At 44.8% G+C, this 144,179-nt stretch overlaps 2 protein-coding genes across 3 annotated transcripts; one reads left to right on the forward strand and one right to left on the reverse strand.

The window, feature by feature from the left end:
- Positions 1–9,979: 9,979 nt before the first annotated feature.
- On the forward strand, positions 9,980–72,683 carry LOC147616779 (uncharacterized). 2 transcript variants are annotated; one of them, XM_086777845.1, is made up of 6 exons: positions 9,980–10,429; positions 10,524–10,623; positions 71,560–71,762; positions 71,843–71,888; positions 72,002–72,062; positions 72,224–72,683. In XM_086777845.1, the coding sequence occupies exons 2-6, from the start codon at positions 10,538–10,540 to the stop codon at positions 72,431–72,433; spliced, it is 606 nt and encodes a 201-aa protein (XP_086633971.1). In that variant the 5' UTR covers positions 9,980–10,429; positions 10,524–10,537; the 3' UTR covers positions 72,434–72,683. The 2 variants fall into 2 exon arrangements, with proteins under 2 accessions (XP_086633971.1, XP_086633970.1); XM_086777844.1 differs by having other exon boundaries at positions 9,981–10,429; positions 10,521–10,623.
- Positions 72,684–135,314: 62,631 nt separating this feature from the next.
- On the reverse strand, positions 135,315–136,278 carry LOC147616780 (uncharacterized). The gene has a single exon (XM_086777846.1). It carries the CDS (start codon positions 136,199–136,201, stop codon positions 135,419–135,421), a length of 783 nt encoding a protein of 260 aa, XP_086633972.1. The 5' UTR covers positions 136,202–136,278; the 3' UTR covers positions 135,315–135,418.
- Between the last annotated feature and the right edge of the window lie 7,901 nt (positions 136,279–144,179).

A 144,179-nucleotide genomic window follows, 5' to 3' on the forward strand; every position in this document is an offset into this window, starting at 1 on the left:
ACAGCTCGAAAATGATTACGAACCATATTTAGGCTACTTTTTTAGTGTCTAAACGTGGAAATCACGAAAAACTCGGAGAGACAAAGTTATAGTACTCCAAAAATACTACAACTCTCTCATATAGAGTTTTTCCAAATTACTTTTGAAACACATTAAAAAACGAGCTGTGAAACATGAAAAATCCTTTTGGAATTTTTTTTATAGACAGTGATGGAAAATAGGTTTTGAGACCTCCTCTTCCATCTGGGATGCTACTGGCATGCACTTTTTTCAAAAAAATATCTCAGGTCGTTCACGTGCATGTAGCACTTAAGCTAATTAGAGCAAATGGACACTCGTTTGACCCAATAAAGGGTACGCCATGCCTCGAGTTGTAAGAAAACCTAAAAAGCAAAACCAAAAAACATGTGTGCTTGCTCATTAAGGAGTAATTGACAACGTAAAGAAAGGCGACGATAGAGGAATTACCAGGGCGCGCACCCAGACTGGACCCAATAGAGGGATTACCAGGACGCACACCCAAACTGGACCCAATGGCTAAAATCTTCAAGCCATTGAGATCCATGCCCAAATGTATCTCCCAATTCCTTTTGCCATGCCGACAACAAGCGTGTCATCGAGTTTTACATCCCCAGTCACATCAATCCCTCCAAGATTTGGTCCCTTGCCTAACACTACCACAAGTCCTGAACTTTTAGTACATGCCCACACCTTGGATATATTGACTAATCTAGGAAGGGGGGTTGCCCAAGGACTAAGTGAATCCCTAACCACATTAGCACCCACACACGGCTTCAGTGACTCATACAAAAACACAGCCATATAGGTTTCCAAAATAATGGGAAAATACGATGGAACAACTGATCCTATTCAATTCATACAAATGTTTGAACAACGATGTGAAGCCTTTGGAAATCCAAACTGCCCCACCAAGGTACACGCGTAGAACCTATGCTTAGTGGGAAAGGCCAGTCGATGGTTCATTAGAAGACCTTAGAAGCCAATCGAACAGATGAGGAACACAAGCTCACTACAACACTATGGACCTATCGTACATCGTATAAGGTGGTGACGAGCTACACTGCCTTTCATCTAGCTTATGGCATTGATGCAGTAATGCCTTTGGAATTCTTAATTCCAAGCCTGCGTATTGCAGTACAGGAAAGGCTTACAGAAAATGCATTAACTGAAAGGATGATTGACTTCGAAAAACTCGATGAAACCTGGATAATTCCATCGCATAGACTTATGGTTGAAAAACTACGGAGAAAACATTGGTTTGACCATAACCTAAAACACAAAGAACTAGAAATAGGGGGGGACCTTGTCCTCATGTATGGTGTTGGAAGCACCAAGAAAAAGAAACTGAAATACAGAGAGTTAGGGCCTTTTAGAGTGCCCGAAATCACCCCTCAAGGGTTGGTTCGAATTGAAACCATTGATGGGGTAAAAATGGAAGGATATATCAATGGAAGTAAACTCAAAAAATATTATGGACCTTGACCCAGGAAATGCTTGAACAAGAGCATATTCTAAAACACAAGAAAGAGCTAGCCAAGGAAAAAATCAGACAAGCTCAAGAGGAAGCCAAAGCAAAACAAAGACTCCAAGGGAGAACGTTACATGTAAACATGGCTTCACTCACCTTGCATGAAGAGGATGACCTGGATATTGAGCTAGCACACCTCAGTGTAAATGTCGCTACAAAGGGTAGTCACACAAAGAGAATTGCATTGATTAATACATGATCAAGTCATAACTTGATCTCCTATGAAACATGGGTAGCTCTAAACAAACCCCACCTAGAAGCCACTAATGTACAGGTTCGCAATGTGCATCTATCTATTATGCAAACAATGGGATTTTTGAATGTTAACATCTCAATCAGAAATAATCCCTTGGTCGCGGGAAGGTATTTATTATGCCTACAGCAGGAACCATGGAAGAGGAGATGATTCTTGAACAATCCTGGATTTGCGCCAGCAACTATAACATCCAATGGGAAAAATGGGCAGTACAACTCGATGATGGCAATGACACCATCACCATCCCATTATGGAGTCCCTTGAATAAGGGAAAGCAAGTAGTGACATGCGACATAAAGCCGCTAATGCCAAGCAAAATGAAAGAAGCAATAGAATAGACGTCCACCTCAAACTAGCATCACCATTCAGGAGGACCACATAAAAGGCAGTATATGTATCCAGCCAGACAACAATGGGTTCCCAAATCCTAGCTTCAAGCCCAAGCATACTATGATAAGGACAATATCTCGTGGGTGTCAAGGCAGGAAAGCAAAGCTCTAGGCAAGAGATAAGGGAATTAAACCAAGGGGAGGAAGCAGCAACCCAAGCACGCCCGAGCACCACTTCTCATTCAACAACGATGGGTAAGGAAAAACTTACTAGCAGCGCAAGGCTACAATCAAGGAAATACAAAAGTATGGGTACCAGAAACCAATGCGGCATGTATCTCCAAAAGAACAAACAAGAGCCATAAACACAAGCAGACTCATGTCCCAACTAAATCAGCTATCAAGGCAGTACCAAAATTGGTCTGGAAGAAGAAAACCACTCAACCAAGTAAACGAAGGAGTGCGACGCCTCCAATGTCACCCACCAAAGAGATCAAGCTAAGCCAAGTTGTGGAACAAGGTCATGCAGGTGTTCACTCACATGCACATGAAACAAAACAGGTTCACCATGATTCGATAAATGTACTCGTCCACTGGATGGAAGGAAAGCTTAGAAGTTCTCACTCAGAACTAAAGCGGCTACAACAACACATACCCACAAGCTCTAAAGTACAAACTTGGTTCCCATGGCAATAAAAGGAAGGAGGGTGATAAGGAGTAGCTAGCTCTAAGCAATAAATCCATATGGGTATAAGGTAAAGGGGTATGCATTTCACGCCGAGAAACATGTTCATATGTTTCACGTGTTTAATTCTACTCCTCTAATGCATATCATGTGGCCTTGGAATGTTTGAGCATATAGGACTCCATAGGGTATCAATAATTACATGCATAAGTGAACGCAACTGTTTCATGTCGTGAACCGCTATACGGGTTGTTTCACGTTGTGAACTGTTTCGGGTTATTTCACCTCGTGAAACACTTCAAGATAGTTCATGTCGTGAACCGCTTCATGCCAGTTCATGTCATGAAACGATCAAAAAGCCTTCGTGTATCGTAAGCTTGACTATGGGATTACTTCAATCATGGTTATCATGAGATTATGCTTAAAATTGTTTGCACATGCTTACTGGCCATCATGCTTGCATCTGCTGCCTTTCTTATCCCTTTTTATTCTTTTATCTTCCCATTGCATCGTTTCCATCAACACTTTTTGCATTCAAAAAACAAACTTGCAGAGGGATTAAAACGTGAAACAGCAGTCTGTTGTTTCACGATATCAAATCCTTTGCTACTACTTCACGGAAAATAAATTAATGTCCTGCATCCACCTAGTAATGATAAATCACTCACGCAATAGTGTAGATCATTAACACACATCACAAACTTTTAGTGAACAATACCCTACTAGATCACAAACTTCTAGTTCACGGCTTAACATCTCATGGGTTAGCTAGTTTACGACTTAACAGTTCATGACTTAACACTTCACAAACTACTAGTTCACAGCTTAACAGCTCCGGGTTAGCCACTTCACGATTTAACAGTTCATGACTTAACACTTCACAAACTTCTAGTTCATGGCTTAATAGCTCACGGGTTAGATAGTTCACGACTTGTCACTTCATGGCTTAACAACTCATGGGTTAGCCAGTTCATGACTTAACACTTCACGAACTACTAGTTCACGGCTTAACAACTCATGGGTTAGCCAGTTCATGACTTAACACTTCACAAACTACTAGTTCACGGCTTAACAGCTCATGGGTTAGCCAGTTCACGGGTTAGTTAGTCCATGACTTAATAGTTCACGAATTAACACTTTACGACATAATAGTTCACGACTTAACACTTCATGAACTGCTAGTTCACGACTTAATAGTTCACGAATTAACACTTCACGAAATAACACTTCATGAAATAATAGTTCATGAATTAACAGTTCCCGTAGTGAACTACACTCTACTAGTTCACGATTTAGCAAGTTCACGCACTGACAATTCACGGACTTCACCCTACTGCTTCATGACAAATACTAATTCATGGATTCCTAATAATTCACCACATCACTCCTTTATTGTGGATTGATCACCACACTAACAATATTTCCATCATACTCCAACACTTAGAAAATCACTGACACAAAAAAAAAACACATGTGCCTTGCACTCCTATGAGTCAACAATGACTTATGCTTTATTAATAAATAATGTTACAGATGGCATCCTCAGAAACCTTCGACCCGGAGTTTGAAGGGAACCCAACCGTCACTCAAGCTAGCGCTACATGATCATCAGTCGCCCAAAAGGAAGTGGGCGTAAAGAGGCACAAAGTTGACATATACTGGGACCATATGCACATGATTTACAAGGGACAATGATCCAAACAGACATACAAACAAATCAAGGGAAGGTTATCTTCCAATACCATAGCCCTGAGTGCCTAAAGATTGTGGCCAAGGCAAACACCAGAAGAAGCCCCAAGATCATCCCAATCTATCACTTATCTTGTTTTTCCATCCCTCTCCAGTAAGCTCTTAAATACTTATCTAAGTGTCACTCCTTCTAACAAAATTGAGACTGATTGCATATTTTCATGCTTCTCTTTACCCTTTGTGGATCTTCCCACTAACCCTCTAGACCCCGAGGAGTTGTCGTCAATGACCTTATCTCCTCAACGGCCACTTGATGAGGTATATGCACCAATTACCATTGATGATGTACCACCTTTCACTAATCAGAATGTTTTGCATATAGTTCCAGCTGTCTGCAAAATCTGAGAGCAAGATCAAAGCTCTACTAAACCCAAGTTGATGTTCCAAGTGCTAATGCAAATAACTCCCTTTGATCCAACACGAAGAATTATGCATGAGGCTTACTCCAGCATATAGTTGAGGCAGCAACACAATGCCCCTTATCCTCTCATAGCCCCAATGCCAAATCTGGAAGAATTGCTGCCAATACTAGTAGAAGGTACATTGTGGGACAATGTGGCAAAGCATACAAAGCTGGTAAACCCACATCTTGCAGATCTGGTGGAGATTAGGGTAGTTACTTTTATGATCAGTTTTACTATTTCTGCAAATGGCGATGCCAGCATCCAACAGTGCACACACGGGGTGGTTTTTATGTAATAAAAACAGATGGAGACAACCCTCGCCTGGAGGATTTCATCATTCAATTAGAATGGCATAAGAAATACTTCATCATTCCAAAGTAATGTTGGGAATATAAAGGCTTAGCCCCCAACAAACGAGTCGATCTAGTCTTCATGCCTATCAAATGGAGACTCACACCACTACAATTTAAGGCAGAAAAGGAACGAGACTCCCATGTTTGCTACAATTTTCCGAAGTTCTCGCCATCGGAGTTTTTGGATATAGCAAGTCAAAAGAGCCCTAAAAAAGCTTCAATCACGCCTCAATTTTTATAGATATGAATTCGGGGACCGAGTCTTCCGACCTCAGTGAAAGGTTCTGAGGACAGAACCTACTTCAGGTAGGGGGGATGTTAATCCCACAATGGATTAACAAAGATGCTTCTCCATTTGAGGATAGAACCTACTTCAGGTAGGGGGGATGTTAATCCCACTATGGATTAACAAAGATGCTTCTCCATTTGAGGACATTAATAAGTGTTATGTAATGGCATTATAAACATCATACATTATGAAAAACTGGTCAGCCGAGGCTTTAGGTTAGTAAGTTTTGGGCACCCAAGTGTGAATAAGGGCTAGATGTATAAAAGGCAATTTGTCATAATGAAAGAACACAATCCCTCTTTGTGCTATGAGAGCTCTTGCTTTGTCTTGTGAGAGAGAGAGAGAGAGAGAGTGTGTACATTATGAAAACTGGTCAGCCGAGGCTTTAGGTTAGTAAGTTTTGGACACCCAAGTGTGAATAAGGGCTAGATGTATAAAAGGCAATTTGTCATAATGAAAGAACACAATCCCTCTTTGTGCTATGAGAGCTCTTGCTTTGTCTTGTGAGAGAGAGAGAGAGAGAGAGAGAGAGAGTGTGTGTGTACTCTAGTGCATTTTCCTCTTCTATGCATGTGTATAGGAGAGTGAGAGGAAGATTGCCTTGCATTGTGGTGTGAGCGACTCTGTGGTGACAACGTGGAGGTGGAGATTCCAAAAGCAAGTTTGGAGAGCCTCAAGAGACGTGAGCTCAAAGCATCGGTAAGTACCCACCTATAGTTGTTGTCTATTGCTTCTTCTAACTGTGGATGTGTGGAGTTCCCTCTTGGGAGGTGCGATAGCCCATAACAAGCATCATCTATGCTTAAATCCACACTTCACGAGGAAAAAAAATCACAAAACTAACCTTTCTTGAGACACCATTTCTTCTTGGTGGTAGCTTCTTTGATGACAATGTAGCCTCCAATTTCTCCATGTTACTGTTTCTCCACTTGTAGACTCCATGGGCATGACCTCCAATCTTTGAAGGAACCATGTGAAGGCATAATCTCATAATAATTTCTCTTCCTGATGATGATAATGAATGTGCCATAATTTCTTCTCTATACACAAACCATGATGAACCAACACTCTAAAATAAACACATATCAATCTAGGCTTAGCTAAAATCTATACTCTGATACCATACTAAGAATTTGAGAACGTGCTAAGCCTAGTCTAACCACATAATTAACATATGCTAAAGGAGGTTCATAGTAATCAAGAAAATCCATAATGATAATTAGCACACACTAATACAAGAGATTAGGCACACTCAACCCAATCTCTATTGCAATGTGTTGTTAACCATACAATAAGAGGCTTCTAATATAGATAACCTCTAGCCCACTTGCTTTACATATATTGTAACCATACAATAAGAGGCTTCTAATATAGATAGCCTCTAGCCCACTTGCTTTACATGTGTCCACATCTTTATCTCTTGACCACCTTGCACTTTATGTGGCAATTTGTGCCACTCTCATCTATCCAACTTATACACAAGATAATATTATGCACGCTTAAGGTGTGTTCATACATAAACTTTCTCAACACTTGAGGTTATATATTGCAACACTCAAGCTTACATATTTCAACACTCCCTCTTAAGCGAAGGGTGTTATCTCTCCATTTACACCTGTTGACCATAGTCCAACCAAAATCACCCACACAATAATTTGGCATTGTGCCAAAGTCATTTTTCAACAAGATACACTGGAATCCACAAATATCTCCCAATCCTGACACATCTCCTGTCAAACTGAGCATGTGCCACATATGTGTTGTATCACAAACAACTACTTACTTCTGTCATCACCCTATTTACTTAATGATGCATAGTTGCCTTGTTGTAACTTTCCACTTTTGATATTGTTTTGCTTTTTATTTGCAGTCCTTTCTAATATGCCCTAGTTTGCCACAATAACAGCACTCCATGGTATTTGTATTTTAATTTATTTGCCAACCACCTCAATTTCTCTAGCTCCCCCTACCTTTAGAACGGTCTCTTCCACATGTATGAGATTGATGTTCTTGTTGTTGTTTCTGGTTTTGATTTCTAAAAATCAATAACCACCGTGTCCTTTTGATGATGATCTACCTCTACCTGTACTTATATTTGAGTAGACGGCCTGCTCATGTGAATTTTCAGAGGATGAACCTTCCCCAATATTCATCTCCTATCACGGATGAGGAGAGGAGCAATCACTTCTTGAAAATTAGGAAAGTTGTCTTAAACTCTAATGGAGGTCTGAAAACTGACTGTATTCCTTGCCAAGACCATTCAAGGTCACTGATACCATAGCATCGCCATCTATCGACGACTAGAAGCAAGGACATTTGCAAGCCCTTTAGCTACACCGAGTAATCATTTATACTCAGCTTCCCTTGGGTCACATTATGTAGCTTCTAGTTTAGCTACATCTTCAGAGCTTGAGTAATTTGTAATGTACAGTGTCCCAAGCCTCCTTAGGCATTTGTGCATCCTGCCATAGAGTTTGTTAGTTGATAGACAACCTATACATCACCTTTGTTGCTCTTTCATGGCATGCTTTATATGCTTGCACTTGCTGTGGGGTGGGATTTTCTTTAGCAACATCTAGCTCCTTTTCACTTGTGTGATAAACTCTATCCTTTTCCCATAAGGATATTGGTCATCTTAAATTTTAAAGCCTGCAAATTATTATTATCTACCTTCTTGCTCACAATTTGTGATAAGCTGTCAAACGTCTTTACCTGTGCAATAACTTACCAAATAGTGCTTGCAAAAGCTTGTACACTTACCATTAATCTTTAACACAACGTTATTATAAACCTATTATATTGTAATTGTATATGGAATAATCATATAAACATACACCTACTAATAATTTACAAATCTCAGATTCTCTGCACAGACTATCCTGCAACCAAATTTCTACCATAACTTTGCACTAAACTAGAAATTAGGTATACCCAGTCAAAACTGACACTTTCATAAAGTGCATGTGGAAAACTTACAGAGCTAAAATGGGGCGTAAAATGGCATTAGATCCAAATTTTAAAATCATTGAGATTCTACAGATCTTACTTGCACGATATAATGCCCCTTGGCTTTATCGCAAAGGGTGCCTCAAGATGTGACAATGCACCTTTACCGTTGTGCCTACTTGTTGCTCTTGCCTAGTAGCGTGCTAGGCAAGAGATTTGACAGTGCATCTTACTATTATGCCTACCTAGTACTCTTGCCTATAGCAACTTGCTAAGCAAGAGATTTGATAATGCATCTTACTATTATGCTTGCCTGCTGCTCTTACCTAGCAGCTACCTAACAACTACCACCTCAAGATGTGATAGTTCACCTTACTGTTGTGCCTATGTGTTGCTCTTGTCTATAGAGATTTGCTTCTAAATCAAAGAGAAAGTGATAAAGTTACCCTTACCTATGCATCGCTTTCTTTGCTTGCCTCTTGAGCTCTTCACACAAACCGATGCTCTGATACCATGAGAAAAAATGGGGGAGAGAGGATGAGCTTGAGCTCCTTGCAAGCAAATACATATACACAAGAGTAGACAAACACACAAGAGATATGGATGGCTGAATTTTCTTCTATTCTCTTCTCTTCTCTATAACCATAACATAAAGAGATAAGGATACATACTATAAGGGAAAGTACTCTCCTACTATAAGGGTACATACTATAAGGGAAAGTATTCTCCTACTATAACATACAAAGGTTGATCCATAGTCTGCTGAACCCGACTACATAAGCTAGCATTATAACTATGCCATAACTCTAGTACTTCCACACAACCTGTAAACCACTAGCGATATATACCACACATAATCTCACCAACCTAGCCAGTGGCATAAGTGTGGAAGCTATCACTCACGCATGTCATCAATGTCCACAACATTAGTTAAGCTTGATATCTCAACATAGGTCTATGTGGACAGGTTACCTGAAAAATGGTACATGGATGGAGACGATGAGGGATACTTAGGAGACCAATTAACCAAAGCCATGCTAATGATAAAGTGGGGTGCAATCCACTGTAGAGTTTCACGATAAGGCAATTATATGCAATTATGCAATACTTTCTCAATTGAAACTAATCTGAGAAGATTGAGATTCTCAAACAATCAAACAATACCCAAAGGTAACTCAAAGGCACCAAGGACCCCAATGCTACTCAAGCAAAAGTCTACAAAATTAGGCAAAGTTTGAGCAGCAGTAAAGAAAGAAAGTGAACACGATAGTGCAAGGGTAAAGCCCTCATTGAGACTTTAGACCAAAACCCCAACCCCAACCCCAACCCAAACCCAAACCCAAACCCATATAAAAACCAGTTAATCTAGAGAAGAGGCGGTCTTTGTATATGCATCTTTGGTCCTGATGCCTTGTCATCTTAGCCTTGGTCTGATAGGTCATCTTAGCCTTGGGTAGACGTTAATATAACTTTCTTTCTCCCACAAAATGCTGAATATCTCCCTCTCTCTCTCTTTCTCTCAGATCTTTTCTGACGATCAAGGACTTCCACAAATGCTGAATATCTCCCTCTCCTTCTCTCTCAGATCTTTTCTGACGATCAAGGACTGGCTGGGGAGATTTATCTCTCTCTCAAAGCGAGCTTTTTGACAATGTTCTTTGTCACTGCAAGGCCTGTCTCAGGTCAGGAGAGGGTAGGAGGCCATGGCGTGTTGATGGGGGGCTTGACTTGGCCGCTGAGGAGGATGCTTTTCCCTGTGTGTGAAGGTTAGGGAGCACACGACTATAGCAAGACCTTGGTAGAGGCTGGGGGGCAGGGCAGTAGCAAGGGTCCGTGGAGGAGCAAGTCGATTAGCCGCTGGAGAGCTAGGTTGAAACCCTAAATTTTAAGATGTAAACCTTAGAATTAAGTAAATACCCCATTCCGGGGTTACCTAATATATATTTTCTCTTGATCGCAGCACAGTAGCGGGTTACCATGGATTTAACCTCGGCAGGACCAGGCCCCACCTCCTCGGAGCATGTTCAGCCTCCACCTCGTCGGCGTCTCGTGAAAGCTAGCACGTAAGAGGTTTCTTTCCCATTGGGGTATTCAGTTTGTGAAGATTTTTCTTGCAGGACTGGATTTATTTGAACTAGTAGACATGGCCTAGCCCTAGAGTACACCATGGCATTATGGCTCTAGATTCTATAGTACACCATGACATTATGGAGAATCACATGTGATTCTCATGACACCTGGGTTGGGGTGTGGGGAGGATTGGCCTGTTGGGCTTGGAGAGAGAGAGAGAGAGAGAGAGAGAGAGAGAGAGAACCAGTTCCAAGCATCATGTAGGAATGGACAATCATGTAGGAATGGACAAAGGTAGGGCACTTTTTAGCGGAGTGAGGAACACTTCTTGGAAAAGTGCTGACCCTTTTACATTCCTGGCCATCTAGGTGCATATTCCAAAGCTGATACTCACGTGCAGGTGATAGAACAAATGCCATCTGTGGAATGAGCTGACTAGTCAAGGAGGTCCTTTGCAGCCAAACCAGCTAAACAACCTTGATGGACCATGAAACGTCTTTTGATCACAAATCTAATCTTGTCTCTGCTTTTTCATGTGCGTGCATTTTAGTTATATACCAAGCATCTGGGTTGTTAGAAACTCTTGGATGAGAGCCTGCCTTTCTCATGGTAATCGATGCTGAACCATATGGGAAAGAAAGATTACATTAATGTCTACAAAAGCCGTGAAGGGTCTTCGCGACCAAAAGATGTTGCATATGAATCTATGATCCATGAGTAAACTGTATTCAACAACATGAAAAAGAAAATAACTGCCAAAAGAAAAACAGGGTGAGCGCTGACCCTGTGTGTACAAAAGACTTGGCATAGAAAACCTCATGTGTCATATGGCTGCATAGAGGGAATCAATTTCCATTGGCTGTGGAGGAGCTACTCGGTGATGCTAGAGAATGTCTCGGATTTCATTCAATAATAGTACCATACTGTAACATGCAGCCGGCTTGATCATGCAACACACAACAAGGCTTTCTTTATACCTTTATGTTAGTGAGCACTAAGCAGTCCACTCTAATCTTTATTGTAGGAGATATAGCTGTAGAGAGAGCATGTAAGTGAACTTCTTTACAATGCAGAAAACGTACTGATGACGGTTGATTGAGGATTGCCAAACACAAGGACGAAGTAGACCAAATGTCAGCTGAACTGTTAAGCGGACTGGAGACAACTGTGAAGCCAGTTCGGAGGCCTTTATGCACACCCAAATGTGTTATGGAGATGCAAGAAGGCTGAATGCTGAAAAAGACTTCGGGATGCTTTGGACTGAAGCACAATGAAGTGCTCGGCTGTAGACATGTATGCACAAGTCAAAGACTCAAGCACACACATCTCTGCTCTTGTTTACCGCTGAAAGATGTGTGACAATGAGATGATTTTAGAATGGGACTGAAGGCGCCTGATATATGCATACCCAGATGTTGGATTGTTTCTAGAAGGGGCTGTTGGCCTGTTTTCAATTGTCCACGACTGTTGAAATATAGCATTAAGCGCCATGCTTTCTTCACATGTGTGGCTGGTGGGCTTCTATGGCTGGCTGACAGGGCTGCTATGGCGTTTATGGCTAGTATTGATAGGCCTATGGGTTGGCCACACAGCCAAAACCTTAGGCTGGCTTAAGGCTAGCCTGCCATCTATTGCTACTAAATGTACCTATGCTAGGATGACCTATATGGACTTACTGTTCTCTCCTGCTATGGCGTTTATGGCTACCATTGATAGGCCTATGGGTTGGCCACACAGCCAAAACCTTAGGTTGGCTTAAGGCTAGCGTGCCATCTATTGCTACTAAATGTACCTATGTTAGGATGACCTATATGGACTTACTGTTCTCTCCAAGTGGGTTAAGTGAGAGACTTTGACACCTAAGGCTTGGAAAGAGCCACCATGAGGTCATGTCACCTCTTGCTTTAATGGATTGTGGTGTTAGAGCCATGGTTTATTGTTATACTTACTAAAATTCACCCTTTTGTGAAGGTGAGTCGAAGAAGTGGCTAGTTACCGTCCTTGCGTTGAGAGCTGCAAGGTATCGCTCGTGCTCCATGAAACCGGCCTCTGATAGAAAACCAGAGTGCGGTAAGAGCTAACACCTGTCCACTTGTAGTCTAGATGATAAACAAAACACAGATTGAGGCTAGAGTGCCCAAATCTGAAAACACAACGACACCTGTTGGCCCCAAAGCTTGGCGCCCCTTGCGGTATTTCTTTATTCAATTAAAATAATATGTATGGCTGAGTACAACATAAAAACCAGCCAAGAGTTTACACCTGTAGTCCAATCTGACTGCCCACAAATCCTTCTCAGCACAGAGGATCTATGCACACAGATCTGTGTCTTCAAACAACACACTGTGCCTCCCTCTGATCAGCCAAGTTCACAAAGCAGGCCAGCCATGGGCATACATCTGGCATAACTCATAAGCATGATACATCTTCTCAGCTCAACATACATGTGCTGTTCAATCCCTGTCTTAATCTCTTGTCAATCTGCTATACTCCTCCTCTCACAAGGAGCCAGATAACACATACCTGTAGCAGACATCAAGCAATAGAAAGAGAGATGGATGAACAGAGTCAAGGCTTACCAAGTTCAGCTCGTGAAACAACTCTGGAGGAAGCAACAGCACCAATCTGTGCCTGCAGGCACTTGAACCCACAATCCTGCTTCACACATGTGCTTGCACTTGCCTGTATCTTCCTCCTGATGCTCACTCCTATGCTGTCCTTGAAAGTACAGATCTGAAAATCAGCACTGTACTTGATTGTACCGCCTCGGGATGCGTGCCAGGCGTTGTACTTGCAAAAACAGCCTGCTGTCCACTTCTGTACCAGCCTGAATCAGCATGCACAGGTCTGTCCAGAACCTGTAATCACTTCTGCAGCAGCTGTACCTTCTGTACCTGACTGCCCGTACACTGTACGGCAGTCGTACAGGGGTGTACTTGCTGAAAAACCAACTGTGCAGCCTGCACAGGCCTTCTGCGCAGCCCAACAGTAGCTGTCCTGTGCGCCGCCTGCAGTAGAGGAGAAAGAGAGAGAGAGAGAGAGAGAGTCTAGCACTGGCCGTACAGTGCTGTACGGCTGGTTTGCCTCAGAAAAACAGCAGCACACTTCTCTTCAGCAGTCGCCTCCCCTTCCTGTGCTTTTCCACGCTTGGATACATGCGCATGAAGGAAGCCTCTCCTTTTGCTACACGACTCCCCAAAAAAGGGAGGAGAGAGAGTGAAGAGAGAGAAAACCTCCTTCCCAAGTTAATCCCTAGGGCCCCAACTTAATAAGTTCCCTAGGGCCACTAAGGCCTAGGGGCAACTTTTATAAACATTAAAAGTTAATGTTTTAATGTTCCCCCTTCACACCTAGGGTTGTCCACACATCTTTGAACACTGTCCGGGCACCCCCCATGTGAATCATAAAATATTCTGACCCTGCAACCACCATGCCCACACTTGTCCTGCTCCATTTTCACAGGGCCATGACATACCCCCCTCTTGAAAGATGGCAAGCGTCCTCGATTGCATTCTGGTGATGCATCAAAATATCCAAAGTGAAATATACAATATGGCAAGATCAGCGTCCCAATCTCTCTGAGCCACACACATGTATCATCATTCACTGCAAAGCAATGGCATAGTAATAGTCCAAGTTGTATACCACTGTGAACCATACATATCCACAAAAATCTCCATGTGACTAGTACACATATATCATAGAAGTCCCATAAACAGATGTACTGTCAGCCTCAGTACCTTCGGATGAGATAAAATCTGCACCAAGCGACCTCTAGATGTCATCTGAGCCTGTCTGTATCAAGGGAGTGGAGGTGCTACCCCCCTCTTGAGCATCAGGTAATGCTCCAGACCCATGCTCTGCTGAACCTGAATGAGCCACAATAAGAGTCGGCTCTAACTCAAAGGCATCGAGATAAAGCTGCAAAACCTGAGGTGAATCTGTTAAGTCACCTTCCTCCATCCACTTCGCATCCATCGGTGAATAGTTCTTGAACTTCACAAGATAGCGACGGGAAACTTTACCTCGTACCTTCCTTTCTTTATGTGCCAGTATCTGCTCTGGAATCAGAACCTCATCAAGTTCCTCAACTTCCGGCTGAGCCTCATCTGATACATCCTCAGGCACATCCCCACGGAAAGGTCTAAGAAGACTCACGTGAAAAGCATTGTGAATCCGCCAGTGATCTGGTAACTTCAAACGATAGGTTACCTCACCAATCTTTTCCAATACCTGAAAAGGCCCATAATATCGCATACTCAACTTAGGGAATAAGCGCTCTTTACCCTTCATCTTCTTGAGTCTAGCCTTTTCAAAACGCAAAAGAACCCAATCACCCAATGCAAACTGTAAATCACGTCTGTGACGGTCTGCGGCTTTCTTTTGCTTCTGCTGAGTTTTCTGGAGGGCCAACTTAACTCTCCGATAAGCTTCATCCAAGCTCTCCACATACTGATCAGCTTCAAAAATCTTATCCTTTGTATGCAAAATGGGTGGTATCTTCTTCCCTCCTTCTACAATCTCAAAAGGCGCCTTGCCTGTCGAGCTATGTACAGTGTTGTTATATGCAAACTCCACCAAAGGAAGATACTTTTCCCATTGTTGCTTGTGCTCTGACACATAACACTTTAGAAGATCCAACACTGTAGAGTTAGCCTCTTCTGACTGACCATCTGTCTGTGGATGAAATGACGATGAAAACTTGAGAGTTGTACCCATGTTGTCAAACAACCCTCTCCAAAACAAACTCGTCATCCGTGGATCACGGTCACTAATGATAGACGTAGGCAAGCCATGATACTTGAAGATGTTCGCCATGAACAACTTCACCATATGATCCACTTTAATTGTCTTCCTCACGGGAATGAAATGAGCCTGCTTACTGAACCTGCATATGATTGTCCAGATACCATCATTTCCCGTTTGTGTCCGTGGAAGATCAAATACAAAATCCATGGCAATGCTCTCCCAAGGTCTATCCGGAATAGGTAAAGGCTGTAATAACCCTGGTGTCTTCTGACGGTCAAACTTTACCTTCTGACATACGATGCATTGCCTCACAAAGGCGTCAACATCTCTCCTCAAGGTTGGCCAATAAAAGAAAGTCTCCACTGCTTTGACCGTGGCGTCAATACCTCTATGACCTGCATACGGTGGAGCATGACTTTCAATCATAACCTTGAGTCGCAATGGCCTGGTAACACACAGTCTGCCATGCATCAATAAAAACCCATCTCTAAGAGTGTAATGCTCATGCCGCTGACCCTCAGACATCTGATCATACAACCTTTCAAAATCCTCGTCATGGGCATACTGCTCTTTCATTTCATCAAGCTCATGGTGATAAGCAAGTGAAACTGCAGAGACCTGTGGCTTGCGTGACAAAGCATCTGCCACTACATTCTTTTTGCCTTCCACATGCACAATCTGGAAGTGAAACATTGACAAAAAGTTTGCCCAACGCATATGCTTCTCTGAAAGCTTAGTCTGCGTGAGGAAATATCGCAAAGTCTGATGATCTGTCTGCACAGTGAAATCAGCCCCAAGCAAATAGTGTTTCCATGTAGAAAGAGCGTGAATTACAGCCAACATCTCTTTCTCATACACCTGTAAATGCTTCTCGGCATCTTGCAAAACTCTACTCTCATAGGCTATCACATGTCCCTCTTGCATGAGAACTGCACCAATGCTGCTTCCACATGCATCACACTGGACAACAAAAGCCTTTCGGAGGTCCGGTAACACCAATACTGGGTCCGAAGTAAGCTTTTCTTTGAGCTTTTTGAATGCTGTAATTTCCCGATCAGCCCATCTAAACGGAGTTGCTTTCTTCGTCAAAGCATGAAGAGGCGAAGCAATTTCAGCAAAGTGCCGTATGTAACGCCTGTAATAGGAACACAATCCTAGAAAGCTGCGTACATCATGCACGGTCCTCAAAGCTGGCCAATTAAGTATTGCTTCCACCTTTGCTGGATCCATACGGACTCCATGACCAGACACAATATGCCCCAAGAAATGTATGTCCTGCAAGAAAAACTCACTCTTCTTGCCATTAACCACCAACCTATGGTTTCTGAGTTCTGCAAACACAATGGCCAAATGCCTTCTATGCTCTTCCTCAGTTTGTGAATGCACAATCATATCATCAAAGAATGTGCCCACAAACTCTCTATGAGGTCGGAAAATCCTGTCCATCATTCGGTTAAATGTGGCAGGCGCATTCGTCAAACCAAAGGGCATAACCAAGAACTCATACAACCCAAATGTGGTTCGGAATGCTGTCTTATGCACATCCTCGGGTCTAATGCGTATCTGATGATACCCGCTTTTCAAGTCAATACGACTAAAAACTGTGGAGCCCTGTAAGCGGTCCAAGATGTCATCGATCCTTGGTATGGGGAATCGATTCTTGATGGTATTCTTATTCAGCGCCCTGTAATCAATACACATGCGCCAAGAACCATCCTTCTTCTGCACTAAGAGCACAGGTGAGCAAAAGGGTGATGAGCTAGGCTGTATCAACCCCTTATTCAATAGCTCCTGTACCTGACTCATAATCTCTTCCTGTTGGGCTGCACTAACACGATACGGCGGTCTATTCGGTGGAGTACTACCAGGAATCAGATCTATGGCATGATCTTCTGGCCTCTCAGGAGGTAATTCTCCTGGCAATGACTCGGAAAAACAGTCTTGAAACTCACTTAAGAAATCAGCCCTGTCTTTATCTAACATTGACAAATTAGACTTAGACTCATCATCCTGTGCATCCTTTACATAAATCAAGTACGCGGAAAGAAGCTTTTTCATTACTGATGAAATCGCCGAAGCGGATACAATAGGAACAGATTCCCCTTTGAGTTTTACATCCAATACATGCTCTTTCCCTCTATGAGTCAGAGTAATTTTCCTATTGTAAGTATCCACCACCGCATGTACCCTGTGGCACCATGGCATCCCCAACAAAACATCACAGCCATCCAAAGGCATGATGAAGAACTCCTCGCTGTCCACATAACCCTGCAAATGAAGCCGAAGCTTCCCAATGATAGGAGTAACAGGTTCTGCATACCCTGGACAAGCCATATTTGCCTCATGTAACGGCCCCATCTCCTCTGCGCGAATCCCCAATCGGCCAGCCAAATCTGGTGAAATGAAGTTGGCTCTAGCACCTGTGTCAAAGAATATCAAAGCATTCTGATCTCTCACTTTGCCCCATGCCCTGCACAACTCTGTAGCTTCACCACCTAGCTGCTCCCCCACAAGATCAGGAACTAAGCCTGCAGAAGGCTTTGGTTTCTTTGGCTTGGGCTCTCCTTTATTGTCAGGGTCCTTCTTGGACGTTCTCTTGGGACAATTGAATGACATATGCCCCTCTTCAGTACAGTAAAAACACTTTTGAGCATCTCTCAAAGCCTGTCTTTCCTCAGAAGTCCTTTTGGGCATTGGCAACTTCTTATACTTTGTCTCTGTAGACCCTTTAGCATCACGAGAAGCATGCCCAAATTTTTCAGCTTTCTTGCCCAATTTCTTACTGCCTTTAAATCCAGATGAACCACCTGTGAGTAACGCATTGGCTGTCATAGCATTTTCAATCATCTGTGACATGTTCGTTACTCTTGTCTTTATACAGTAATCGCGTACCTCCTTGGGCAGCCCACAACAATACTTCTCTACCTGCTCAGATAATGGCACGGCACGATAAGAAGTCACTGGGAGTAGAGCTTCCCAAAACTTCTTGTTATAGTCTTCCAAACTATCACACTTTGAAGCATCCAGCTTGTGCCATGCTGTCATAACATCCACCTCAAATGTAGATATGAGCCATACGGAAGAGAAAACCTGTTTGAATTGGACCCATGTGGTGGGTGCTATGCCCTGCAAAAGAAGAGTAGACCACCACTGCAAAGCATTGCCCTTGAGAAAAGTGGCAGCTTTCCTCACCTTCGAGGACTCTGTGTAATTCCCACCAGAAAAAGCAGCATCAAACTGCTGTAAAAAGGTAAGTGCCTTCAATTTATCCTTGGCCCCACTGAAAGTGTCAAACTTCACTGCAGCTCCCCCTTCCTTGTAATCCTTTGCCTTTCCCATAGGCGTTAGATTATCATATGGAAGTGGTTTCGTGAGATTGCTGCCCCCAACATTCATACCCATCATTGGGTCAACATTTCCCATTCCAACACCAGGCATACCATACATCCCAGCCATGTTTCCATACATTCCATGCTGCATACCTGGCTGCATGCCACCAAACATATTGCCTTGCATTCCAGGTTGCATGCTTCCAAACACATTTCCTTGCATACCGGACTGCATACCACCATACATATTCCCTTGCATGCCAGGCTGAAAATTGGCTCCAAAAGGCCCATACATACCCATGCCTCCCTGAGGATAACCCCCAGTCATGGATTGAAACACTGAGCCACCACCAAAGTACCCTGGATGCATGTTATGCTGAGGAATAGGTGGCTGTCCATAGAAGGAACTCTGTGGGTTAGCACCAAAAGCATGCTGCATGTTCGGAAACTGTGCAGGAGATGGATCCTGTGGAGTGGTACCACTATGACCATGAGAAAGATTCTTCGAACGAACCTTCTTCTTCTTTTTCTGGGGCTCTGTGCGGGGCTCTGAGCGAGATCTCATAAATTCAGCAAATCTCTCGCTCTGTGTGAGCTGCATAAAAGTATCCATAACACCAGCCAAGCGATCTTTGAACCGAGCATCATCATCCTCTTTACTATGCACATCTTCTGGCTGTGTTACATCCTCATAAGGCTCAACATCTGCAGCCTGTTCTCCTGCAAAAATATCCTCAGATACATCTCTTTCAGGAGAAGTCTCTTGCTCTTCTTCTTCTTGATAGAAGTACTCTTCCTCTGTATCAGACATGGTTGCTGAATTTTCAGCGATGGCTTTCTCCAAAACAACCACGAGCTCACCCCCTTCAGAAAGTTGATGATTGGTCCCGGGGACGGAACCTTGAAACCGGCCTCTGATAGAAAACCAGAGTGCGGTAAGAGCTAACACCCGTCCACTTGTAGTCTAGATGATAAACAAAACACAGATTGAGGCTAGAGTGCCCAAATCTGAAAACACAACGACACCTGTTGGCCCCAAAGCTTGGCGCCCCTTGCGGTATTTCTTTATTCAATTAAAATAATATGTATGGCTGAGTACAACATAAAAACCAGCCAAGAGTTTACACCTGTAGTCCAATCTGACTGCCCACAAATCCTTCTCAGCACAGAGGATCTATGCACACAGATCTGTGTCTTCAAACAACACACTGTGCCTCCCTCTGATCAGCCAAGTTCACAAAGCAGGCCAGCCATGGGCATACATCTGGCATAACTCATAAGCATGATACATCTTCTCAGCTCAACATACATGTGCTGTTCAATCCCTGTCTTAATCTCTTGTCAATCTGCTATACTCCTCCTCTCACAAGGAGCCAGATAACACATACCTGTAGCAGACATCAAGCAATAGAAAGAGAGATGGATGAACAGAGTCAAGGCTTACCAAGTTCAGCTCGTGAAACAACTCTGGAGGAAGCAACAGCACCAATCTGTGCCTGCAGGCACTTGAACCCACAATCCTGCTTCACACATGTGCTTGCACTTGCCTGTATCTTCCTCCTGATGCTCACTCCTATGCTGTCCTTGAAAGTACAGATCTGAAAATCAGCACTGTACTTGATTGTACCGCCTCGGGATGCGTGCCAGGCGTTGTACTTGCAAAAACAGCCTGCTGTCCACTTCTGTACCAGCCTGAATCAGCATGCACAGGTCTGTCCAGCACCTGTAATCACTTCTGCAGCAGCTGTACCTTCTGTACCTGACTGCCCGTACACTGTACGGCAGTCGTACAGGGGTGTACTTGCTGAAAAACCAACTGTGCAGCCTGCACAGGCCTTCTGCGCAGCCCAACAGTAGCTGTCCTGTGCGCCGCCTGCAGTAGAGGAGAAAGAGAGAGAGAGAGAGAGAGAGTCTAGCACTGGCCGTACAGTGCTGTACGGCTGGTTTGCCTCAGAAAAACAGCAGCACACTTCTCTTCAGCAGTCGCCTCCCCTTCCTGTGCTTTTCCACGCTTGGATACATGCGCATGAAGGAAGCCTCTCCTTTTGCTACACGACTCCCCAAAAAAGGGAGGAGAGAGAGTGAAGAGAGAGAAAACCTCCTTCCCAAGTTAATCCCTAGGGCCCCAACTTAATAAGTTCCCTAGGGCCACTAAGGCCTAGGGGCAACTTTTATAAACATTAAAAGTTAATGTTTTAATGTTCCCCCTTCACACCTAGGGTTGTCCACACATCTTTGAACACTGTCCGGGCACCCCCCATGTGAATCCCGGCAACGGAACCTTGAAACCGGCCTCTGATAGAAAACCAGAGTGCGGTAAGAGCTAACACCCGTCCACTTGTAGTCTAGATGATAAACAAAACACAGATTGAGGCTAGAGTGCCCAAATCTGAAAACACAACGACACCTGTTGGCCCCAAAGCTTGGCGCCCCTTGCGGTATTTCTTTATTCAATTAAAATAATATGTATGGCTGAGTACAACATAAAAACCAGCCAAGAGTTTACACCTGTAGTCCAATCTGACTGCCCACAAATCCTTCTCAGCACAGAGGATCTATGCACACAGATCTGTGTCTTCAAACAACACACTGTGCCTCCCTCTGATCAGCCAAGTTCACAAAGCAGGCCAGCCATGGGCATACATCTGGCATAACTCATAAGCATGATACATCTTCTCAGCTCAACATACATGTGCTGTTCAATCCCTGTCTTAATCTCTTGTCAATCTGCTATACTCCTCCTCTCACAAGGAGCCAGATAACACATACCTGTAGCAGACATCAAGCAATAGAAAGAGAGATGGATGAACAGAGTCAAGGCTTACCAAGTTCAGCTCGTGAAACAACTCTGGAGGAGGCAACAGCACCAATCTGTGCCTGCAGGCACTTGAACCCACAATCCTGCTTCACACATGTGCTTGCACTTGCCTGTATCTTCCTCCTGATGCTCACTCCTATGCTGTCCTTGTAAAGCACAGATCTGAAAATCAGCACTGTACTTGATTGTACCTGCCTGTACTTGCCTGTACTTGCCTGTACTTGACGGTACGGGCTGTTTCTACAGAGAATTCAGAAGTAGCCGCCTGCTGATTTGCTGCTGGTTGCCTGCGCCGACTGCTACAGTACTGTCCAGCTCTTGCACTTACCCCAAAACTGGCCGTACAGTGTACCTGCAGAAGGTACAGGACTGTACTTTCAGTCGTACAACCTGTTCAGCCTGTGTTCAGCAGCTGCAGCCGCCTGTTGCAGCCTGTATCTGTCCACAGCTCAGCGCCGCCTCTGTCCACAGCAGTACTTGCTGTCGTACGGACCTGTACGGCCTGCTCCAGCACACAGCTCCCAGAAAACAGCCACAAAAAACACAGTCTTCTGCAGGCGCCTTCCTCCCTCTGTGCTTTTCCACGCATGAGCACATGCTTTTGCTCCACGACTCCCAAAAGGGGAGAGAGATAGAGAGAGAAGAGAGAGAAACTCTCCAAAAGTGGCTCCTCCCCCAAAAATAATAATAATCCCTAGGGCCCAACTTGAATAAGTTCCCTAGGGCCACTAAGGCCTAGGGGCAACTTTTATAAACATTAAAAGTTAATGTTTTAATGTTCCCCCTTCACACCTAGGCTTCCTTCATGCGCATGTATCCAAGCGTGGAAAAGCACAGGAAGGGGAGGCGACTGCTGAAGAGAAGTGTGCTGCTGTTTTTCTGAGGCAAACCAGCCGTACAGCACTGTACGGCCAGTGCTAGACTCTCTCTCTCTCTCTCTCTCTTTCTCCTCTACTGCAGGCGGCGCACAGGACAGCTACTGTTGGGCTGCGCAGAAGGCCTGTGCAGGCTGCACAGTTGGTTTTTCAGCAAGTACACCCCTGTACGACTGCCGTACAGTGTACGGGCAGTCAGGTACAGAAGGTACAGCTGCTGCAGAAGTGATTACAGGTGCTGGACAGACCTGTGCATGCTGATTCAGGCTGGTACAGAAGTGGACAGCAGGCTGTTTTTGCAAGTACAACGCCTGGCACGCATCCCGAGGCGGTACAATCAAGTACAGTGCTGATTTTCAGATCTGTACTTTCAAGGACAGCATAGGAGTGAGCATCAGGAGGAAGATACAGGCAAGTGCAAGCACATGTGTGAAGCAGGATTGTGGGTTCAAGTGCCTGCAGGCACAGATTGGTGCTGTTGCTTCCTCCAGAGTTGTTTCACGAGCTGAACTTGGTAAGCCTTGACTCTGTTCATCCATCTCTCTTTCTATTGCTTGATGTCTGCTACAGGTATGTGTTATCTGGCTCCTTGTGAGAGGAGGAGTATAGCAGATTGACAAGAGATTAAGACAGGGATTGAACAGCACATGTATGTTGAGCTGAGAAGATGTATCATGCTTATGAGTTATGCCAGATGTATGCCCATGGCTGGCCTGCTTTGTGAACTTGGCTGATCAGAGGGAGGCACAGTGTGTTGTTTGAAGACACAGATCTGTGTGCATAGATCCTCTGTGCTGAGAAGGATTTGTGGGCAGTCAGATTGGACTACAGGTGTAAACTCTTGGCTGGTTTTTATGTTGTACTCAGCCATACATATTATTTTAATTGAATAAAGAAATACCGCAAGGGGCGCCAAGCTTTGGGGCCAACAGGTGTCGTTGTGTTTTCAGATTTGGGCACTCTAGCCTCAATCTGTGTTTTGTTTATCATCTAGACTACAAGTGGACGGGTGTTAGCTCTTACCGCACTCTGGTTTTCTATCAGAGGCCGGTTTGGGGCAACTTTTATAAACATTAAAAGTTAATGTTTTAATGTTCCCCCTTCACACCTAGGGTTGTCCACACATCTTTGAACACTGTCCGGGCACCCCCCATGTGAATCATAAAATATTCTGACCCTGCAACCACCATGCCCACACTTGTCCTGCTCCATTTTCACAGGGCCATGACACTCCATGTGTCGTTGTTCATCCTTATCAGGATCTTGCCACACAAAAGAGAATCAAAGTACCAAAATTGCACACAATAATCAAGAATATATATTCAACTCCAAACAAATAAGAGATTCAAACGTATTAAACATAGATATGGAATTAAACATGGAAGATAAACCATAGACTTGAAAACTGTGTACAAGTAAACATCACCATCAAAGAAGGATTGGGTTAAATCTCCCCCTCATGCGTGCTGGCTCCTTGCACGACATGAGTATTTAATCATGTATTACTAAAATAGCCCTTGAGCCAATCGTGAAGCTTTTGCCAAAAATAGGGCTCTTTTACAAAAATAATCAATCCTTCTAGAGGATGTTCACACACATCTAGTGTGTACTAAAAATAATAGTGAAGCTCTAGCTCACACGCAATACACCCGTGCACATCGAGGTGCATAAATATTCGAGTACAAATAAATGGCATGCGGCCAACCAAAAATAATGAAGTATAACTCATAAATGTTGAGGCGATGTAAACGCCCATGCACATGATAAAATCCACGCGACACCTTGTTCGGTGACCCTCGTGCGTGTAACACCTCGTTCGGTGACCCTTCCACACTCATGCTTGTGCGACACCTCGTTCGGTGACCCTCGCACAAGTACGACGCCTCATTCGGCATCCTCGTACTCATCACCTATACTCAACAAGTCAACATGTTAGGTGAGGCAATCAAACACCAATATCAACAACACTAGCATGCATACACATGGCATCACCCAATCACAGCATACATAGCATAGATCTGCAAAGCATATGCCAATCGCACTTACAATGTAGTATTTAATATGACATCATTCATGATACTAATTGCAAGCATGGCACAATCGTTGGACGAGCGTCCCCAATAGACCATAGAGGGCCAATAATGTAACATCCCTCTTACTCGGGTTAGCAACTGACCTTAGTTGCGTGTTTGATAGGAGTGGATTAAGTCAGGATATGTGTAGAAAAACCGTTCGGGCATCCAACGAGCATCTTCTCTCGGATGGTTCTTAAAGGTCAAAAGATATCTGTTATAAACATTGCTAGTTCTTGTAGTAGTCTGCTCATGGTCAATAATTGCATCAGGTACTAATTGCTCTTCACCATCAACTAGTTCTGGAGGTTCTTCATAAAGAGGATGAGTAGGGATTGGTTCTTTAAAGGGTCTCAATAGACTAATATGAAAGGAGTTATGAATCCTCCAATGGGATGGAAGATCTAGTCTTTAAGCCAGGTCATTGATTTGTCTACTATCTTGAAAGGACCGTAGAATCTAGATGCTAGTTTGATAACAGGATTCTTTTCTACACTCTTAAGCCTCCTCTTTTCTATCCTCAAAAGTACATGGTCTCCTTTGTCAAAAGTCATGGGTTTCCTTTTCTTATTGGCCTGCTTTACATACTTTTCCTGAGCTTTTCTAATAGCCTTTTTAACTTGATCATGAATAGAACTAAAGTCTCTAGTAAATTCATCAGCAGCTTCTATAGTGCGGGAAAGACGAGTCATCGGAGTGGGAAGGGTCTTTTCATAGTACATACACTCTCAAATGGTGCCTTTTTAGTAGCAGAGTGAGGAGTGTTATTGTAGGCAAATTGGAGAATATATAAATATTTATCCCATTGCCTAGATTGCGATGAAACATAGGTTGTAAGAAGGTCTAGGATAGTGCTATTGGTCACTTCAGTCTGGCCATTGGATTCGGGATGAAAAGCAGTAGAGAAACTCAATTTGCGTCTAAATTATCAAACAGTGTTCTCCAAAAATCGCTACAAAATTTAGAATCTCTATCTGACACAATGACTTTAGGCAAACCATGATGCACAAATATATGCTTAAAAAATAAATGAGCAGTTTGATGAGGAGTTAGTTTCTTTTTACATGCAATGAAATGAGCCTGTTTGCTAAATCTATCAACTACTGTCCAAATCATGTCATTCTGATTAGCAGTAAGCGGAAAACTAGTTATAAAGTCCATTGAAATCTGCTCCCATGGTTCATTGGGAATTGGGAGTGGCATAAGTAATCCCTGAGTTTTCCCCTTATAGCTTTTAATCTTCTGGCAAGTAATGCATTCGGCCACAAACTTGGCTATATCTTTCTTCATCTAAACCTTTTGATAGGACTCATGGATGGTGCCGCAACTTTGGTCGGTTCAAGAACAAAGAAAGCAACGAGTCGGAAAGCAAGAAGATAGACAATCTTCTGAAGACAAACAAAGAGGAGCCCGAGCGTCGAATCCGGTGTTTCAAATGCAACAAGTAAGGCCATGTGGCATTTGAGTGCTCGGAGAAAAAGAAGAATACACCGAAAGCTAGTGTCAACATAACAAGTGATCTTCTTTTCTCCTTTATGCTTGCTGTCCATATACAGTGTTGTACAGTTCTTGCAGCATTTCTAAGTGGGTATCTCAGCATAGTACCCATTCTTTCATGGTATCAAAGCGGGAAACATCTACAGGGACCTGCGTTTCTTTTCCCATGCTGTTGCTGTTGACTGTTTACAGCATGTAGAAGCAATTTCCTCGTCACGCAACTTGCGAATACCGTCTCTCCTCTTGTGGGGCCGGCTATCTCAAAGAAATCCCCCATGACTCTGTCGCCTTGCTTGAGTCCAGAAAGAAGCCTTGACATGATACTTGTACTCCACCCTCCTCTCCTCTATGGATCTAATCTCCGTGCGAGCGGCAGCAAGCTGACTCTCGATCCACTAGCTATCCGAGGACCTCTCCGGAAGCCGCTGTAAAGAGGCAAGACTCCTCAAACTCCTCTCTTGCTCCTGGAAACTCTCTAATCGGCTCTGGGCTGCCTGCTGCAAGAAACTGTTGATCTCTCCTAAGCCCTCATCCAATGTGCACACAGTAGAGCTTGACAGAAAATCCAATGCCGCCCATATCTCCTCTATCCTGCTGCATATCTCGGGGTCTTGGGTGAGGCTGTCTGTAATCCTCGAGCTCACATGCCTGTCATGCCTCTAGGGGTCCTCTAAGGACAAAATAACGAGGGCGTGATCAGAAAAGGAAGTACGTGCCAATATACCAATCATACCCCCTCGGCTACAAGCGCACTCATCAACATAAAACCTGTCAAGTCTAGAGAGGTTGGGGCGATGCTGCTCCTATCTGATCTCAAGAAGCAAAGGCTCCCAGGGCTATGCCCAAACTTTGGAAGATGCCAAGGGTCTTGTCCCTTGACTCCAAGAATCATCTCCTCTCGGGTTGATTACTCTTCTCCTGAAATTGTGGCTGTGCCACCTCCAAGTCTGTCCTCTGCAACCTCAATCATGTTAAAGTCACCGCCCAAGCACCAAAAGTCACGAGGGAGGGCTTGCCATACTGTGTTCCAGAAGAGGGCTCTACCTGCAGCAGCGTTCGGAGCATAAATGTTGAGGAAGCCAACGCTATCCTCTCCAATAGTAATGGTAATCCACTGTGCCCGCCCCGGGACAATGATTCCTGAGCCAGTCACTGCCGGTAGCAACTGCTCACTGACAGAAATACACACCCCTCCCTGTGTCCCTAATGGGCCGAAGGATGGGGACCAAAAAGTATAACTCCTGCTTGGAAGAATCTTCACACATCTGCGGGTGCACCCTCTGAGAGATGATGATCCTGGAGGAAAAGAATGTCTATGGGTCCCCCCACAATGGCCCTTTGAAGCTCGCCTCGTATGACGCCTTGTCTATTTAAGCACTGAGGCCCCCCTAAACCTTGAATGTTCCATGAAACAATCCGCATATCAATCTTGGTGTGATGCGGCACTAGCAGAACTGCCCTCCACCCGAAGAGTCTTGGGCGAGGGTATAGATGGGGAATAATCACAATCCGTGTGGGGGCGAAGGCGTGCCAGGTGGGCACTAATCCTGTCCTCCATGTGACGCCACTCTGTACGAGCATGTGCATATGCATGCTCTGGACACCATCGATCACAGTAGAGGTATTTGTAAGAGGGGGGAAGAGGTACCGCGGCAGAAATATGCATGAACACAAAGAGTAGCATGTCCAAACTGGAGACTAGCATCTCCCTGTCTTGGCTTCGATGGGCTGAACCTCCAAGCTCCATCCTAGCTAAAGGCCAAAAATGGGTGAGAATGTTGGTGATGCGGAGATCGTGGAGATGGTGGGAGAGATCAACTGCGTGACCTTGGATGGCTGCTGCCACTAACTCAGGATCCCACTCTGTCCCGGGGGCTGCATTGAAGGGAAAGAGAAGATCATCGCGCCATTATCTGACATAGAGGGCCTAGAGTGGTGAAAACCACACATACCCGAACAAGGGCTACTGTCTCCTCAAACATGTTGGTCCCTTTCGCCGGCATACACCGGAAGAAACTGTAGTCCACAGACTGTCCCAAGATCCTGGGGGCCCCACTTGGGGGCTCTGGCGGGAGAGCCCTTATCGGGGGAGGCGGCAGTGGTCATCTCTACCGGCTCGGAGAATCGGTGGATCAAGCGACAGACTAATCCTGTCGGCTTCCTCCGCTTCGAGTCAGGGGCTGCTAGGGGGCGACGAGAGTGCTCTGGAGAGGCAGAAGGCGGGGGGGGGGGGGGGGGGGGATGGGGGCTCGGATGATGAAGGCGGGGCGGAGTGTGCTGTGGTGGGTAAAGTTGGTGTCGAGACTAGGGGAGGAGGAGAGGGAGGTGGGGGAGGTGGCGGCGAGAGAGGGCGGAGGGGTGGAGAGGCCGGGGAGGGGTGTTGCTGTGAGGGGTCCATTGAAGAGGAAAGATGAGGGGAGGGGCCCGCCGGGGGCTCAGAGAGGCCGGCCGGCCTCTTAGAACACTGGGAGACAAAATGCCATGAGGTGATCTCACCACCTCTATGCCCAAGAAATACTGCAGCTCAGCTAAATCCTTCATCTCAAACTTTTGCTTCAAAAGCCTCTTGACATCATGTATGTCAACATTACTATCACCAGTGATAATCAAGTCATCCACATAGATGACTAATAGCATGATCCCTCTGTCTTTCTTTTTCACATAAAGTGGAAAATCTGCATTGGATATCTGAAATCCAATGGTAACACGATACTCCCCGATCTTGTTTGACCATGCTCTGGGTGCCTGCTTCAAGCCATACAAGGCTTTGCGTAACCTGCACACAAAATCTGGGTTTGCATCACTCTCATAACCTAGTGGTTGCATCATGTAAACTTCTTCTTGCAAATCACCATGCAAGAAGGCATTCTTTACATCCATCTAATGTGAAGACCAACCCTTTGCTGCACCCATAGCAATGATAGCTCTCATGGTTGCCATTCTTGCAACTGGGTTGAATGTCTCTTCATAGTCAATGCCATAAGTCTGCGCATATCCTTTGGCCACCAATCTTGCCTTATACCTGCTCACTGAACCATCAGCGTTATGCTTGACGTTATACACCCACTTACATCCAATTGCCTTCTTTTCCTTAGACAAAGGCACTAACTCCCATGTTGCATTTGTATCCAATGCTGCCATCTCCTCATTCATTGCATCTTTCCATTTCCAAAGTGCGGTAGACTAGCAGTCACCCAAACACAGCTCTAAATCAGCAAATAAGACAGACAAAAGGGGAGCTAGAGTGCTCCTACACAAAAACAACGACAATGTTGACCCCAAAGCTTGGTGCCCCTTTCGGTATTTCTTTATTCACATTCATGGAAGAGTTCAACTGAATACATCATGGCCATACATGGCTTATACATATGCATGTCCAATTGCCAGTCCTGTGGTCCTCTTAGCATAGAGGTTTCACACAGCCCTGTGCCCAAAACACCACATTGTTATTCACCTCTAATCTGCCAAGATAGTTCATCCACGAGCCCCTGAATACGCATCCAATTGGCCCATGCACATAGCCAAAAACACAACCATACATCAGTCCGTAGACTTCCAAAAACATGCTAAATATGCTCTTGTTTCTGTCCTCTTAGGCTGCAAATCCCTCCTCTCACAAGGGACCAAGAGAGGAACCCCCGAACATCCCTCTGAGTGGAAGAAAGAGAAGCTATGTACTCCTTAGGCTCGCATGCGTGTGATCAGAGCAGCCATCATCCTTGCCTCAATCTCCATCTTCACTGAGAGAGAGAGAGAGAGAGAGAGAGAGAGAGAGAGAGAGAAGGAAAGGCTTCAGCCCACACCTCTGCTTGCGACCTGAATGTAACTTCGAGCCCTGCCCTTGCAGTCTAGCAACTCACGAAGAGAGAGTGAAGATGAGAGAGAGAAGAGTGCACCCTGTATCCGGCGCCACCTGTAGGCCTGCAGTGCCGGTTCAGTCCCCTCCTGTAGCCCAGTTTGCACCTGCGCAGCCTACAGTTGTGCAGTCGCCTGCAGATCTGCTGTCGACCCTGACCCTCTGTGCCCCTCCTAGAGAGAAAAAGCCCTCCACCTAATTGCTGCAACCCGACGACTCCAAAAAGTCAGCCAACCTTTTGCGTACAGCCGACCTCCCCTCCCAAAAGGAACTCTCCTCCAAAAGAAAGGTGGGCTCTCCCAAAAGGCGACGTTTTTCCCAAAAAGGAATTTCTCTTGTGGTTTTAATAAAACCTTAGTCCCCTCCACACATGGGATTGTTTTAACAAAACCCTTGCTCCTAGGATCACCTTGATCCTAAGTATAAACATTCAAAATATGTCTTGCACACCGACCACCATGCCCAATGCTCAATTCTTGCCTCCCAATGCATTGAATGAGATAACAATGAAGTGGGATTGGGTAAAGCAAAATGAGGGGGAATCGGTAAATGCATATGTACAAAAGTTTTGGAAAGTGCTCTTGGAGGTGTCTCCATTTATGCATGTCACCGAGGCGGAAAGGAAGAGAAGGTTTCAATCGGGATTGCAACCTGTGTACAAAGCGGGATTACAAATGTATCCTGGTCATACCTTACACCAATTAATCGCAGCCGCCACCACCACCGAACAATTGGAACTCAAATTGAGTCGATCCAATAAGGCTAAACCCTCATTTCAAGGCAAAGAGAGGGCTGTCCAAAACCTGCAAAGCGATGGACAGCCACCTAAAAGGGACCAAAACCAAGCCAAATCAGGTCCAAAAGCTGAAAATAAGTTTGCTAAAAAGCGCCCTTATAAGCTGGCAAACTTTGGTCTTACTGCTGAGAAGAAGGAGCAATATATGCGTGAAGGCAAATGCTTTACTTGTGGCAGCACTGAGCACATGGCAAGAGCATGCCCAAATAAGAAGAACAAAGCTGAAAATGCTAATGTACCGAAGCCTAATGTGCATGTGGTTCCGGATGTGCAGGGCAACACTTCACATGATAGCAAAGATAGGGTTGTATGCAAAACTTGGGGACAACTCAAAGATCAGCCCGCTTTGTTTATGTTTGATGATTGTGCAACGGAGAATTTCATATCCACTCAGATGGCAGCTGCTTTGGGTATTGAAGTGGAGGACATGGGTCCTCAAATTGAAGCAGGGGTTGCCTTTGTTGGTAGGGAAGTGCAGGTCATGCCTATTTTTGGCAAGTTGTGCATACACATTCAAGGCTATGTGGATCATGAGGATTTTCTTGTGGCGCCTTTGAATGGCTGTGATGTATTGCTTGGAAAGCCTTGGCATACACGTATTGATCCGTGCAAGGCTTACAAGACTAACAGGATCACCTTCATGCATAAAGACCGAGAACATGTAATTGATGCTGGGCGAAGAGGGTGATACCATTCCCCTTGTATCTCATGTACAAATTAAGAAAGTAATGAAAAAGGGTATTTTTGCGTACTTGATTTTTGTACGAGATCCTGTTGAGGAAAATGTTAGAAGTCATCTCTTGTCTATATTCATACACTAGGGCCTTTGTTGTGGGTGTGCCCGCCCTGTATAAGGTGTTTTATCATTTTTCCACACTCCTCGTATTTTTCCCTATTTTTTTCCATTTTTCCTAGTGGTGGGGAGGGTTGCCAGAGGGTGCCAGGAGCACTCCAGTGTTGGCCGACTGCACACAGGTCAGACGTGGGCTACTGGACAGCTGACCGACTGTACTTTCTCAGTCATGGACATCACTTTGCTGGCCGACTGCATTTATGCAGTCGTGGACATTATTCAGCAGTCGTGGGCACTCTATATGCTGGCCGACTGCTCTCCCTGGGATGTATATATAGCTCCCTTGCCCCCACCACTTCCTCATTCAGTTTTTCCGAGATCTTGTGTATAGAGAAGAGTTTACACACCTATCTCTTTGTGTTTCTTGTGCTGTTTATTTTCTGCAGTCTACTTGCTCTTGTCTACCCAAGTTTGGTTATCATTTCCGCTGCATATTCTGACATGGTATCAGAGCCCTAGGCTCTAGACAGATCTTGGGCGTTTTTCTGAGCAAGAGGGGGAGCGTTAGGCTGCTGATTGGTGGACTGTTTTGGGCTGAACGGGAAGAGAAGGTGCAAGAGGAAGGCGGGCCAAGGTGCTGGACAGCCACTTGCAGGTTTACAGATTTTTTTTCCCACCCACCCACCCTTTCAGGTTACTCTCCGCGATGGCAGATTTACTAGAGATGGCTGAGAAGCATGTGAAGATTCCGACTCTCCCCACGTTCCCAGTGGATCGTCAGTTGGACGGGTCCAATTACGGCATCTGGAAGGTCATGATGGAGTCGGTTCTGGAGTCATATGACCTTGCTGATTTTATTATCATCAGGGTGCCACGGCCGGAAGCGGAGGAAGGGGAGTTATTATCGACGAGGAAGGACCGAGAGGCACATGCACACATGTGGGATCGTGTCAACGCCAGGGTCTGGTCGTTTATTTTCCTCAATTGCACACCACAAGTGATCAATCATGTGAAGCACATGACGCTGGCGAGAGGCATATGGGAGAACTTGGCTTCTTTGTATAACAGGGTGTCACCCATGAAACGGATCTCCTTGGAAGTGCAGATGCGGGTTATGAACCCTACAAAGTCTTCGACGATGCGGGAACACATTAACAAGCTGCAGGCCCTTCAGCAGGAAGTCTTACAAGCTGGGAAAGAGATATCATCTAAAGATATGGCCATCACTTTGCTTTCCCACTTGCCTGGTCAGTATTCTGCTTTCTATTCCTCGTTGATCACGAGTGGCAGGCTCAGCACCATTACTTGGGAGGAGCTTGTGCCAATGGTCTTGGACCAGGAGGAACGTTTCACGAACCCTCCTCACGGCGGAGGTTCGGAGGCCTTAACTGGCCAACGGTCGAAAGGCCGGAATTCCAACAAGGGCAAAGGGAAGGCTTCACCGGAGAAGTCTTTTGAGAAGAAGCCTGATCCAGAACGAGAGAAGCTGAAGGCCGAAAGATCTTGTAATGATTGTGGCGAGAAAGGCCACTACTGGAGGAAGTGCCCTAAGCGGACAGGGAAGAGTGCTGATTCCTCAGCCTCAGCTGCAAAGACTCCGGCATTTGTGCACTTAGAGATGGTGGACTCCGATGCTTCATCATCTTCGAGCGAGGAGGCAGTTGGCTTCACCGCGAAGGATACCCGGGAATGGATTCTCGACAGTGGTGCTTCCAGGCACATGACTCCATCCCGTGACATCTTTCTAGATCCGAAACGACAGTCAGGTCGTATCTTTATTGGCGATAACTCCACTATTCCGATACATAGTGAGGGCCGGATGGAGATTATTCCCGACGGCAAGGGGGGCAAGCATGCTTTCCGTGTTCTCTGTCCCTGCTCTGGGTTTTCATCTTCTGTGAGTGCATGAGGTATGCAAGACTGGCTTTCGGGTGGAATTTGAGGAGCATTCAGTTGCTCTAAGGGACCGTGAGACAGGCAAAGTTGTTTGGGAAGGCAGTGTGGAGAATGGCATCTACAAGCTCTTTGCACTCTCCTCATTGACAGGCTCTCAGGTCGGAGATTTGTGGCACTTTTGTTTTGGCCACTTAAATCTGGATGCTTTGCGGCGCGCCTTCTGGGACCAGATGGTGGTTGGCTTGCCAGATGTTGGTAATAGGCAAGGACGCTGCAGTTCTTGCATATGTGGTAAGCAGCACAGGGAATCCTTTCCGAAGCAGGCTTCCAGGCGGGCTTCGAAACCATTGGAGTTGATTCACACTGACTTGTGTGGACCACAGTAGATACCATCCTTGGGAGGATCTCTCTACTTTATGCTGCTTGTTGATGATTGTACCAGATTCACGTGGGTCTACTTTCTTTCCCAGAAGGACCAGGCTTTTGCTCGGTTCAAGGATTGGCACGTGATGGTGGAGAAAGAGTCTGGATATCAGGTTAAGACTCTCAGGGCTGATAAAGGAGGTGAATTCTCCTCGACTGTATTTTTCAGGTTTTGTGCAGATCATGGCATCAAAAGGGAATTGGCCAATACCGGATCGCCTTCGGAGAATGGAGTTGTTGAATGTAAGAACAGGAATGTGGTGGAGATGGCGAGGACCATGCTGGAGCATCGTGATCTTCCTCGTCCACTTTGGGGTGAGGCTGTGGCAACGGCTGTCCATACCATTAACCGCTCTCCGACGACTTCTGTACCCCATATGACTCCATTTGAGGCATATTTTGGCAGGAAACCCGATGTCTCGCATCGTGATCTTCCTCGTCCACTTTGGGGTGAGGCTGTGGCAACGGCTGTCCATACCATTAACCGCTCTCCGACGACTTCTGTACCCCATATGACTCCATTTGAGGCATATTTTGGCAGGAAACCCGATGTCTTTGGGAGTGACGCGTATGTACATATTCCGAAGAAGCAGAGGGGGAAGCTTGACTCCAAGTCCGGCAAGCTGGTATTTGTGGGGTATAACTCTCTTTCCAAGGGATACAGGTTGTATGATCCAGAGACGAATGAGATTGTTGTCAGCCGGGATGTGGTCTTTGACGAGCATGTTCCAGCATCCACTGTAGAGGAGCCGCCACTTCTTGGAGATCCAGAGGAGTCTGATGATGATTCCCAAGGGATACAGGTTGTATGATCCAGAGACGAATGAGAGGTATAACTCTCTTTCCAAGGGATACAGGTTGTATGATCCAGAGACGAATGAGATTGTTGTCAGCCGGGATGTGGTCTTTGACGAGCATGTTCCAGCATCCACTGTAGAGGAGCCGCCACTTCTTGGAGATCCAGAGGAGTCTGATGATGATTCCCAGTCTTTCATTCCAGTTGATCTATCTCAGTCATCACAGGAGGTTGAGCCCGCAGCTGGAGTTGAGCCCCCGCGACCACAGGAGGCTCCACGATCTGTTCGAGTACCTAGGTGGTTGTTAGACACCCTTCGGGAGTCAGGTGTCACGGAGCTACCCTCCGAGTGGACCACAGAGGACGGCCCTCGAAGATCACATCGAGTCCGAGATAAAAGCAACACGGCAGAGCTTCTTCAGGTGAACTATGCCTTGATGTCTCGTATCATGCGGGACAAAGAGCCCACTTCCGTAAAGGAAGCCCTTTCACAGGATACTTGGAGGAAAGCCATTCAGGTGGAACTTATGCCATCGAGAAGAACAACACTTGGGAGTTGGTTCCGAGGCCGTCGAAGCGGTCAGTCATTGGTGTCAAATGGGTCTTTAAGACCAAATACGCGTCTGATGGGTCGGTGGACAAACACAAAGCCAGGCTTGTGGCTAAAGGTTATGCTCAGCAGCCAGGCATTGTAAGATCCCTGTTCCCACCGAGCAACAGATTCGGGATACTAGCAGCGGAAGTAGCACTTCTCGCGCGGGACAGGGGTCCCACATTCGGGGCCTCACCCACGGATATCCGGATAAGAGACTAATCCGTCGGTTGTTTCAAAACCGAACCCGGAAAAACTTCTTTTACCGGAAAGCACGGGCGATTCCACCAGGATAACTTTTTACTCTAACGTAGTCAAGATCATTTCTGATCGAGCTGATCCAATTACATCTATAAGATACTTGGTCAGGTCAAGGAAGAACTTGCACTTGGATCATTGGGATCAACGCTTTTTTTCCCATTCAAGAGGCACAGCCGTTGATTCCTATCCATAGAACAGTTACTGTCCGGGATTTATTTTATCTATCGTAAAAACAAAAGTTTGAGTCTCGATTTACGGATCCATCAGTCCAGCCTAACCCCATCCAGTTCCATGGGTTAGCCAACCGCCCAACCACTGTAGTGATGGGATCCAATTAAGAATTTGGTTAGGTTTTGTCCCGGGTACCAAGGAGAAGAGTTCCAAGGCCCCCTAGCCGGATGTTCATGCAAAAATAAAACTAGTCACACCACTCACACACCCAATATGAAATTGCCTTTTCACAGATTCAACCAGTTTAAAACAATCCTTTAATAAAACCATAGTATCACTCATCACAATCTTCCAATTTATCCAATTGATTCTTAATTTTCCATCATTCCTTCATCAGAGTATCTATGGCATCATTGGCAACTAGAACGCTCAGGGGCCGTTTCGATAGTTCCTAGCCCTTAATACTCGGCAATATAATCACTTATCAAGATGGACTCTGGTTGAAGATCAGCAAGATCAACCAACAGATCCATATAAAGAGCCATGGACTCCTCCATTGAAGACCAGCAAGGTCAATCAACCAGATCCATGCCCGATTTCAGAAAACAACTCCTACTCTTGTTCCAATATCTTCCTCGACGCACGCGTGGGTATCCTAGGCGACCCAGAGCCCGAGCACCGTATGGTCAGCACCCTCTAGGATCCTTCGCAGGTGACCTAGCGCTTCACTCATAGGCCGCTTCCTTGGCCCCTCATCCACCGTACCGGAAGCTCACCATTTTAATCGCACCGAGGCTGGTCAAGACCTCGGCCGACCTTGCTACGCGAGACGTCCTTCATTGACTCTCCGTCAGCAGTTGCAACTTTATCATCACGACCTTAATCACAAGACGGCCAAAATGCTCCCCCCAGCATTCTTGACATAAAACAATCATTTACAAACAGCATTTACAAACAGTTTACAAATACAATTTCTATATTAACTCTCATTTTTTCACATTATCCCTCATCAACCCACCTTACTTATTCCACATTCCATATCCACATTCACATCCATACATCCACATCTACATGCATACATTCATATCTACACGCATACATCCACAACTCCATGCATACATCCACATCCACATTCACATTCACATCCATACATTTACATCTACATGCATACATCCACCTCCACATTCACATCCACATCTATACATCTACATCTATACGTCTATACATCTACATCTACATGCATACATCCACAACTCCATTCACATCCACATCTATACATCTACATCCATACATCCACATCTCCATTCACATCTACATCTATACATCTACATCTACATGCATCCATCCACCTCCACATCCACATCTACATCTATATATCTACATCTATATGCATACATCCACCTCCACATCTACATCCACATCTACATCTACATGTATACATCCACCTCCACATCCACATCTACATCTACATGCATCCATCCACCTCCACATCCACATCTACATCTATACATCTACATCTACATGCATACATCCACATCTCCATTCACATCTACATCTACATGTATACATCCACATCTCCATTCACATCTACATCTATACATCTACATCTACATGCATCCATCCATATCTCCATTTACATCCTCATCTATACATCTACTTCTACATGCATACATCCACATCTCCATTTACATCCTCATCTATACATCTACTTCTACATGCATACATCCACATCTCCATGCATACATCCACCTCCACATTCACACTTACATCCATACCTCTACATCTACATGCAAACATCCATATCTCCATGCATAATAATATTCTTTTAATTAATCTAGGATGATAGTTTCTAGAATATGGTAGGAAGTCCTCTTTTTATGCTTTGAATGAAATTATTTTATGCGTAATTTTTAAAAAATTTTGCCATAGCTCCACTACTATGACTGATAAATCTCAATTTTTTCTAAGGGATAAAGCTTATCATTCAGGAAATAATTAGAATGGTCTCTAATTGGATCATCAATCCATAATGGATTGAATCATCAATATACATAAACTAAAAGCATAGAAAAAAGCTATTAATTTGGCCTCAAGCATAGCTTAATCTTGGATTAAGGAAAAGCCTTATGAAAAGCTTCATTTGGATTGAAAAGGGTCATGAGTATGACCATTTCTTAAGTGAGAGAGAGAAAAACCATTAGAATTAAATATAAATAGAATTTTATGTAATCCTTTACTATCATTAATTAATTAACTTCAATAGCATTTCAAAAACCATACCAATTAAGCTTCTCAAGCTTGAGAGGGGTTGAGAAGAGAGAATCATTGAGAAATTATAGAAAAGATCAAAATTCACTATACTTATCTTATAATTTGCTTGATTCTTTGTTCACGGTAGAGGTCCCCAACCAATCAATTGGTTTAGTATGTTGATGAAGCCACCAATGGGGATTGAAGAAAGAGAGAAGTGTCAAAAAAAAACTAGTGAATTATTAAAGAATTCACAGTTCTTGGCTTAGGTGGAGTAGAGTAACAAAGCATAAGACACTATATTTTTTTCAACAAGGGAAGGCTTCTATTTATAGGAAAAATTGAGCTCCTAACCAAACAAACTAATTCTAGAATTTTTCAAGTCAATTTGGTTGAATTTGGACTAGATTTGGATCTAGTTTGGTTACTTTTTGATTCGATTTGGTTCCATTAACACGTCCTCAGGTTTGTGGTGAGTGGCAGTCTGGTAATGGCCACTTGTGTGTGGATACGCTGCAGGTGTAGGCTTTCCGGGACCAGATGATGGATAGCTTGTCAGTAGATGGCAGCAGTTGGCAGGAACTTTCCAGTACTGATGTTGGTAGTTCTTGTGTTCGTGAGTCAAAGGAAACTGAACAGGTCACTTATGCTCTTATGTCTCGTAGTATTCGGGACAAAGAGCCTCCAGTGGATGAGGATGTTCTTTCCACGGAGACCTTTCGGAAAGCCAGGCAGGTGGCAGGTGCTTACTTGCAGAAGGAGGTGGTTTCTCCAGGCTTTGTGGTTCCGGATTCAGAGGGGGTGGTTGACAGGTTTCATCAGGTTTCCAGGACTTGTTTGTGCATTGTAACAGGTGCTGATCCTTGTGAGCAGTGTGATGTCTCTGTGACTTAGAAGCTGTATGGTTCATTGATCTGGTTGATGGACATCAGATTGGACGGGAGCTTTTTGATGAGGCGGTTGAGCTCATGGTTGCGGACGACTCTTTGGGAGGCAGGATTGCGTTTCCTGTGGTTTTTGCGGCATGCGAAGGATCATGGACTCTTGTACACAGGAGGGGGATTGATTGATGGAGTCCGACTCCACGGTTGGAGTGACTCAGTTTGGGGAGGAGATCCGGACACGAGGAGATCTACTTCAGGCCCAGGAGCAGTTTTACGGAGCAGTTGGAGACAGTCATCTTTTGCCTTGTCGAGAACAGAGGCAGAGTAACGGGCTGTTTGTGATGCTGTTTGTGAGGTGGTGAGGATGCAGAGGTTGCATAGCAGGTTTGGGCTTCCACTGGAGGAACCCATGGTCATCCAGAGGCACTTTGTTCATGAACAGATCGTTTTTTGCTGATGACATCTTGCTAGGGTTCTGTTCGACAGAGGACAGTACTGTGGATTTCTTCACGAAGTCGCTATCTCAGGATTTGCTCAGGCGGCACCCCAGCTCCCTGTGGTTGGTTTCACAGCCAGGAGCTGAGAGGGGGTGTTAGAAGTCATCTCCTGTCTAGATTTATACACCATGGCCTTTGTTGTGGGTGTGCCCGCCCTTATCAGGTGTTTTATCATTTTTCCTCACTCCTCGCATTTTTCCCCTATTTTTTCCATTTTTTCTGTGGCTTGGGAGGCAGCCCTGAGTTGGCAGGAGGATCCATTTGCTGGCCGACTACATCAGATGTGTGTACTGGAGCTTGCCGACTGTACTTGATGCAGTCGTGGACCCTCAGAGCTGGCCGACTGGTTGCATGCTGCTGGCCGACTGTAGATGCAGTCGTGGAGCTTTTTTCAGCAAGCCGACTGCACACGTGGGGGCATATAAATAGGCCCCCATCCCCATACCACTCATTGTATCATACCGGGATCTTCTTGTGTATATCAGAGCAGAGTTACACGCCTACTTCTCTCTCTCTCTCTCTCTCTCGTGCTGTTTTTCTGCATGCGTTTTTTGCTCGTGTCCCAAATCTGGTCATCATCTCCGCTGCGTATTCTGACAGACTTGTCTACCATGGGTGATTTGTATCATACGGATGCTGATTTTGCCACTATTTGGGCTGGTCATGCACATGCCTCATATGTGATCAAAGAGGGTTATCTCATGAAAGATAATTGCCTATGTGTGGTGTCTGACATGAGACAAAAGGTTTTGGATGAGTGCCATGCTCCTCCATATGCTGGTCATATAGGCATAATGCCTACTACGCACATGATTGAGCGGTATTTCTTTTGGCCAGGTATGTGGAAGGACATAGAGGCACATGTACGTGCATGTATCACGTGTCAAAAGGTCAAATTTGATAGGCAAAAGGCACCAGGTTTGCTTCAGCCATTGCCTATTCCCACGCAGCCATGGTAAAGTATTACAATGGATTTCATTATGGACTTGCCATGTACCCAACAGGGTAATGATGCAATTTGGACAATTGTGGACAGGTTTAGCAAGCAAGCTCATTTCTTGCCGGTCAAAAAGACCATCAAAGCTGAGCATATGGTAAAGTGTTCAAACATCATGGAATGCCGAAGTCTATTATGGGGGATAGAGATCCCAGGACTACAAGTCTCTTTTGCCGCGCCTTATTTGATAATATGGGCACCAAATTGGACTTCTCATCAGCTTATCACCCTCAAACGGATGGGCAAAGTGAGGCTGCAAATTCAGCCGTGCTCGATCTCTTGAAATGTTGTGTGGCGGATCAGAAGTCTTCTTGGGAGAAGTACTTACCGCTTGTGGAATTTGCATACAACAACACAGTGCATGCATCTACGGGAAAGGCCCCGTTTGAGATTGTTTATGGTAAGGTGGTTTTGCCACCCATCCTTCGCACAAAGGATGAGATATTTGCAGCTAATGAGTATGTAAGAGACTTGGATATTGCTTTTGCTCAGGTGCGGACAGCCATTGCAAGGTCACAAGACAAGCATAAAAAGGCTGCCGACAAGCATAAAAGGCAATTGGATGTTAAAGAGAATGATTGGGTATTGCTGAAATTTGAGAAAGCAAGACTTGCAAAGAGGCTTGGCAAAGAGGGTGCATATCCTAAGCTTGCAACTAGGTACTATGGGCCTTTTCGAGTGATCGAGAAGATCAATGAAGTGGCTTTCAGATTGGCATTACCTAGTCATTGGCACATAACACAATGCTTTTCATGTGAGTCTCCTTCGCAAGTATGTAGGACCGGAGCCCAGTGAAATGGTCATTGAGGATCCACCAGAAGTGGATGAGCTTGAGGAGATCTTGCAACCAGAGCAGATTGTGTAGCACAAGGAACGCAAGCTTGTTGCAAGCAAAGTTGTGAGGCGTTACCTTGTGAAGTTTAAGAACTATCTTCCCATTGATGCTAAATGGGTAGATGAAGAGTTCTTCAAAGATTGTCCGCATGTGCTTTAGACATATTTGGATGCATTTCAGTTGCGGACAACTGTTTAGAAGCGGGGGGGAATGTCACCATTTGGCCACCCGAATGGTTCACTCTTGCTTTCACACTATGTACATATTGGATTGGTGTCCATGGCTTATGAAATGTGCCTATGCATGTGATTGACATGTGTCATGCTGTATAGTTGGATATGATATTCCGCTGGGACTTGACGTTATCATGCCCGGAATATGTGGAGGACTTGGCTTTCCGTTGGGACTTGTGCCTTTGTGTACATGCCCGGAAACGCCCGGAGGATTGGTTTTCCACTGGGTCTGGTATCACATATACTTGCCTGGAAACGCTTGGTCTCATATGGTTTCATGAACGGAAATTGCTCATGCCAATGCTGCATTGCATAGCATCTTTATGTGCTTGCCTGCAAATGAAATTGCATCCTGTTTTCATGCCTGCATGACCTATGTGTAGTTCCGAGCTAGGGGACGTCCACCCGTGAACCGTGCGTGTGAAACTGTCTGCTGACATGGTTGTGTGGCATGTGAACAGGTGGTAAGTATTACCCAATCTAGGCTCAAATAGCCCTTAGGACTTAGCCAATATTTATAAGTGAGTGCGTTTCCACTCCATTAAAGTTTGGGCGCCCAAAGTAACTTATAAATTATGACCGCTTCCAAGTTCACACTCACTGAAGTCCCGATGTGGACAAGACTCAATGTCCAGGACCTGATCCTTCCTTTTTACTCATAAATGGGCATCTCCCCATGTCCTCTCACCTGATTGGACCCCAATTCACTTACTAATTAAGAGAAAATTCGTGTTTTCTCTTCATGAGGATTTTTGGAGGCTGAAAACTCTGTTTTTTCACCATTTTTCTCCATTTCCAAGCTCTCCATAGCCATACCCAACTTGCTAGGGTGTTTTCCAAGCTTCCAAGAGTGTTTCCAAGTGCTAATCACTCTCCTACTCACTCCCAATGACTGAAATTCAGCAAAACAGCTCTCATTTTTGCTGTAATTTTTGGTCTTTTTGCTGAAAACCCTAATTTCAGCCTTCCTTTCTCAAGTTGAACCATAGGGGAAGCTTTCCCAGGGTTCCCTTCATCCTTTTGAAGACTTTTGTCGCGAAGGATTGCGGCAAATCGAAGATATCAACACTTCTAAAGCTTCCAACGCAAAGGCTTTCGCTTGCAACAATTTCTATGAAGACTAGTAAGCTAATTGGACAATGTGTTGTCATTACTTATTCAGTAGAAGGGCAGGACTCCTTGTTTAGCCGCCTTGTGTAGTATTTCTCTTGTCCTATGTGCTCTTGAAGATGTTGCTACCTTGCTTGGTAGAACATAGAGCCAATGGTAGAGAATATGGGCACTGAAGTCGGGCTGGGCATCAAGGCAGCTCCTTGGTGATCTACATCGACATACCATTGTTTTCTAAATGCTGAATTTCATATGCATTGGCATGGATGCCCGTGAAGCTATGTATTGAATTTCTCCAATAGTAATACAATTTACTCAAGGGAGGGGTCGGCCATTCCGGCTCATTGTGTGTCTCTTGTCAATTCAGCAATTTACTTCTTGTATTTGAGCAAGTGTCCTTCAAATCTTAGTGTATTTAAGTGTATTGATTAGCATTGTGTTCAACCAAGTCACATTATCAAACAATGTCCGCCAAAATATACTAGTGGTCCGAGGATCTCTATTCCCCACAATAGATTTGGGCATGCCATGATGTTTGAAAATCTGAGATGGCTTTTGAGAGTAAGAAACGCGGTAGTTCGTAACGCATGAGCTTGAATTGTATGCAGTTATCCACGTAATGGACACCTGGAATTCAGAAAACCATTGAGCTCATTAAACATTTCTACTGTTGGCCACAGTTAAAGAAACATATTAATCATTATATGACACATTGTTTCTAGTGTCAGGTTACTAAATTTCAGCGTGTTGAGTGTAACACGCGGAAGCTCCGAGGGTCTTCGTTCAGCCCTAAACACTCCTGGAAACATGCTGATGCAAAACGCAGATATGAAGAGAGAGTAGGGAGAGAGAGAGATGCTGGAAATTCAGTATATTTTTGATGGTACAAAAAGGTACCTAAATTTGCACCCCTAGGCTGCGCTGCCTTCATACAAAAGGTGTAAATCACCAAAATCTGTCCTAGACTAAGGACCCTAAAGATCCACTCCCTAAAGGAATGAATGCCTAACACAATGAGCACCCTATGCCTTTTATAGGCTCTTGGATTATAGGAGTACTACAGTCGGTCAGCCGACTGGGCCTAATTTCTCCATAAATGCTGGTCGGCCATCTTGACTATGCTGGTTCTCCACAAACGTTGAAGCGCCTGCAGCCCTTTCTTTTGGTACAACCGGCACCCTGGTCTTGCAGTCGACAGCACCAGTCCTGACTCCTGGCAGCCGACAGCCTCTTCCATGCCATGCTCCAAGTCCAAAATTCTGCCTTGTGCTCCAAAATCTTGGTTCTTACTGTCTTTTTTTGGCTGCCCTCTTCTGGATAAATCTCTGAGAATGTCCATGGCATATCCATGCACATGACATCTCCCTCTGCTAAACTTGTTGACGGGATTCCAACCTGTTCTTGGATGATTGTCATCATCCCACTCTATTCCCGGAGTCCCTCTGTCATCCATCCATCCCTGGCAACCCTTTTCTTTGAAAGCCCGACCCGGTCTCCAAAACCACTCTGTCTCAGATTAAGATCTATGCATCTGTTTTCCATCTAGTCCACAATCCATTCTTGTCCCGACTCTGAACACTGTCTTGGTCTTCATTCTTGAGAAATGAGTCTGGCACTCTCACATCACACCTTGGAGGATAATCCTCCCTTGGGACCGTTGCCCGAGAACCTATCTGGCTCGCAGGACTGCCATCCCCTCTGGCTCTGTGGAACACCACCTACAAACCTCTTGGGAGCTCTTCCCGATTCTGTGTTTCTTGCCTTGGGCTTCGCATCCGTGTACTTTCTTGTACCTTTGACTTGTACACCATCATATGGGACTGAATCAGTGTTTAGCTTTGCTGAGCCTGATGCTCTAATACTAATGTAACGTGCGGAAGCTTTGGGGGTCTTCGTTCAGCCCTAAACACTCCTGGAAACATGCTGATGCAAAACGCAGATATGAAGAGAGAGTAGAGAGAGAGAGAGAGATGTTGGAAATTCAGTATATTTTTGATGGTACAAAAAGGTACCTAAATTTGCAGCCCTAGGCTGCCTTCATACAAAAGGTGTAAATCACCAAAATCTGTCCTAGACTAAGGACCCTAAAGATCCACTCCCTAAAGGAATGAATGCCTAACACAATGAGCACCCTATGTCTTTTATAGGCTCTTGGATCATAGGAGTACTACAGTCGGTCAGCCGACTGGGCCTAATTTCTCCATAAATGCTGGTCGGCCATCTTGACTATGCTGGTTCTCCACAAACGTTGAAGCGCCTGCAGCCCTTTCTTTTGGTACAACCGGCACCCTGGTCTTGCAGTCGACAGCACCAGTCCTGACTCCTGGCAGCCGACAGCCTCTTCCATGCCATGCTCCAAGTCCAAAATTCTGCCTTGTGCTCCAAAATCTTGGTTCTTACTGTCTTTTTTTGGCTGCCCTCTTCTGGATAAATCTCTGAGAATGTCCATGGCATATCCGTGCACATGACATCCCTCTCTGCTAAACTTGATGACGGGATTCCAACCTGTTCTTGGATGACTGTCATCATCCCACTCTATTCTCGGAGTCCCTCTGTCATCCATCCATCCCTCGCAACCCTTTTCCCCTGAAAGCCCGGCCCGGTCTCCAAAACCACTCTGTCTCAGATTAAGATCTATCCATCTGCTTTTCCATCTAGTCCACAATCCATTCCTGGCCTGACTCTGAACACTGTCTTGGTCTTCATTCTTGAGAAATGAGTCTAGCACTCTCACACCACCCCTTGGAGGATAATCCTCCCTTGGGACCGCTGCCCGAGAACCTATCTCGCTCGCAGGACTGCCATCCCCTTTGGCTCTGTGGAACACCACCAACAAACCTCCTGGGAGCTCTTCCCGATTCTGTGTTCCTTGCCTTGGGCTTCGCATCCGTGTACTTTCTTGTACCTTCGACCTGTACACCATCATATGGGATTGAATCAGTGTTTAGCTTTGCTGAGCCTGATGCTCTGATACCAATGTAAAACGCGGAAGCTATGGGGGTCTTCGTTCAGCCCTAAACACTCTTGGAAACATGCTGATGCAAAACGCAGATATGAAGAGAGAGTAGAGAGATGCAGGAAATTCAGTATATTTGTGATGGTACAAAAAGGTACCTAAATTTGCAGCCCTAGGCTGCCTTCATACACAAGGTGTAAATCGCTAAAATCTGTTCTAGACTAAGGACCCTAAAGATCCACTCCCTAAAGGAATGAATGCCTTACACAATGAGCACCCTATGCCTTTTATAGTCTCTTGGATCATAGGAGTACTACAGTCGGTCAGCCGACTGGGCCTAATTTCTCCATAAATGCTGGTCGGCCATCGTGACTATGCTGGTTCTCCACAAACGCTGAAGCGCGTGCAGCCCTTTCTTCTGGAACAGCCAACACCCTGGTCTTGCAGTCGACAGCACCAGTCCTGACTCCTGGCAGCCGACAGCCTCTTCCATGCCATGCTCCAAGTCCAAAATTCTGCCTTGTGCTCCAAAATCCTGGTTCTTACTGTCTTTTTCTAGCTGCCCTCTTCTGGATAAATCTCAAAGAATGTCCATGGCATATCCATGCACATGACATCCCCCTCTGCTAAACTTGATGACGGGATTCCAACTTGTTCTTGGATGACTGTCATCATCCCACTCTATTCCCGGAGTCCCTCTGTCATCCATCCATCCCTCTTTTCTCTGAAAGCCCGGCACGGTCTCCAAAACCACTCTCTCTCAGATTAAGATCTATGCATCTGTTTTCCATCTAGTCCACAATCCATTCTTGCCCTGACTCTGAACACTGTCTTGGTGTTTATTCCTGAGCAACGAGTCTGGCACTCTCACATCACCCCTTGGAGGATAATCCTCCCTTGGGACTGTTGCCCGAGAACCTATCTGGCTCGCAGGATTGCCATCCCCTTTGGCTCTGTGGAACACCACCAACAAACCTCTTGGGAGCTCTTCCCGATTCTGTGTTCCTTGCCTTGGGCTTCGCATCCGTGTACTTTCTTGTACCTTCGACCTGTACACCATCATATGGGACTGAATCAGTGTTTAGCTTTGCTGAGCCTGATGCTCTGATACCAATGTAACACGCGGAAGCTTTGGGGGTTTTCGTTCAGCCCTAAACACTCCTGGAAACATGCTGATGCAAGAATCTAGATATGAAGAGAGAGTAGGGAGAGAGAGAGATGCTGGAAATTTAGTATTTTTTTGATGGTACAAAAAGGTACCTAAATTTGCAGCCCTAGGCTGTCTTCATACAAAAGGTGTAAATCACCAAAATCTGTCCTAGACTAAGGACCCTAAAGATCCACTCCCTAAAGGAATGAATGCCTAACACAATGAGCACCCTATGCCTTTTATAGGCTCTTGGATCATAGGAGTACTACAGTCGGTCAGTCGACTGGGCCTAATTTCTCCATAAATGCTGGTCGGCCATCTTGACTATGGTGGTTCTCCACAAACGCTGAAGCGCCTGCAGCCCTTTCTTCTGGTACAGCCGACACCCTGGTCTTGCAGTCGACAGCACCAGTCCTGACTCCTGGCAGCCGACTGCCTCTGCCATGCCATGCTCCAAGTTCAAAATTCTGCCTTGTTCTCCAAAATCCTGGTTCTTACTGTCTTTTTTTGGCTGTCCTCTTCTCGATAAATCTCTGAGAATATCCATGGCATATCCATGCACATGACATCCCCCTCTGCGAAACTTGATGACGGGATTCCAACATGTTCTTGGATGACTGTCATCATCCCACTCTATTCCCGGAGTCCCTCTGTCATCCATCCATCTCTGGCAACGCTTTTCTGTGAATGCCCGGCGTGGTCTCCAAAACCACTATGTCTCAGATTAAGATCTATGCATCTGCTTTTCCATCTAGTCCACAATCCATAGTCACAGGGGACGGAGGGGACGGAGCCTTGGAACGCCGGGACGGCGAAACGGGACGGCGCAGGGACGGGGACGGACGGACGTCCCCCGACGAACGTTTCAAACCGGGGACGGCGCAGGGACGGGGACGGCGCTGTGTGGGGACGACAGAGGGCCGTTGCGCCCATTTTTGGCCGTTGCGCCTGCCTGCCGCCTACCTGCCCCTTCCTAGCCGTTTATGGCTGTTGGGCCTTGGCCCTTCGCTCTTTGAGGCTTGGCCCTCTCTCTCTCTCTTGCCCTTGAGGCTTTCCTCTCTCTCTCTTGCCTATCTATATAAGAACAAGCCTCTACAAGGCTACAAGCACACACAAGTTCACAACTCTCAAGGCTCATTGCTCAAGCTTTCAAGGCTCAAGCTTCTTGAATCTTCTCTCTTCCAACTTCCAAGTTCCAAGCTCTAGGGCCTAGGCTCTCACCTCTCCCTCAACCCTCTTGAGTCTTGACTCTTCGAGTCTTCCAACTTCCAAGCCTCTAGGCTCTCTCTCTCTCTCTCTCTCATTCCTCAAGGCTCTCTCTCTCTCTCTCTCTCTCATTCCTCAAGGCTCAAGAGTCAAGCCATTTTCAACCATGGCATCCTCCTCACGTGCCGAGGCTTCTCGTAGAAGGACAACGGGATGGACATGGTGGGAGGAGGTAAACTACACCACATCCGTTCATCGAGGCGGTTCTCGGCCATGGGTATGCAACCATGAAAAAATCCATGTTAGTATATTTTTATATCAAAAATATCATTTTCTACTTAGAAAAACAGATTTGTGTTAAACCTCCAACAACAAACCTCCAGCTCTGCTCGAATAATCTCATGAGGTACCACGGCCTTGGCTCTAAGTCAGCTCTGCTCGAATAATCTCATGAGGTACCACGGCCTTGGCTCTAATAATCCTAGCAATCATAGATACCAAAGGCCTCTCCATACCTCTCCACCCGCCTGCGCTGTGATGGCCCACTGAAGGTCCCCATATCTGCACTCCATAAAGCATAGCTGATGTCACTAGAGTGTCAAAAAGGCAAAGTTTCGTTCGAGGTTCCTGAAACTGAACCTGCGAACACATCCTCTCCAAACCACCCAGGGCTGCATGTGCTCCTCTGGTGATTGAGGCTCTTACGAGATCAGTCTCCTACATACATGGCTTGTGGGATCTCCCCCGAGACAGATATGCACGCCTCGCCCTGGAGTCCTCCCGACAGTTAGCTTTACAGGGAGACACGGCTTGTTGGTATGGACAGATGACATCTTGGTTCCAGGCACATGGTTTTAGCATGGACAGATTGCCTCCCTTCCAGTATTCTCTGGAGGCACTCTCTCTCACTCTCACACGGACAGAGATTACCAGACTCATCCGTCAGGATTTAGTTCAGCTGGACATGAGGAGGACATGGATACAGCCGACTGAGGAGCTGGGCACGAAGATGGCTTTCTACAGAGAGCATTTTCTTCAGCTCACAGCAGATGGTTTTGTGATCAGACCCAGTTACATGGATGTACACTTGTCTCATGCAGTACGATGTGCTATTGGTCAGATTCGCACATCCTCACACCAGCTTGAGATTGAGATTGGCCAATATAGAGGTATACCAGCTGAGGCCAGGATATGCCGAGTATGCCATGGGGAGCCAGAGACAGAGCTGCATTATATATGCCATTGTACTGCATACTATGAGATACGTGGTCGTTTCCACTGTTTATTCAGAGAGGGTTTTGGACCACTTTCCAGAGTCATGGGGTACCAGGACCAGAGGTGTTTGGGATTGTTCTTGCTTGAGCTGCGGAGACATAGAGATAGCCTGCTTAGGCGCACAGAGAGCCAGACTCAGAGGCACATTACAGACTTCTTTAGTCCAGCCATCACTGCGCCACATGGACCATAGCAGCAGCAAGACATGGATACGGCCCACACCAGAGGTACACTGATTGATCGTGCGATTGAGCTTGGGTGGTCCAGATGCCCACGACTACGGAGGAGGGCATCCCAGCATAGACGGAGGTTGCAGCGGCGGATTCGGATTATTCTTGCGAGGCATGCGAGACACCCAGTCAGGGTGCTGACCACAGAGGATATTGAGGCGATCCGCCAGTGTCCGATGCGGCACATATTATGAGATGGAGGCACCTCCATAGTGTACCCCTCCGTCCCACATGATATTGTATTCCCTCACTATATTCCACTCACCTCCATAGCTTAACCCCCCCCCCCCCCCTCTCACTATATTCACACCCTATAAGGGTTTCTGTTTACCTTCCATTTCCAGTTTCATTTTCTAGGTGCCAGTAGTATCATCTTTATTTTTCATTTTCTGGGTTTTTTTATATCCAGACATTGTATCAGATCCACCATGATGTAACTTTTGGTCTCATAGGTCATTATGGCCTTTTGAAGACGTTAATATAACATTTCATTTCATTTCATTTCTCTCTCTCTCCCCTCTCTCCCCTTCCGAGAATCTCTCATTCTTATATTACAAAAAACATAGACTAATTCTACATCATGTGAACCTTTGAATTTGTTGCGTGGCTTTGTGTGAATGAAATTAAATGTAGACCAATTCCTCTCACAATTGCACAATGGAGGGAGGGGGGGGCACAGAGGGAGATTCTCTTCCCTACCAAATTTTTTCTAGAGAATTCACATTCTCCCCACTTGCTTCTCTCACCACCTCCACCTCCACCTCCACCTTAGCCCAGCCCCCCTGCATCTCCTCCCTTCTCCACCCCGTCATGCATACAAACACACATCCTTTCCTATGTGTGGCCTAAAACCTGTAAGATGCATCTCTGGCGTACTTCCATGTATGGCTGTTGTGGGTGTCCGCGGAGAGATGTACTTCATCTCATCTCATGATGCATCCGGCTCTGGGAAGAGCGCGGATGTGCTTGCGGCGGAGTGGGCTACCACCATGGAGATCGTTGGCCCCGAGCATGTAGTGGGCTTTGTTGCGGATGGGGAGCCTTCCAATAGGGCGGCGGGAGCTATTCTGCAAAGTATGTATGGACATGTCACGGTGTCCTTTTGTATGGCTCATTGCCTAAACAACCTTCTCAAGGACATCGGGGCATTACCATGGATCAGCCCGCTCATTGAGGAGGCCAACACCATGGTCTCCTTTGTCGTCAACCACCAAAGACTTCGGCATGAGTTCAACAAGAGGTCCTGTCTCTCTCTCCTCAAATATTCCGACACCCGGTTTGCCTACAACTTTCTCATGTTGGGCCGGTTGAAGGATTGTAGTGGTGCTTTGAGGGGGCTTTTCCTTAGCGACGAGTTTGTCGCCATGCAAGAGTCCCATACAAACATTGGCCAAGAGTGTAGGCTACGGGCGGATGACGCCTCTTGGTGGGAGCGTGTGAAGACCACAGATGCTACGGTGAGGCCCATAGTCCACCTATTGAGGATTGTAGACGCTATGCAACCATGCATAGGCAAGGTCTACGAGGCCATGGATCGCATGATAGAGAAGTTGAAAGACTTCGTGCCTGACGAAGACAGATACGAGGAGATCCATGCCTTGTGTCTAGGAAGGTGGAATTCCTACTACTCTCCATTGCATGCAGCAGCTTATGTGGTGGACCCAGAATTCCAAGGCAACAAGCAGGAGAGCGACCGGGAGGTGAGCGCTGGATGGAGGATCATCTTGGATCGTCTTGTGCCGGATGCATCGGTTAGGCGCAAGATCAGGGACCAGCTTTCGATGTACAGGTCATTTCATGGCTCCTATGGCTGTCATGATGCACAGGTTGACCGCTCCAAAGTTGGTGCTGCTCTATGGTGGGAGGACTTTGGTTCAGATGGACCGGAGCTGCAGCAGCTTGCCATCCGCATACTTAGCCAGGCCGTCAGCTCCTCTTGCTCTTAGCCAGGTCGTCGGCTCCTCTTGCTGGATGGAGGATCATCTTGGATCGTCTTGTGCCGGATGCATCGGTTAGGCGCAAGATCAGGGACCAGCTTTCGATGTACAGGTCATTTCATGGCTCCTATGGCTGTCATGATGCACAGGTTGACCGCTCCAAAGTTGGTGCTGCTCTATGGTGGGAGGACTTTGGTTCAGATGGACCGGAGCTGCAGCAGCTTGCCATCCGCATACTTAGCCAGGCCGTCAGCTCCTCTTGCTTGGAGCAACTTTGGAGTACCTACAGCCACATTGCCTCTAGGAAGAGGAACCGACTCGGGGTAGAGCGTGCCAATGACCTTGTCTTCGTCAGCGCGAACTTGCGAATGCTTTGCAAGAGCGTGACCAAGAAGGCAGATTCCTTCATCGAGTGGGAGATGAGTCAACAAGAAGAGCAACGGGAGGATGAGGTGCAGGAGCAGCATGCCAGTGAGGATGAGACTGAGGATGAGCTTGATGCTTCTTTGGCACAAGCTACCCATGACCATGAGGCGAGCACTTCACGTGGATGATCATTCATGGATCATGATTCATGGGCCTTACTACTTAGCTCTAGCCTCTAGCCTCTAGTCCTCAGCACTTCTTTGTCATTGACTCATTTGAGTCCGTCCTTGTATTTTGCCTCCTTAAGGCTTAGTCCTGACTCCCGAGTCCTAACTCTTGAGTCATGACTCATTTTGTATCTACTTAATTATTAATATGACTCAAAAGCTTACCATTTTAGTATAAATTTGTGCTCATTTTGATGTACTTCCAAAGTAGAATAAGTGTAGAGTAGAAAAATTTAAAAAAAAAGTATTTTTTGAGTGCTGTTCCCTCCCCCGTCCCCGTTCCCTACTTATGGCCGTCCCCCGTCCCCGTCCCCGTCCCCGTTCCCTACTATGGCCGTCCCCCGTCCCCGTCCCCGTCCCCTGTGACTATGCCACAATCCATTCCTGGCCTGACTCTGAACACTGTCTTGGTCTTCATTCCTGAGAAATTAGTCTGGCACTCTCACATCACCCCTTGGAGGATAATCCTCCCTTGGGACCGTTGCCCGAGAACCTATCTGGCTCGCAAGACTGCCATCCCCTCTGGCTCTGTGGAACACCACCAACAAACCTCCTGGGAGCTCTTCCCGATTCTGTGTTCCTTGCCTTGGGCTTCGCATCCGTGTACTTTCTTGTACCTTCGACTTGTACACCATCATATGGGACTGAATCAGTGTTTAGCTTTGCTGAGCCTGATGCTCTGATACCAATGTAACATGCGGAAGCTTTGGGGGTCTTCGTTCAGCCCCAAATGCTCGAGGAAACATGCTGATGCAAAACGCAGATATGAAGAGAGAGTAGAGAGAGAGAGAGATGCTGGAAATTCAGTATATTTGTGATGGTACAAAAAGGTACCTAAATTTGCAGCCCTAGGCTGCCTTCATACAAAAGGTATAAATCACCAAAATCTGTCCTAGACTAAGGACCCTAAAGATCCACTCCCTAAAGGAATGAATGCCTAACACAAGGAGCACCCTATGCCTTTTATGGGCTCTGGGATCATAGGAGTACTACAGTCGGTCAGCCAACTAGGCCTTATTTCTCCATAAATGCTGGTCGGCCATCGTGACTATGCTGGTTCTCCACAAACGCTGAAGCGCGTGCAGCCCTTTGTTCTGGTACAGCCGACACCCTGGTCTTGCAGTTGACAGCACTAGTCCTGACTCCTGGCAGCCGACAGCCTCTTCCATGCCATGCTCCAAGTCCAAAATTCTGCCTTGTGCTCCAAAATCCTGGTTCTTACTGTCTTTTTTTGGCTGCCCTCTTCTGGATAAATCTCTGAGAATGTCCATGGCATATCCATGCACATGACATCCCCCTATGCTAAACTTGATGACGGGATTCCCACCTGTTCTTGGATGACTGTCATCATCCCACTCTATTCCCGGAGTCCCTCTGTCATCCATCCATCCCTGGCAACCCTTTTCTTTGAAAGCCCGGCCCGGTCTCCAAAACCACTCTGTCTCAGATTAAGATCTATGCATCTGTTTTCCATCTAGTCCACAATCCATTCCTGGCCTGACTTTGAACACTGTCTTGGTCTTCATTTGCAAAGACTTGTTTGTCAGGTATACTGCTGGCAATGAAGGAGTAGTTTATTTGGGTGACAACCATGCATGTGAGATTCTTGGCAGAGGTGATGTGAGGCTTGTGTTTTCAGATGGCTCACAGCTTATGCTCCATGATGTCAGGCATGTGCCTGAGATCAAGAAGAACCTGCTTTCTACTGGACAGCTTGATGATGCTGATTATGTTACCACATTTGGTCGTGGAAAGTGGAAGATTAGTAAGGGCTCACTGGTTGTTGCCAGAGGCTCTAAGGTGGACACTCTTTACTTCATGCATGCAGGTGTTTGTCACCATGCTAATGTAAATGCAACCGAGATGTCGGAAATCTCTATGTGGCATATCCGGTTGGGACACATGAGTGTCAAAGGAATGGAGCAATTGTCTTGTTTTCGTTACTTGCCTTCTCTAAAGTTTTCAGTTTTGTGAGCATTGTATATATGGCAGGCAACTGCAGTGCCCCCACAAGAAAGCTCTTGGACAAAAAGATGCTCAGTTAGAGCTTGTGCATACAGATGTATGTGAGATGCCTCAACTTTCTTTGGGAGGGGCAAAATATTTTGTGTCTTTTATTGATGATGCCACACGCAAGGTGTGGGTCTATCCTCTTCGTTTGAAGAGTGATACATTCTCAATGTTTGAGAAGTTTGTTGCTCATGTTGAGAATCAAACTGGCAAAACACTGACGGCTTTGCGTTCCGACAATGTTGAAGAGTATATGTCCAAACAGTTTCAGGACTTTTGTGATGCTAAAGGCATCAAGAGGGAGCTCTCTACTCCTTATGATCCTCCACAAAACGGGACAGCAGAGAGGATGAACAGGACCATTTAGGAGAAGGTCCGTTCTATGTTGTCACATGCTGCATTACCTCATGGTTTTTGTGCTGAAGCTGTTATGACAACCGTTCACCTTATAAACAGGTCACCTAACACGAGGCTTGGTGGGAAAGTGCCAGAGGAAGTATGGACGGGGAAGCCTCCGTCATACAAGCACTTGAGAGTGTTTGGTTGCGTTGCCTACGTGCACATACGCAGGGAAATGCGCACCAAACTTGATCCTAAGTCTCACAAATGCATATTCCTAGGATATGGTGACAGAGGTGAAATGGGGTATAGACTTTGGGATCCCGTGAATAGAAAGATTATACGCAGCAATGATGTCATTTTTGATGAAACATGCATGTATAAGGAGCCTGCAAGGCAACAGGAGCCTGGCAGAGTCATCTTTGATGATGATGGACATCATTAACAACAACCAAGGGCTGTAAATCAGCCATTACAGCAGTAAAACCAGCCCTTAAATGGTGCTGAAAATGGTCCAAATGGACAGCCAGAGATGGCAGAAGATATCCCTATGGATATACCACAGTTAGAGGAGATACCGGGCATGATTTTTCAGCCTTATGGCATGGAACAAGAGCCACCAATAGGTGATATGCAGGCTGGACAGCAACCTGCAAATGATGGTCATTGGGTACGGAGGTCCACAAGACCCTCCAGAGCCCCTGACAGGTTTGTTCCAGGGGTTGACTACTTGATGCTTACTGACTGTGGGGAGCCCTCATGTGATAAGGAGGCTTTACAGAGGGTAGACAAGGCTCTTTGGGAGCGTGCCATGAAGTCAGAGATGGATTCTCTGCACAAAAATGGAACATGGAAGTTGGTGCATTTGCCTACAGGCAAGAAGGTTTTGCCATGCAAGTGGGTTTACATGCTCAAAGTTGCACCTGATGCAAAGCCAAGATACAAAGCCAGGTTAGTGGCTAAGGGCTTCAAGCAGGAATATGGTGTGGACTTTGATGAGATCTTCTCTCCAGTGGTCAAAATGACCACACTTAGAGCTGTATTAGCTTTGGTTGCTCATGATGATCTGGATTTGATTCAGATGGATGTGAAGACTGCTTTTCTTCACGGTGATCTCCATGAGGAGATATATATGCAACAGCCAGAGGGTTATGCAGTAAATGGAAAGGAGAAGCTTGTATGCAAGCTGAAAAAGAGTCTTTATGGGCTCAAACAGGCACCAAGGGAATGGTATCATAAATTTGATACATTCATGAAATCCCAGCATTTCAGGAGAAGTGACATAGATCACTGCTTATACACCAAGAAAGCTTTGGATGGCAGTCTATTGATCCTCATCTTGTATGTTGATGATATGTTGATTGCCGGGAAATCTCGTAAAGAGATGGATACTTTGAAAAAGAGGCTGCATCAAACCTTTGATATGAAGGATTTGGGTGATGCAAATCACATTTTGGGTATGCGGATACTTCGGGACAGAAATCAGCATGTGTTGTATTTGTCTCAGAAGGAATACATTGGCAAAGTTTTGCAGAGGTTCAATATGGACGGGGGGAAGAAGACTAGTACTCCTTTGCCTCCATATGTGAAACTCAGTGCTATGGACAACCCACAGTCGGATAGTGGCAGGGCTGATATGGCCAAGATTCCGTATGCTTCAGCTTGTGGCAGTCTCATGTATGCCATGATCGCTACTAGGCCGAACATTGCATTTGCAGTGGGAGTGGTTTCTAGATACATGGCCAACCCTGGCAAGAAGCATTGGGAAGCAGTGAAAGGTGTCATGAGATACCTGAATGGCACACAGGATATGTGCATTTGTTTTGGCAAACAGGATGCATTAGTGCATGGTTACACGGATTCAGATTATGCTGGTCATCCAGATAACCGGAAGTCTACTACCGGTTATGTGTTTACATTCACAGGAGGTGCTGTGTCATGGATATCCAGGATGCAGAAGTGCACTGCCTTATCTACTACAGAGGCCGAGTATATTGCAGCCACAGAGGCTTGCAAGGAGGCATTATGGCTATCTCGATTAGTGGTTGATTTGGGTTATACAGGGGATATTCCATTGTTGCATTGTGACAGTCAGAGTGCCATCCAGTTGGCAAAGAATCCTGTCTTTCATGTAAAGACGAAGCATGTGGATGTGAAGTATCACTTCATCAGAGAGGTGATAGAGAACAAGCAAATTCAGCTTGTTAAGATTCATATGGATGACAACTCGGCTGATCTTTTGACAAAGAGTTTGCCTCGGGAGCGGTTTGCTCATTGCAGACACTTGATGGGCATTGGATGAGGCCAGTTTCAGCCTTGATATGGCCTTGTATATTATCATGTACATGCTGATTTTTCTTTTCCTTTACTTAAGGGCACTTTGCCTTTAAGTGGGAGGTTGTTATAGTACATAGTACACTTAGTACTTTTAATGTACTAAGTGCACTATGTGTACTAGTGCAATATACATGTGTGATAGGGGAGTCACACACTCATTCCTATGAGTTGACTTATCCCCACAACTCTCTCTCTCTCTTCCTTCTCTCTGTGTGTTTGTCTCTCACATGAAACCCTAACCCTAATTCTACTCATTCACATGTGACTGTTAAAGCATAGCCATCATGTGCGAAATTGGCTGCCTTTGTATTGTCAGCTGTGGTTTGCTACTTCTTCTGCTCACTCTGTCTCCTTTTCCAACATTCCTTAATGACATGACCAGGTTTCCGTCAATAGTTGCATCTCTTCTTTTTCTCAGTTTTGTCCTCTTCAGACTTGGGAGAATTTGAACAGGTTGGTGCTTTGTCCTTAGGTTTAGCACCATAAGCAGTCCCAGATTTTCTTTTGCCAAAGTGGGAGGCAGCAAAAGCCTGATCAGAAGTAAGCATGTTGTTCTGATTGAAACAAGATTTCTCTTCCTGTAACAAGAGAGCTACCAACTCATCAAAGGTATACAAATTTGTATTCTGCTTTGTTTGGAGGCGGAGAGTGGTAGCAAACTAGGCAGAGCAGTTGAAACAGCTCAACTCCACTAATTCTGTTAATTATCAAACATATAGACCAGCACATACAAATATATTTATGCATCAATCCACTAATATCAATCCTTGTATCACGAGCTTTCTGAAACACAATGCAGTTTCTGGAATTCTAGATTTCCCATAAACAGCAGCACCTGATGATATTAAAGATCACATCCACATGTCCACCAAACAACCAGTCCCCCCATTGGCCTTGCACTCCTAGACAATTCTGGACCCATTTTCCAATTTTGACCCAAGCTACTCTAATAGTAAGGCAATCACAAAATGTATGTTTCCCATCTTCCAAGGCAGTCATGCATCTGGGGCAGCATCCACTTGTGAAGTTCCTTTGAATCAATTTAGAGCCAGTGGGGCAAAGCTCCCATACAAACTCTCCATAGGCAGAACACTTGAGATTTGGTAGGTATTTCCATTTCCCATATTGCCTTCTACTTCCTTCTCCAACAATTAGGGCTCCAATTCACTCTCCATATTATGTTACAATGAGTGACATTATCTTCACTTACCCTCAAGGCACTGTATAAAACTCTAGTTATGCCTTTGTCTAGCTTAGAGCCATTAAACCAGGACCAATCCTTGATCCGACAAGTATCATCCACAATAGTGGATGTCCAGCCCTTCTGCACTTCCTCCAACACATACTTGACCAGTTGTGCTTCTCTGTTAGAGAGGGCAAGATCTATCTCGAATTGCTCTGGCTCTTTCCATCCCACTGATGCAATCGTTAAATCTTTTCAATGCCTTATTGTTCAATCTTTTGGCTATTCTAGGCTCTTGTAAGGCTAAGGGGGATTGATCTTCTGAGTCCACCATATCCCTAAGCGCAATAAAGAATTCTTTGAAGCTCTTCCACATCCATACCATACCATGAGTTCCAACACCTCTTTTCATTTAGAACATAGCATCCTGCACAGTGGGGACCCAATTATTTTTAAAGGGGCATGAGAAAACACTTTATCTTTCCAGCTTAGACCTTGGAGGCCCCTCCCGCCTCGCCTCAGAGGGACTCTTCCGCAGCCCCCTCGCCCGCCCCTGAGGATACCCCCATCAGGCTTTCTCTTTTGCCAGAAGAGGAAGCGAGCATCGCCGCAGAGGTGGAACGCCTCCAGGTACATTCCACCATCTGCCGTATAGTTGGCACCCGCCCCAGCAGAGGGGAGATCCGAGATCTTCTCCAGGCCCGCCTTCTTGCAGATGTGGGCAAGATCCTGGACGTTCAGTTACTGGGCTGCGGACACTACCAGATTGAGTTCGAGACAGCCCAGAGCGTGGCCCAGGTCCTAGCCATGAGTCCCCTTGACATCAGGGACGCTCGGGCCTTCTTCAGACATTGGCAGCATGGTTTCGACCCAGCAGCGAGACCGAGCAGGGAGAGCGCCTATTCCATGTCATAGTTTGCTTTCCTGGACTTCGCCGCGAGTACCTTTCGCTCCTTTCCAGGATAGGATCATTGGTGGGCTCGGTGCTTGAGACTGGCCCCACAGCAGCTTCAGTGGTGGCTAGAGCAGCTGGCCTTCCTTTGGTCAGAGTTTTGGTTCCTGACATCTCCCTTCCGAAGGTCATTCAGTTACCTAGGATGGGGGGGGGGGGATGGATCGATCAGAGAGTGGAGTTTTCGGGGCTCCCGAACCAGTGTTTTATATGCAGGTAGGTTGGCCACCTGGCCAAGGCCTGCCCTCGCAGGAGACCCCGACCTTCACCGCAGCAGCAGACCTCCGATAGCCCGTCCACAGATGCGGCTCGGCAGGCAGCCTCTAGGACACACCTGCTCAGCCCATAGAGACCTCTGATTGGCAGCCTGGACAGGGGCGCCGTAGAGGGAGACAGCCACAGCAGCATGCCCAAAGACCGACGCAGCAGCAGCCTCAACATCATTGGGTTCCAGTGAGGAACAGCTTTGCTCCCCTCCAGGAGGAGATCCCAGCGCAGATTGAGGATCAGGAGATGCCAACGCCCCCACCTCCACCTCCACCTCCACCTCCACCTCCACCTCCACCTCCACCTCCACCTCCACCTCCACCCCCCCTCCCCCGTCCCCCCCTCCCGCCTCGCTTCCACCCTCGCCTCCTCCCGTTTCCGCTCCCGCATTTTCAACGTCTCCTTCCCCACCCCCTTCTCCCCCCCCCTCCTCCCCCTCCGCTCGTCTCAGCTCCCGGGAGGCACTGGCAGTGCCCTGGCGCTCACCTGCAGTCCCGCAGGCACTGAGCACCAACCTTGCTCGTGTACCGCAAAGGAGACCTACCATGCCGATTCGTGCTTCACGGATATCCTCTATCCGCAGTCGGCTGAGTAGTCTCGACACTAGATAGCGCTCGGAGGCTTTCGACTACTCCTTTACACGCCTATTTGGAGCCGAGGCCCCCCATGAGCCAGCACCTATCAGAGTTCATGCGGTGATACTTCGGATCTTGCTCTTAGTATTTTGCAGACACAGGCAGTTGAGTTTTCTCACCATGTGAGCGACTTGGAGACTACAGACATGGTAGGCCGACTCTGGGAGTTGGCACATTTCTTTGATACTACCGGGAGTGCAGATGCCTCCGGGAATCGACACTTGGTGATTCGCATAGTGGCAGACCTAGCGCGAGACCCTGGCTATGTATGCATACATGAGGATTCTTTCTCGAGCGGGAGGCAATCGCTATGGGACACAGCCACTGGCGCCTGGTCCGAGACTCTTGTAGCACACCGGGTGGGCAGATTCGTAGTCGCTCGGATGGGGATTACTCTCCATCCAAGCCGCTTGTGAAGGCCCGCCATATGGCTGAGACAGCCTCCACCTCAGCAGGTCATCCATGAGGATCATCTCATGGAATGTACAGGGCCTTGGCGGTGCACACTATGTACGTTATCGTGGTTGCTTGAGGTAGGAGCTTTAGAGATGCCTGGTTGGGGGCAGTATTGATATTCTGATGATGCAGGAGCACCATTTGAGTGAGAGCAGGATTCGGAGATATGGTTCGGTGATGCCTGGTAGATGGGACACTTTTTGGTCTGCAGGTTTTGGCCCCTTGGATGGGCAAGGAGGAGTATGTATGGTCGTTGCGGATGCATGGCGGCAGGCCATTGTGGATCGCGGGGTTACTGTGCCTGGTAGAGCGCAGTATGTTATTCTGAGGATGCATGATGAGCACATTGGTGTGCTCAATGTCTATGCGCCCAATCATGCTAGTGCCAGAGAAGAGTTTTGGACCCTTGTTACAGATGCATTGCCCGAGGCCGCACATTGGTGTGTTGGGGGAGACTTCAACATGCTTGAGGACCCGGCCGATAGGGTGGGAGGCAGTCATGTTACACTGCACGGCACGGAGCTTGCAGCTTGGGAGCGATTTTGTATGACACTGCGGATCACTGATGCATGGCAGCTAAGGCTTTCTCCCGTTCTTAGGACAGTCTTAGTTTTTATCGGTCGGATCGCCGGTAGGGAGGGACTAATCTATCACGGATTGATCGCTTCTATGTGGGCGACAGGTTCGGGGAGCGTGGTGGCTCCGTTGTCATTCTCGCTGGCACCTCTTTCTCAGACCATGCGCCAGTTATTTTGACTCTTTGAGGAGAGGACACTGGAGATCAGCTTGCAGTTGAGGATCCTAGAGAGGACACTTACAGACCCCAGTCTTTTTGAGGACATTGAGAGGATATGGCAGGATAGCCAGAGCTCTGACCTGGATGCAGCAGGCCAGTGTGCCCAGGGGCTCATTGAGCTCAACTCTTTTTTGCACGCTACAGCCTTGACACGGCTGGGAGAGACACGAGAGCGGGAGCGTCGCTTGAGACGTAGCCTTGCTTCACTCGAGCGCCTTCAGGAGCAACAGCCTACATGTGAGTGGGTGGCGTCCCAGTTGAGCCAGGCACGCCAGGAGGTTAGAGAGGCAGAGGAGCAGAGACACGAGTTTTACTATCATCGCCAGGCCTCTCAGTGGACTTAGCTGGGTGATAGAGTGACTGGGGGGTTTTTTGAGATCACCGGACCCCGCCATGCTCGAGCAGGAGTACGCCAGCTCAGGAGTCAGGACGGATCGTTAGCCACTGAGCCCGAGGAGATTAGAGCTATTGCCATTGAGTTCTACAGAGACCTGCTTTCAGCGGAGCCAGCCACGGAGGCACGTGATGCTTGCAGACAGACTGTGTGGGCCCATGTGCAGAGGAGGGTCACAAATCGTATGCGCATAGCTTTGGGTGAGCCCCTTTCAGAGGATGAGCTTGGTGAGGCTTTGAGGGTCCCCCCGCGTCATAGTTGCCCTGGAGAGGATGGATCGACGCCTGCCTTTTTTATGCGCTATTGGGACCTTTTGGGGCCAGGCCTCCGTAGGGGTTTTCAGCATGTTTTGGACACTGGGGTGATGCCACAGTGTTTTTCAGAGGGCTTGATCTTTCTTATCCCCAAGGGGGAGGGAGTGTCAGATGATATTCGGCAGTGGGGGCCTATTACGATCCTCAATATTGTCTACAAGGTCCCAGCCAAGGCCTTGAGTTTGAGGATCCAACCCTTCCTTGGGGATTTGATTCATGCTACCCAGACAGGATTTGTCAAGGAGCGCAGTATCCTTGACAACATTTTCACCTTCTGGGAGGCGACGGCCCGAGCTAGATTTCTCGTCGAGGACTTGGTTGTTATGCTTCTCGATTTTGAGAAGGCATACGATAGAGTCGACTGGGTTTTTCTGGAGGGCACTATGCTTTGCCTGGGTTTTGAGCCAGACTGGATTCGAGGGGTGGCGGCTTTATATTCCACAGCTCGTAGCCAGGTGTTGATGGCAAGAGGACAGGGGCCGAGTTTTGAGCTGACCAGATCAGTCCGTCAAGGATGCGCTCTCGCTCCGTTCCTTTTTCTTTTCTTTGCAGAGGCTATGAGCATGTATTTGACAGCAGAGGAGGTTGGTTTGAGAGGACTCGAGTTTCCAGTCCGGGGTGAGGACTTGTTTGTTTATGAGTTTGCTAATGACACGGGATTGTTTTTGCATGGCTAGGAGGCCAATCTACAGAGGGCAGAGCAATCTCTACAGGTTTTTGGTGTTGCTTCGGGAGCATTGATCAATTGGCGCAAGACAGTGGCTTTTTGGATCAGTAGCGCCCCCACTCCGGCATGGAGCCCAGACCCGTGTTTTAGATGGATTCCTCCTGGCACAGCAGTGCGGTATGTGGGATGCCAGATTGGACTTGATTTGTCACCTGAGCAGCAGATCGCCCCGCTTCTTCTGAGCATTCGGAAGAAGCTTTTATATGTTGGGTTCTCGGCCTCGTCTAGCCTGGGGACCATTGGTGGCAGGCCCAGCACAGTTTTGGAGATTGGCAGGCCTTTTGCAGTCTCCCGGAGGAGATCCAGCGACATTGCCTATGGGACTGGCCACAAGCGCAGCAATTTGGCTAAGGATTCTGCGCATTTTGGCCCCCCTCTCTCGAGAGGGAATGTATACGTGGGGAGCCGCTGCTTGGTCGACTTCGTCAGGGCTAGCTCTGGGATACGAGATGGAGCAGGTCAGCGAGGCCATCAGATTCATTGGGGGCCAGCCTCACCTTGTTCCTTCACCGGATTTCTCGACAGCCGGCTGGACACAGGAGAGGGATTTACGATGGGAGCTCCTCAGCAGCCTCACCATATGGTTCACCTGGAGAGCTCGTTGTTTCAGGGCCTTTGAGGGGAGACTGGAGCCACCAGCAGAGATTGTTCGGGCTATCTGGCAGGAGTTGATTCACACCCTGCGAGGCCAGTATGACCGCATCCGGGGCGACTCGGATCGAGCGATCTTGCGACGCTAGGCCTTCCACACCACTTGGCGCAGCGGCCCTTTCTATACTCACGCGGGTACCCCCCGCTGGCACTACAGGCCACCTGTTTGGATTTTCCCCCCTCCTATTGTATGATATAGCCTCTCAGTTATTTGTACTTTTCTGCACCTAGGGAGAGTCTCCCTAGCTGCCTTGATTGGATCTCTGCTCTGCCTTCTTATGATCAGGAGAGGGTTTGTAGCCCATTGGGCCCTTTTCTTTTTATAACTAATGAAAGGATCTTTTCATGGAAAAAAAAAGAAGGAGCTTCAAGTGACTCAGAGTATCTCAAATGTTTGCTCAATGCATGTGCAAACTTACCAAATTAGCAATCTGCAGGTCAAGAGTTGCAAGTGGAATCGGCGTATTGGAATCGGTAGGTGGAATCAGTTGGCGGACAGACGTTGAATCAATTGACTGAATCAGCTGAGGGAAGCTGAAAGCCAAACGACGAATGCCAAAGGTGGAAGTCCGAAATCTAAATGCCAAAAGCAGAGTGCCGAAGCGGAAACGCGATTGTTGAATGGGTAAACCCGGCCAAGAAAGTAAACCCGGCCAATGAAGTAAACCCGGCAAACTGCTGAATGCGGACAGTTGAAGACTTAAATTTGAGTTGCCTGACGCGGAAACCACAGTCAATTGCCGAACACCAATGGCTAAAAGCTGAATGCGGAAAGCCAAGCATTGAAAAGCCGACTCTGAAAGCCTAAAGTCTAACGTTGAAAGCGGAAAGCCGAGCGTCGGCTACTGAAACGTGATGTCGAATGGCTGAATGCAGAAAACCTGAAGCCGAATGATTGAATGGCTGACTAGGCAAAGCCTACGGACGCAGCTGACGGACCTAAGAAGTCCGATGTTGAAAGCTAAAAACCGAAGGTTGAATTGCTGACCAGGCAAAACCGACGGAGCTGTTGGCACTGAAACCAAGCTCTGACCAGGCTTTGAGACCTAGTCTCTGAAACCTAAGCTCTCTAGCAAAGCTCTAATAACACTGGCTTTGAAAGGTGGCTCTGAAACCGAAGCCGTGAACTAAGAACACTGCTCTGATACCAATGTTGGATGAGGGAGAAGATGCTCTGCATACTCACAGAGACACACACACACACATAGTCACACAGGAGCGAGAGAGCGAGAGACGAGACACGATAGCTGGAAGTACTCAATGACAATGATGACGAATGTGTGGAGTACAAGGTACTAATAGCCCTAGGGATGATGTGGCTAACTCACAAGAGTGTGTTCACATGGGAAAAAACCCTTGCTAGCATAGGGTAAAAGGTGCCCGTGTTCACACTAGGGACTTCCAAGGCTAACAGGATCAGGCAAAAGTCATCTGCAGTTGTCTTTGCGAGTCTTTGTGCTGATGCGGTGAGGATAGAATGTGAACCTTTGCACTGGATGCAAAGTGGTCTCGTAGTGTTCGAGAACACTAGGGTACCTTGGATGAACTTTGCTTGGATCTTTTACTTATATGGAAGGGCACTTTATATGGACACTGTATAGATGAGGATAGATGCAGTGCAAGAGGGGGGGAAATGTGACCCATGTCACCTGTAAGATAGCATGTATTGGCCCGTGTGCAAGCGTAGGTGCCATGTGGCAGGTTGTGGACCTGGCCGACAGCAATAAAACACCGACCATTAGCATTAGTGCATATTTATACGTGGGTTGGACTTCACATAATCATCTGCTTTCCTCAGCGTTGGACTTCACATAGCGATTCTCTATAGGCGAAGTGTTAGCCGGCAAAGTACAACAACCTAAAAGGCCGTAGTTGACATTTTCACTTAGCCATATCCATTGTACTAGATATTCATTGTAATTGTCCTTTTGTTACGACCTTGTGTTTTTCCCGCTGGACAACAAGCAGGTGGGCACGGCACGGGCACGGGATGGACAAGTGTGAACATGCATCAGTTGAGTGTGAAACTCATAAGTGTGGCCAGCCCAAGTGTGAAAGGGGACAAAAGGGAATTTTATTGTTTATAAGGTTTTTAAACCTTTGATGCTTAAAAATATTTTTATCTTTATTTTTAAACGCGTGCGTTTTTAAACCTTGGCTTTTGGCGTTTTTGAGAAAAAAATGCATCGTTTCTTTATTTAAGGAAGGTGGCAGAGATTCGTAAGAGGTGGTCGCCATATGGATCTTCAGGGGTGGCCGGATGGTTAACGTGACGCTGCTGCACATGGGCGCTACTGTGCATGGGGTGGTGCCACCGTCGGGTACAGGTTTTGCCACTGGGAACAGGTGCCATCGCTGGTACCAGGTGCCGCTGCCGGGTATTGCTGCTGTCGCCACCACCACCAGGAGCTGCTGCCACTGCCAGTCTGCCGCCGCCGCCGCCGCCGCCAGCCACTGCTGCTGCTGTTGGTTGTTGCTGCCGTGCTGATGGTGCTGCTTATGTGCTGATGCTGCTGCTGCTGACGTGCTGAAGCTGCTGCTGCCGCTGCTGTTGGCCGTTGGCTGTCGCCGCCGCCGTCGGGTGCTACTGCCGGAAGTTACTGCTGCTGGGCGCTGACAAGGTGCTAATGCACATGGCCTACAGCAGGGTGTTGGTGCACATGGGCAGCCAGGCAGGTGATTAGGTGGTTGAGCATGGGCTACTACCAAGTAAAAAGCGACCAGGCGACTACATCTATGGGCAACCAGCAATGGGTAGCCAGGCAGGCGTCAGGCAAGAGTTTCTCTGCAGACAGTTGGGTAGCCAGACGAGTGTCAGATGGGAGGCCCTCTACGCCAGGTGGCTGCATGTGTGGAAGCAGTCAGCGTGGGTCTCTCTCTATCTCTCTTAAAGAAGGTGAGCTGAAGGAGGCACCGAGGGGCTAACAGCCAACGGGTCTCTCTCTCTCTCTCTCTCTCTCTCTCTCTCTCTCTCTCTCTCTCTCTTCGCAAGCAGGTTTTTTTTTTACGAGATTTGGATACAGAGGATCAAGTTAAGATGCACACGATGATGTTCTTGGAAGAGATGTGTGTTGCTCTTCGTCTTGGACCTATGTGTATTCAGGGATGGCTTGACATGTTCTCTATCTTTCTCTCTCTAGGTTTTTTGCATCGTGATTGGATGGTGCATATGAGGATTTCTCTCTCATGGAAACATGACATTGGTCTTTCGTGAAGAAAAGGGACTTTGGTATCGAGGATACAGGCCTATGGTTATGGGATATAGGTCTATGGTTTATCGGAGACAGGTCTTTGGTTTCGTGTGGAAAGCATGTCTTTGGATTCATGTGAACAGGTTTTAGTTTTCGCGAGGTTACACGCAAGTTGTGACTGTAGGAAGGACATATGGTTTGGTATAGCCTTACTGCTATCTGGGAAAGGGTTGTGGGAATCCATGGTTGAGATGGAGAAGACTTTTTCTAACAGGAAGGTGTTGTATAGGTATGCCTTCTCTATGGAATGCTTTGCTGTAGTGACGAGAGTTCTTAATTGGAAAGTCCTGGGTGAAAAGCTAAAAGGGATCCTATTGGTAAAGGATTCGACAAGATGTACTTTGTACTCATATTTGATCAAGTAAAGAAATACCGCAAGGGACGCCAGTGCGTTTTGGGGCCAATCGGTGTCCTTGTACTGTTTGTAGGATCACTCTAGCTCCCCTGTTTGTTTTGCTTTTCTAGGTTCCCATGGGTGATGAAGTGTTTTGTGTGCGAGTGTTTGTTCCACCGCCCGTCAAATTTTTGAAGGCCGGTTTCATGGTTCCATTGCCGGGATATCGTCGACTTTCTCAAGGAGGCGAGCCCGTGGTCACATCAAAAGCTTCAACATGTGGACAGTGAAAAGGAAGTACAAGACAGTGTAAGATTATGAGTCTCTGTCTATATAAGGTGAAGAGCAAAAGCTAAAGATGAAGCTTAGGAGAAAAGACACCAAGGACAAGAAGTAGTTGGCCAGGAACAAGAAGCACTTGAAGTGTTATGGTGCAAGAGATGGGTTGGAGGCTATGACTTTCGACATTTTGTCACTAGTGGTATCTTCATGGAGGCTTCATGGGTTCGGAAGGCGGCTTCTTTCTATGGTTAGCAGTGGTGATCTACTATGCTTCATTAGGGACTTGTGCTTACCACTTGGGTGGAGTGCAAGGAGGTTATGGGTGCCTGTGGATGTATCAGATGAGGCTCAGTTGGAAGCAGAGAAACTTGATGAGGTTCTTATTCCCGAGCAGATATTGGCACATAAAGAAAGAAAGGTACGAGGTAGAGTTTCCTGTCGCTATCTTGTGAAGTTTAAAGAACTATTCACTGATGGATGCGAAGTGGATGGAGGAGGGTGACTTAGCAGATTCACCTCAGGTATTGCAGCTTTATCTTGATGCCTTTGAGTTGGAGCCGACTCTTGTTACAGCTCATTCAAGTTCAGCAGAGCATGGGTCTGGAGCATTGCCTGATGCTCAAGAGGGGGGTAGCACCTCCGCTCCCTTGTTATAGACAGGCTCAGTTTTTCATCTAGAAGTCGCTTGGTGACATCTTTGTATTCACCCGAAGGTACTGAGGCTGACAGTACATCTACTTATGGGACTTCTATGATATTGTGTACTAGTCACATGAGATGGTAAAGTTGGATATGGTTCATAGTCGGCCGCACCATGAACTATAACTGCAACTATGGATGGTTTTTGCCTTTGGAACTAAGGTATGACTGAGGAAGATTGATCTTTGTCATATGGTTCTGGCTGTTCTTGACCACAGGATCGGTCAATTGGATTTTGAGATGATGCTATTTGTGGAGTTGGTCTCCTTTGGAATGGCATGGTTTGGTTGAGCTCAAAGTTTGCAGCAACCTGAGCTAACACTTCGAGACTTTATGGAGGGCATAAGTCTTGCGAGTAGTCCTAGAGTTGGTTTGGTTCATTGATATATGGATTGAACTCTATTTGTGCATGTATTTATACACTTTCTGAGGTATTATGGTATTCTGGTGCCATTGGATCCTGGTACCCTTGGGGATACATGGAAAATACTCTGGATGTGTCAGGATGAGATGCATGTATGTTGATATGATACATCGCTTTACCATGTTCATGGTGTATCACTGAATGTGGCTCCTGCGGGATGGCCATAAGTAGAGTGTGTAAAGCATCAAGAGGGACATATGTGGGAAGTACTTCGTGGATGTATAGTTTAGATGCATTGAGTGCTTTCATATGCTCATGTTGTACCATCAGTCGTGGGTCTTGTGGGATATACATGGGTGTAAGGCTTGCGAGCAACCCTGAGACTGCTATTTTTGGAGTAGATAGAGCATCGTCAGGAGCATATTGTTTGCAAATGCATATGTGTCATGCATAGGTTTGTCATATGTAGAATGATGCGTGGTTTTGTTTTTGGCTAACACAGGTTACGTGTTTCCACTTGATTTTAGACTCTTTGCTACAGGTACTGAAGGAACAAGCAAGAGTTGTTTGTCACTTCGATGTGACGGTATGGCTTTATTGTTCAGGATGATTGTTTCATCACCCAGATGCATTGGAGGGGCATTGCTTTGGTCATATGGGGAATCTTTCTTCATTGGATGCTTACTATGTTATTGAGTGCAATCGAGGACGCTTGCTATTTTTCAAGAGGGGGGTATGTTACGACCCTTTGTTTTTCCCTCTGGACAACAAGCAGGTGGCCATGGGAACGGGCACGAGATGGACAAGTGTGAACAGGCATCAGTTGAGTGTGAAAAGGAAACTCATCAAAAGGGAATTTTATTGTTTATAAGGTTTTTAAACCTTTGATGCTTAAAAATATTTTTATCTTCATTTTTAAAAGCATGCGTTTTTAAACCTTGGCTTTTGGCGCTTTTGAGAAAAAAAACGCATCGTTTCTTTATTTAAGGAAGGTGGCGGAGATTCGTAACAGGCCCTGTGGTGGTCGCTGTATGGATCTTCAGGGGTGGCCGGATGGTTTACGTGACGCTGCTGCACATGGGCGCTACTGCGCATGGGGTGGTGCCGCCGCCGGGTACCACTGCCGCCACCGGGTACTGTTGTTGCCGCCACCACCAGGAGCTATTGCCCAGTGCCACCGCCAGAACCTGCTGCTGCCGCCAGCCACTGCCGCTGCTGTTGGCTGTTGCTGTCGTGCTGATGTTGCCGCTGCCGTGCTGACGCTGCTGTTGGCCGCTGGGTGCTACTGCTGCCGCTGCCGTCGGGTGCTACTGCCGGAGGTTGCTGCTGCTGGGTGCTGACAAGGTGCTAATGCACATGGCCTACAGCAGGGCGTTGGTGCACATGGGCAGCCAGACAGGTGATTAGGTGGTTGAGCATGGGCTACTACCAAGTAAAAAGCGACCAGGCGACTACATCTATGGGCAACCAGCAATGGGCAGCCAGGCAGGCGTCAGGCAAGAGTTTCTCTGCAGACAGTCGGGCAGCCAGACGAGTGTCAGATGGGAGGCCCTCTACACCAGGTGGCTGCATGTGTGGAAGCAGTCAGCGTGGGTCTCTCTCTATCTCTCTTGAAGAAGGTGAGCTGAAGGAGGCACCGAGGGGCTAACAGCCAAGGGGTCTCTCTCTCTCTCTCTCTCTCTGTGCGCAAGCAGGTTTTTTTTACGAGATTTGGATAGAGAGGATCAAGTCAAGATGCACAGGATAATGTTCTTGGAAGAGATGTGTGTTGCTTTTCGTCTTGGACCTATGTGTATTCAGGGATGGCTTGACACATCCTCTATCTTTCTCTCTCTAGGTTTTTGGCATCGTGATTGGATGGTGCATATGAGGATTTATCTGTCATGGAAACAAGACATTGGTCTTTCGTGAAGAAAAGGGACTTTGGTATCGAGGATATAGGCCTATGGTTATGGGATATAGGTCTATGGTTTATCGGATACAGGTCTTTGGTTTCGTGTGGAAAGCATGTCTTTGGATTCATGTGAACAGGTTTTAGTTTTCCCGAGGTTACACGCAAGCTGTGACTGTAGGAAGGGCATATGGTTTGGTACAGCCCTACTGTTGTTTGGGAAAGGGTTGTGGGAATCCATGGTTGAGATGGAGAAGACTTTTTCTAACAGGAAGGTGTTGTACATGTGTGCCTTCTCTATGGAATGCTTTGTTGTAGTAACGAGAGTTCTTATTTGGAAAGTCTTGAGTGAAAAGCTAAAAGGGATCCTATTGGTAAAGTATTCGACAAGATGTACTCATATTTGATCAAGTAAAGAAATACCGCAAGGGGCGCCAGTGCGTTTTAGGGCCAATCGGTGTCCTTGTACTATTTGCGGGAGCACTCTAGCTCCCCTGTTTGTTTTACTTTTCCAGGTTCCCATGGGTGATGAAGTGTTTTGTGTGCGAGTGTTTGTTCCACCGCCCGTTAATTTCTGAAGGCCAGTTTCACCTTTCCTTGTACTTAATACAGACAATAGTTTTAGGACTCGTGTGTGGCTGTGCGCTGTGTGATTCCGCCGCACTCTTCTTTCTACCTTGGAGAACCCTAGCACATAGGCACAAGTGTTCTACATCATGGCTGAAGTTTGTCCTTGTTTGATCCCGAGATGGGTTTTGAACTGGATCATTTCAATGAAATTAAGGAAGCTCAAAATAATCAAGAAAATCCATAATGATAATTTGTGACATGCGAGGGATTGATCGTAGTAATCACAACCTTAGGCTTAACTAAATTTCACTTAATAACACTTAAGAGATAGACAAAGTTGTCAATGCAATGCAATGCAGCTATATGATTAAATGAATGGTTACAATGAATATCCTTCTCGGGAGAGAGAGAGATACTGAATGATGATGATGATGGCTGATCCTTTCTCCAATGCTGAGGTCCACCCTTAGATGCCGGCTTTCCTCTATGTAGGAGGCAGGAGATGACTTGAATGCTGAATATGCTGGCTACTGTCTATATGCTGAATGTACTGCCGACTTGTTGACTCCCAATGCTCCCTAGCTGCTGCTGGTCGGGTAGTACCTAAACTGCTGTCCGCCAGAGGACTGTACCCCTCACGACTGCAATAAGCCATTAACTGCTGTCGGCTGCCTTCCACTGCTTTCGGTTGGTCACAACGCCCCGACCTGATATAATGAATGCTCTAAATGCTGCTATATGCCTTGTAACTGCTGTTGGTGCTGTACAAGCCCCAAACACATGCTTATGCTGTGATTAATGCCTGGATAAATGGATTAATGCCTGGATTAATACGTGATGATACTCAATGCTATCTGCTAAATGCTTATGAATGCTTGATGATGCCATGTCACTTGTACACCTGATGGGTGTGCACGTGACATAATTAGCACACTAATGCAAGAGAATAGGCACACTCAACTCAATCTATATTGCAATGTGTTATGAACCATACAATGACAGGCTTGCATCTTTATCTCTTGAACATCTTCTTACACTCCATGTGGTAACTTGTGGCACTCTCATCCATCCAACTCACACAAAATAATTCTTGCACACTTACGATGTGTTCATACACAAAATTTCTCAACACCCGAGCTTACATATTTCAATAGTAATCCCACATGCAAAGGCAATGTGGCGGTATATATAGTCCAAAGGGGCTACTCCTATCTTCAACTCCCCGAAGCTTGTCTTTAATGAAAGACTGTAGGGCTGGTTAGGCAGAGTGGGGACCTCCATTAGCATGCCAAATCCTCCGTAGGCCTCTATTCTATGCATTCTTTGTATGATCCAGTGCTTGTTCTACATGGTGTAGTACAGGAGTAACTATCGACTTAACCGTGACTACAATGCTGCAGGCATGCAGTTGTACATGATTCAAGAAAACGAGACGCAGCTAGTGTTGGTTCAACCTCACCGAGTTATGTGCCACCTGGATTTGTTGGTCCCGACCGAAGCCAGAGCCCCACTGCTGTGGGGACATCTACCCTGTCCAGTCCAGCGATCACACGAGGTGCTTTCATGGACAGAGACAAGGGAACTGTCCGATCTAGCAATAAAGGTGATCATTTAGCCATCCGTCTTGCTTAGTGTTTGCATTGAATCCTTTCCAAACAATCTAAGGTAAAGTTTTCGGTGTAGATTCTACAGGAGAATACCAATCACATGGTTCGTCGAAATCTGGAAGGTACTATTTAGTTTACCTAATTGTGGGTGTCGGTATTCTGGAGCGTTTGACTGATGGGATCTTTGTATGCCCACTAACCTCTTCTATTTTGCTGTTTTCAAACCATTTTCCAGGCCGCCTCATAATTCAGGCCCCTCAAGCATTGAAGCTCGACCTTTGGGGCGGAAAGTAGAGGTTAGTTCTCATCTTCAGGCAGTGTATGCTGCCACATTGTTAACTGTACACATTGTTACAGCTATAAGATGCCCACATCTGTCTCTATCCTTATTGATGGTGTGCACACATTGTTACGGTTATAAGATCCCCTTCTTAACAGTCCTGCTTATCTTCAACAGGGTTCTCGGAGATATGAGCCTTCTTCACAAAAGCATGGTGAAGATATAAAGCTGCATCAGACCAAAAAAGCAGCGCTCCTTCGGGCACAACAGGCAGGTGCAACCGGAAGTTATAAGAACTTAGATTCCCAGTTCAATAATTTCTTGGTTCCTGTTATTCCCATGCAATTCCTATCAAAGCCTCAACCCCAATCTAGAGAGACGGGGTAGATGTTTTCAGTATTTGACATGGAAACGTGTGATGATACATGAAAATTATGATGGATCATGCCATTTTCAAGTCTTTCATTCTGGTGGTAAGAGGTATAGAGTAACACACTTGCAATGTTCATTGCAATTCAATCATGTTATTAGCGAGTGCATTTACTTCTCTTCCATTTCCACACCTTTTTCACACTTTTTAAAGAAGCTTGAAATGATTCAATAATTGCTTCAGTCCATAATATAGTTTATTGTTCCACACACGCACACCTTTTTTTTTTCTTTTTTTTTCTTTTGTAGAACCACACTTTCTATTTCTTTACCGTATAAAGAGAAGAGCCCCCAAGATGAGGGCACTTCGTATACAATGTAACTAAAAGCTGTGAAAAAACAAGTTGAGATGCAGCTGGTCTAGTTGCTCTAGAACAGTCATATAAAGATTGACGCAATGATTACGGAAGTAGTAATACTTGTCAATCTGAGGTGATTGGAAAACCTGTCGATTGCGACCAATCTAGATTGTCCAAAGTGCCCAAAATCTTGTCTATGCAAAGAAAGGAGCTTTGTCTGTTAATTTCCTTGCCAATCTGCCAATGATCGAGAAGTTTCTAGAAAAACGTACCTTTGGAAATTGGCAGTTAAATGCGATGCAAGAACTCCTTCGAATTTGTGCGATTCCATAACCAATGTGGAATATTCTCATCCAAGCATGGACGCTACACACATTCAGCAGTAGGAATATTTCTTTTTGCCAAATATGTGCCAACTCTTGCAATACATCTCCATAGGAATAGCCTTTGCTTGAGGGGGAGTTTACTATTCCATTATCATTTGCATGAGGGATGATCAATGTGTAAATCTTTGATGTGTAATTTGAGCAAAACGAACTGTAGTAGAAGCATGAAGCCCTACTCTATGTAATGTCCAGTCTTACAATCTGTCGATATTCATACTAAGTAATGCCAACTTATTGTATGTAATAGAAATGCAAAACTGAGATTGCAGACCTGGCTTTTGCCATCCATCTTGATAATGCATTGATGAGGTTTGTTTGCTTTTGTTTTGTGGTTGGGTTTAAGAAAGCTTGTTTTTTCATGTTCAAGGAGTTTAATTATTATTTATATTGAATATTAAAGAGATTGTCGTGTGTAGCCCGTGGATCACAGGGGAAATGTGGTTAGACAAGGTTGACCAGAGCATGCTTAAGCTCTAGCTAGGTGTGCATAACAAGATGTTTCTAAGCAATTACAATCAAGGGCTTCTCAAAGAAAACAGGAGCATAACATAAGTTTGGGTTGGGTCTAGGTGTGCAACTGAGCATTGTAGGACTCCTCATGGAATCCATTGTAGGTTGAAGAGGAGAGGTGTGGGGGTTTGTCTATTGAGTCATAAAGCTCAATGAGACAAGGCTTGCTGATTTCTCTTCACCATTGCCTTGTATTTTGTGACCTCCTGTTGTGAGCTTCACACCTTTGGGAATTTGATCAACATACTATAGCTCATATCAATCTCACTCCAAATTCTGGACAAATTCGAAGTTTCAAACTAATGTGTATTGAGCATTAAAGTGCAAATGGCAAGAATGAACACCGAAGGAATATCCTTATTTTAATTGAAATTTTTTCCCCTACACTACTTTACTAGCTTTTTTGGGGGGGGGGGGGGGGGGGGGGGGTATTGATATATTTTTTTAGTTTTTTTGGTATTGTGAGGGATATTTTTTAGTTTTTTTGGTATTGCTCTCACAAATGAGATGCTAAGAGAAGAGGCTTCTTTGTGGAAAATATGTGGTGGGGCTAGGGTGAGGTTGCGTTGGTGATGAATTGGAGTTGAAGTAGAGGATACATGCATGAAGGTTCACTGGAGGTACTTGCAAGGTTGGGGGTTTTCCAGCCAACGAGTAATACCATGGGCCAGGCTTGCTCCTGCCATCATGGTCCCCTATCAGAGATGTACTGGAGGGTTAGCATTGATGAGGTTAATTGCAAGTACATGTGTTTGTGCGTGTCATGAGATGCGAGAAGTGAAAAAAATTGTTATGCCCGTAGTGAAATATGTAGGTAAGGTGCATGGGAAATGGGCAGAAGGTGTGACCGTGGGGGGATACTTCTCGAACACTAAGAGGCTTCTCCAACTCAACAACTTTCTCCAATTCTCTTGACTGATTTCTTCAACATTTACTTGACATCCCTTTTCTTGGGGGAGTCAGGATCATTGGATTGTTTTAGGCATCGTAGTGCACTTTGTGCATGGCTGTGCCCACAATTGCAAAGAAGTTAGACAGCCTACGTGTCTTGGGGGATTTGGCATTTTTAATTTTTGAGAGGTTTGAGGAGGGGAAAAAATGGAAGGGGGGGGGATTTACGTGCACACAAGCATGCAAGTGGGTGTGCAAATTTGGGGGCACATGCAGGTGCACGTGGAAATGGGTGCACGATGAGCGGAGGTGTGAGCACATGTGTGCACACATGTATGTGGTACACATGCACAGGAGAAGGCGAGTGTGATTGTGTGTGCAATAGCGAGAATGTGTAAGAGTGGGTGCAAAAACGTGCGATGAAAATGGGAGTGCGATGCATATGGGGGAACAGTGCATGCATGAGTGAATGTGGGTGTGCACACATCTGTGTGCGTACATGTGCAAGTAGATGTGCACGCACGATGTACATGTGAATGCAAAGTGGGGTGCACGGTGTGGGCATGAGAGGTGCAAGTGTGGGGTACACGTGTAGATGTAAGGGCATGTGCACATGTGCGTGTGCATATGAATAAATGTGGGGTGCACATGCAAGTAGGTGGATGTGCATGGGTGAATGTGTAAATGTGTATGTGTACGTGCGTGTGTGTGCACACGCACGTGAATAGAAGTGAATGTGTATGTGTACGTGCGTGTGTGTGCACACGCATGTGAATAGAAGTGAATGGGTAATTGTTTATGAGTGTGTGCATGTGCAAAGGTGAGTGCACGTGCATGTGCATGAACGAGTGTATGAATGTGGTTGCATGCGAGGGAGGGGTGGCATAAAGGGGGGTGGTGCACGCATGGGTATAAAGGTGTGTGCACTTGTATACACAATGTGTGTGCACGTGTAGATGCAAATGTGTGAATGTGTGTGCACGCGCACATGTGTGGTGTGATAATGAAAGTGCAAAGGCGATGCATGTGCACGTGCGTGTATATGGTGCACTAGTGTGCATGCATGGTGTAGGTGTAATGTGCAAAGGTGGGGTGCATGTGCGGGTGAATAAATGTGCATGTGCATGTGAATGTGTGCATGCACATGCGGTGTAAGTTTATAAATGGGTGCACATACACGAGAGGTGCAAATGTGCGTTTTTAGGTTTTTTAACGTCTCTTGTTATGTTTTGGGTTTTTTGCATTTTTTTACATTCCTAGTGAAGGTTGTGCCTGTACACTTGAGATGGGGAGGGAGGCTACATTAACACATGTACACATGGGCTTAGGGTTTGAGGCCTACCGTACATGCATTCAGTGGGGGTGAGGGTGGATAATCGCTTGTCCATCCACGACGAAAGGTTGGATGCCAACGTGGTCGGCTTGGCTGGTGCGCTCATCTGAACTTTGGCCTTCCAGCTTGCGAGTTAATATTGTGGTGCGGTGCACGGGGATGACGTGGAACCATGGAGATTCTTCTCGGATTGGGGTGCAGTTGTGTGGCATAGTGAAACCCTTGGCACCCTGGTTGGCTCATCATAATTCGAAACTATCTGGTCCAACCTATTACTAGTCTTAAGAAACTATGTACACTAAGTCCATAGACTTTCCTTATTTGACATTAAGTGGCACAAGGTAAGACCGCTTTATATATTTTAGCGCCATCCTACAAAAGTTAAAAGAGCTCGTTTGAGCAGGTAAGATGGCAAAGCGCCTTACAGTAGGTCAAGCAGGTGAAACCATGCTAGCCTATAGAGTGGTTAACACATGATGAGGATGGAGTGGTTAAGCGGGTGAAACCATGCTAACCTATAGAGTGGTTAACATCGTGATGATGATGGATCATTGATTTCCAAAACCGCCACTCTGTCTTCCCTCCTCTCAATGTCCACTTGTAGGTGAACTACCTCTTCTGAAGCACAAGGTAAGGCCAATTTATATGTTCCAACACCGTCTTAAGTAAGTATATATACAAAGTCCTTAGACTTTCTTTATTCGACATTAAGCAGGCATAAGGTAAGGCCGACTTATATGTTCCAGCATCATCTTAAGTAAGTTATATACAAAGTCTGAATTTCCCTATTTGACGTTAAGCAAGTATATACACAAAGTCCTTAGACTTTTTTGAAGCAATTATTAACTTAAAAATGGTTTGACCTCTATTACTAGTCTTAAGCAAGTATATATACACTAAGTCTTTAGACTTTCTTTATTTGGACATTAAGGTAAGGCCACTTTATATGTTCTAGCGCTGTCTTATAAAAGATAAGTACCTAAAGATCGCAAAGCACCTTACGGTAGGTCAGATGGGGGAGATCATGGTAATCCATGAAGAGGCTAATAGCAACATGCACATTGGACATATGTCACATGGCTAATTCGATGTGCTTACATGTTCCATGTGTGAGGTGCATAATTATGCAATCATATGTAGTTTGAGGGAGGACTTAGTGGGAGGTGAAAGTTGGCCTTCCATGGATCACCATAGCCACAACACAACTTCATTTTTGAGGTGGTCAACAAAACGACGACTATATCTCGTCCCTTTCAGAGGCACTGCCTCCTGGGGAAGGATAAATGCACAAACCTTACACATTAGCGAGTCCTAGCCTACCTCAGAGAGTGAGTACGACCCCCCAGTGAGTAGTATTGCCCGCAAGACATAGCATGCCTCACAACCTTCTTGTTATTAGGTTACCTTACACATTAGCAAGTCATAGCCTACCTCATAGTGAGTACGAGCCCAATGAGTGCAAGTATCGCCCGCGAGATATAGCAGGCCTCAAAACCTTCTTGTCATATATCGAAGGTATGAGTTTTGATAAGTTCTCTTTTTACAAGGAAATTCTCAAATTTGGAGAGACATATCAGATTGGGTGAATGGGAATTTAAGAGCCCACACAGTCGAATGTGATCTAGAGGAGGAAAGAGAGGAACGTAGTGTTACCTATCGTGTATAAGGCACTTACGATCTCCACAATCTTGGATGGTGGTGCACGTGTTAGCATAATCACCAAGGATTTCTGGGAGGTCCACCACTTATAGGCACAAACCTCATGGTCAAGCTTGTCATCAATGGAAACACAACCAAACCTATAGGCATCCTACAAGATATAAAAATAAAGACCTTCGAATTAACTTTCCACCACACGTTTGTGGTGATAGATTTTCAGAGAGAAGAGAATCACAGATAATGATCCTTGGAAGGCCTTATGTGAAAGAAGTAAGGTTGGTTCATGATGACGGGGAAACCAATCATATCTATATACACCAAGGTATAAACCTGAAGACAGGGAAAACTCATCCCATCATGGACTGAGAAATTCTCACCAATGAGTCCGACACAACTATCCGAACTCCTTCAAATAATATCTATAAATTTTGTAAACAAGTTGTTGGATAGTGAAGATGAGAATCAAGATTACAAACCTTCCCCAAAGCTTGATGACTATGAGGATTGGGTCCATGTCTTAGAAACCATAAACACTCTTTCTTCATAAAAGCTTAGAGAAAGGTTTGCACAACTAGACTGGATGGAAATCACCTCCTTGTTCGTGCTTAGTGTAGAATCTTTCTTGGGAGCTGCACTAAGCATGGACACTCTTCCACAAAATCCTGGAACGACTCCTTGTTCATGCTTAGTTAGTGTGGTGTCCCTTTTGGGAGCCAACAACGATTTTGAGCCTGGAGTAGCTAGTGATTTATCTTAGGAGCCCATGAGCTCTAAGTAAGCCAAGCTTTGCTACGCTACTAGATGCAAGCTTAATAACGTTAAGATCAAGGAAGAGAAGGAAGAAAAACTCAAAGAGCTTGTCAAGCCTCAAGAGAAAGACTTGAGGCAAGTGCCCAATTACTTCAAGTTTGACAACATTAGGGACAGAGTGGTACATGACGAGAAGGCTCAAAGGAGCTAGGTGGAGAGCCACATGCCTCATACAATGGTCTCATCCAAGTCAAGGAAATAAACCTTGATGGCCTAGGTGGAGAACCTAAGCCTACCAACAAGGACCTCACCCCTAAGCAAGAAGGAATTTCAGGATGTGTTCATATCTTGAAAAACATTGATATGAAGGGAATTCCTCTTGAAGTGGTGAAACACACCATCCCTCTACATGAAGGCGTGTAACAATCCAAACAGAGATAGTATCACATGAATCCCAAGTATGGTCAAATGATCAAAGAAAAGCTAGAAAAGCTCATTGACATGGGATTTATGTATGAGATTTAGCACATTGAGTGGATGTTGCTCCCAAAAAGAATAGAAAACTTAGAGTGTGTGTTAGGTTAATATTGCAAAAAATTCATGATCACTACCCCTTTCGCTTACACAGATCATATACTAGAAAGAGTCACTAGCAAAAGCTGACAGCTTCTTTGATGGATTATCTAGCTACAACAACCAATGACAATTAACCCAATTGACTAATATAAGATAGTGTTTGCTATGGAATTGGGAGCCTTTATGTATCGTGTCATGCCATTCGGCTTTGACTATTGCCCCCACCACCTTCAAATGCTTGATGTGTATAGCCTTTAAGGATCTCCTTTGGAAGATCCTAGAGATATTCATTGATGACTCCAAGTGGAAGGAGCATCTTATTCTTCTTCTTCAGATAATCTTTGAAAGGTGTTGACTCTACCGCATCTCATTAAACCCACTCAAATGTCAATTCTAGGTGAAACCTTATGTCATTATTAGACACACCATGCCCATAAACGGCACTCCAAGGATGAAAATAAGATTTACGTGATCTACGAGTTACCACACCACTTGTCAATTACAAAAGGGTGTAAAGATTCATGGGACATATAGGGTATTACACAAGATTTATTGTCCTATATGCCATATATAACACACCTTTGCATAAGTTATTGATTGTCTTTGAGTGAATAGATGAGTTCCAATGAGCATACAAGAAACTAAAGAAGGCATTAGCAAAAGTGCACCCATTCTGAGATCCCCTAATTGGGATCTAATCTTCCACGTTTATTTAGACACTTTAGCCTTTTCAATTGGATGCATGCTAGCACAATCGGGGGAGCACAACATGGACTTCCCTGTGACTTTTGCTACTCACATCAAGTGGTGGATTTCTTACTCAAGGAATTCCTTGTGGTGCACAAAAAGTTGACACCTTACTATCCCAACAAGAAAATAGCCAAGCCAAAAAGCAGAAACAAGACTTTGTACACTATTCTCACCAAGATAGTAGAAGCATCGACCGAGGAGCGATTGTTGGGAGCTGCACTTGGCTCTATGGGCTTATCGCACAACACACAAGGTGGTTGTTAAAACAACACACTTTCTAACTCGCATTTGGGCTTGAAATAGTCATATACCAATGAAACACACCTAGACATAACCTTAAGGGAAACTCTCTCACAAAGAGGTTAGTTGCTTTAGAGCAACGTAGTGAGAAAAGACTACAATCCTCTTATTTTACAGATTGATGGTTAGAAAACTAAGGCATAAGCAGTGGTTTGACGATCAACTCAAGGATAACTGTATGGAGTAAGAAGACATGGGTATCCAAGAGTATGTTGACTATAGCCAGGGAAAGTATAACCCCAAGAAAGGACCTGGCAGAGATAGCCACCATTTGGCCCAAAGCCCAACCATGAGCAGAGATATGCCAAAGTGAGAACAAGTAATAAACTCTTACCCACACCTCAAGCCCCATTGGATCGTTGTTGCTAGAAGCCTAAGGCTTCTACAAAGGGGAATTGTCATTTTGGGTCCCAAAAACTTTGCCATCAACACAAGCTAGGAAGCCAAAAACATCCATGTGTGGCCTCAGTACCACCCCAAAAATTGACGTCTTAGAAGCACAAGGATTCTACAAAGGAAACCCCCACAGTTGGGTGCCAAGATCAAAGAAACTCATGCCACCAACCCCACAAAGGCACCCTCAAATGTCAAATCCAAGTGGGTGTGGAGACCCAAATCCATGCCTCTGATGCCAACACCAAAGCTTAAGTAGGGATGGAGAGCAATCACTTCCACTTCGACTCGTGTGCCTACACCACCTTCAAAAATGTCGATAGAGCCGATGGACTTCAAGAAGCAAGAGGCCACAACTTGCCCATATGCAATATTCCTAACCATCCTTGTTTCTGTTGAAGAAGGGTTACCCATGGTGCCGAATCCCAAAGAGAATCGTGCACACAATTATGTGGCACCAGCAACCCTAGGGCTCAAAAATATCTCCACAACCCCACAACACCTATGTGCGCCACATCACAATATCAACTTACCAACTTTGCTAGATGACCAAATTTTAGACAAGTGCACTAATCAAGCCAATAGTGGTAGCGCCCAAGCTTTCGTTGTGGATGGGCAAGCGACTCTCGGCCCTCATGGTATGCATCAAATTCTAACTCATGTGTACATATGTAACGTAGCCGTCCCAAACGCAAAATGTTAAAAACCACAAAAACCCAAAAATAATTCAAGAATCCTCTCTTTTATTTTTAGAAGGGTTTCAAATCCGTGGGTTTAGTGATCCCAGTAGGTGGCATCATTCACCTTCTTGAGATCCACACACACTCTAAGTTTTCCATTTTTCTTGGGCACAACCACAATAGGTGAAACCCAAACTGAATGTTCAATCTCATAAACGAATATGCATTCAATAAGCTTGTCAATTTCTTTATTCACAATTTTGGCATATTTAGGATTCATTGGATAGGGTCGTTGTTGCTAGACTGGTCTCACATTTAGTACTATTGGGATGGTGTGATGTACAACACGAGTAGGCACTCCCTTTATGTCATGATAAGTCCAGGCAAAGCAGCCCCTATCATGTCATGATAAGTCTAGGCAAATCAGTCCCTATACTCCTTGAGGAGAGATACAAGCTCAACCACCTCGACCTTATTTAAGTCCTTGGCTATGTAGATAGGCTTAGGATCTTCTCTTGGTTCATCAGCCAAGTCTACTTCCTTGACCTCTGCAAGCCCATCATAGAATCCTCCACTCTCACTTGTGGAGTTATGTTTGGCATTATCAAACACTAACTTGCATTCCCCTATGGTGTATGCTTGTAATGCTCAGGTGTGGGCACAAATAAGGCACATTTTCCTTTCCTTCATCATCTTTTTAGCCTGCAGCCTTAGCCTCTTGTTCCTTCTATGCAAGTTCATGATTTCGTTTCCTCCTGGCTGAGCGACTCGATTTTGATTCATTAGACACTTTCACCTTAGCTATATCGATTGGGGGTGACCTATAATACTTGACCTTCTGTAACTCCTCTCCCTAATCATTTATAAACTTTCAATGTAAGTCTACTGCACCCATGTACTAGAGCCATTGGACGATAGTACTTGACCTATAATACTTGACCTTCTGTAACTCCTCTCCCTAATCATTTATAAACTTTCAATGTAAGTCTACTGCACCCATGTACTAGAGCCATTGGACGATAGTTGTTCTCTCTTGCAGCCTTTTATGATGATTTGTTGCATAGCGTTTATGCTTCTGCCATCTTCAGAGATGCTCCTTGGTGTTTTGAAGCACTCCACCCCTTTCTTTAGATGGGGAATCCATATCAGATTTGGAATATGTATCAGATTCAAAATCCGTATCAAATTTAGAACTACTCCTTACAGTTTTTTTTGATGTTGTCAGCTTTATTTTTCTTATAGTCACTAAGGAGTTGGTGTCGCTTTCAGTCTCTATTTCAGACTCGTCACCACTATTGGTGCTTGATCTTGAGTCATACTATGTGGACTCAAGTTCACTATAACCAATCCCCTTGGCATCAAAAGGTAGAGCATGAATCATTTGTTGGGGCACAACCTTAGGGAGCTCCTCACCATTAGAAGTAACCCATGTAGATCCTCTAGCTCCCCAACTACCGATTGTAGCCATCATATGTATCTAGTTTAGATTATCTTCAGGCTCAATAGCTTGTCTTTTAGCATCTTTGTAGGGTGGGTCCTTCCCTACATCGGTCTCTTCTTTGCAAGTATATCAGTATTGCAAAGGGGTTGAATGGATGGTAGCATCAGATCTCTAGTTGAATAGTCCACCACTAGCCATTGGATGTACATGACCAGTGTCACACGAGGTCTGCTATAAGGGTTGGGTCCTCAAATTGTAGGTAGACGTAGTTTTTGGACCAATCATGGACAATTTGAGCTTCACGCATAAAAGATCATTCCATAAGAATCAAGTTGCTTGGAAAAGTACCATCACAATGAACGTATGCCTCACCCAATGTTTCAACACCTTGATATTAAGGTTGTGTAACATTCCCATTAGTTTGGTAATAGTACCATCAGCCATTTTGACCACAATGTCTAAGAATTCAAGCCTAGTTTTGGCCATTTTTTCCTAGCTTTTTTTAGTGCTTATACTGACTCCACCACCATCTAGGACTCCCATTACTATTCTGCCCTTAGCAGTGATTGGTAGTAATGTGCTGGATTCATCACCTTCAAAGTATTGACCCAATTTATTCAATGGAGTTTTGACCATTTATTTGGCATACTCATCCTCTACTTGGGTTCTTGGATCTTCTATGACTTGAGTTGGCGAAATTCCATAGTAGGGTTAAGTCTTGGGGTTTCTACAAATGGTGGTAGTTCTATGTTGCATTCTCCATTTAAATGAGCTTTCAATGCTCTGAAGAGTTTGGAATCTCCACATAATCGTGGTATTTGTTTCAGAAGATATGAACTCCAACAATTGAGGGATGTTGAAGGGAGTACTCGTCACCTCTCTACCATATGAGGGTGCTAGTGATATTGGAATTTCCACCTCTTGAACGGGTTCAGGGTTCTCATACTCAAACATTCTCCTAAAGAGTTGAGAATTCATGCTTGGGACATGTGAGTTCTCATTGACCTCGAGGATGACACAAGCTATATCCAAAGGTTATGATAGGCTTTAGATTGTTTGGATGAACATTATCTGAGATCTCTACCATATGAGGGTGTTGGTGATATTAGAATTTCCACCTCTTGAATGGGTTTAGGGTTCTCATACTCAAACATTCTCCTAAAGAGTTGAGAATCCATGCTTGGGACTTGTGAGTTCTCACTGACCTCAAGGATGACACTAGGTATATCAAGGGTTTGTGGGTTACAATAGGCTTTAGATTGTTTGGATGAACAATGTCAGAGATGTTTACTTATTTTGGTCTTGATTCTAACTCCTTATGAGTATGTGTGACCATATCCCTGAGCTCATGAAGTTGTTTCAATTCTTTTACAAGGTTGGGGTATGAACCAAGTTTCTTTGTTTGGTTTCTTGGGGCCCTACATCCTTTCCTTTTTAGTCTCCTTAGTTTTTGTTTGAGTGTCTCTAGTTTTCTCAAAACCAGCGTGTGTATCCACAGAATTCGAATCCTCATCAATATCATTCATGTAGACTGGATCATCAATAGGTGTTCCCAAGTTCACTCATTCCTTTTTCTCTATTTTGCGCCCCTTTTATGGATTTCTTTCTTCTATGGTCCCTCTTCTTTTTGGATCCCGCTACTGAAGTATCCTGGTTTTGTACTTTCTTTTCCACAACAGGTGTGTTTTGAGACATGAGTCTCATTATTACATTCAGAGGTGGCTAGAATTTCTCAAGAATTGATCTTTGAGTTTGACCACCCACTCCAATCATGTTGACAGGTATGATGGTACGACCATTTTACTGATTTGAAACCACCACTTTCATCGGGCAATCTTTGATCCAATGATCTATGCCGCCATAGTGATTTATAGGTTGCAGGTGGCATGCTAGAAAATTCAACCTAGGTGATTGGTTGGTTTCTAATGGGGGACACTCAGAGCAGAGACTCCATGTGGTCCATAACAATGATAGCAATGAAGAGGCATTCTCTTGACAGTAGAGTTATTGATGTCCCGATCTCTTCCTATGGTGGCTAGCTAGTATACTGGTTTGACTCTACCTCTTGCATCAACTACATAGTAGACCAGATAAAGCTATGTGGAGTCCTCATTGACATGTGAGGCATTGTCCAAGTCAACCTTGTATTCTGAACACTCAAAAGGTTCCTTGAAACCTATGTGATTTAATGGTGTGATCCTCGGGGGTGGAGGTTGAGGTCCCCATACTAGTCGAGGTAATGACACATTTTGTGCATTGCAAATCCCCCTTGTAATGGAAGAGACTCAGTGTGGTCCCTGACAATGATAGCATTGAAGAGGCATTCTCTTGACAGTAGAGCTGTTGATGTCCCGACCTCTTCCTACAATGGCTAGGTAGTATACTGGTTTGACTCTGCCTCTTGCATCAACTATATATTAGTCTAAATAAAGCTCTGTTGAATCCTTAGTGACATGTGAGGCACTGTCCAAGTTAACCTTGTATTCTGGACACTCAAAAGGTTCCTCGAAACCTATTTGATTCAATGGTGTGATCGTTGGGGGTGGAGATTGAGATCCCAAGACTGGTGTAGGTAACGACACATTTTGTGCATTGTAAACCCCCCTTGCAATAAAAGAGACTCGGTGTGGTCCGTGACATTGATAGCATTGAAGAGGCATTCTCTTGATAATAGAGTTATTGATGTCCCTACATCTTCCCACAATGGCTAGATAGCATGCTAGTTTTTGACTCCGCCTCTTGCATCAGTTACATAGTAGTCTAGATAAAGCTCTATGGAGTCCTTAGTGACATGTGAGGTAATATCCATTTCAACCTTGTATGTTGGACACTCACAAGGTTCTTAAAAACCTATTTGATTCAATAGTGTGATCGTTGGGGGTGGAGATTGAGGTCCCAAAGACTAGTGGAGGTAATGACACATTTTGTGCATTGTAAATCCCCCTTGCAACAATAGGTTGTGCCGTTTGCTCAACATTGGGTTGAGATGTTGTAGGATGCATTATGGCTTATGGGTTGTGATGATGGAGCTGGTAAAGCCAATTTTTTGAGGTATGTAAGCATTAGCAAGGGTTTGTAAACATGTGTGGCACTGTGAAGCCTCATGACCATAACATCCACAAAAAGTACAATTTCCATTACAGCGTGCCCTTAAAATTGGACACTCACTAGTTGAATGCCCTTAAAACTGGACACTCATCACTGGTCGAATGCCCTTGCTGACAGATTGAGCACCATTGAAGCTCTCTCCTTCGATACATATGTACGTTTTCTGGAGCTCTATTGGCCTTCATCTCCTCTTGGAGTGCTTTCATGAAATCTATGAAATTCATCTTTGCTAAAGTGTTATTCTTAGAAATGGATTTAATAGTAGAAGTGCTATGTCCCGCGACTCCAGAAGCAACAGATTTAGAATCCGATGCTTTGTCTTCCTTGACCATCAGATTATCTTCTACTTGGATGGCATTTGTTGTGACTTCATCCCACGTAGTGATCCCTCTGACTAAGACATTATTATAGATCGCTTCATGTTTAAGCTCATGGATGAATCTATCAAGCAATTGGTTATTCAAATAACGTTCATGAGGAAGGTAACGAGAGTTTAAATGCTTGAGTCGGCTAATGAAATCTCTAACCGAATCCTCTTCTTCTCTCTCTGCTTGCTCCTTCACGCATAAATTACTTCAAGAACAATCTGCTAAGAGTGATAAGTTTAAGTGTTCCTCAACCTTGAGAGTTCTATACCAATCCCCAACCTTACCATCTAATGTTAGACTAAAGGCATAGATCTTTGGATCCTATCATGTTTAATGATCCTATATATGCAATCGCGGATACCCTGTATTCATTCCTCCTCTATTGTGACCCTAGATATTGATTGGATAATTCCTTCCCAACTAACACCATAAGCTTGGCTTCCTGTACCAAAATCCACAAGAGTCTCTGTTGATGCATCATACGCCCAATAATCTGTGAGAAGACATTGATCCAAGATTTACAAGCGTAGCTCTTTCCTTAAGGCAGGCATAATGTTATTATTTTTGTCGAGGCTGTCGGGCAGTACTTGTGCAGTCCTGGCTTGGGACTCATTTTGGGCACACTAAGTTGTTTGGGATGCTAATCGTTGTTGTGCCACTTGCAAAGTCTCTTCTTCCTTTCTCTAGTAGCTTGGATTAGTACCTCTACTACCTACACTTCTTCTAATGTTCTACCATCAGGCATAAGCACTTGTGTAGGGAGTGCATTGGTAGCCACAGTTGTAGTAGGTGCAACTATCGCTATCAAAACAAGAGTTGTATGGACAGGGGTATTAACGTGACTATTATCTATTTGTAACGATGACACTACCCTAGGTGTCTCTCTAGAGTTTACCTCAAATTCTTCATCATGTGGTTGGTATGTAGTAAGATTTGGTTCAGAGGTAGGCGGTTGAGGCCGACCGAGCCTCTGAGGTAGCTAGCTACATGGTCAAAAAGGCTAGTAGCTGGTCTGACTAATGAGGCTTGGTTAGGGTTCTCACTTCTTGGGACTAGGGATCCTTCCATTGATTCAAAATCAGACAAAGTATCACTGGCCCCTATTGCAAGTCCTTGTACAATGCTAAACTAGGTTCTAATCGAAGGTCCAAGCCTAGTGTAGACTAGAGCGCACCTAGCTCTATTGACATCGTCTAAATAGGCCTCTAATACACGCCCAAATCATAGGTGCATGTGAATATGGGGTGTTTGAAGTTCCTACGGAAGGACCCAACAAGTTTGAGAATTTTTTTAAATCGTTTTCCTTGAAATTTTTTGGATTGTCCAAAGTTTTTCCAAAACATGTCTTTGGTGTTTCTTAACCCGTTTGGCATAAAAAATAGTGCACTTTTTTTGAGTCAGCCAAGCGCTATAGACACTGGCTCCCATAGTTAAAGTAGCTCCTTAATTATGGAAAAACGTATTTTTTGGGGTGTTACATAAGTTACACCAAAACAATCACAGCCTAAAACATATATTAGGCAAACTTGTGCATGCACTTTTCGAAAACTTTCTATACTCTTTTTAAAAAACCTCTAGATCTTTTACATTTTCCCTTTTACCTTTTCTCTTTTTGAAAAAAAAACTTTTTATTTTTTTTTTTTGCTGTTTTTACTTTTTACTTTGATGGTTTTGATTTTCGGTTTTATCGAAAAGGGGTATTTTCAAAATCTTTGACTTATAGGCCTACCAAAAAGCCTGCACGCATTGAACGCGTCCAACCACTCAAAACTTACCCAAAAATGGGTATTGACAAGCTTTTGGACTTTTTGGCTAGTGGCCTAATAGCTTGCACACATTAACTATGGCTAGTCAATCAAGTCTAACACCTAGTGGCCTAAATTATAGGGGAATTTAGCTAACTCAATCTACGTTAATTACACTAATGCAAAACACAAAACTTAATCCGTCTTGTAAATCCTCCCATAATTTTTGTTTCAATCCCAATTTCTCCATGTAAGGAATCTAATTCAAGATGCATTCATTCTTCTTGGAAAGAGCACCTGGCATGCCTAAAAAGTGTGTTTGAAAGGTGTCAATTTTTATCGCATATCCTTAAACCCTTACAAATGCCACTTTTGGGTGAAGCACGAAGTTTTTCTTGAGCATATAGTGTCCAAAAATGGGATTTTCACTTATGAGAGAAAAATCAAGGTCATCTTGGAATTACCTCCACCAAAAAAAACTACAAGGGAGTCTAGAGATTCATGGGTCATGTCAGCTACTACCGTTGGTTTATTCTTTTCCATGTAAAAATAACTTGTCCTTTGTACAAGTTGTTGATTTTATTTGTATGGACCGACAAGTGTCAATAAGTGTATGGCATGCTGAAGTAAGCCTTGGTAGCAAGTGCTCCAATCTTGCAAGCACCTAAATGGAATGTAATCTTACATGTGCACATTGATGCCTCTAATTTTGCAATTGGATGTGTCCTAGCACAGCTAGGAAAACACAAGTTGGACTATCCCATTAGTTTTGTAAGTCGATAATTGGACGAGGCTAAAATAAATTTCACCCACCACTGAGCATGAAGAGCTAGCAATGGTTTATACTGTAAATAAATTTCGGCATTACCTTCTTGTTAACAAATTTGTTTTCTATGGCAATCATCAAACCTTGTTGTATTTGGTGAACAAACCATGCTCCATGGGAAGGATCATAAGGTGGTTGTTGATTCTTCTTGAATTCAACTTTATAGTATTTGTGAGGCCTGATAAGAAACATGTCATGGCAGATCATCTATCCTGCATATCTAATGGTGAAGCACCAATCAAAGTTGATGATGAGTTACCAGATGCTACACTATTCAAGGTAGAGAGAAAATCATTAACTTTTTAGCGAATGATTTTCCAAAAGAAAAGGAAATGAGGAAAGATTTAGCAAGAAAGTTTCTAGAAATCTTTATAGAAGAGGTAAGGATGACATTCTTAGATGCTGCCCACCATAGGAGAACAAATACCTCATGATCATGGAACAAGCATACCAGAGGATAGTAGGTGGACATTTTGCGACAAAATCGCAGCTAAGAAAATACTCCACTCAGGGTATTGGTGGCCAATGCTTTTTAAGAACTACTATTTGTAAAAAGTTGTGATGAGTGCCAACGTTGTGCCAAGCAACAGAAGGAGGACATGATGCCACTGCATTCGATCTGCCTTTTGTAAAATGGGGCTTAGATTTCATTAGTTCCATTAGGCCTACTCTGCACGTGGCACACAAGCACACTTCATCATTATTGCCATAGATTATGTAACCAAATGGGATGAAGCAAGAGCTTGACGAAAAGAAAATGCCATGGCGATTGTTAAGTTTCTCTATGAGAGCATCATTACTCGCTTTGGATGTCCATTTGAGCTAGTGAGTGATCAAGGTAAGCATTTCATCCACCAGCACATTTATGATCGCATATCATAAGTTAACGCCATATTACCCATAGGAAAATGGCCAAGGATAGCGCACCAACAATGTTCTTATTTTGATATTGGCAAAGACTGTTGAGGCTTGACACACTGACTGGGATTCTAAGCTCACATGAGATTTATGGACCTATCGCACATCATACAAAGTTGCAATTGGTTGCACGCCAATTTAAAATGGTGTATGGACTTGAGGTAGTAATTCCTTGGGAGTTCATGATCCCCAGCTTAAGTAACTAAAATTCTTGATGGTAATCAATTGGGTGACCGGTTGTTTTTTTGGAACAACTTACAGAAGAGAGACAAATTATAGTGCAAAACATGCTGACAGAAAAGAACCAAAGAAAGAAGTGGTTTGACCAAAATCTCAAGGATAAGGAGATCAAGGTAGGAAATCTTGTACTTATATATGGGGTCTGTAGTGAAAAGAAAAAGCTCAAATATATTGAAAAGGGAGAATTTAGGAGTTGTGGAGTTACACCACAAGGTACTATACATGTTAAGACTCTTGACAGAGTTGAAACTAATGGTAATAAGTTTAAAAAATACTATGGACCTCTTACTAAAGAATCGTTACGTGCTTCTCATGAGACAAGCAAGCCGCCATGGAAAGGGCTGCTCAAAAGAAGATCCAAGCTCAACAAGAGGCAAGGGAAAGATGGGCAAAACTTCAACAACATCAAGAAGAAAACCTTGGACATGTTGCACAAGATTATGTTGGAGAGGTGATTGACCACGAGGATAATCACATCCCATCTTTAAGAACACCCATTTAATTGCCTAGCCCCCATGAGGTAACGTGCTCTATAATGCTATTCTAGAAACGGGAGCTAGTCACAATTTAATTTCCTTCAATGCATGGAACCAATTTGGAAATCCCCAACTTGTAAACACCCCTTTGAAGGTGAAAGGTATCAATGGTAGAAACAACAAGGTTCTTAGGCTACTTCAAATAAATACATATTGTGATGGAAACAAACACTCAGTGTGAGACTTTCTAGTTATGCATGCAAGAACATTACCTGAGCTGATAATACTTGGTTGCACATGGATAAAGATTGTTGGATGTATGATTGATTGGTCAATGGGGCGTGTCTCTGTGGGTGAAGCCATGGCTGAACATTCTACTCATAAACCCCTATCGCCTCTCACTCTTAAGGAGGAAGCTTCAACATCAACCAAAGCTAATGAAACCCCCTCCACTTCATTGTCCACTATTTAAGGGACTCTTGATTCTTTTACCTCCACATGGAAAACACCACCATGTAAGAAGGACGAACAGATATGACGAGCTAAAAATTGGCAACCCAAATCTACCTCAACCAACAAAGCAAAGAAGGCCTCAACATAATAATTGGTGCAGGAAGTCCAAATTATAGGTTACCCCAAAAAGAATACCAAAATGCTGATTAAAAGCTCATGGCTACTACAAGGGTAACCATTTTATTTAAATACCAAAACATAAATGTATACCATTAACCTTACTGTTTGCCACTTTAACAAATTCATGTCTCCTTAGTGATGATGGACAAAGGCTTCAAAATGCCTCAAGCCCAAACAAAGGGAATAATATTGTAGAAGAATCTTTACCCATAAACACCCAACCAAGTTTGGATCCCAAAGACAAACCCTATCACAAGAGGCAAGGTGATTGATGGTGGCAGAGAAGATTCTACATCACAAAATGTTACAAAACCATTGTTGGCTATCCAAGCCCCAACCCACAAGGCAGTTATAAATTTCCTTGTCACAAGTGTTAACTCCATTGCTCATCTATAAGGGGAAACCCATAAGCTTCATCGGGTCCTATGAAATCCACTCACCACACTTAAATCTATAGATTGATAATGTCGTAATGGTGCTCCTAGACAACAAGCACTGATGGAGCACAGTTTGAAGGGATTGTTACACAAAAACTACAAAACCTTATATGAAAACAAGGTATAATAAGAAGCAGTAAGGCGGGACTTATGCTAATATCATCACTTTTACCCCCACATTCTGTTCCCCAACAAATTTCATGTCCATATCAAGAGGGAGCCTGTTGGAAAAAGCTAACCCATGATAATATAGCTTACACCAACATGTACAACAATATAGCATGTAGACTTATACTAAAAATTTTACTAACAATAAAAATCAAAAAAGATGATGAGAAAGAGTACATATCCAAATAAGAGAATGAAAGTGTGCTGTTACTATAGGCCGTGAGCATGGACTTTTTGTGGATTGATACAAGGACCCTATGTTAGACCCAGATTATCTTGATTGGTACTATCAAGGGAAGCTAAGTATTCCTCCTTTCCAAAGCCACTCATGATATTTTTATGCACCATTAGGGGAGCAATGTTGTGGAGCCACCTTTGTGGACTTGTTCTACCTATAGTTTCATCCCCTTGCACCATGTCTTTTTGCTATGAGTATCGCATGTTGTCTGTAGTGTCCTACTTATACTGGCATTGTAGAACATATTTTAAGCGCTATGGGACAAGACACTTGCAGTCCATGGTAGGAGAGGCTCCACACAACATAATGATGTGTGTGTAATTTACCAAGTGGGAGGTCCCTATCAAGTAAGGAATGCATAGGAAGAGCTTGTAGAGTAGGGCAGGAGGACAAGAGCTTGTGCACTTACACCATCATTCTATGAAATAATGTTACCGATTCCTTGTCCCTTCTAGAGCATGGTGGGTCATTTCCTAGATAGCTCAGCTAGTGGTAGCTCCTTAGCTTGCTTTCATGTAGTACCCATGCCATATCACAGTGATGAGGATGCACTCAAATTGTTGCCTCGTACACTAGAGGAGGCATTTCTATTGGAATCAAACCGTGAGGATGACGAGCTTAGTGACAATGGGTATGACCCAACATATGAGTTGTGGCTATTTGATGAAAACCTATTGTGCGATGATTTTAAAGATTTTTTTAAAGGCCCAGAGGAAGCAACAATATAAGTTCTCAACATTAGAAGTACAATTCTACAGACCAACTTCCCAACCATACTACTAATCAAGTGTATTCTAGTGCCATCCTCAAATAATGCTATTGTTTTCAATTTCAATCTTTTTAATAATTATCCATTCAATGTTTGTTTGAGTGCTTGCTTGCATCATTCTATGAGTGGTCTATCACTTTTCTAGTTATCACTTGGATAACCATGAAGGATTTGGTCCTAGTTGAATCTTTACTTAGGTTGACTTTAAAGCATGCTAAAGAAGTATGCCAAGTACTCGACCTTCCTTAGTGTGCCCTCTTTAGTTAGAGTAGAGCCTTCTAGGTGAATTGTCAAGTGAAAGTAGTTAACAAAGAAAAAATAAATAACAAAAAATAATTATTAAAAAAAGGAGGACCTAAGAAGATAACCATCGCTATGGGAGATCTTGGTAGGACTTTTAGGTCTTCGTTATAGAGCCTTGGGACCGTAGCCTTGATCTTCATGGGATGGGACCTTATGGGAAAAAATAATAAAAGGGATAAAAAAACCATCATTTTGTTAAGGTACTTAGTGGTTCTTAGATACTCTTTTATGGGGTCTCTAGGTCTCTACAAGGTGGTGCCCTACTTTTACATTTTTATCGTAGAATTAAAAGTTATCATTTCTTGTTTAAAAAAAAATCAAATGCGAAATCTTGTAATAAATCACTTAACATTTTTATTTATGAGGCTAGATAATAGCTAGAGATGGTTTCACAAAAGTGATAGTGTGTAGAGATTAAGGTCATAACCCAAAGCATGCTTTCCAATGCCAACATGCATCTAGCATACAACCTTGACACATCTTCATCATCAACATATTTTGAGGATGGAATTTTTATTAGGAAGGGTGGTATGTTAACCCTTGCCGGAGACCTCTATGGCATCAATGCCAACCATCATACCATTTTCACCACCTTTGGGCCACAGGTGTCGGAATGGCCAAAATTCACTCAAAATCCATGTATTGTATATTTTATGTGTGTGCTCACTGCTTATCTATTAAAGGAGCACACCATGAGATCCTAGGTTGAGAGTGCTAGCTTTAGAATAGGTGTTTACACTAGTTAGAGTGGCCAAATGAGCCTGAGGACTAAACTTTTAACTTTGGCCACCCAAGTGTGTGAACCCTAGAGGTCACCTACAAAACCTAAAATTGTAACTCTCACCAGTCATTCTTTTATGCATAAGCTCATAGGGTGTTGTTCTTCTCTACTCTCCTATACTTATTACTTGCTTGCCTTGTGCTTGTTTGAGCTCTTATGTGTGCTTGCTTGCATGTTGTTGCGTGACGAGTGAAGATCAATGCAAGGATGCAACAAAAAAGACACTTAGGGCTCTTGTAAAGAGTTCCGGGTTGCATTCACGGATTGACAATCTATGTGGGTTGGAGTGTAGCCTCCGCTATGCTATGATGTCCCAGACACATGTATGTGAGAGAGTGAGTGTGAAAGAAGAGTGGTGAGGAGGGTCGAGCTTCCATTGGAGTGCGGCAGTGGTGGAGTGGAGCTTTCAAGTGTGGCTACTGGCAACATCGTCTCCTACGAGAATCCTAGGGAACCAGCTTTCACAAGGTGAGTGACATACCTCGACTGTGTATTTATAAGCCAAGCCATGGTAAATTGGTTTCTCGGTTGAGCTGTTTATGCTCTCGAGTGTGGTTGGGCAAACTCCCATGACACTAGGTTGTTTCATGTGTTCTTTCTATGGTGCTAGGGTTTCCCAACCAACCCTCTAGTAGGTACATTTCTAGATGGTGGGACTATGGCGGCAGGTGCAAGCCTAGCCCATGGTATGACCTATGGCTTGGAGAACTCTCGACCTTGCATGTACCTTTAAAGAGCTTTGATGAATATAACCTCTTCTTCGACTCCAAAATGTTGAGGTATCGAGCTCAACTAGTGTTACGGCAGACATTAATGACTCACCTGGGTGATAGCTTCCACATCTACACCACTGGCATGGTTGGTGAGATTATGGGTGATATACAGCCAGTGGGATGATAGGTTGTGTGACATCCATTTTGGATTACTAGAGACTGGCATAGTTATAGCACCAGCTCATTTAGTCGTTCACATTATGGAGGACCGACCCTTGTATGTTGTAGTAGTTGAGTTCATAGACACTATGATAGAACACATACAGGATGCAAACACTCCACCAACAGTTGCATGGCAGAATCTGGTTCAGATATTCCAGACTAACACAAAGACAAGAAAGTTGCAATTAAAGCAAGAGTTGCATACTATGGAAAAGAAAAGCATGTCCATCAATGAATATGCCTTAAAGATCAAGGGCATTGTTGAATCCCTTGGGTTTATCAATGTATCGGTAGGATGATGATTTGGTGAGTGTCTGTCTGAATGGGCTTGGCAAAGAGTACAAGCCATTCAAGACCTCCATTGTTGCAGTTATTAGGAGAATATTCCCAACTTTCGGGACATGATATCTATGCTGATCATAGAAGAAAAGGCTTTAGGTGAGGATTCTTCTTCACAAAGTAAGAACACATCGGAACAGGCCTTCTACTCTAATTCAGGTAGAGGCCAAGGTGGTGGCCGATAAGAAAATCAGAATTCTAGACAACAATAATCCAATGATTCACAGCAGTAATCATACACAGGTGGAAGAAGCCAGTCTAGAGGCAGGGGGAGCCAAAGAGGCCGAGGTGGTTTGGCAAAGAAATCAAAATGCAAATAGCATAGAGTGCTATTACTGTGGCAAACCAGGACACATGGCAAAGGACTGCTACAAAAAGCAGAATGACATTAAAAGTGGGAAGTTGCAGCAAGGTAACTATGCATCATCTAGCAAACATGGAGGTGATGACAGAAGTGAGCAGCTGTTTGTGATGCAGCACATGCTTAGTTCCATAACAGAGGATATGTCAGGATCTCAAGATATATAGTATGTGGATTCTGGCGCCTTTAACCACATGACCAGTCATACTGAGTGGTTTAGAGATATGTAGAAAATGGAAAAACCAGGTTATGTAGAAATAGGTGATGATATTGCACATCCCATTGCGCATGCTGATAAAGTGCCATTGTCTATACAGGATTACAAAATGAAGTACTTGGCTGATGTACTTCATGCTCCAAATATTACAAAGAACCTGGTTTCTATTGGACAAATGGTTAACCTGGGTCTGCAAGTGAGGTTTAATCCTCAAGGATGTTTTATGGAAGACTTCAAAAATAAGTGTCGCTTGGTTGCAAAGGGTAACAAAAATGGCAGGATGTCTAGTTTGGTTGTGAACATGTCTGAGATAAAGGCAACCATGTTTGCGCATGGAACAGGTGTCATTATAGATATTGACACATGGTACAAGCGCATTGGTCATGTGAATGTATAGCGACGACTGAAGTCCATGCAGGCCCAAAATATTGTTGCAAGTTTGCCAAAGTTTAAGGTTGATGGTATGCATAAGGTATGTGAAGCATGCCAGCTTGGTAAGCAAGCCAAAAATGCGTTCCCACATGAAAAGCATGTCAATGCAAGGCCACTGGATGTCCTACATTCAGATGTATGGGGACTGACCAAGACTGCAACAATTGTCAGTTTGCACGTACTATGTTACATTCATTGATGACCACACTAGGAAAGTGTGGGTTTATTTCATGGAGGAGAAAAGTGAGGTGTTTGCTCACTTTCAGAGATTTAAAGCCTTGGTCGATAAGGAAAAAGGCATGCAAATAAAATGCCTAAGATCAGATGGTGGGGGAGAATATTTCTCCAATGAGTTCAGCGATTTCCTGAGAAGCAGGGAATCAAGAGGCAGTTTACATGCAGGTACACTCCGCAATAGAATGGTGTTGCAGAAAGGAAAAACAGGCACATTGCAGAAGTGGCACATGCCTTGATGGCTGAAAAGAATATGCCACATTACTTTTAGGCAGAAGCAGTAGCAACAACTGCTATGTACATTATGAACAGGACACCTAATGCAGCTGTTCATGGTATGACTCCTGAACAGAAGTTTACAGGCATAAGACTAGATCTTTTCTAGGCTCATGATTTAGAGTCCCAAACTCAAGTTTGAGACTTCCTCAAGTTGATGCCTCCCTCTATAGCCCAAACTCGAGAACAAGGCTTACATTCTCTTAATAGATGTTTGTTGGAAATGGTTATTGTCCAAACTTTTCTAATGGGGAGGCTCAATCTCGAGTTTAAGCCTCTCTCTACATAGAAGTAGGATATTTACATGATTTGACTCTTGACTTGGATGGACCAAACCCAAGATTGAGCCTCCAAGAAATGTGTGGTGATGATGCCTCTTTCTAAGCTCATGCAATGGAGGTTCAAACTCAAGTTTAAGCCTTCCTCATGTTAATTCTTCAAATTCTCAAATAGATGTGTGTTGGTGATGGTTATTGTCCAAGATTTTTTGTAATCTCAAGTTTGAACCTCTCTCTACATAGAACTAGGATATTTACATGATTTCACTCTTGACAAGGATGGAGAAAACTTGGGTTTAAGCCTCAAAGAAATGTTTTGTGGTGATGCCTCTTTCTAAGCTTATACATGTTGGAATTAGGGTTGCAGGAATGCACACACAACTTCAAGAAGATGAGGAAGCTTGAGCACAACACAGTAGTGTATTATGAGTGCCAAAAATGAAAGATAACAAGCCCTAGAAGATAATGGGCGTATATACAATGCACGGGGGAAAAAACCTATTGTTGGAATTAGGGTTGCAGGAATGCACACACAACTTCAAGAAGATGAGGAAGCTTGAGCACAACACAGTAGTGTATTATGAGTGCCAAAAATGAAAGATAACAAGCCCTAGAAGATAATGGGCGTATATACAATGCACGGGGGAAAAAACCTCCTAGTGAGGGAAAAAGTGCCCCGGCGGTCCTAAGTGTGTTCACACACATCACTACTATAATATGGTAACAAATCCCCCCTGGAGTGATGCGGTGAACAAGAGCTAGCACTCATGTATAGGGAAGTGTCTAGCTATGTGGACGAATCCACAAAAGGGAGTAAGCCCAAAGCTTTGCGAAAAGCTTCGAACTTCTCACGAGGCAGAGCCTTTGTGAAAAGGTCTGCAAGGTTATCCTGTGTTGGCACATAAGCCAAACTGATCTCTCCTGCAGAGAGTCTCTCCCTGACATAATGGTAGTGCACCTCAATGTGCTTCGTACGAGCATGGAACACTGGGTTCCGCGCAACTGCCAATGCGCTCTGACTGTCAGTGAAGATGGTGGTGGCAGATGGCTGCCCAACACCCAAATCAGCCATAAGGCGTCTGAGCCACACACACTCAACCGTAGCTGTGAAAGCTGCCCTGTACTCAGCTTCACAACTAGAAGTGGCCACAGTAGGCTGCTTCTTGCTCAACCATGATATGCATGAGCTTCCAAGCATGAAGCAAAAACCACTCGTGGACACGCGTGTGTCATAACAACCAGCCCAGTCAGAATCTGAAAAAGCATGTAAATCTGGCGGCAATGATCCCCCCTTGGGATAAAACAACCCAAGATGCCGAGTACCACTCAAATAGCGAAAGATACGCTTCACTGCCTGCCAATGCTTAATGCCTGGGCTATGCATAAATCTGCTCACCTGTGAGACTGCAAACTGAATGTCTGGCCTCGTAATGCATACATAAATGAGGCAACCAACAGCTGTCTGATAGAGTGTGACATCAAAGTGATCTCCAGCATCATGAAGACTCAACTTCAAACCTGTCTCCATTGGAGTAGCAATAGGCTTGCAGTCTTCAAGGCCAAATCTCCGCAACAATGTTTCAATATACTTTGTCTGACACAAAGCAATACCTCCATCACACTGCTTAAATTGTATCCCCAAATAATGATGCAAATGCCCCAAATCTGACATCTCAAAAGAGGCATTCAAATCAGCCTTAAAATCAGCAATATGACTCTCATTTGGTCCTGTGAGCAGCATGTCATCGACATAGAGAGCAATGATTAGATGTACACCATCCACACGTTTAACATACAAAGTGCTTTCTGTTGGACTATTCTGAAACCCATGTGCAGTCAAATATGCATGTATTTTTTCATACCAAGCTCGTGGAGCTTGCTTTAAACCATATAAAGCCTTTTTTAACCTGCACACTTTGTTTTCCTGCCCTCTTTGAACAAAACCACGAGGCTGCGATACATACACCTCCTCATGCAAATCTCCATTTAAGAACGCAGTCTTTATGTCCAGCTGATGTACATTCCAACCATTATGAGCTGCTAATGCACAGATGCTACGAACAGTGGTCATACGACATGTGGGAGCAAAAGTCTCATCAAAATCAATGCCCTTCTCTTGAGCATAACCTTTTGCAACAAGCCTAGCCTTATGGCAATCCACTGTGCCATCAGGCTTACGCTTCAATTTGTATACCCACTTAGTGCCAATGGCCTTCTTGCCAGGAGGCAAGTCACATAAAGACCATGTACCATTCTTCATAATAGCATCGTATTCTGCTTGCATAGCAGCCATCCAATTTTCTGAACTTTGTGCCTCATCAAATGAAACAGGCTCACTTTCATCGCACATACTAGAAACAGCCAATGCATAACAATCTGACGCATAAGAGGCACCATGAGAGCCAGAACGAGTGCGACTAGACAAAGGGGCATCCAACTTGCTATCACGCAAAGTCTGCACCAGCCATCTAGGCATATTCCTAGAGCCCTCAATCTCTTGTCTCTCATCTTCAAGTGCATCATGCACATCTGCATCAGATATAGGCTGATCTGTGCCATCATTTAAAACCTGCATAGGCTGAAAAACTGCCTCATGAGGTATTGCACTTGACTGTGCACCACTGAAAAGAGGCAACAATGTATCATAGACATCACGTGAGCTGATATCTGTCTCCTTAGTACATGAAACCAAGGGCTGAACTGCATCTTCCACAAATACAACATCACGGCTAACCAAAATGCGCTTTGTCTGTGGATGATACAAACGATAGCCTTTGCTCTCAGCACTATATCCAACAAAAATACATTTGACAGCTTTGTCATCCAATTTTCTGCGATGTTGCACAGGCACTAATGCATATGCCAGGCAACCAAAAACACGTAAATGGCCAACAGATGGCTTGCGGCCATGCCAAGCCTCATATGGAGTGACAACCTGTAATGCTTTGGTGGGACACCTGTTTAGTACATAAGTGGCACACATGACAGCCTCAAGCCAAAAACCATGTGGTAGACTTTGACTCTTAACCATACATCTTGCCATTTCCATGAGAGACCTGTTTTTTCTCTCAGCCACACCATTTTGCTGTGGTGTATACGGCACTGTACATTGGTGTTTTATCCCACGCTCAGCCAGAAATGCATTAAATTCTGAAGACATATACTCCCCCCCTCGATCTGAACGGAGGGTGCCCATCTTACTTTCTGACACATTTTCAGCCATAACCAAAAACTGTTTGAAGCACAAAAACACTTCGGACTTTGCCTTCAAAGGATATACCCATGCATGCCTGGTAAAATCATCAATGAAAGTCACGAAGTAAAGGTAGTTTTCAAATGATGGAGTTTGCATGGGACCACAAACATCACTGTGAACAAGCTGCAATCTGCGTTCAGCTCTCACTGATCCATCTTTGGGAAAGGAAGCACGCTGCATTTTACCCAATATGCAGCCCTCACAAACATGCTTGACAGGTGCCTCAAGCTTAGGCAAAGAAGACACCATTTCAGATTTCTGCAGGCGCAGCAAACTTGCAAAATTCAGATGACCAAAACGTGCATGCCACAGTTTTGCATTTGAAATAGCCTGCGTATCCATAATAGCACATGCTGAATCCTCTACACATTTGCCATCCATATTGAGCTTATACAGCCCTCGACATAGTGAACCAGATGCTACAATGATGTCACCACAAGAGAGATCATGAACAGTACATCTGTCATCCACAAATTTTACAACCAAACCTGTTTTGGCAAATGCGGAGACTGACAGCAGATTCTTTTTGATCCCTGGCACATACAATGCATCAAAAAGTGTAAAGGTGTTGCCATTTGCAACATTCAGCACAATCTGTCCAACTCCTTTAACGGGATAAGAGGAGTTATTGGCACAAGTGACAGTATTCCCTGTGGGAGCAGACTCAAGGAAAGTGAATAAACTGCGCTGCGAGGTGATATGCTTAGTGGCACCACTGTCAAAGTACCATACATCTGAATCTACTGCAGACATACATGTGTCATGCAAAGATGGGTCATAACTGCACTGCGCATTGAATGCCCATTCTGTATCTAGCACAACATTAGCAGATTCATTGTTAGAAGGAGAGGCATCTGCAACAGCCATACCAGCCTCTTTCTTCTTAGCCTCTTTCGCAGCCAGCTTAGGACACGCTTTGATGACATGATCATTTCCCTTACAGTACTTGCAAAATGTCTTCTGTTTGTCACCCTTCTTCTCATCTTTGTCTTCCTTCTTTGGTTGCGCAGCATTTGCAGATTTCTGCTTACTAGAAGAAAAGCCAGCTTTACCTTTCCCGCTTCTCTGACTAGCACCGAAAGCTTGATCTGCGACACGCATAATATTCCTGTTTTGCCTTGACTGGTCTTCTTGCAGCAAAACAGAAACTAACTCCTCAAATGATAAGGCATTGGGATTGCCTTTCATCATCAAGCGAAGAGTGGAAGCAAAACCCTGATAAGAATCTGGTAGACCATTCAAAACAGTCTGCACAAGTGAACTGTCTGACAGGATTTCATCTGCAGAAATGAGCTGCTCTTTGAAATCCTTGATCTTTGTCAAAAAGCTATCCATAGAATCACCTTCGTTCATATGCTCATTCTCCAACTGTTTTCGGAGATAAGCAACACGAGCCTCATTTCTTGCCTGATACAATGTGGCAAGTACATCCCAAGCATCCTTAGAAGTCCTGCAGGAGCGAATATGTGGGATAATGGTACGTTTGACAGACAACGCAATCAAGGCATGAGCCTGCGCATCTCTACCATCCCAACGAATCTGCTCTGCTGAAAGTGGTGGTTCTCGAACAGCTGCTACAGCACTTGTGCCTGCACCATCATCAACAGTACCTGTTTCTGATGTGTTTGCAGCATTCCCAGCCACAATAGGACGTGCATCAATACCCTGCACAATATTCCATAACCCCTTTGCTACCAATACATGTCGCATCATATATGCCCACAATGGATAGTTGGTGCCATCCAACTTATCCTCAGCAGCCAACATGCGGAATACATCATTGTTGTCAGCCATGGCCAATGACTGTACTACTAGATGTAAATGCTGTCTGCAAGAGGTAAACCTGTATAAAATCGACCTGTGCTATATAGCACAGCCCAAAACAGACGAATGGGCACCTGTCCTGCAGATTTTAATCTTGACAGAAAATCTGCACAGTAGGACGATTTTGCCTGCGCAGTACTTGGAATGCAAAAACGGAGGGCGAAATGACTTCAGATCAAAATTCTGAAACGACCAAGCCCTACGGGCTCTCCCACGGCATATACTAACCTGCAGACGCTCGTGAAACCTCGTTGCAATCGGAGGAGATGAAGCGGCAGGTGCCGGTGATGCTGCCCGGGAGAAGGAAGCCTGCTCTGATACCAATTGTTGGAATTAGGGTTGCAGGAATGCACACACAACTTCAAGAAGATGAGGAAGCTTGAGCACAACACAGTAGTGTATTATGAGTGCCAAAAATGAAAGATAACAAGCCCTAGAAGATAATGGGCGTATATACAATGCACGGGGGAAAAAACCTCCTAGTGAGGGAAAAAGTGCCCCGGCGGTCCTAAGTGTGTTCACACACATCACTACTATAATATGGTAACAATACAATGGAGACTCAAACTCAAGTTTGAGCCTTCCTCATGATAATGGTTGATCTCAAGTTTGAGCCTTTTCCTACATAGGACCATGGGATTGACATCATTTGACTCTTGACTTGGATGGTTCAAACTCAAGATTAAGCCTCAAAGAAATGTGTGATAGTGATGCCTCTTTTTAGGCTCGTGCTATGGAGGCACAAACTCAAGTTTGAGCATTCCTCAAGTTAATGCATCCCTCTGTAGCTCAAACTCAAGGATGAGCCTTAAATTCTCTAAGCTAGATGTTTGTTGGTGGCGATGGTTATTGTCTAAACTTTTGTAACGGAGAGGCTCAATCTCGAGTTTGAGCCTCTCTCTACCTAAAGCCATAAGATTCACATGACTTGACTTTTGATTTGGATTGCACATGCTTGAGATTTAATTCCCAAGAAATGTGTGATGGTGATTCCTCTTTCTAGGCTCATGTTATGGAGGCTTAAACTCAAGTTTGAGCCTTTCTCACAAGTCAATTTCTCCCTCTGTAGCTCAAACTTAAGAATGAGCCTTAAATTCTGTAGTAGATGTTTGCTGGCAATTATTATTGTTCAAGATCTAGAGATCTTATAATGGAGGCTCAATCTTGAGTTTGAGCCTCTCCCTACATAGAACTAGGAGATTGGCATGATTTCACTCTATACTTGGATGGCTCAAACTCGATAATGAGTCTCAAAGAAATGTGTGGTGGTGATGTCTCCTTCTAGACTCATGCAATGGGAGCTTAAACTCAAGTTTGAGCCTTCCTTAATTTAATGCCTTGAATTCTCGAATCGAGGTGTGTAGTGATGCTTATTGTCTAAGCTCTTGATGCTGCAAATAGAGGCTCCGTCTTGAGTTTGAGCCTCTCCCTACATAGAACTAGTAGATTGACATGATTTGAATCTTTCCTTGGATCCCTCAAGTTTGAGATTGATCCTCAAAAGAAATGTGTGGTATTAATGGCTTTTGTTGACGCTCATGCGAGATGAGTTGCAGAAATGTGTATTATGGTTGGCGATTGTACTCAAAGTTGTATCCCAACAAATATATATGCATCATTCATGATGAAATGGACCAGAAGAAGACTTGCATTCCACAATTGACCCTGGTTCCTAAATCACTTGGCCAAGCAATGTCCCTTCCAATATCATTACACGTATGCTCACACATGGTCATGGTCACGGAGGCAAGCCATGTTGGTTAGGTGGAAGAACAGTTCAAGAGGTTACCCAAAGACTTTGTTTCTTTAGTTGGATAACTGTGGATCTAAGAATAAGAACCAGTATGTATTTTCATATGTCTTTGCTAGTGGCAAAAGGAGTTTTTGATATGGTGCAACTTGGTTTTCTTATGGTGGGGTACACACATGAGGACATAGATGCATTGTTTAGTCGGTTTTCTGAAAATCTTAGAAGAAGTCAAACATTTATCTTTCCTCACTTGATGAAAAGCTTTAATGAGCCCATGAGCATGAATCCAACACCTTTTCTTATATAAGAGGTACCAGATTTCAAAGAGTGTAAAAGAATACTTGCATGATGGGGCAGATAGGCTAGTAGGCCACTCAAAGCCATTGTAGTTTAGGTCCTACATAATGATGCCATACCATTGTTGCAATACAAGATACATACAAAGTCAAGTGATTGGTTGCCTGAAAAAGGAATTGAGCTATGGAAGCATAATGATGAAGGGACACCTATGATCCCTCAAGGGCTACCAAGAGTTCTTCCTATATGCAAATATATAAAGGATATCATGCAAGTCATGCAAGGTTTGAAGAGTTTCTTGAATTGGTGGGGAGGTTTCGTGAAAGAAAAAAGGAGAAAATTCAGCATTTTTCAATTGGATTAAACCTATCACATCAAGTATTGGGAGAATATGATTGTTAGTTTGAATACAAGAAATGTACAGCATAAGGTGTTGTACCATGACTTTTGGCCCAAAAGTATGGATGTAAGAAATGGTTGCATTGAAGACACAAACAATGATGAGCAAACAATGGGGTTGAGGAAAACAAAGGATACTATTGTGGGCCAGCACATGATAAGCCAAGGGAAGAGTTCAAACCAGAAGTTGACATGGCCCTTTGTTCTTATGCGACCAGGTGATGAAATATATCGGGGTTGTAATTTTAGATGTTGATATGGACAAGCACTCAACAAACTATATGAGAGTTAAGATACAATATTGAGCCCCTATTGTAAGAAAGACGAATACCACAACTGCTAAAGCATATGAGGATTGTTGAAAAAAGTATTAGAAGTGTAGTAGAAATGATCCTCAAAGTTTGGAACATGTCAGTAGTATTATTTGGAGTTGGATGCCAAGGAAGGATAGAAGCTAGAAAAGATAAAAAACAATCATCTCAAAGGCTCAACAAAGTCTAGCGCTTGTAGATACCACATATGTCACTTACAGTGAGGAGGGGGGTCATGAGGATTAGACACAGTTTGCCAAATTAGTCATTCAATAAGTTATGTCTGTTTCTTCTATTTAAATACATTTTCAATTACATATGTCTAGGCTCTTCTTGTTTTGGTGATAAGCCCAACTTGTAGTCCCTAGCCTTTTCAATTATTTTGCATAGAACATGTTTTAGTCTAAGACCAAAGATGTAATCCACCACCAAATGCCATAAGCAATGATATCATCCAATAAATGTATCCAGTCACATTGAGTGTACCTCTCCTCATGGCTATATAAGCACTATGTACAAGCTCATTTGTAAAAACAATGTAATCAAGTCTATTTTCATTATATAAATGGCTCACTTCTCTTTCCCCCTTAAATTTTAACATGGTATGAGAGCATAGGTCCTTACCTTTAGACTTCTATTTTGGAGCTTGAGAGAGAGAGAGAGAGAGAGAGAGAGAGAGAGCGCATAGGTCCTTACCTTTAGACTTCTATTTTGGAGCTTTCTCGAGGATAGGTCCTTTTTAATTTAAAAAAATTGAAAAAAAGTGTAGCATTCATTTTTTATTATATTTTTTTTTTTGGGGGGAACTTTCTATTGGAGTCACGTGGACCTGTCTTTGCTGCACGAAGTGCCAGCCCATCTCCATGTCGTTCATGCAGCCTCTCTCGCTACGTGTGCCAGAGCCCAAAGTTCAACGTCTTCTTCACGATGACTATGTACACCTTGCCGGTCATTACCCATGTGCCTCGCCAACACCAACCTTGGGGACGAGCTAATTGACGGGCTCACCTGCTCCGCTGGCCGCCGTTGAAGGTGGAAAAGGAGAGGGACGCAATGGAAGCGGCCATCGTCGCACCTTCTCCCCATTGCTATTCGAGTTGGTCGCCCCTCTCCGTTGCCGTCAGAGTCACCGGTTGCCTCTCTCCACTGCCGTCCGACTTGCTCCATCTCTCCACTGTCGTCCCTTGCAGCTGCGCCATCAGAGCCACCAGGCCATCTCCTTTCACTACTCTGCGTTCACAATTCTGCTTTCACAACTCCGCTTTCTCAGCCGATTCCACAGTCGCTTTCTCCCTTTTGTGAGCAGCCTTCGTCATTGCGGTCGAGGTCTGGCTTAACCACATCCCTTAATCACATAGCCCAATTGCCTCATCCCCTTCTCTCACCTTGCCTGATCCTGTCCCATCGCAATGTACCCGTTATGCCTTGAAGCTGTAGTTATACCTCCTAGTTGTTTATCGTCGCCTCATTTTTTAAAGAAGAAGAAACAGCATCCGTCGACGGCCAGCATTGCGAGAAGGTACCAAACCCAATCTATAGACTAGGTACCATGAGATGCGTATTAGGACAGAAGAGCTCCCTTATATGGATTTCTATGTATGTTATGGATATTATGAATTTATGGTATTGCCATTTTGAATTACAAATGCACCATCCACTTTGTAGTAAATAATGAGAAAAATCTTTCATCTATGTCTAGAAAAGTGTATAATTGTGTTTCTTGATGATATCCTTCTATACATTTAGAATCTTACTAACCATATAGAGCACTTAAAGATTTTGACTATTCTTTGGTGGGCTTCTTAATGTGAAGTTAACTAATTATGAGTTCTAATAAAATTTTCTATATCTTAATAATATCATCTTAATTGATGGAAATTATATTGACCCCAAGAAGGTTTAGTGAGTAGTTCTTTTTGCATAACACCATGGAGATGAAGTCATTCTAGGATTCACTCAATTCTTCAATACATTATCCATGAGTACATGATCTTATTTTACCTCTCTACTTTTGGAAGGGTGGAGAGAAAGGAGTGATGTACAAGCAAATTAAGTACAAATCCATGGCATGTTCAAGATGTGTGCACTCTAATGTTATATATAGTGGATCCAAGTATACCGTTTGTGGAAGAGACACTTGAAGTGATTATATCACAACTTTTCTTGAAAGGGTACAACCTATAGCTTTTGTAAGTCAATATACACTAAACTTATGGTGTGCCTAGACAATACATCCCTAAAGTACTTAGATGCAACGGTTTCAACTTGCATGGTTTGAAAGCGAGATGGTCTAAGCTTATACAACACTTAGATTTTTAAGTATGTTATAGAGGGGATTCCACTAATGTTGTGGGTGATGCCCTAAGCTACATTGGTTATGTCAATACTCCCAATTTCACAAAGATCCATTGTGAACTCTTTCTTTCCCTAAAGGATTCTAGGTATGCAATTAATATTTTTCCCATATTTGGCTACAATTATAGGTTTGTTCATGACCAAATGAATAGTTTTTATTTTGAAAGGGAGAAGTCTATGTACCAAATGTACAAGTCTTTTCAAATGACACGACACCCTATGTGCTAACATGCTGGTAAACAATCCCAAGCTTTTGTCAAGTAATATTATTAGCCAAAGATACAAGTTGACATTGAATAACACATTTGAGAGGCTCACTAATGCCAAGTCAACATTTGTGGAGTTCCCACAAGATGAGTCCTCGGGACACTGAGACCTAGGGCAATCATATCCCTAGTCTAGTCGAAAACCTTGTTTCATGGACCCATATGGTATGGAATGCAAGGGTTGTGGTCGAGGTTGAGACTTTGTGCTTGGTACTAACTGCAATTATTTCCAAACTTCCAAAGTAATTTTTGGGAAAAAAAGCATGGAAGATGTTTTCACATGCCTCAAAAAAATCTCTAAAAAGGCATTTGTGAAACCCATAGAGACCACATTAATGATCCCTTTCTCCGCTCATCATTACCAAGTTGTAAGCCTCAAGTTTTCAAGGGAAACCTTGCCGCTCAAATTTATGGATGTCATAGGTTTAGTGGATAAGGTATTTTAATTCAAAGTTTAAGACGAATTACCAATAATGACTTACCTAAGGATCCTTCTCAAAAAAGTTTTTTATATTGTCGTATAATAACATGTTTGAAGCCAAATGCAGAGCCTATGGAAATAAGAGAAACAAAGGCTTTTTTCATGCAACCTCTTACACCATTCGCAAAATTCATAATACATTGAATATGTAGTCACACTTTCTCTCATAACATATAGTGAAATATCCACCTTGCAAGCTGTATAACATTGCGTCCATGTGTTCAAGAGAAAATCACAAGTTCCTATGAGTGCGTGTACAACATGGATGTGCTTAAATTGTTTATTCGTGATAAAGAATAGAAACACTTGATGATATAAGTTTTGGAGTACCTAGCTTAACATGGTTATGTTATTCAAGGTAGAATTTTGTGTGAAAGACAAGACATGATAAATATGGAAATTCGAGGACACAAGAATGCGAAAGGAAATTGTCAAAATCTAGCTCATGTTTGATGGTGCATATGCTATGAGAAAGAGAGGACATGATAAGTATGGAAATTTGAGGACACAAGAATGCAAAAGGAAATTGTCAAAATCTAGCTCATGTTTGATGGTGCATATGCTATGAGAAAGAGAAGACATGATAAGTATGGAAATTTGAGGACACAAGAATGCAAAAGGCAATTGTCAAAATCTACTAGCTCATGTTTGATGCATATGCTATGTCGTTTCTTGACTCTTAAAATCTCATCCAAACCAGTGTATTAGAGGATAATCTTAGATTGTGTTGCATAGGTTTAAGCATGGTCTGTTGGACATGTCATCTCCAGCTCTCGTTTACTCCATTTTATGCCCCTTCTTTATCCAGATATTTATCTGATGTCATGAGGTATTTTTTCACTATTTTATAGCTTTTTTTAGGCATTTATCACTTTTACGACAATCATGTGTCTTTTGCTACTAGCCGACTGCTCTCCATGAGATGTATATAAGCATGGCCATTGTGACTTCATAATTCATTCAATACTTTTTAGTTCTTTGCTCAAGTGTTGGATCTCTCTTGGTTGTCTACCCTCTCTTGTGTGATCTCTATTTGCTTCCATGTCATATTTACATATTCTCACGTGGTATCAAAGATCTTGTGCTTCCACAAATCACCAAGAAGAGTTTTCAGCCTGCATTTTTTCTCCACTTCTCCATTGGTGGCTTTGTTTTGGAGATTTACTTCGAGCACTGATTCAAGGCTGTTTTTGCCTACTGGACAGCACTTCTTTGCTACGTTTTTATTCCCAGCCCTCCTTGTCCTCCCCTAATTTTATATTATGTCCTTGCCCCAGACCAATCATGCCCCGTGTCCTCCCTTACTTCACCCCTGCACCATGCACTTGCTCAATTAGCCTCTCCCTCCCTTTACTTCATTGTGCATCGAGTCAGCTCTCATCTTCACTCCTGTGCCTTGATCTCCGGTAGGAGTACAGTTCTACGTCTTTCTTTCAAGTGTCTAGGGAGGAGTGAGCAACCCCTACTTGCAACCTTTCCACTGTAAATTCAAGAGGAGGATTCCATGGCTTCTACACCGACTGTCATCTCTTCATCCATTTCTCAACTTCCCAAGGAATCCATCTTAGATGGAGGCAATTATCTTGATTGGGCACTACAGATGAAGACTCTCCTTCGGTGTCATTGGCTATGGGATATTGTTTCTAGTATAGATGTCTCTCCCGTTGCTACTTCTCCTCTGGCTGAGATTGATGCCTGGTCTAACAAAGATGCAAGGGCTCATGCCTTTATCTCCTTCAACATAGAACCCTCTATTTGATGACAACTATGATGAAATTGCAAAAGAATTGTGGGATACCATCCAATTGAGGTATCACCATGAAAACTCTGCTCAAAAAGTAGCCTTGGAGAATCAGCTCTCCAACCTAAAGATTGTCGATACTGCTAACATCATGGATTCTGTTATGGAGTTCCTAACCATTCAAAATCAGTTGGTCTCTTTGGGGAGCAAAGCTACCGACGAGGAATTTGTCAATCAGCTCCTCGCCAAATTGCCCGAGACTTTCTTTGCTTTTTGTGGTACTATTTTCACTTCTTCCTTCTACTCCTAGTCTACATACCATTGTTGGCATGCTTCAGGATAGGGCCATGAGAAAGAAGACCAACCATGGTACTTCTGAGAGCCTTCTTCAAGTTACGGGCAAAAGTAAATGGCAATCTAAGGTTTCCACAAAACAACAAAGGTGACCACAAACCTGCCAACAATCCCACTCATAAGGAGCTTACTTGTCATTATTGTAGTCTAAAAGGCCACATTCAACTTGATTGTCGCAAGAAGAAGTGAGAAGGTCATTCAGCAAAGAAACCCCCCAATCAAATCTCTTCATTCCCCAACCAAACTCAAAAATCCTCTTCCACCAAGGAGATTGTCTTCATCGGTATTGAGGAGCTTCCCTCTGACACTCTTGTTCCTTCCACCTCACATCTTGGGGATTCATGTACTCTCTGCTCCATATAGGTGTGCCCACGACCGTACGTCCTCTATGTGCGTTGACGCCGCCGCTCAAATCTGTGCCACCCTGTGCACCGCCGCCGCCGTTGCTCAGATCTGTGTCGCCCAACAGATCTGCGTTCGCAGCTATCGCCGCCTTCAGATCTGTCAGCTGCCGCCTGCAATAGCGCCGCCTGCATCGCCGCCGTCGCCTGCCCGCGCCATTGCCTGTACGGTGTTGATCCACTTCAGATCTACCACCGACCTGTACCTGCGCCGTCGCCGCCCGTCGAAGCCACCTTCACCGCCCCAGATCTGTGCCGTCCTGTTCCCCCCCCTGCGCTGCCCGTCGAAGCCACCTTCACCGCCCCAGATCTGTGCCGTCCTGTCCCCCCCCCCCCCCCCCCCCCCCCCGCGCTGCCCGTACTGCGCCGCCTCATGTACCTGCCTGTACTGCTATGTGCCTACTGTACCTGCTGCCTGTCTTGTTGAAGGCGCCCAATGCAAGCTCAATAATTTTCTTACTGATTTTTTTCTGCAATTTTTCAAAAATTTAAAAATTGCTGAAAAATTAGTAAATTAACTGCATTATTTTTGGGGCTTTTCACCATTGAGCCTGCAATTGCAACATTGGCACACATTGGCATTGATTTCAGCAGATTTGGTGCATAATTGCACTAAAAATTTGGGGATTTTGCAAAAATTGACTCGATTTTGCAAAAATTGGCACTATTTGCAGGCACATTTGGTTGGCATTGGGGCATTTCCCCCAATTTTTGGGTATTACAGGCACATTTCCCCCAATTTTTGGGCATTTCCCCCAATTTTTGGGCATTGCAACACTTGGTACAGGTGACAAACGTATTAGTAGATTTACAAGTGCAAATCCGGTTCAGATGTGGTCTAATTGGTTGCCTAAAAATTAGGGCTTTTCTACATTGAATCCATTTTTGGAGCATTTACATTTGATCTGCCAAAATTTGGGCACTTGCAACTCTTACAAGTGTCAGCTAATTGTGTTTTTCACGGCACATGTATACATTTGTGCTTTGCTGCAGTATATGTGTGCCATTGTGGACACTTTGACAGATTTGCATCATCGTGCAGTACACTTGCAGATTTGGGACATGCATATGTATTTCTCCTAGTGAAGGAGTTCCCTTTCAGCCCATTGGTTATCCTACTACTTATCTCCCGCATTCTTATGGTTTTGCTCGACATTGCATACTCGTGGTGACTTGTGACAGATTTACTGTCCTATCATGGCCAACAGTAATAATGACCTCTTTGGAATGCTATCTCAAGAGGACAAGCTCAATGGGGACAACTACCCTATGTGGGCTTATATGATGCGTCATGTTTTGGTTACCAAAAATGTATGGTTGTATGTGGATGGCACTGAGGAGCGTCCTCTTGCACCTGCTCCAACGGAAGGTGAAGTGATTCCCGCTCATCCTCCTGTAGGTCCACCTCCTCGTCTTCCTCCTACTCAGCAGCAGCGTACTTGGGATGCTAGGGATGCTCAGGCCCATGCATTGATTGCTCTCTCGTGCCGCCCATTCCGCACATTCGATCTTGCACCACTGCAAAGGGTGCTTGGGATACCTTGGCGGCATTGTATTCAGGTCGCAATGAGGCTCATGTAGCTTACCTTCGGGGCAAGCTTAAGACTGACTGCATGCTTGAAGGTGACTCTATCGATTAGTACCTTATGGATGTGAAGGACCTACGAGAGCAGCTCATTTACATTGATGAGGTTTTGACAGATAGCTATCTTGTTCAAACAATTTTGCGCAACTTGCCTGACTCTTATCAGACATTTGGCACCACTTTGCGGTTGTTAACTGGCAATGCACCTAATGCGGTCACTTTTGACAACCTTGTGACTCTCTTGCTCGGTGGAGAGCAATCTCGTTCCACCAGGAATAACATGATGTCTTCTGAGTCACCAATGGCTGCTCCTTTTTGTGGGAATAGATCTGGGCCTAAACCTAGCCCATCGAATCCTCCCAAGACAGAGGACAAGCCTGAAAAGAAAAAGCGATGTAACTATTGCTGGAAAACAGGGCACACCATAGAGGAATGCAGCAAGCGTATTGAGAGTGAAAAAAAGAAGCAGCTGGCATCTTCTTCCACAGGTACAGATCAGGCCAATTTGGCTACACATGTGTCAGCCTTGACACTTACATCTTCAATGCCTGCAGAGATGTCTTCTAATGCCACTGCTTTTGATGACTACGCTTTATAGTCTATACTCCATGGTATGCATTGTCTAGTAGATGCATTTCAGGGGGGGATTCTACTTGCCCACATGCAGTTGGTGATGCCTCATGGTCACTTATGCTTGTTGACCCTTATGCTAGTCTATGCTACACGCTTTCTCTTATGTGATGTCTACTGGAGATGCCTTTTATGCTGTTTTCCCTTGCAGAGGGATTGTTTCTACAGTGTTAACATTGTCACTTTCTCACATGTGATGTTTACTGGGAGTGCCTTTTACTCACTTGGCCAGTGTTGGCTTGCTCTCATGGTTTTGACATGTCACATGTATATTATTCATTGTGGAATTATGCATCTTTACATTTGCCATACATGCCACTGATCATGGCATCGCTGAGAGTTTACCTATTCTCTCATAGCATTGGCTGATGCCCGCCTCGAGCCCCCACTTTTTCTCCCCATTTTCAGCTTTTCCCATTGCTGGTTTTTCCTCATCGGATCCTCCATTGATGAGTTTCACTTTTGCAGCTTACATTGCATGTCTCACAGGCATGACTTGTGGATCGTGTTGCCTTTACGCATGCGTATATCTGCTACCTCTTCTTATGCTTATTATCACTGGTGCAGTTACAGAGCATTGATGTGGATTACATGCAGTTCAGCTTGGCATTTGGTACTTGCCTTCAGGGGGGTATTATGCGATGCCTCTTGATTTGATGCAGTTGATGTCCACATGATCTTTGCCATGCTTTTCTGGTGATGCATTTATATACTACTGTGCTCTAGCATTAGCACTATGACATTGGGGATTCTCCTTTTTCCCATCATATAGTGCTTGCTTTTTCCATTGGCACTGCAATTCACTCTTCCTGTGGAGCATAGTGTAGGGCAGCATTCACAGCTTTATCACCCTATTGCTACCCGTTCACACCATTCACTTGAGGCAGGTTTGTTGGTCATGTCCACTCCTGGCTAGTTCAGGTGTGAACCCAGCTTACTCACGGGCACTTTTTCCTTGTGACTGGACAAAGGTTTTTTCCCGTGTGAACACGCTTATGTGTGTTGGACACTTTGCCCTAGGTCTTTTAGTACTCACTTGTACTTTCATTTCATATCATTATTGAGCACATCTTTTCCAGCACTCTCACATTTCTCTGTGCTTGAGGTTGTGTGTGTGTGTGTGTGTGTGTGCAGGCTAGCTTCCCTGCACTTTTTCCCTGTGACTGGACACAGGTTTTTTCCCCGTGTGAACACACTAATGTGTGTTGGGCACTTTGCCCTGGGCCTTTTAGTACTCACTTGTACTTTCATTTCATATCATTATTGAGCACATCTTTTCCAGCACTCACGTTTCTCTGTGCTTGAGGTTGTGTGTGTGTGTGTGTGCGCGCGCGCAGGCTAGCTTCCCTCCTACCCAACACAAAAGAGAAGAAGAAAGATGCAGGTAATGCAGTAGTTGACACTTCTAATTTCCTGTTTGACAACTAATTTCCTGTTTGACAACTGTAGTACAAAGGACATGGTCATGGAATAGGCGCTTGGCGAGCCCGTTTCTTTTTGACCTCGGTAGATAAGAAAGTGGAGGGATTTAGCGCACGCATGACAATGAGAATCAAGTTTGAATTTCGTCATGCTAAATTAGTCATCTAGGGCACAGAAATTGGGTGCGATTTCATGGTTGCCCCTCTTGTAGGTGTAGACATCGTCTTGTGGATCCAATGGTTTCACAAGTTTACCCCAAACGTTGATTGGGAGTAGCACACGTTCCGGATTACCCGAAATGTGTCAAGGCTCCCGGATCATTAAATGTGAGGCAAGGATACCTAATTTTCTGGTCATTAGCCATATACAGGCTAAACGAGAGATTCGAAAAGGTGCACAATGTGCGGTGATCTATCTTCAGAAGACAGATACAAGTGCTTCAGAGAAGTACAAGGCCCTCGAGATCGATTCCAGAAGATCTTTCTTCAGGACAACTTACCTCCTAAGCTTCTTGTCACCATTTGGTCCCTTACCGACGTGGATCAATGTTATAGGGAAGGCCCACACACACAAAACAAAACCAAGGTGAGAACGGGGATTTTCCACACTGGCATGGATAGGCCTGACAAATGGTCACAAAGCATGAATATCACGGGATTTTACTCATTCATGTGACTTGTAAGGATTACGAGTCAAGGTGTTCAGACATCATTAAAGTTGGCCAGACATATTATTATTATTTGGGAATAGATCCACGGACAAAAGAAGGCGCCTAAGGGTGAAGGCCAAATCTAGCATACAAACTTGGGTAAGAAGTTGAGAAAAGCAAAAGTCGGGAGTTTCTAGCAAGCGAAGGCCACTTTTGGAAAAGGGGAAAAGCACTGACTAAATAAAGCTGGCCGGCTGTCATATGCGGAAGCTCTAGGAGTCTTCTTTCAACCCTAAACACCATCCTGAAACATGCTTGATGCAAAACACAAAAGAGAGAAAAGAGAGAGAGAGAGAGAGAGAGAGAGAGAGAGAGAGAGAGCTTGATGCAAAACGCATACAGAAGAGAGAGAAGAGAGAGAGAGCTCAGTATTCAGTATATTCATATGGTACAAAAAGGATGTACAATCTTGCAACCCTTGGCTGCCTTCATGAAAAAGGTAAAGAATACCTAATCTACATCTAATCTAGCGACCCAGTCCAAGAAAACGATGAGCTAATGTGCCCTTTTATAGGGCATGAGCTTCCCTATGGCCTGGCCGACCTGCTGTCGACAAAGTCCCTTCAGTTGCTGCGGCCGACAAGTGGTTATTCCTCATAAACCTGGCCGACAACCTCCTGACTCTTCCATAAGGTCCTTCTCCCCAAACTCAGCATCTGGTCCTATTCTGGTTCTTTATCTTGTTGCCCCTTCAGGAAATAGCTCGGAGAATAGCTTACACATGTCTTGCACATGACACCGACTCCATCTAAAGAGAGGAGTAAAAAAGGAGTAGGGGCTTTTCCTTTTGGGGCGTGGGCATGAGAGCACAAGGCCAACTGCCTCGGCTGGTCACCTGCACAAACTGATCGTACAGTAGGACCCTCACAAGGGACTGGCTGTACCGCATCAAATCTTACAGTTGGCCGACAATGGCATGGTTCTTTCTCTCTCTCAGTCACCTTGTTGCTGCTGAAGCTGGCCAAACAGCAGCTGTTATTCTCTCTCGCTCTTGCTCAAGATTGGCTATTGCAAAAGCTGATTGAACAACACCTTCACAAGTTCTCTAGGTTTTCACTCGTGGAACAGGCTATGAAAAGAGGGGCTGTTTTGGGATGGTTTTTGCGGGACTGTTTTGTCTTTACTCAAGGAAGAGAGTTTGGTCAGAGTCTCATGTATGCTTTGTGGAAAGATGACCAATATACTATGGAAAATCTGATGCATGACGGCACCCTCACCTTGGATTCTTTGTAAAGCTTCTATATGATAAAGAAGTTCCTAGGGGAGGCGGCCGTTCCGGCTCAGTGTGCTCTCTTTATATTTTGTGGCTTCTTGCTATATACTCTCTATTTGTATTTGAAGTGTTTCTCCCCAGACTGGACCCAAACTAGGGGAGAAACACTTCAAATATAACACTGAGCCCCGGAACGGCCGGCCCCCCGTAGGAACTTCTTTATTACATAGAAACTTTACAAAGAATCCAAGGTGAGGGGTCATTGTTGGGTAGGAGGGAAGCTAGCCTGCACACACACACACACACACACACAACCTCAAGCACAGAGAAACGTGAGAGTGCTAGAAAAGATGTACTCAATAATCATATGAAAATGAAAGTACAAGTGGGTACTAAAAGACCTAGGGCTAAGTGCCCAACACACATAAGTGTGTTCACACAAGGAAAAAACATGTGTCTAGTCACAGGGAAAAAGTGCCCGTGAGTAAGCTGGGTTCACACCTGAACTAGCCGGGAGTGGACATGACCAACAAACCCCCCTCAAGTGAATGGTGTGAACGGGTAGCAGCACGGTGATAAAGTTGTGAATGTTGCCCTGCACTATGCTCCACAGTAAGAGTGAACTGCAGTGCCAATGGAAAAAGCAAGCACTATATGACGGGAAAAAGGAGAATCCCCAATGTCATAGTGCTAATGCTAGAGCACAATAGTACATAAATGCATGGCAAAGATCACGTGGACATCAACTGCATCAAATCAAGAGGCATCGCATAATACCCTCCTGAAGGCAAGTACCAAATGCCAAGCTGAACTGCATGTAATCCACATCAATGCTTTGTAACTGCACCAGTGATAAGCATAAGAAGAGGTGGCAGATATACACATGTAAAGGCAACAGGATCTAGAAGTCATGCTTGTGAGTCATGCAATGTAAGCTGCAAGAGTGAAACTCATCAATGGAGGATCCGATGAGGAAAAATCAGCAATGGTAGGGCTGATAAAAGTAAAAATTCAGTAATGGGAGAAGCTGAAAATGGGAAGAAAAAGTGGGGGCTCGAGGCGGGCATCAACCAATGCTATGAGAGGATAGGTAAACTCTCAGCGATGCCATGATCAGTGGCATGTATGGCAAGTGTAAAGATAAAGGCACTCCCAATAAACATCACATGTGAGAAAGTGACAATGAAAACACTATAGAAACAATCCCGCTGCAAGGGAAAACAGCATAAAAGGCATCTCCAGTAGACATCACATAAGAGAAAGCGTCTAGCATAGACCAGCATAAGGGTCAACAAGCATAAGTGACCATGAGGCATCACCAACTGCATGTGGGCAAGTAAAATCCCCCCCCTAAAATGCATATGCCAGACAATGCATACCATGGAGTACAGACTATACAACATAGTCATCAAAAGCAACGACATCAGACGACATCTTTGCAGGCAATGAAGATGTAAGGGTCAAGGCTGACACATGTAACCAAATTGGCCTGATATGCACCTATGGAAGAAGGTGCCAGCTTCTTCTTCTTTTTACTCTCATACGCTTCCTACATTCCTCTATGGTGTGCCCTGTTTTCCTACAATAATTACAGCGCTTTTTCTTTTCAGGCTTGTCCTCTATCTTGGGAGGATCCGATGGGCTAGGTTTAGGCCCAGATCTATTCCTACGAAAGGGAGCAGCCATTGCTAACTCAGCAGACATCATGTTGTTCCTGTTGGAACGAGATTGCTCTTTACTGAGCAAGAGAGTCACAAGGTTGTCAAAAGTGACCGCATTAGGTGCATTGCCAGCCAACAACCGCAAAGTGGTGCCAAATGTCTCATAAGAGTCAGGCAAATTACGCAAAACTGTCTGAACAAGATAGCCATCTGTCAAGACCTGCGTAAGGTACTGATCGATAGAGTCACCTTCAAGCATGCGGTCAGTCTCAAGCTTGCCCCGAATGTAAGCTACACAAGCCTCATTGCGACCTAAATACAACGCCACCAAGGTATCCCAAGCACCCTTTGCAGTGGTGCAGGAACAAATGTGCGGAATGATATGCCTGCGGCACAAGAGAGCAATCAATGCATGGGCCTGAGCATCCCTAGCATCCCAAGTACGCTGCTGTTGAGGAGGAGGAAGACAAGGAGGTGGACCTGCAGGAGGGTGAGCGGGAATCACTTCACCTTCCGCTAGAGCAGGTGCCAGAGGACGCTCCTTAGTGCCATACACATACAGCCATACATTCTTGGCAACCAAAACATGACGCATTATTTAAGCCCACATAGGGTAGTTATCCCCATTGAGCTTGTCCTCTTGAGATAGCATTCCAAAGAGGTCATTATTACTGTTGGCCATGATAACACAGCAAATCTATCACAAGTCACCAAGAGTAGGCAATGCCTAGCAAAACCATAAGAATGCGGGAGGTAAATAGCAAGATAATCAATGGACTGAAAGGAAACTCCTTCACCACGAGAAATACATATGCATGTCCCAAATCTGCAATGTACTGCACGATGATGCAAATCTGTCAAAGTGTCCACAATGGCATACATATACTGCAGCAAACCACAAATGTATACATGTGCCGTGAAAAACACGATCAGCTGACACTTGTAAAGCTGCAAGTGCGCAAATCTTGGCAAAATCAAAGGTAAATTGGTCGAATGCCCAAAAATGGGCTCAATGTAGAAAAGCCCTATCTGAACCGAATCTGCACCTGTGAAGCTGCTAAAGCAATTGTCACTAGTACCAAATGCTGTAATGCCCAAAAATTGGGACAATGCCCCAATGCCAAGCAAATGTACCTGCAATACCCAAAATTGCCTACAAAGTGCTAATTTTTGCAAAATCCCTAAATTTCTAGTGCAATTATGCACCAAATCTGCTGAAATCAATGCCAATGTGTGCCAATGTTGCAATTGAAAGCTCAATGGTGAAAACCCCCAAATTTCAACAGGCAATGTGTGCAATTTCAGGTCAAAAATTTGCCTTGCAGAAGGTGAAGTCGGCGTAGATCTGACAGGCGTCGTACGACGGCGGTACAGGGCGCTCGGAGTCGTACGTCAGCAAGGCAGCACGCAGATCTGGGTAATGTTGGACGTACAAGCGACGTATGACGGCGGCAGGCGAAGGCAATGACGGCGGCGACGCACAAATTTGTGAGGGCCACAGCAGAGGTGCACATATCTGACAGGGCAACGGGCGGATTTGAGCTGCGAACGCAGATCTAAAGGAGGCAGCGTCGCACAGCACGGATCTGACCGGCGTCGGCGGCGCACGCAGAGGGCGGCATAGATCTGAGCGACGGCAATGATCTGGGCAACGACGATGGCGGCGCACGCGGATCTGACAGGCAGCTGAGCGCACTAGCAGCAGTAGATCTGAAGGTCCGACAGCAGAGGCGGTTGAGGGCGGCGGCGGCGGGCAGTTGAGGGCGAAACCCTAACCCTAAACAGCAAAACCCTAATGCCAATAGGCTGAAGCTCAAGCTCTGATACCAATGTTGGGTAGGAGGGAAGCTAGCACACACAAACACACACACACACACACACACAAAACCTCAAGCACAGAGAAACGTAAGTGCTGGAAAAGATGTACTCAATAATCATATGAAAATGAAAGTATAAGTGAGTACTAAAAGGCCTAGGGCTAAGCGCCCAACACACATAAGTGTGTTCACACGGGGAAGAAACTTGTGTCCAATCACAGGAAAAAGTGCCCGTGAGTAAGCTGGGTTCACCCCTAAACTAGCCAGGAGTGGACATGACCAACAATCATGCACCGGATTTTCCACAGTATACTAGTCAGCTTTCCACAAAGCATAGATGAGACTCTAACCAAGCTCTCTTCCCAAAGTGAAGACAAAACAGTCCCAAAACAGTCCCAAAACAACCCCTCTATTCCCAACTTGTTCCACGAGTGAAAATCCAAAGCTCTTGTTCAACCAGCTTCTGCAACAGCCAATCTTGAGCAAGTGCGAGAGAGAGAATAGCAGCTGCTGTTTGGCCAGCTTCAGCAGCAACAAGGCGAGAGAGAGAGAGAGAGAGAGAGAGAGAGAGAGAGAGAGAACCACGCCGTTGTGCCAACTGTAAGATTCACTGCTGTACAAAGAATCCAAGGTGAGGGTGCAGGCATGCACCGGATTTCCTGCAGTATATTGGTTAGCTTTAGAGAGAACCACGCCGTTGTTGGCAACTGTAAGATTCGCTGCTGTACAGCCAGTCCCTTGCGAGGGTCTTACTGTACAACCAGTAGCCGAGGGGAAGGTGGGAGAGAACCAGCTGCAGTCGGCCCTGTGCTCTCATGCGCATGCCCCAAAAGAACAGCCCCTCCTCCTTTTTTACAAATCAGCCCTACCTCCAACTTTATTTAGTCCATGTTTGTCCCCTTTTCCAAAAGTGGCCTTTGCTAGCTAAAAACTCCCAACTTTTGCTTTTCTCAACTTCTTGCCCAAGTTTGTATGCCAGATTTGGCCCTCAGCCTTAGGCGCCTTCTTTTGTCCATGGATCTATTCCCAAATAATAATAAGTCCAGCCAACTTTAATAATGTTTGGACACCTTGACTCGTAAACCTTACAAGTCACATGAATGAGTAAAATCCCATGATATTCATGCTTTGTGACCATCTGTCAAGCCTATCCATGCCAGTGAATCCTTCAGCTTAACTAAGCGAAAGCAAATATTGACATGATGGCTAACTTCTCTAAGGATGAATGATACTAAACTGGGCTATCTTGAGTGCTCTCATACCAATGTTACATGCAAGGGATTATAGACCGTAGTAACCACAGATCAGCCTACTTAATGACTGCACTTCGTACTCAATTACTCACAAGATAGATAACAAGAGAGTAGGGAGTAGAGAGATGAGAGAAGTAGATCTAACATAGACGGGACTATGAGGAAGCCCACCGTAGGATCGACGAAGACCGACGTCAGGCTGAACTCGCCGCTTGGGAGCACCAACGAGAGCTCAATCGAGAACGTATGTTACTCGAGCACCAAAGGGAAAAGGAGGCCATTCATCTTAGGTACCAACACCTCTCTTCAGCATCCCCCGCCTCACATGCCACCAGCCAGCAATCCGTAGCATCAACTACCATCATTCGCAGTCAACCAAATTTCAGTAAGTATGATGGTAAGTGTGATCCTTTAGCAGTTAATCATTTATTCATCAATTTACTACTCATTTTCCATTGGCTAGGATCACAGATCCTCAGAATACAGTCCACATGGTGGCTCCCCATCTCACTGGTGAGACAGTCACTTGGTGGCAACATTGGTGTAATCTTTATACAGACCGGACCACGGGTGTCACAGCTTTTAGCTGGGATACCTTTGTCCATGACCCGAAGACCAGATTCCTCCCGCCCCAATACATGACCAATCTGGCAGATGAGTTCTATGGACTCAGACAGAACGGATCCCCAGTGCTTCAATTTTCTGGCAAGGTTATTACTTTAGCACAGCAATTAGGGTTATCTGCACAGGCCAAGATGGAGCAACTTTTATCCTAACATTCGGTTCACAATTCATAACTTTGAACCCAGTACATATGACCGGGCTTTGACTCTCGCTCAGAATGAAGAAATGAAGATGAACGGAGGCAAGGCTCAAGCCCAAGCAATCATCCCAGTCCAGTACCAAACCCCAGCAGCAGCAATCCACTTCACAGCCAGGGAAAGGTAATGCATCTAAGCCTAAGAAAATCCCCGATGAAAAGGCTAAAGCAGGCATTACTGGAGGTTATCTCTCTCCAGAGGAGCAAAAGAAGTATCAGTCAGAAAAAAGATGTTTTTTTTGTCACATCATAGGGCATGGTAAGAAGGATTGCCACAAATGGCAAGCGGAACAAGCCGCCAAAGCTCCTTCTGCCACAGTTACCACAGCATCCCCAACTCCTCCAGCCCCGCCTACTACCACCAATGCGGTCCAACTTTTACCTTCTATGCATTCTATGCCATCCGTGGTATTTGATGCTAAGTAGGAGGGTGAGAGCGATGCTGCACAGAAAAGCCTCATCCGAGCTTATGGCTCTATCAAGGGCCGACAGTTTGTAGTCCTTTTCGATATGGGTAGTTCTGAGGACGCCATCTCTCCCGAGTTGGCTAACAAAATGAGCTGTACATTAGCCCCATATCATCTGGATGTGGACGGGTTTACACCTAGTGTCCGCACCCACATTTCTTAGAAGGCACAGCAGTTTGCCTTTGATGTTCAGAAGGCCTCATTAAAACGAGATTTCATCGTCTCGCCTCTGTTGGGGTGTGACATGATCTTAGGAATTCAGTGGTTCCGTCAATATGAGTCTATTCCCGATTGGGGGCAGGACACTTTTACTATCTGTAAAGGTTTTCCTGAGCCTGTCATGATTCGTGGAGATAGAAGCATTCTTGGTATCCCATTGATTTCGCATCTCCAGGCCCGACGAGCTATCCGCAAGGGAGCAGAAAGAGCCCTACTTTATGTTCGTGCTCAAACAGTCTCTACCTCATCGGTAGCATCCATCTCATCCTCAGGCCCTCAGTTCACAGACCTCCTGTCCAGACATCAGGACATTGTGCTCAGGGTTGATCTCCCGCCCTGTCTCCCACCCTCTCGCCCCGAGGACCATCATATTGATTTGGTCCCTGGGTCAGATCCTCCTAGCAAGTTTCCCTATCGTCTTTCCAAGACTTTAGAGGGGAAACAGTTATTTGAGCTCCTCTGAGCCGGATTTATTCGGCCTTCTTCCTCACCATTTGCTGCACCCATCCTATTTGTCCAAAAGAAGAACAAGTCTGCACGCCTTTGTGTAGATTACAGGGCATTAAACAAACTCACCATTAAGAATAAGTTTCCTATGCCAAGGATTGAGTACATTTTGGAGCGTTTAGACGGTGCTAAATTTTTCACTAAGATCGACCTCAAGAGTGGTTACCATCAAATCTGCATTTTCGAAGCTGACATTCCCAAAACAGCTTTCCGGACAGAGCGTGGTCACTATGAGTTCATAGTCATGCCTTTTGGGCTTACAAATGCACCAGCAACCTTCGATAAGATGATGTCTAGGATTTTCGCAGTCCACATTGGGAAGTGTGTTTTCATATTCCTTGATGACATACTAGTCTTCTCAGCCACTGCGGAGCAGCATGAGAAAGATGTGGAGAAAGTCTTGCAACTTTTGCGAGATAATGAGCTCTACATAAATGCCAAAAAGTCTATATTTGGTGTTAAGGAAGTTCAGTATTTGGGCTATATCATCAGTTCTAATGGGATTAGACTGGATCCATCAAAGGTTCAAGAAATCTTAGATTGGGACATTCCTAAGACCACCCAAGAAATCCACTCATTCGTAGGTCTTTGTCAGGCCTATAGTACCCATGTCCATCAGTTTTCCAACCTTGCGGCACCTCTCACCGACTTGCTCAAGGGGGTGAAGACTCGCAAGCAAAAAGTCTCAGTTACAGGCAAGGCGCTTGATGCATTCCGTGCACTCCAGAAAGCTATCAAAATACACAGCGGAGATGATAACCAAATCTGAGACCACAAGAGCAAGTAGAGTGCAAAAACTAGACAGCACAAGAGAAGGACAGAGATAGGAGTGTAACTCTTCTCTATACACAAGATCCTGCAATGAAAAGATGATACAAAGAAGTGGGGGGCCATGGGGCAGGGGCCAATAGAAGGGCAGCCGATAGCATGCTGAAGTCACCCGACCAGCATTTACTCCAGTCGGCTAGCATGCATACAAGTCGGCCTACTCCAGTCGGCCAGCAGACAGTAGTCGGCCAGCATCTGGACCTCCTGCCAGCACAAGGCAACCTCCCACACCATGAAAAAATGGGAAAAAAATACGGGGAGTGAGGAAAAATGAGAAAACACCTATACAGGGCAGGCACACCCACAACAGAGACCCTGGTGTCTGATAAAGACAGGAGATGACTTCTAACAAAAGCCGCCTCAGAAGCGCCTGTATTAAAGTTAGCTTCTTGGGATGAACCTTTCGAGGTCATTACCGATGCAAGCAATGTAGCCATATGTGCTGTTCTCCAGCAGGACAACAGACCCATGGCATACTACAGTAGAAAATTGGATGTCGTCGAAAAGAATTATTCGGTATATAACAAAGAGCTTTTGGGTGTGATCACAGCGCTCAAACATTGGAAGCCTTTTCTTTATGGACAGGTTTTCACAATAAAAACAGACCACCAAGCACTCAAGTGGCTTCAAACTATGCCCAGTGCCCATGTCACGTGCACACCAGTCAGGTGTGCAGTGACATGGCATCATTATGGCTTCATTAGCATCATCAGGATTTTATCAGGCATTTAGTCATGAGTTATTTAGGCATACATGAGGGTGTTTTATCACCAACATCAGCACCTTAGACTTCATAAGCATGTAAGGTACTCATTATGGACAGCCAGCCTTGAGGAAAGCCTAACCATGCAGTGGTTTGCTATAGCAACCACCCGACCAGCTCATAAGCATGGAAAACGCAGCATATATGTGATTATTCAGCAGTCGTGGCTTTAGTACAGATCCGACCAGCAGGAGTAGGCCGACCAGCAGCTTCAGGTCACTATATATACATGGGCTTGGCCATTCATTCAATCATCTCATCATTGGGGAGTCATCTCAACATTGGGAAACAGCTCACCTTCAGGAGATCAAGCAGATCAACGCATCAAGCATTCAGTGAAGCGCATCCTCATCATCAAGCGTTTCAGCATATCACCATCAGCAGTAGTTGCAGTTAACGCATCACTCTCAGCATCATCTACAGTTAACGCATCAGCATCAGCACCATCTGCAGCAAAACGCAGCAGCATACAGTCCAGATTCAGCCATTCAGGTCTGCGTTTCATCATTCATCAGTATTCAGCATCTATTCCCAAAGCTCCCTTCAGCGTTTCCTTCCCAGGAGACAAGGGAAAGAGTGGACAGCAGTTCAGCCCGCATATTCAGCATATAGGCAGCATATTCAGCATTACAGATCCATTTGGATAATCATTGTAACATCATTCATTCATCTAATATAGCTGCATTGCATTGACACATATCTTTTGTCTCTTAAACATCATTAAGTGCAGTTAAGTGTAGACTAAGGTTGTGTTTACGACGGTCATAAGCTCTCACATGTCACATTGGTATCAGAGCGTTACAGGGTAACCAGCCTTAGAGCATGTTCATTCCATCAATCATTCAGTCAGTCTTCATTTTTATCGCTTCCGCACAGTTAAACCCAGTTCTCAAAATTTTGCAAGCCACCCTTAGGGATTTTCCCTTAGGTCTGCATCAGTAACCCATCCATCTGCATTCTTGCACAGCATATAGGGTTGCACATGGTTTGCATAGCAGTCATCTTAGCAGTCATCTTAGCAGTCAGTCCTGCATACATGTTACCCATGAACTCTCAGGGAAGAATGACATCCACCATCAAAGGAGCACATAAGTTTGGACTTCAACTGGCAGCAGGGGGTTTCTCTTCCACAGAAGAAGACGGAAGTTTGCTCCAACATCGCCTCAGGAGGTTCAGAGCTTCAGGTACGACGGAGATGGTAGGTGAAAGGTTTCCAGAGGCAGGTCAGGGGTGACTCAGGTATTTGCCCAGTTCCCGCAGTACATAAGAGTCTTGGCTCAAAGGATTTCACTCCTGCAGACGGCCTCAGTCCCAACAGAAGACAGAAGGGGGCAGTGGTTCGGAGGAGAAGGATCGCAAAGTAGTCGAAGGTTGCCAGGTTTATCACCCAGCAACAGTTTAGCAGCGGGGAATGTCACGTGCACACCAGTCAGATGTACAGTGACATGGCATCATTATGGCTTCATTAGCATCATCAGGATTTTATCAGGCATTTAGTCATGAGTTATTTAGGCATACATGAGGGTGTTTTATCACCAACATCAGCACCTTAGACTTCATAAGCATGTAAGGTACTCATTATGGACAGCCAGCCTTGAGGAAAGCCTAACCATGCAGTCGGTTTGCTATAGCAACCACCTGACCAGCTCATAAGCATGGAAAACGCAGCATGTGTGTGATTATTCAGCAGTCGTGGCTTTAGTACAGATCCGACCAACAGGAGTAGGCCGACCAGCAGCTTCAGGTCACTATATATACATGGGCTTGGCCATTCATTCAATCATCTCATCATTGGGGAGTCATCTCAACATTGGGAAACAGCTCACCTTCAGGAGATCAAGCAGATCAACGCATCAAGCATTCAGTGAAGCGCATCCTCATCGTCAAGCGTTTCAGCATATCACCATCAGCAGTAGTTGCAGTTAACGCATCACTCTCAGCATCATCTACAGTTAACGCATCAGCATCAGCACCATCTTCAGCAAAACGCAGCAGCATACAGTCCAGATTCAGCCATTCAGGTCTGCGTTTCATCATTCATCAGTATTCAGCATCTATTCCCAAAGCTCCCTTCAGCGTTTCCTTCCCAGGAGACAAGGGAAAGAGTGGACAGCAGTTCAGCCCGCATATTCAGCATATAGGCAGCATATTCAGCATTACAGATCCATTTGGATCATCATTGTAACATCATTCATTCATCTAATATAGCTGCATTGCATTGACACATATCTTTTGTCTCTTAAACATCATTAAGTGCAGTTAAGTGTAGACTAAGGTTGTGTTTACGACGGTCATAAGCTCTCACATGTCACAGCCCAGTGGAGTGATCGACAGGCCAGGTGGAGTCAACTCTGCCAATAGTTTCAAGGAATGATTGAATACATCCCTCATAAGCATAACCCAGTCGCAGATGCTCTTAGTCGAAAGGCTAGCATCCAGGCAGTCCAAGAATCTACCAATCTCGAAATCACGAGGAAGGACTTAGATAGCATGAAAGACCAATATGTCGACTCTCGTGAGTTAGGTACTCAGTCCAGTTTGGCCCTCAATTCTGAGCCAGGCCATTATTCAATAGAGAACGGTTGGTTGTTCTTCAAGAACCACCTCTGTGTCATTCAGGAAAAGTGTTCCGCTCTTCTCCATGATACCCATTAATTCTTAGTTGGAGGACATAGGGGTATCAACAATACCCTCGAGAAATTAGAACGGTCCTTTTATTGGCCAAAGATGAGGCGTGATGTCTATTCACATGTTCAAGCCAATAAGATTTGTCAAAAAGTAAAAGTTCCACATACAAAGAAGGCTGGTTACTTCAACCCTTTGCCTATCCCCGACGGACCTTTCATCGACATATCTAAGGACTTTGTAGGGCCTCTACCAGCATCCACCGGATCCCGTAAAACTCAGTGTTTCACCATTGTGGATCGCTTCAGTAAATTCTGCATGCTCATCCCATGCAAGCATATGGCCACAGCCGAGGACGCAGCTCGTCTGTTTCTCAAGCATTGGTACCCGATTTGTGGTTTGCCTAGCACCATTACATCAGATAGAGATTCCAAGTTTACCTCGCATTTCTGGAGGGCATTATTTGAAAACTTTGGAACTAAGTTGCAGTTGTCTAGTGCATTCCATCCGCACACAGATGCCAAACAAAAATTTATAATTTCTCAAGTCATATTGTCATGACCAGCAGTCCAAATGGGAACATTATCTTCCATTAGTCCAAGCTATCTTGAACGACACTCATTCATCCCGTCTCGGACGGACTCCATATGAAGTAACCTTTGGTTGCCGTTTCTCTTCTCTTTTGACGAGATTGGTGTCTCCATCTCTAGCGGCTAATAAAACCACAGAAACATTTTCCAAGATCATTGAGTCAGTCAAGGACCGCTTGACCAAAGCACAGGAAGCATATAGCAGACAGGCGAATAAGTCTAGACGAGATGTCCACTTCAAGGAAGGGAACTGGGTCTATCTGCGTATCATGAAACAAAGATTGAAACAAGTGGGCAAACATTGTCCCAAGCTTTCATTCCGTAGTTTTGGACCTTTCCCGATAGTCAAAAAGTTAAGTGACGTCTCCATGAAGTTAAAATTGCAGTTGGACAATGCATGAGGTTTTCCATGTTTCTATTAGAAGTCATCTCCTGTCTTTATGTGGACACCAGGGCCTTTGTTGTGGGTGTGTCCACCCTTATAGGTATTGTTCTCATTTTTCCTCACTCCCCATATTTTTTCCCATTTTTTCTGTGGCTTGGGGGATAGCACTGTGGTGGCAAGAGGACCCATTTGTTAGCCGACTGCATCAGTCTACTTGCTGGAGGTGGCCGACTGTATTTGACAGGTCGTGGACTTCACAGTTACTAGAGACAGTGCTCAACTAGCTGACTGGTGTGTTGTTGCTCGTTGTGGAGTTCTACAGGTCCTGTCGGCTGCCTATGAGCAGGCCGACTCGGTATTGGGGCCATATAAAATGGCCCCACAGCCCCCTTGTCATTGTGTATTGTATTCTGGGATCTTGTGTATATACAGTAGAGTTATACGCTCCATTGTTGTCTATTTTCTGCACTTGCTCTTGTGTTTCCAGATTTGGTCATCATCTCCGTTGCGTATTTTGACATGGTATCAGAGCCCTAGGCTCTTGATAGTTCTTGGGATTTGTGTGAGCAAGAGGGGGACTATTGTGTTGCTGATTGGTGGACTGTTAGGGACTGTTTGGAAAGAGGAGAAGCAAGAGGACGGTGGGCTGATTTGCTGGACAGCCACTTGCAGTTGTAAGTTCTTCTTTGTTCCCACCCACCCACCCTTTTTCAGATTACATCCCCGCAATGGCAGATTTGTTAGAGATGGCTGAGAGGACACTCTCCACGTTCCCAGTGGACCGTCAGTTGGACGGGAACAACTATAGCATATGGAAGGTTATGATGGAATCTGTTCTGGAGTCTTACGACCTTACTAATTTCATCGTTGTTGGGGATCCACGGCCGGAAGTAGAGGAAGGGGAGTTACCGTCGATCCGAAAGGATCGGGAGGCACAGGCACAGTTGTGGGAACAACTATAGCATATGGAAGGTTATGATGGAATCTGTTCTGGAGTCTTACGACCTTGCTGATTTCATCGTTGTTGGGGATCCACGGCCGGAAGTAGAGGAAGGGGAGTTACCGTCGATCCGAAAGGACCGGGAGGCACAGGCATAGTTGTAGGATCGTGTCAATGCCAGAGTCCGTTCATTTATCTTACTCAACTGCACACCGCAGGTAATCAATCATGTAAAGCATATGCCGCTGGCCAAAGGTATATGGCAGCATTTGACTTCTCTTTACAACAGGGTATCGCCCATGAAGAGGATTTCCTTGGAAGTACAGATGCGGGTTATGAGCCTTGCAAAGTCGTCAACGATGCGGAAGCATATTAACAAGCTGCAAGCTCTTCAGCAGTAAGTTCTTCAGGTTGGGAAGGAGATATCGTCAAAGGACATGGCCATAACGTTGCTGTCGCACTTGCCCTCTCAGTACTCAGCATTTTACTCGTCTTTGATTACCAGTGGCAGGCTCAGCCCCATCACGTGGGAGGAGCTTGTGCCCATGGTCTTGGACCAGGAGGAACAATTCACGAACCCTCCACAGGGCGAGGTTCCGAGGCCTTAACTGGCCAACGGTCGAAAGGCCGTAACACGGGCAAAGGGAAGGCTTCATCGGAGAAGTCTTCTGAGAAGAAGTCCGACGCTGACCATGAGAAACTAAAGACAGAGAGGACCTGTAATGATTGTGGCTAGAAAGGCCGTAACACGGGCAAAGGGAAGGCTTCATCGGAGAAGTCTTCTGAGAAGAAGTCCGACGCTGACCACGAGAAACTAAAGACAGAGAGGACCTGTAATGATTGTGGCTAGAAAGGCCACTATTGGAGGCACTGTCCCAAGCAGAAGACCGAGAAGGGTGAAGATTCCTTAGCAGCAATCATGAAGACTCCGGCTTTTGTGCACTTGGAGGTGATAGACACCGATGTTTCATTTTCTTCAGGCAGGGAGGAGGTTGGAGGACTCGCCGCAACGGATACTCGGGAGTGGATTCTAGACAGTGGTGCTTCCAGGCACATGACTCATTCCCGTTCAAATTTACAAGATCTCTACAGGTACTCTGGTCACATTCTTACTAGGGATACATCCACTATCCCAGTTCACAGTGAGGGCAGGTTGGAGATAGTTCCCGATGGCAGAAGGGGGAAGCATTCCTCCCAGGTGTTATATGTTCCGTCACTTGGTTTTCATCTGTTGTCAGTGCATCAGGTTTGCAAGACTGGCGTACGGGTGGAGTTTGATGACCATTTTGTTGCTCTCCGAGACAAGGAAACAGGCCAGATAGTTTGGGAAGGCGTGGAGAATGGAGTTTACAAGCTTTCAGCACTCTCTCCCCCAGGTCCTCAGGTTTGTGATGAGTGGTAGTCTGTAATGGCCACTTAAGTGTGGATACGCTGCAGGTGCCGGCTTTCCGAGACCAAATGGAGGATAGCTTGCCAGTTGATGGTAGCAGTTGGCACGAACTTTCCAGTACTAATGTTGGTGGTTCTTGTGTTCGTCAGTTTCCTCTTGATGGCAGCAGTTGGCAGGACCTTTCCAGTACTGATGTTGGTGGTTCTTGTGTTCGTCAGTCAGTCTCATAGCATTCGGGACAAAGAAATTCTTGTAGATGAGGATGTTCTTTCCATGAGGACCTCTCGGAAAGCCAGGCAGGTGGCGGTTGATTACTTGCAGAAGGAGGTGGATTATCCAGGCTTTGTGGTTCCAAATTCAGAGGAGGTGGTCACCAGGTTTTAGAAGGCCTTGCGTGGTCTTCAGTAGGTTTCCAGGACTTGGCTTTGCACCGTAACAGGTGTTGATCCTTGTGAGCAGTGTGATGCCTCTGACTCAGAAGCAGAATGGTTCATTGATTTGGTTGATGGACACCAGATTGGACGGGAGCTTCCTGATGAGGCAGTTGAGCTCATGGTTGCAGATGATGCTTTGGGAGGCAAGATTGTGTATCTTGTGGTTTTTGCAGCATGCAAAGGATTATGGACTCTTTTACACAGGAGGGGGATTGATTGATGGAGTCCGACTCCACGGTTGGAGTGACTCAGATTGGGGAGGAGATCCGAACACGAGGAGATCTACTTCAGGCCCAAGAGCAGTTTTACGAAGCAGTAAGAGGCAGTCATCTTTTGCCTTGTCGTCAACAAAGGCAGAGTACCGGGCTGCTTGTGATGCTGCTTGTGAGGTAGTAAGGTTGCAGAGTTTGCATGGCAGGATTGAGCTTCCACTGGAGGAACCCACGGTCATCCAGAGGCACTTTGTTCATGAACAGTTCGTTGCTGATGACATCTTGCTAGAGTTCTTTTCGACGGAGGATAGTATGGTGAACCTCTTCATGAAGTCGCTATCTCAGGATTTGCTCAAGCGGCACCCCAGCTCCCTCCGGTTGGTTTCACAGCCAGGAGCTGAGAGGGGGTGTTAGAAGTCATCTCCTGTCTTTGTTGTGGGTGTGCCCGCCCTTATAGGTGTTGTTCTCATTTTTCCTCATTCCCGTATTTTTCCCCATATTTTTCCCATTTTTTCTGTGGCTTGGGGAGCAGCACTGTGGTGGCAGGAGGACCCATTTGTTAGCCGACTGCATCAGTCTACTTGTTGGAGATGACCAACTGTATTTGACAGGTCGTGGACTTCACAGTTGCTGGCCGACAGTGCTCAGCTAACCAACTGGTGTCTTGTTGCTGGTCGTGGATTTCTACAAGTCCTGTCGGCTGCCTATGAGCAGGCCGACTGCAGTATTGGGGCCATATAAAATGGCCCCTAGCCCCCTTGTCATTGTGTATTGTATTCCGGGATCTTGTGTATATACAGTAGAGTTATACGCCTCTCTCTCTCCATTGCTGTCTATTTTCTGCACTTGCTCGTGTTTCCAGATTTGGTCATCATCTCCACTGCGTATTTTGACAATTTCTTGGCCAAAACCATATGTTGGACCAGAAGTGTTTGATGTTTCAGATGAACAGCACCCAGACGTGGTAGACGAAGCAGAAGTCATCGAGCCCGAGCAGATCCTTCTTCATCGTTGGAAGAATGGTTCCAGTCAACGGATACGTCAGTTCTATACGAAATTCAGAGATCGAGGTACCCACGAAGCCGTATGGCTAGACGAGGAGTTCTTTCAAGAGTACCCCCAGTTGGTGGCGGACTACTTGGAAGCCATGAACATGCCACCAAGCTAAGCAAGAGGGAATGTCACATGCAGTCTGCACTGTAGTGCATGGTGACAAACTGGCTCATCATCATCATCAGTGCAACATTGTAACAATATTAGTACCATTTAGGATGATATTTGTCGTACGCCGTGACCCCATTGTAATCCTCAGTCCAAGATAAGTCAAGCACGAGCTACGTAGGTCATTCTCAGCCATAGCAAGTCAGTCAGTCAGTCTAAGTCCCTTAACCCACTTAAAGAGACGCATTCATGTATATACACTCAGTAGAAACCTTAGGGTTTGCATTAGAAGCATCCTGCATAATGCACATCATTCATGCATAGCATCTAGACCATTGCAGAAACCCCAGATATCATCCAGTATTTATCAGGATATTTACTACGATTTTTCTAGTATTTTTTCCATCATTTTCAGCATTTTATACACATTTATGCATTTATTATTGGACATGAGCAGTCGGCCAGCTCAATAGCCAGCCGACTTGCTCCATGAGTCCATATAAATAGAATCCTTGCATCATCATTCATTCATTCAATCATATTCAGCCAAGGAGCATTCAAGTGCTTAGCATCTTCAGTACAAGGAGCAAAGCGATTGCAGTTTTCAACCTCCTCTCAGCATTTTCCTCCTACCGCAGTAGGGGCCTCAACACATGAGCATTCAGCCATCTTGCATCAGCAAAACGCATCAATTCAGCATTCAGCCTTCAGTCCACCTTGCGTTTTCTGCATCCATACAGTTTTCAGCATTTATCTTATCATCGTTTTGCTCCAGCCACTTAGTGAAGATAAAACGCAGCATTCATACTCAGTCTAGAACAGTCCCAAACAGCCCCTCTCTCAAACCTAGCTTTGCATCCCAACCTCATTCCATTGGGAAGAGTGCATAGACTCGAGATTGGACATCTTTGGTGCTTCTATAGCAGTGTACGGTTTAGCCCAACACTTGGTCTTCATAGGTCTTGCGTTTGGCTATTGTTAGTCACACCGTCAGTCTGTTTAAAGATAATAAAGCAAATACTATCTCGGTAATGGGATAGGGGGCCCTTCAGTGGGTATTTCGGGACCCCATACGGTGTACAGATCTCATCTCTCTCTCTCTCTCTCTCATATCTCTTTACAGTTTGAAGTATTAAAGTGGATTGCTAAACTCGCGAAACTCAGGATACAGAAGACGGTGTGAGCATGTGTGTGACATGATCCTCCAATACGAATACTTCTGCTGTATGTTACACGGACCAGCCGTCCTTCGAGGGACAGGAGTCCCACTGAAAGGAGGTGGTCCACAGGAGTCGAGAAACCAACCACACAAGCGACAATTTAAAAATCTTTCTTTTTTTTTGGGTTTTTCTAGCTGAATGAATCTTCACACTTGAAGAAGGCTCTGCTTCAGGATCGAATCGGTAACTTCAATGCTCATAATTCAGCACTTTCACGACGAACATAATGCACAAAACTAAAGTAGATGTGTAGAAAAGAGAGAGAGAGAGAGAGAGAGAGAGAGGGAGAAGAGGACACAATATTGAGTCCCAAATACCCTATGTAGGGCCCCCACCACAAATGGTGTATTTGCTTTATTAGAATGATGGAAATCAGCAAAATAAAGACTGAAATCTTGACCTTCAATGTTCACCTTGACTTGAACACTCCCTTGGCTGTCCTGGCCCTTGGAATGCAGCAAATCCTTTGTGAAATATGAGATGCCTTCATCGTTTCTTGGCTGGAGTATTTATACTCCCAAAAGCTTCTAGTCGGCCAGCAACTAAAACTCCCACAACTTGTGTAAATTGTATTTGATGCTCTTTTATGTATTCATTTCACACTGTGGACTGCTGGCCTTCCTTCGCTTCTGTCCAGCCATCAATTTGGGGCTGTAAAGCTTGCGCAGGCTGCCCATTGGGCTGGCCCAAAGTCTGGCCTAGCCTTTGGGGCTGGCCGACTGGGCTGCCCAGGCCTGCCATGCTGGCTGACAGGCTGGCCAGGCCGTAAGGCTGGCCGCCTTGCTGTCCAGGCCCCCCTGGGCCTGGCCGACAGCATGTTGGCCCAAGCATGGGCCTCTTGGCCCCCTCTAGGATGGCCTCCATGCCTTCCCATGAGATATGCAAGGAGTCTTACCTCCTTTTTTGGGGGAGCCATAAGGGCTTCCCCCTCTTCTATATGCAACCTAAATGCACCTAAACAAAAGTATTGCATCCAATTGCAAACCAGATACATAGAACATCGGACATCATTCCAAAGGGAGACTCACAGCGCGGACTGGCAAGCCTCATGTGCAAGACAATGCACACTTGACCTCGGACGCATAGAGTGAAACCTTGGTTGATCCCGAACTGGGCTCGCATGGAACCAGTTTCCACTCCAGGTCCTACACCTTCTTGTTCAAATTTGTCTACGTGGCATCCAACCGCGGGATGCACGTGACACCTAACCTCCTCATTTAGATGCCAAATCCCATCCCCCAGTTAACCTAGCGTGTTAACTACTCTTGGGATGTGACGGTACCCTATAGCACATGATGATGTTGCACCTGGTTGTACCTGGTCGTACCTATGGTATACTTGCTTCTCATACATTATGGGCTGCCCTTGGTGATGCTGTTTTGATTGTACATGCTGTTTTTGAACCGCATGTGTACAAGATGGGCTGTAGCATGTACCATCATCTCTATTTGAAATATACCAAGCTGTACCTTCATTATACAGAATATACCTATTGTTTCTACTCGGTACCTGTTTTGATCTGTGAGAAGGGCCCGTGGTGCCTTCTTCTCCACAAATATCAAGTTGAAGGCAAAAGTTTGTGGGAAAGCTAAGTTGGAAGAGAAGCTTTGTGCTGGCAACAAGTAGAAGAGAAGCTTTATGCTGGCAACAAGTATGCTCTAAAGCATTGGATTTAGTACTTGGGATACTTTGGCATCTCCGTGAGCAGAAGAGAGCCCTAATAGCTTATACTTGAATCATTCTCCTTGGATAATACATATATTCCCAGTGGGCAATTTTCAAACAAGCCAACAAAAACCTTGGAGATCAGGAAAGGTCCCAACCAAAAGTCAAGATGTGGAGCCACAACAAGCCTCAGCCAAAATCCCCCCCCCTCCAAAACACACCCACAAAGGAAAAAGAAACAGCCCTCCGCTTAATATAGCCGAATGCACAAATGATGAGAAAACAGCTACAAAAATCAGCTCCTGTTACATATCCACATGCACTGCAGCACCTTGAGCCGCCTCAACCTACATGTAAGTCAAAGGATTCTATGATGCAAAAAGGCTGAAGCTTCTTGTTGAAAAGCTAATTCTGCAATACAACTTTTTGTAGATTATTGAGCAATATCGAAGACTGCAGCTTCAATGATAAACCCATAAAAAAACATTACAGCATCGCTGGTTGAGGCAAATAAAAGGCTCTGGTCTCAAAGTAAGTCATTGAAGCCGTTGCTTATTGTATCTTTATATTGAATATTATTCCAACTTTTAACTTGAAGCCCACAGATAGACTTGAATACTTTACGTCGGCACATAGCTACACATCTGCCTGGCTCATAGATATGACTCCGAGATGTGCGTAAAATGGCAAGAAAGCATACCTTTGGACATATAGCATGAGTAAAAGGTGGGGATTTCAGTGGAAGAGGAAAAGGGGAGGCACTAATGGCCTAGGGTTCATCAATTTGCAACACAACAGCAGATTAAAGAAATTTTTGAAGACATGATGCAACAAAAACAGAAAAAAAAACTGAAATTTATGTTTTAAACCACATAACCATGGTTCACAGTAAATAGAAGAAGAATGTGCGGGAAGGACCGTTTGTTGACCTAGAAATGCAGGCTACGCATCACTGTCATCATCATCATCCTCGTCACCAATGTCTACGAAGTCAAAGTGAGTGCCGCTGCTGCGTCTGCGCATTCTTGTGGGGAGGATGTTGTTGAGGTCGACTTCATCCAAGGGATCTTCAGATAGGTAGCCAGCATCGTCCTCCTCATCATGCTCTCCTCCACTGCCTGCTGTGGCATCATCTTCAACCTTGGCTTTACCCTTGCCTTTGTCTACCACCATGATGCCTTTCCCCTTGATGTCCACCTCCTTCTCCGTGCCCTTACCCTTGCTTGCAACCTGTAAGCTGCTGCTGGTAGAGGTATTCTTCTCCTCTTCATCTTCATCGTCTGAAGCTTCTTCAGAATCATCCTCTTCCTCCTCAGACTCTGCGTCTTCTTCTGCATCATCGTCTTCAGAATCGATTTCTGATAGCTCTTCATCATCATCATCTTCTTCTTCTTTTTCTTCTTTGCTGTCTCCCTCCAAAAGATCACCCTCCCCAACCGCCTCCAACTCGTTAAACCCTACCGTAGAAGAACCTCCGACATCTGCAACAGGCTTCAATTCGCCACTTTTGGCCACGCTACCGTCACTCTCTTCCACTTTTTTGTCGATTTCTTCCGTGTTTGCCTTGTCGCAGTGGGCCAACTCCACAGCAGAAGAGGCTCGTTCCGCAGCAACGTCGCCGGAAAGGCAGTCCCGTAGCTTCTTGCAGCCTGCGGCTTCGGTAGGATCATCGAGCTTGCGCTTGAGTGGTGCTTCTGAGGCCAACAGTGTTTCCTCCTCCGCCATGGCGCCTTGTCTGCCTGTTAGACCCTAAATGCTTTTGTTGAAAAGTAAAGAATATAACTGGAATGAGAAAAAAAATTCCTACTAAAATCACACTATGGCAAAAATCCTATGTATTTTAATTTTAAAAAAGCAATATCATCTTCCATAAAGAAGAGACACACATACACCCACACATTGGATTTTCTACAATCTCCTTTGCGCTTGCTTCAATGCTTTTAGAAGCGGGTGAGAGAGACATGGATGCAGAGCCTTAGGACAGGGAGGAGCTTGTTGCGTGACGAGTGGAGATCAATGCAAGGATGCAACAAAAAGATGCAAGCAAGAAAACAAGTGACATTCTTATTTAGGGCTCTTGTAAAGAGTTCCAAGTTGTAGATGAGTGTGGGAGTGAGCTTAAGAATAATCCCATATGGGAAGTTTAGGGAGTTTTAGAGTTTTTGTATAAAAAGTGGCTCATTTGAGAGCTTAGGTACACTTTGGGCTAAGTTCATGCAAGAGCTCCTTTGAGAGAGCTACTCTCCCTCTTCTCCATAGAGGTGAAGACTCTTCTCTCACCCCATCTACATCTTTGTATGAGATAAATCTCTTCAATAGCAATGTCATGAGTCTTTCTCATCCTCTTCTCTAATCATTTTACTCATATGCATGCTTTTAGTATTTCATTTTTATGTATGTGGGCTGATTTGAAGCTTTCATGGAAGCTTGATGCTTGAGTGTGTGCATGCTTGTAGGAAGATAGGAGTGGAGTGAGGTCTTTCTCTTTGCTTGTGTGCATAGTGATTGTGTTCCTCTTGCTTGTATTTGTGAATGAATGGGTGTGTAGGAATGAGTGACAAGTTGAGCTTGTGTGTGTGCTTAGTCTAGTGTCATGTGATGGTAGCCATAAGCATTCTCTCCATTTGTGGATAAGCTTTTGTGCACCGGTACGGGTTGAATCCCTAGCTCCAAAAGGGATGCAAATCCCATTGGATTGAGCTACACGTGGATCATGCTACTCTTGCTACAAGTTAGAGAGTTTTCCGTCTCTCCATTAGCGCCGCTGCCGGGGAAAAGACTCAAAACCGGTTGAGAAGCTTGCATTACTACCACTATTTCTTTTTGTTTTTAGGTTTAGGATTAGCATGAGTGTGGAATCTCAGAGCTAGTGATTAGAAGAGAAAAAAATAGATGAGTACTTACTTGTGTGGTTGAGATCTACTCCCGCTAATGTTTTCTCATTCATGTATATGCTTTCCAATGTCCATGGTTGTTTTCATCGTTGTGTTCATTTTTTGTTCATAGATTAAAAACGAAAATCTGAATAATACAATAAGCTCAATGCATTATGTGTGAGCTTATTTAGTGTGCATTAAACTTGTGCTTAAGGCAATATTCCATAATGCATAATGCACTACCCGTGCAAGAGTGGCCGCCTGGCTGTGAAGGTGGCCGAAAATAAAAGCAAGGTGGTGAGCTGGCCGTAGAAGTAGGTGAGGAGGCGAAAATAAGGATGAAAGCGGTTGCTGGCTAGCGAAGAAAAGTTGCCTGTGGTAGAGTGGCCGCAAGGAGGCTCACACAACGGGGCTGCTTCTGAGGCCGTGTGGGCGGCGAAGGCAAAGAGTCACCCACTAGAGGCCGAAGCAAAGAAGGTGACTGGCCGGCGGATACGAAGCAGAGGTGGCGACTGCTGCTGTAGAGTGGCCGACAAAGGACGTGAAGGAGGCGAACGCGAAGGTGAAGCCAACTGGCTGTGAAGGTGGGCCAGGCACAAGGCTGCCTAGACGCGCTGTTCGCTGACGTGGAGAAGCTGGGGCGGTACGTAGAGGACGAGCAGTTCTAGAAGTTCGTGAGTGACGAGCCCGATTGTGAGGGAGGAGGACAAGAAGGCGGTGCTGAAGGAGGTGAGCAAGGAGGCTAGGTTCCAGCCCGCCACACTCAGCCTACTCAACCTCATGGTGGAGAGGAAGCGCACGACCTTCCTCAAGGAGCTTGTGAAGGAGTTTGAGGAGCTGTACAACGACATCACCGATACGTAGCTGGCGGTGAAGGACGGCTGGCTGTAGCAAAAGAAAGCGCAGCAAAGTGGAGGTGTGAAGGAGGCGAACGTGCAGAGGAGCCAGCTCTGGCGGTGACGGTTGCAGAGAAGACGCAAGAGAACGTGTGGCCAAAGGAGCAGCGACCGGCGCACGATCCGGAGGTGATAACGAAGATAAGGTTAGTATCTTTTTATTTTTTCTTTATTTTTTTAATTTTTTTAATTTTCTTGTTCTGTGTATTTTTAAAAAAAATAAAAAAATAAAAAAAGCAAAAAATAAAACAATAAAAATAATAAAAATAATTTTTTTTAAAAAAAAAAGAGAAAAGAAAAAAAAGAAAGAAAAAAATAAATAAATAAATATTTTTTTTTGGTAATTTTAGGAGTCCACATTTTTTTTAAGGAGTCCACATTTTTTTCATATTCTGTAATTTTTTATTTTTTTTAAATTTCTGTAATTTTTTAGGTAATTAGTGTAACTTGCATTTTTTAAATTTTTGTAATTTTATGCATAATTAGTATTTTGTGTAATTAGTAAAAAATAATTTAAAAAAAGAATTAACAAAAATAAAGAGTTACACACATATTCAGGTTAGTTGCATTTAGTGGTTAGGTAGGATTTAAAAAAAATACATATATATATATATATATATATATATATATTTATAAAAAAATTAAAAAAAAAACAAAACAAAACCCTTAAAATTTGACTTTATGCATTTGCGATCGGCGGGACGACATATAGACACTGCCATAGGGCCTAGGGCACCTTCTAGAGTACCTACGCAGGAAAGTGAGACCCAATCGGTAGGAAATTTGGCAGATATTGCTGAAACCTTTTCCGAATCCCAATCTGATACCCTTTCCAGAACAACTAGCTCATTGTCCATGGACAATCTAGGGCCGTCAAATAGTCATCCCTTAGCCCCAAATAGGACACCCACAAGATCTTTTAATCCATTTGAAGCCGACACCATGGGGTTACCACTCAATGTGAGACTTCAATATGTCTACACGAATGCTCAAGGAGCTGAGATCGTTAGGGATCCACAACAACGGTATCTTGTTAAGATCGCAGACTTTTTCTCGGAACTTGATAAAGCACCTCTAGTCAATGACCAGGGTAACATGTACATGGGTGGAGATGGTGTTCGCTACGAAGTCACCTATCATCCAGAGAATGTAGACAAATTAGGGAAGCTCTCTAAAAGCGAGTTCTTAGAATTATCAAAGCTTTCCAGAGCAAGGGAGTCTAGAGATGATTGGCTCATTGAGCCGGACATACTTCTTGGACCATCCAATGCCCAGTCCTCAAAGCCATCCATAGATGATTTACTTCTTGTAGATCTGAATTTGGAAAGGGATAGAAAAGGCAAGAGCAAAATGGATCAGGGGGCTGAGAACCAATGGGAGTTTGTACGACAAATTCCAGTGACAAAGGTCTTACAGGATGACCCACTTCAAGAGGTCTATAAGGACTCTTTAGAAGGATATTATGCCACAACTAGATTGCCAGAGCTAAATCTTCCTCTAGCACTTGTGGTGGTAGTCGAGAAGCTTGCAGGACACATGAACCGAATCGTTGATAAATGGGCCAATGAATACCGAACCTTAGATTGAAAGGAGATTCGGGAGCTCACGTGGAAAGGACAACCATTATTCATGGAAGTGTTCTCAACAAATACAGCTAAACCAGGAGAGACAGCCTTTCTTGGAGAAACTGTTGCTCCTCCCCTAAGAGAGTTCACTGGAGAGGGACCCTCAACATCAAAGTGGACCACTGCAAGTAGCCCAACTCTAGCACCAAGATATTATCCTACACCAAAAGTGCGACCACAGATCACACCGCAACAACGTTTCTCTCACTATGACAATCGGAGGGTAGGGGAGCCAACTCGGCCTCCCATAAATGCACCTCCTGAAATGCGGGTAACAAGATCTTTGGAGGGGGTTGGTGAGGCACGTAATAGGAGACCCACACCAATTTGGGATGCATGTGGACCATCTTACCAAAGAGAGGAACAATTCCCACTGAGAGTGAGAGGCCGTAGGCCCTATGATGAGTATTCAAGACAAGTAAGGCCATCAACTCTTCAGAAACTGGTAAAGAAGTACGAAGGGTCGGGAGATCCATATGACCATGTAGCAGCATTTAGGCAAGCAGTTCGAGCTGAGCAAGTGACTGACAAGCATACTCAAATTGAAGGATTTGGGCTCACTCTTGAGGGAAAGGCCCTTGCTTGGTTTCAGGCACTAGAGGCTTCAGACAAATCTTCTTTACGAGTTCTGGAAGAGAGATTCATTGCTGCTTTTTCCTTGATGGGGATTCAACATGACACGGTAGCAAACATCTACTCTTTCAAGCAAGGCGAGACAGAGAGTGTTAGAGACTGTGTAAATAGAATGAAGCAGTACATTAATCGTTGCCCAGAAGATGAGAAGCCCACCCAGAGTCGATCAATTTCTCTCTTCTTAAAAGGGCTCAAAAATTCAACACTGCATACACATCTCTATGCAAAGAAGCATACAAATTTCAATGAGTGTTGCCATGATGCTATGGATTTCACCGATAACTTCAAATTCCAAGATGGTACTAGCCCTGAGGTGAAACCTAGAGATCAGTGGGGTGATGACCAAAGTTCAGGGTCTAGCGCGCTAGTAAATCCAGACCAGATAGCCAACCTAGTACTAAGGAGATTGGGACAAACCTATCACCCACCCATGCAGCCACAACAGCAGCAGCAGCAACGAATGAGGAGTGTACTACCTACAGGTCCTCATCTTTGTGGAGCATGTGGCGGTAACCATAAAACCGAAGAATGTAATACCTTTTCTCCTCTAGTCACAAACCAACCCACAAAGAAGTGGTGCCAGGCCTGTGCTTGGAACTTTACCCACACCACACAGGAATGTACTCGCATTGCAAGAATGAGACAGGAGCGTGAGCAGCAAAGGGATGGAGTGACTCCACAAATGCATCAACAGTATACTAATTTTGAACGTAAGCCACCGATGGCACACGAGCAAGCACGACCTGTTCTTGGAGCTCAACCTCCTTCTCCTGGGACTGCTCCTATGAGGGTTGTTGACTACGACAATTCAAATATGTGTAGAGACTTGGTAAACCCAGGCTATGTGGAGGAGGAATATGCATCATATTCATCCAAGGAAAATCTCTTTGAAAGTCCCGCATATCCAAGCCAAGCACTGGAGGCTCAACCAGGGGAACAAAATTCTTTGATGTTGCTAGGTTGCTACCAACCTAGGACTCCAGGCCCCTCAGGTCAATGGCAGCAAAGGAAAGTAGAAGCCAAACTAATGGGACCCTGTTATGAGTGCGGAGAACCCCATTGGGCTTGTGATTGTCCACATCGCTCAAGGCAAGCAGCTCGATCCAATACAACAGTACCACAGTTTCCACCAATTGAAAGATATTGTCTAGGGTGTTGTGTAGAACACTTCCCAAAGGATTGTTTGCTGAAACCACATGAGGAAGGCACCTCTCAACCAAAGGTCTCACTCAACCTTGTAGGGGCAGTTCCATCGCCACCTTCATCAGAGAATGAGGATGTCGTGCCACTTAGAGTCATGACTAGATCACAGACACGAAATGCCGAAATGCAAACTGATGAGACACCTCGAACTAGGGATGCAAAGGCAAATCTAGTGGACAAGACCCTACATTCCAATAGAAAAAGGACCACTAGGAGGAAAAAGAACCGCAACAAGCGAACTAAAAGTGCATCCACTAGTTCTCAAGAAGTCTCTAAACAAAACATGAGGGATCAAACTTTTACATCCCAAGAAGTGCATGAGGAGCATCAACCTCAACCTGGGCCTAGTGCTGCTAAACAAGATGAGGCTAGTACGACCGAGGATAGTTCTGGGGGTTCTGTTTTTGTGGATAAGGTGAATGAGACTCTAGATGCCATCATTGATGCTCATAAAAGTCGCATTGCAGCTTTATCTGAGCTACCCAAGAAGCTTCAAGAATACCCAAACCCTCGTGAGGAGAAGATCAATCTAGCTGTACATCAGCAACGCATTAGGGAAGCTCAATCAATACTTGAGGGCCCACCTCCACCTATCCCTCGGGGCCCAACCTCTCTTAAGCCAAAATTAGAAACCATACCAGAAGTGTCATCAAGTTGGGAAAGGAAAAGTGAGCACCATTTAGGATCACCAGATGTCAGTTCCCTTTTATATAGCAAGTAAGTCCAAGGCAGTGGTAGAGGCTGTTCTCGGTCGATCATGGTTAAGTGCTACCAGTTGTTCATTAGATTGGAAGAATAGATAATACAAATTGCAAATTGATTATGATTGCATCTTGGGATCTGCTACTCCACGAGCTTTATCAAGTCAAAAGGGTGGTGTTTCTACCTTACACAACCCACTTTCAAAATCTGCTCTTGAAGCTCCAACACAAATGATGTGGATAATCGATGAGTCCTCAAGTGAGGGCCATGGCTGGCATGTTCCAACTACTCTAGTCACTGCTCAAAGAAGGCTAGGCAAGAAGGAATTATCAATTTGGCTACCCAAAGATGCATACAAACTTGTACCATCTAGCCTAGTTGTTAAGCCTCCTAAAAAGCACATCTTTTCCAAGCCTAAACCTTCGATTGTTACTCGTTGGGTCCCAAAGCATGTTCTTAAAGCACAAGGCTATTATGAGGGTGCAACAGCACTTTGGATTCCCAAAAGTCATGGTTTACTAGAGGTAAAAGAGTGTATCAATACGATTCCAAAAGCCACCCTTGGTTTTCCATATCAGTGGGTGCAAAGGAAATCAACACAACCTCTTCAAGATAGGATAGGTGGTTGTGATAGCACCTACAAATCTCCTTGTGTTGACCTTCCCAAAACATGTATTGAAACACTAGTTGTCCCAAATTATCCTTGTTACACAATTCCACCATCAACTTGTGTACCTAAGACAAATCCAACTTTCCATGAGGCTCCTTTGAGCATAGATTCTAGCACTTCAATGCCTAAATCCTCTTATCTTGCTCAAATTCCTCGACAATTGCTAACCTTCCCACCTCTTAAGAAGGACATACCCAAAACCAAAGGTAAAGCATTAACACTACAATTAAAGCTCTTTGGTAGATCAGTGTTTGAATAGTCTCACATTTACTAATGTGGTTCCTTATGCCTTTAGAGGATTGTGTTCTTTTATCTACAATGTTTTTGATTGGGATTGTAATGATGGATATGAGTGTATAAAGTTTGAAGTTTCTAAATTTCATTGTTCTACGCCCAGATACCTCCTGATGGATACTTGGCGAGATACATGTCCACCATGCATTGACCCTGATAGTACTCAACCTGAACATCGCGGGGGTTATAGTGCTCCTCCTTTTCAAACTCATTCTAGGTACTTTTATACTCCCTTAGGTGAAAATTGCTGTGGGCATCACTGTCACTTTATTCTATCAACAGCATCACCCATTTCCACATTGTCAAGAGTGTGCACGACTCGTATTAGGAGAAGCTTCACACATTTGTTGGCTATGCCGCTCTTACTTTCGACGATATGGCACGGGCTTAATGAAACAAATTGTGGGAATTACACCCCAATGCCATAACCTTCTTAATGTGAGAATACCAGAGAGAGGACCAAATCAACGTAGATTACCTGAGGAGGTTCAAGCACAACAATGGAGGGATACATGCATAAATGACTTGCAACCACCTATCTTGCAAGCCCTCCTTCCCCAAGCCTCAACATGTCAATTTTGGATCACTAAGAGTACCTATATTGAGCAGTTCCAAAATCGAAATTGTCTGCTTAACCTTCTCATAGAACCAATGCCATATTTTAGTGAGGAAGCACTCCTTCCTCTACCACCTTCTCCAGAGGCCGGTTGTTGTCCTTGCATCCTGAAGTGATTAATACCATCTTTCCAACAGAAGTGGACACGGATCCACCACCAGTGCAAGGGTAAGCTCAGCGACTCCACA

Source organism: Cibotium barometz, chromosome 38, assembly GCF_041138505.1.
Source record: "Cibotium barometz isolate CiBa-2024 chromosome 38, ASM4113850v1, whole genome shotgun sequence".
Taxonomy (NCBI): domain Eukaryota; kingdom Viridiplantae; phylum Streptophyta; class Polypodiopsida; order Cyatheales; family Cibotiaceae; genus Cibotium; species Cibotium barometz.

Excerpts from the sequence above, each read along its gene's own strand:
- LOC147616779 (XM_086777845.1), top strand. The coding sequence starts at position 10,538 with ATGGATTTAACCTCGGCAGGACCAGGCCCCACCTCCTCGGAGCATGTT. Across the intron at positions 71,763-71,842 it reads TGTCCGATCTAGCAATAAAG|ATTCTACAGGAGAATACCAA; the intron begins GTGATCATTTAG and ends TTTTCGGTGTAG. Across the intron at positions 71,889-72,001 it reads GGTTCGTCGAAATCTGGAAG|GCCGCCTCATAATTCAGGCC; the intron begins GTACTATTTAGT and ends ACCATTTTCCAG.
- LOC147616780 (XM_086777846.1), bottom strand. The coding sequence starts at position 136,201 with ATGGCGGAGGAGGAAACACTGTTGGCCTCAGAAGCACCACTCAAGCGC.